At 39.9% G+C, this 124,635-nt stretch overlaps 3 protein-coding genes and 1 long non-coding RNA gene across 8 annotated transcripts in view; 2 read left to right on the forward strand and 2 right to left on the reverse strand.

Annotated features, from left to right (window-relative positions):
* Positions 1 to 300, reverse strand: part of arsj (arylsulfatase family, member J) — a 12,422-nt gene extending 12,122 nt beyond the window's left edge. For both annotated transcript variants that reach the window (XM_040140329.1, XM_040140328.1), the window contains exon 1: positions 1 to 300. This exon is cut by the window's left edge and continues 449 nt beyond it. The gene's annotated coding sequence lies outside the window, so the exon portion shown is untranslated.
* A 28,195-nt stretch (positions 301 to 28,495) lies between these two features.
* On the forward strand, positions 28,496 to 32,828 carry mad2l1 (MAD2 mitotic arrest deficient-like 1 (yeast)). The gene is made up of 5 exons (XM_040141034.1): positions 28,496 to 28,734; positions 29,394 to 29,540; positions 30,855 to 30,975; positions 32,062 to 32,165; positions 32,275 to 32,828. The coding sequence occupies exons 1-5, from the start codon at positions 28,671 to 28,673 to the stop codon at positions 32,445 to 32,447; spliced, it is 609 nt and encodes a 202-aa protein (XP_039996968.1). The 5' UTR covers positions 28,496 to 28,670; the 3' UTR covers positions 32,448 to 32,828.
* A 118-nt stretch (positions 32,829 to 32,946) lies between these two features.
* On the reverse strand, positions 32,947 to 119,358 carry pde5ab (phosphodiesterase 5A, cGMP-specific, b). Of its 4 annotated transcripts, XM_040141032.1 has the most exons (23): positions 119,256 to 119,358; positions 118,761 to 118,939; positions 93,753 to 94,290; positions 91,909 to 92,082; positions 83,123 to 83,212; positions 82,687 to 82,758; positions 82,180 to 82,269; positions 81,895 to 82,032; positions 70,091 to 70,158; positions 63,194 to 63,302; positions 63,019 to 63,103; positions 61,474 to 61,649; positions 56,288 to 56,347; positions 53,992 to 54,138; positions 50,131 to 50,256; positions 49,019 to 49,113; positions 48,737 to 48,824; positions 45,004 to 45,104; positions 43,395 to 43,472; positions 42,477 to 42,540; positions 37,426 to 37,500; positions 36,389 to 36,472; positions 32,948 to 36,124 (listed from the first exon to the last, which is right to left on the reverse strand). In XM_040141032.1, exons 2-23 carry the CDS (start codon positions 118,763 to 118,765, stop codon positions 36,005 to 36,007), a joined length of 2,583 nt encoding a protein of 860 aa, XP_039996966.1. In that variant the 5' UTR covers positions 118,766 to 118,939; positions 119,256 to 119,358; the 3' UTR covers positions 32,948 to 36,004. The 4 variants fall into 4 exon arrangements, with proteins under 4 accessions (XP_039996965.1, XP_039996964.1, XP_039996966.1 ...); XM_040141031.1 differs by lacking the exons at positions 118,761 to 118,939; positions 119,256 to 119,358 and adding an exon at positions 97,633 to 97,780 and having other exon boundaries at positions 32,947 to 36,124; positions 56,297 to 56,347; XM_040141030.1 differs by lacking the exons at positions 118,761 to 118,939; positions 119,256 to 119,358 and adding an exon at positions 97,633 to 97,780 and having other exon boundaries at positions 32,947 to 36,124.
* On the forward strand, positions 77,728 to 78,323 carry LOC120797400. Its single transcript, XR_005708509.1, has 3 exons — positions 77,728 to 77,871; positions 77,964 to 78,081; positions 78,264 to 78,323. It is a non-coding gene; the product is annotated as an uncharacterized LOC120797400 (long non-coding RNA).
* Positions 119,359 to 124,635: the final 5,277 nt, after the last annotated feature.

A 124,635-nucleotide genomic window follows, 5' to 3' on the forward strand; every position in this document is an offset into this window, starting at 1 on the left:
CCGACCACGCAGTCTACTGACAGCTTCGCGGTTTGTGGGCGAAAGTCAGAGTCCAGTCAAATAAACACTGTCGGCGAATCCACGTGGAGGCCGAGCAGCTGCTGTTTGACTCTTAAAGCTCAAGTTTGAAAACTGTATGTTCACGAAGCCGCCGCACCTAACCAGTCTATCATTGATGCGAGCGCGTGGTTTGTGTCAAAAGCCCTCCCCGAGACCAGACAAACACTAGAGCAGCTGGTGCGGTCAGTTCACGGCAGACGTCCCCCATCCTGTCGGAGAGCCGTCCCTCCACGCTGAGGGCGCACTGAGCACTGAGGGCGAGCACTGGACGGCTTCGCGAGGAGGCAGGTCCGTGTGTACGTCCTCCGCTCGCCGCGGTTCCCAGCGCCGCACTGTATCACGGTGCGTTCACGGTCGACTCGGAAACGTGTACTTCAGGAGGGCTAGTGGAAGGGGACGCAGCTCAGCAGCCTTTTCGGGTTTTTTTTGTTGGGTTTTATTTTTTATTTTTTTTTACAATTACATTAAAAGTCACATTGATGTATAAAATACAGCGGCTGTACAACAAAAAGACACCGATATAACATTTAACTATTTTAACAGTCTTTTTTTTTTCTCCCAGGGGCCCCAGTTGTGAACACAACACAACACAATATGATTTGATCATTTTGCGCAACGCAAAATTAAAACCTCAGTCAGAGCTTATCAGATGATCTGGCAGATGTCCAGTGTCTGTCCCAGATAATAAAATGTTTCCAAGCGGGTCAGACACACGGTCAAAGCCGCTATTACCACACGCTGTAGCTAGTGCAACAGGGAGGAGCAGAGTGGCGCAGTATGTGGAAGTAGTTGGTTTCGGTGAACATTGCATTACTCCAGCTAGACAGTAGACCAGAGTGTCTGCAAGATCCTGAAAAATCTCTTTGAGGATGCAATTAGCTACTGGATAACAGGTGAAAAAAAAAGTCTTTATTTCCTAGAGTTTTCCATAGGGAGCAGTATGTAACTGAATCAAGGAGTAACCTATGAAGCATGAACAGAGCCACACTTAGGCCGAATATGTGAACAGATGTAGAAAAAGATTCCAACATTAAAACTGGGAACTGGTTTCAATGTTGTGGCAGATAGGTGTGAGCTTAAAGCAACTCATTTTTTGGACATTTTATTTCAAATACATATCGATCCACATAGCAAACTACAAGGTGCGAGCTGATGATGCTACTCACAGCTACTACCTAAATCCCAGTATACATGGCCGCATTGCCCATTTCTCAGATTATTAACGTGTAATCAACACGTATGAGCACGTATGCGGGGCCAGATCACTATCCTGCTCATTTCTCCGTCAGTGGTCATCCACTGCAAGCACTGCCTGGATGTGTCAGCACTGATTGGACTGAGCCTCGTGGCTGCTGTCTGGCTGCAGAATTGATTTGTTTTCATTTTGGTTCCGTAGTGCGCAGTGAAATTTGTTTCTCTTTTCTGGATTTACACTCCTGAACCTGGGCTTTTGATTTATGTGTTGGCCCTGGAGAAAAGGCACATAAATTACAAAAACAGAGATGGAGAGATATATTTCACATCCTCCTCGTTGAAACATAAGTACATACAGTAGGGGATGAATGACGCGTGTTTTCACGTGAAGGTTTTTCAGACGGTCTCTCCTAGTTGTTCATAAAAGTTGTAGTGAACAAATAAGTTTGGAAGCAGAGCATAAGAGAGCATCAAATGATGATTTTAAGGTCAATTACACCCTTCATTAATTTTCTTAATGATCTACACATCAAATATAGAGTTGCAGTGTTATGGAAAAATCCACTAATCCCTTCTCTTAGCCAGTGGCTAAAGGGACCTCTAAGCTTGCTGACCTTTGAAAAATGAGCATTTGCACTGAAGGGAAAATCCAAAGACTCGGAAATGATGTGGGGACCATTTATGGACTTCCTGAAAAATAGTCCCATGGAGGATTTTTTAAATACAAGACCTTCATAAATCTTAAAAGTATAAAATTCCTAAACTTCAGTAAGCTGGACAAATTGTACACATCCTTAGTTTTCATTTATCTTTTCTCCTGTGTATTGTGTCACTATTCATCTATTAAACATATTTTGTTGCCTTTGTTTTTTTTCTGTAATGCAATTTTACTTGTATATGTGTATACAATATATTTTAATCATGTTTTGAATGTTTTAAATAGATTCAAAACAGAATAAATACAATGGTTGAAAAACAAAGCCCATGGTTCATGGCCTAAGTTCATCCATTCACCCAGGAAAAATACGTTTATAGAAGCTTGAAGACATAATGACTACTCTCATGACCATTCGGTGAAGTACTGTAACTTGCAGTCTAACTTCTAACCCACTAGCACTTGTCAGTCACAGCAGTGCTCTGAGCTAGCTAGCTTGGCTGCTAACCGGACAATAACTTTACACACTTTAGTCAAGAGACGTGACGTCCTGTCTCGTAGCTGTCCGCTAATCACGTCCCGTTTGTGGTGCAGTTTATACTCAGGCAGCTCAGAGTTATATAAATGTGGATGGTGCAACACAGCTAACTGGCTATGAAAACCCCCTCTGGCCGTCGGTTCATTCAGAGGTCAGCAAGCGTGTCAAAGTTCACTAAAGTTTTAATTTATGTGAAAGACTGGTGAAATGTACCTTGCCCTGCAAACAATCCTGGTGATTTCATTTAAACAAGTTCTTTAAATGCTGATGTGACCTGGCTTTTTCCAGGGAATACAGTATATGATCTTTGTGTGAAGATAGCTCTCAGAATAAAAAGACATCTGGGTGAGTCCAGAAAAGCTTAAGGATATACAGTAAGTTTTGCAGAGAAAGAAAGTGAATAGACCTGGATTTATGAGGTAAGAACACAATTCAGGAGTTATTATCTTTCTGCCATTTGAATATAATGGGTGGTTCATGCATGTGGAAGGGGCACAATTGAAATCTGTTAATTAACTCCTTCACATTTATAGGAGGAAGATGAGGCGGATCAAGTATATATAGGGAACCTCCCTGTGGAATATTCTGGGCATGTCCGACAGGGACACGACCCTGGGACAGACCCAGAGCATTCCCCATGAAGAGCTGAGGACATGGCTGCAGAGAAGGCTGCCACCTGGCTTATCCTGCTGCCACTGTGAGGAGGACATAAATAAGAAAATGCATTAATGAGTGGGCAGGAAAACCTAGAAGCTGTAAGCTACCGATAGACTAACCGAGAAGTTCACTAGAAAGATGACAAGTTTGCAGGTATGCATGTAGTCTGTGCAAAAATACTGATAATTCTTTCAAGGTAAATTTAGCCCAAAAACTAGCCTAGTCATGAACAGACCTACACACCTGAATATCAGGCTTTATCTTATTCAGGGTGTTTGTTGACTAACAGGTGATGCAGCAGCAGCTTCTACCTGCTGCTGCTCTAAAAATGTCGATATTAGCATGATCCCAGGCTGCTATATAAAGAGTCCTGCTGTGAGCCACTGAATTGGGCAGGAGGTGTCTGGGGGTCCCGTACAGTGCGCCTGTGAAAGACCTTCACATGCTATAACTATCAAGGTCCTGGAAATGCATGCATGCGCAACAAATGCACAAACACACCCGTCAACCCAGTGGTAGTGAAACATGAATACATTTTCTGGATGTAAAACAAACTGACAGATTGGAGCGTCCAGAGCAAACAGTGAGAAGGAGAGTGTCTCCAGCATGTCTACACATGTTACCAGAACGAGCATAAATTATATATATCATGACAGTCCATACTGGAATATGCACTGTATTATATTCCTCCAGCAGTAATTGAGTCAAATCTAATTCACAAAATGTGTCCTCAGCATTGTAGGAGAGGTACAATTCCTTTGTCATGCTATTACAAGGGGGGCGGATGCAATTCAGAAACAATTCAGGCCGCTACAAGGCGTGACCTCAAGCTCTCTGACGTCCTTAAGAAGCCAAGTGATCTCATCCTAACTCACCGCTCATCGCCACAGCCCGCAAAATTACAATGCAGCGGCACAGGACATGAGGAGCTGGACTGGGATTTTGTGTGAGTGTATACCACTGAGCGTAAAAATCCCAGAGGCCCTCGGGTCCAATGAATGCCAGGCACTCTGTTTCCAGGAAAGCCTTTTTTTTTTGGATGGTTGCGTTAAACAGCAGGAAAATGCCCACACAGACTGCTGCCAAACCCCCACCCTACCCTTCTACCCACGATCGACACACAAGAAAACTGGCAAGACACTGGTGAGAGGTAATACTCTGGCCTCGTACATACCTCAGATCTATCCTGCGCTGTAAAGGCTTTGTTGTTGGAAAGGATTTAGGTGGGTGGGGAGCACGTTGTCTGCTCAGCCATGATGTACAGTGCATTACAGTTGCAGAGTCAGTTGCAGTGGTATGAACAGTAGTGCGTCTACTTCCTGCTGTATGTGCTGAAGTGCATTTGAAAGGTGATGAAAAGACTAAGGCTAGAAAGAAAAGTTGCTGAATTAACTAGGCAGTCTAAGAATCTTTGAACTGAACTGAACTGAACTGAACTGAACTGAACGAAACAATTTGAACTGGAAACGTGATTCATAACTTACACCACTGTTTCCACAAATGTGTCCAAAAATGTTATATCCTCTTTTGAAAAATGGAAAAGTGTGCAAACTATCCGCAGTATAATTATAGATTATCTCTCCTTATACTAAAAATTGAGGCAAATTCAAATTTCAGTTCGACTTGAATGTTATCTGTGTTTCATCAAGAGCTTCAGGCTTCCTTCTGTGGGTGTTCTACAATTCTTTGCGCCAAGTATGAGCTGCAGCAACATTTCCACTCATAGAAAAACTTCCTGCCAGCGTAAAAGCTGTTACCCTTTTGGCTCCTGTAGCATGCCTATGTCAACGTTTCCATGCACTCCTGAAGTTTTAACCGATACAGCGGAATGACCCCAGAGTGTAAGAAGAGTCAGCAGTGGAGTGTTGACGTGGAGATTATAGATGATCCACATGATGTGTAGCACTCACCCAAGCTCTGTTATTGTGTCAAACATTCCAGAGTGAGTTGATAGCGGGGCAGGTGGACTCTATGTAGCTGCTGTGCAGTCTCTCTCAGTGTAGATAACCCCTGATCAGCAGATAGAAAGAGAACGCTTGCTATGTTGAGCTTTGATTGTGTAGATGTATTAGTCCTGGGTCTTTTTGGTTTGTTTTGTTAGCCCATTTAAATCTATGGTAGGCATTGTTAACTATTTGAAAACGCCCAGAAAGGTTGGTCAGAAAGTAAGAACCTGCCCTTTATCAGTCTCTCCAGGAATGTGCCGTATTTGAGATCGCATGCATTTTTTTTAAAACCACAAATTTTACCAATCATCACAGTTGTTCGTAAAATATGTAAAGTCAGGAGCCTAAGACAAACAAAAGTCAAGCCTTATCTCCCTAAACCCGCTAAACTTAAGGATGTTTTTTCCCCCCAGAACTTCTCCTTTCAAGCTCTTCCATATGATGTGTTTTAAATTTACCAAGACTAAACTACCGCTAATCAAATACCTAAACCAGAACTATGAACTGAACGACACTAAAAAGCTCTGTAGAGCTTAGGGGCGCTGCAAAGCAAGATACCGATTAGTGCAGCTTTAAGGTAATCTTTTAGACTCTACTCAGGGAAAAAATGACACAGAGCTGTGTTCAACTTCCTGGCTACTAATAAGATAAGGCTGATGACTTTTTTCCATTTTTGTTGCAGCCAACAAATCCAAAACAGAAGACCAAACAAAAGGCCAAAACAACAGTGAGCTAATCCTATTAACAAGTATTGTCTGAGTATCCATACATGTATAGAATTCCATTGCATACCAAACACTTTTAAAAAACCATCAGGGAGCCACAATGTTGTGCTGGGTCACAGTTTTCTACATTACAAAAAATTATAGACATGGTAGTTTATTTATAAACTAATAAGAGAGCTTGAGATGGCGCTACCACTCAGACTTGTTGCCAATGTCCCCAGTGGACACTTACAGTACTGCAATGAAAAAAAATCCCCTATGTCCCAAAAAGTATTTTCCCATAGTTCACCATTATATAAGAAATGTCTGTAAAACTGTTGACAGGACACCTAGGACTGCAAACAGGGTCAGATTTTACTCTTCCTACTATGCGTTTTTAATCCATTGAAGTTTTATATTTGCAAAACTTGCCATGAGCTTTGATAAGTGACGTTTATTTTCTTGACGTATTCACAATGTACAGTTTATGGGCTGAATGGGAACGAGAGATGTGACAGACTACACATTGGTACAAATCACAGCTTGCTGTCTGTCAAAACCTGCCTGTTGTCATCTAAAAAGGAAGTGGGGATCAACCTCTGGGAACAAGAGTATGAACAGAGTGGAGTCCGGAGCGGTGTGTATTGCGCCGGTTGTCTTGTGTCTTGAGGACACATCAAATAGGTAGGGGTGTTGTTGCCATAGCTCCGCAAACATTTCCTGTTTCACAACTCCACCTAGTAGCATTAGTATGAACAACATCCTCTTTCACTTTTTCACGTCGCCGTGTTTACAGTTGTGCATGGAAGTGCGCTCTATGTTCCTATTGGTCAATGTCGCCTAACACGTCATGAAAGTTGTTAGAGTAGGTGAGAGAAAGTAAAAAACTACTGACACGTTAGTCTTGGTGTTGGGACATTGTGAGGTGTCCCAGATGTGGCTTCAGTTGTCGTCCAAGTTATCAATTGTCACAACCAACACCCATTTTCGGTCCTGATGCCCTACGTCTGTTGAGTCGGACGATTATTGGGTTTATATCGTTTAGTCCAAACTCGGCATAACGTTACCCCAGCGGTAGAAACGGAGGCACTTAGCACTCCTGTCACAGCTCAGAAAAATTCAGGACCTAAAGGAACAATGGAAACAACGATAACAGCTCAAAAGTCTTCACTGGAATGTTAGAGGCAGGTATGAAACCAGGCAGGCAACAGTAGAAAAGAAACAAGCAAAAATTGTGGTCCAAAACAGGAATCATGTAGACAGGTTTAAAAAAAAAAAAAAAAAAAGCCAGGACTGAACAGCTTGGCTGAACATAGGAAGACAATCAGGCAAATGTTGAGTGAAACGGGCAGGTATATGTACAGAGGAGACCAATTAGGGAAGTGGAGACAGGTGAGTGGTGAGGCAAGGGAAGATCAGGCAGGAAACAGGGCAGGAGGGAGTGGCTGGGTCTGAAACGACATGAGAGTTCAAACAGAACCAGGTGAGACTGGTGGTAGTCTGTGCTTCGTCAACTGAGGCAGATTGTAGATGCTGCGATGAATGAGGCATCCTGGAGCCGATATTGCAGGAGCTGCAAGATGGGATAGATAAGGATGAAGTTCATGTGTCACACAACACCCCGACTTCTCAGCACAACTGAGGCCCAGGGTGTTAGCGACTTTATTTAAGGTGGACGAAATAAACTGACAGGATAACACAGGATCTGAAGGGGAAAAAGTGGATAATCGTGTGGTAGAGCTCTTCATTTTCTAACGCTAAAGTTGAAAAGTTAAAGAAATAATGGTAATTGTTTACAGTATGAACTATGTTTGTGAGAATGCTCAGGGGCCTCTGCCTTACAGGAACTACTCTCCAGAGACTTTCGAAGTCACCACTGTTTTCAGTCTGTGGAGCTTCTTCTGAATAAACACAGTCCTCATATTTTTTGCAGTGAAAAAACATGTCATCCAGTGCAACAGTGTGGCCCACTGATGTGTTTTCAATAGTTTTGTTCAACAATGGAGCTCTATGGCACAGATGAATAAGATATAGGCCTATCAGGTTTTGGATACATGCACAATACTTGTTAGTAGGATAGGTTCATTGTTGTTTTGGTCTTTTCATGGGATTTTTTTTTTGATAATCATCAAAATATAGAAAATCGCTGGTCTTATCCTTTAGCTGTAGCTACAGTTTCCTAACCAGCATTCATTTTGGGCTGCAATAATAACAACATAAACCTTGTGGTCCTAAACCGCAGCAATTAGGGAGACACATTATCTAATGGTTGGGAGCCCATCTTTCTCTTCTCAGTGGTATTTAGGAGTCCGTTTGGATTTTTTGTGATTCATCATTTTCTTTACTCGGAGAAAACTTCCTGCTTCAGAATTTTTTTTTTTTAATTTGGTGCATCTACATGTATCTCAGTTAGGCAAGATGTATTCAGTCCGAACACCGTCTAGTCTAATTTTGGACACAGTTTTTCTTCTTGTCATCTTTGCCCTGTAACACTATCCAGAAACACATCCAGTCAAGCAGACCATCTGGAAACAACTTACTCCCCCCCTTATACCAATCTAGTGAGTCAGCTGATCTCCCCAACCGAAGGCAATGTGATCTTTTGACCTTTCAGCAGATCCACTCCAAATAAAATGTCTGGTGGGTGTTAAAACTTATAATGAGCTGCAGGTACTCCCAGTGAAGAGCGACTAGGAAAAACAACAGCAGAGCGCTTCACATCAAATTAGCAGCCAGCTCCAGCTCCCGGGTTTTATAGGCCTAACTGAGCAGAGACAAGCTGTTTTGCTCACATTTCATGTCTACCAGTTATTTTGGTTCATTACTAACTTGCACACTTTTAGACAAATGAAAGCACTGTTGAGAGGGATACCTATTTCTGCACGTCTTGGATAATATTTTTGTTAACTGGATAGAATAAAGTCTGCGAAGCTGATGTTTGATGTGAATGGTTGTAACACAATCTCAAATTGATATTTGCTTTATCGTCTTCATCGCTGGCCATTCGTTCTAACCGGCTGCCGACTGCTTTGTCTGCATGTCAGACAAACCCCAGCACAGAAACCTCACGGGGCTGGGAAAATGGGCCCTGTTTTTTCCTGCTCGGCTGAGTTCAAGCATGCTATTCTCTCCAGATAGAATCACTGTCTGTTTGGCTTCAATCATGCAGCTGAAGTGAACGAGAACAAGCATTCTCACCTGTCACCACATAGTTGATGTTTAACAAAAAAGGGGTTTCGACAGCTTGTGTGCAGACATAGTGTAAAGGCTTTCATAGAGCACGCTAGAAGAATAAGGGACTGTATGAAAATTACTAGAGGGGGAGGCAGGGTTAGAATATTATACTCTTTTTGCTAAAGCAAGGGTAGTGTTTTTTTTGGGAGACTGGGGTGAGGTGGGGTGGGGGGGGTTAAGGGGGTCTTTTAAGGTTTACTCTCTTTTTTTATATCCCAGATTTATTTTTATTTCTTCATTTATTTATTACATTTGTCCCTTTTAAGATTAAAGGTTTTAAAACTATACATATTCAGATTTGTCTAACACGCACTTGGTGCTGACATGGTGTGTAGGATGTACTATTGTGTGTAACTTTGTATGATCTGTCTTGTCTGTCTGCTTTGTTTAGTCCTCTTCTGTCACTGTGTGTATGTTTTAATTGTGACCTGCCAATGCACATTGGCTTTAAGCTGACTCTGGTACAGTACATCAAAGGGTAACATTTATGTTTAATATTGTACATGTTCCCTTACATATAAAATTAAATTTAAAAAAAGGGAACATTTTGCAAACAGGATGCACCATTTTGTTATGTTTAAAATAATTTTGGCAATTGTACTTCTAATGTGTGATCAGGTGGATATGTGAAAATGTTGTGCCATAAATTTATTACACTTTGAACTGGAATGAACATCTTAAATACATATACATACATATTGGGGAAACAAATTGTAATATTAAAATATTTATTCTTTTGAGATATTGGGAGGAGGATGTCATTTTTTTTTCAAAATCAAGGGGATGGTCCAAAGGTAATAATAACATGTCTATGGAGGGCCTTGCTGGGTTTTTTTTTTTTTTTTTTAAATGACCTAAAAGGTTCAGGACCCCTTCCCACACCATTAATTTCAATACAGTCCCTAAATCAAATCACAACCATCAAAAGTTAGACTAAAGATCTGTGGCCTTGACAACCTGCACCCGCATGATGAAAATGAATATGATGAAACTGGTGATGGGTTTGACATCCTGAGTGAGAAGATAAGGACCAACTGGTTGCCCCTTCAGGTAGCCGGTGCTGAAGCAAAGGTATGCCTGCTAGGTGAACACCCTTGTTTCATCCTTGACTTGCCAATATGCAACACAGCTGGAGCGAGACAGCCTGCAACACAGGCCATTGAGGCCAAAGGCAGAGCAGACAAAACAGATTGTGAGGCAGATAGAGCACAAAAAGGCATAGCTGAGGTTCATCCAAACATTGGATGTTACGAGATCATAAGGTTGGTGTCTGGGCTTTTGCCACGTGAAAATATAAGGCTGTGATTGGGCAGAGACGTGTAAGAAGAGAGGATTAGAGCTGGAGTGTGTTAAAGATCTAGACTTCAGATTTTTCATTGACTTGAGACCATAATTATAGGACTTGGAGTACTAACAACAGGTATATTGGTAGGTACATACATGGCAGGTACATTTCCCTATTATTGACTTACTGGCATTCTGACATTCAAACAATATCTCATACTTGCCTCCTAGGCGGTTATCATTACAAAGAATACAGAGCCTCTGGTTACTATGCAGGCTTCTATAGTGTATATCTTCCAGTGACCTTAGTGATTCTGGTGTCACCAACCCTGAAGTAACAAATAGCCTATCTGTAACTCGTGATACTGATACTTCTCCAATTTAAACTCCGGTTTAAATTCAACGTAAAGATTACTGGTCAACCATTGCAAGAATTAGTTTCACCCGGAAGATGTCACATTTTTGTGTGAGTGAGAGATAAGACAAACCACAGTCATCTAGTATCCGCTTGACCCGCAAAATCAATGGTGACGTATACATACCACCACAAGTCAAGCAAATAGCCTTAAATCATCCAACTTGAGTTCAGACAGTTGGTATCTTTCCAGCCCCCACACACTATATTGTAAGTTTGCCATTTAGCTTTTAGGGTATAGTTGAAAAAGCATTCATACAGTTTTTTTGCCACGTGCCAGAGATCTAAAGGGAACTGCAGAATTCTCTTTGGGTTCTTCACCACGAGTGACAATTTTAACTTTGCGCATAGTCATTTGATCAATTCTTAATTAGATTAAGATTAGAGCACCTTTAAGAAATTTCAGGGGTAGCTTTTCCAGTATGTTATCTGTTTCATATCCCCACGTTTCACAAACATACAACATAACTGGTGTATCAATCTGTCAGAAAGACCTAATCTAATATCTACTGTTAAATCATATCATAATTACGGCAATCTAAAGCATCTTTCCAGATACAGTGTCCCCATTACTGGATAATCCACAGAACTCAATGACAGTTTTAATAGGGACTTTTTCTTCATTAGAAATGAGTGAAAACACTTCACAGTGCGGTCTACAGATTTTCTTTAGGAACTAAGATGCTGTTTCTGGAAAGACACATTGCTACTTAATTCTTTACGTTTCAGTTTTCAATGCCGTGAGAATCACAAAAAAACCCCCTTAACTTCTATTGTCCTCGGATGGAGGCACAAATCTGAAAGGCAGAATAACCCAAAACCTGGACCAGTAAAACCAAAATATTGTGCATGCCAAGATAATTAGGGGCGAGTGAGAGAGAATGATGAGCAGAGGAAGAGAGTACTAGAAAGATAGATAGCAAGATGCAGAGCCTTGTGAGGGAGACATCAACAGGGCTCTGATTCAGGACCCAACCTAAATCTAACCTTTGACCCTAATATATCTGGCCAGACATGCACAGAGAATAGTCCTCTTGTGTTAAAGAAAAACACAGGTGAGCTAACATTTGCACCCAACACTTTTTCACAGCTACATTATGTCATAAGCAAGCAGCAGCAACTCAATACCAGCCTGAACCACTGACCTAGCAGCACAGCACAAATAATTTTAAACTAAAATGACTGGATAATGAATAGGTTAGTACCTTGGTCAGGTAGATCACTTCCACTGAGGCAATGTAATATCTATTAGTCTTAGCTTCTGTTGTTATTCCACTGGGGTTTCTGTTGGCCACGTGCACAGCTGGTCCCCGGTGTAGCCCCGGCTAGCATAGCCGCTGCTTAATGTGTTATCCAGTTGGCTCAGATGACTGTGTCAACAAGACCTGTTTTCGCTTGGCGCATATTCATTTAGTGTGACCCCCCCTTCCACCAAAACAGGTCCCTCAAGCGCAAGGGAAAGCCCCCTGACTCGGAGATTCCGAGGGGGGGCTTTTCAAAGTGTACCTCGGTGAATAGCTGATGTCCTTGCGGCCTTATAACATTTTAACATCCACCAGCTGAAAAATAACATGAAGTGTTGGGTGAAATTTTCACTTTTGGGGCTTGAGTGATGATTCCGGCATCAGGTCAGTGTTTTTCTTTGGTGTAAAGCCAGGTTCTGATGGCACTCTTCGTAAGATCTTAAAACTTTGTCTTTCCTTTTATCCTGATCTCTCTGCTGGCATTAAAGAATTGGCATTAAAGAAGCAGGATGTGGGATTCATTCTGGGGGTGCCTGCTGCAGCTTCAGGTGGGTATGCGGGTCCCAATTTAACTCCTGCAGGGTGAAGGTTTTTAAGTCAAATTTCTGAGCACGTGATGGGACATTTTGAAATGAAATGATTTTTTTGCAAGCACGCGTTCTCTGCTATTTATTTTGTATGTACCTTCTGCTTCGCTATATTAGTTTGGAATTATATTTGTGTCTCAATTCTGAGCTTCCAATGGGACATTTTGAGTACAGAAAAATATTTTTTGCATGCAGATAAGTTATGTTTTGTAGAGAAATGATTATCACTTAAAGAATCATTTAATCTGAGCAAACAAGTCTACTTTGTTTTCACAAATTCATTTGCATGTTTTCTTTTATCACCATAGGTGCACAATGATACCCTGAACCACTCAGGTTTATTCATTTGCCCCCCCCCCCCATATTCCAGCCCAATATCCCTAGGAGTTACATCCATATTGGATAAATCCGCATCTTGGGATTTTTGTACCATACCATACCAAAGCCATCCATTATTTGCCTTTCCCAGTCATTACAGAAAGTGTACATTTTTAAAACAGCATAGGACGTTGCAAAACTGTCATTAAATGTAATAAAGGGGTTTTGCAGAATCACCCAATACTGATGCTCTTGACTGCTGATAAGGTTGCAAATTACTTGCTCTGTACATTCTCAAGTTTGCCTTCACACTCGCTCAAAATGTCCCATCATGTACTCAGAATCGTGACTCAGATATCATTCCACAGGTAGATCAGAGAGAGGAATACTACTTTAGAAGAAGCAGATTTAGCACAAGCTAAATGAAATAGGATTAGGAAGGTCTTGAGGAAGTGACGGACACTGGACTAACAATAAGTGTGTGAATAATTCTTGAGCGGGGAGGGAGAGATGATGAGTAAAAGGAAGGATGAGTCAGAATGGATCATGAGAAAAACCTCTGTGACATCTACTTTCCTCACCCATTAACTTCCCCCACCGAGGAACAATTCACCTACTGTCCTTGTTGCTAATCCTTCTCTGAATTATCCGAACACACACCCAAACACACACCCTCCAGTGTCCTCACCGACATATTGATCTTATTTGCCGGGTGTAGCTGCAGTAAGGAGTAGGTGGGGTTCTGTCTCTGCCAATCTGGTGGTCCTAGGCCAGCACACAGAGCTTGGCGCTTGTTACCAGCCAGAAAGTCCATTACAGCACATCCGAACTATGTGACTTACAGCTCTGTAGGTGTATTGTGGTGCTGTTTTTGAACCACAATGTAAGCTAACCCACATGCAGAACACATGGTAACACATGGTTCTGCAAACATTTAGCTAACAGACCAAATATCATCAGACATCAAACAAGCATCTGTGGTCAGTATGTAAATAAGAAACCATAATAATTGTGTTTTTGTTCATGCATGTCCATCGTAATCATTATCTTTAAAGGTCAGCAGGCTAGCTAACTACCATAAATTGACAGGCCTTTGTGGTGATCACATAAGTTAAAAGTGAACATGCCAAATAGTGTTATTGATTCTTAATGCACACACCATGCAAACACAACACATCCTCCAGTTTTTTCATGTTAAAAGCTTTCCATTGGTTCACAGTCTCTCCTCTTATCTGGAAGGCTTTTACTGCGAAACATGCGCAGGAATTATTAAGTGGCAAAGTATAAATGAAAAGGAAGTCAAATTCTGAATTTACTATGTTTAAGTGATTATTGTACAAATCACACAATCACAGTTAAAGTTCAGAAAGAACATCCTTAGTTGTTATTTATTACAGTATTTAATATTCAAAAATCCACCTAATCGGTTTGAAGAGAAAGTATTGAGATCAAATGACGCCAGAGAACGAGACTGAACGTTCAAGACAAAAAAATAAAGCTCTGAAACAACACATGGGAATTTTAAGGTCTCAGTATGCTCGAAACCTTTTTGACCAGAGGGCTTGTTTTGTACCATTTTGGAGGCAACTCCAAATTATTATTTGGATATAAATATATATTATTTATTCATATAATACATTTAATACAGGTTAGTGCAATTCAAAGTGCTTTAAAGGTTACTCACCAGTTGATGCTAAGCAGCAAATGTAAGCAGTTTAAAACTAAAGCACATGGGAAATAAAATGATTCAAATGTAATAATAAAATCAATAAAATAGATAAAAATTGATTTATAACAGTTAAATAAGTAAAAGATAAAGCCGACAAGAGGGAGTTAAGTATTTTAAAACGAGTGCAATAAAATCAATAAAATAAAATAAATAATGGCTATTAAACAGTCTGATCAAAAGCCAGGCTAAAGAGGAAGGGTTTTTTGTCCTGCACTACAACTAAAAGATTTAAAGTGCCAGAGGAGATCAGGGGCTATCCTGGTTCATAGGCTGGAAGCATTTCAGACAAGTGCAGTGGTTCAAGACCATGATATGCTTTAAAGACAAGTAAACGAATTTTAAAGTCAAACTGACAGGCAACCAATGTAAGGACTTACAGTAAATGTGCTCTCTCCTTTTGGTCCCTGTCAGCACTCAGGCAGCAGAGTTCAGTTGAAACTTATTTCTGAAGTTTTTGGGTAGACCATATAGGAGAACATTGCAATAGTCTAGCTTGCATGATATAAAAGTTTGTATTAGTCTGTTTGTGTTGTTCATAGAGGGAAATTGCACACTTTAGCTATATTCTTGAGATGATAAATAGCAGATTTGGCGGCAAACCCCACATGAGCCCTAAAGTTTAGCTCTGAAAGACTGAACTTTAGGGCTCAAAGACGACACCAAGGAGAAGCTAATTTTGTGGCCAGTTTCTCTTCTTGAGCTTTAACATCTAATCAAGTTTTATCTTGACTGAGCTGTAGAAAGATTTATGACATTGAGGCACTGATATCTAAAAATATATCTGAAAAGAGCATCAACTGGTCCCATGTCATCAGGAGACGTAAAACACTGCGACCATATACAGATTAACAAATAATGGAGCTGAAATCGATCCTTGGGGAACCCCACAAGTTACTTTGGTATTTGGAAAAATTATCACCTACCACAATGAAGAAGTCTGTCAGAAAGATACGAGGCAAACCAATTCAAAACAGTTCCAAGAATAGAGTGAGAATGGTGTGCAAATTTTGCAAAGTGCATAAAATAAACAAAATGGAACCGAAGAGGAACTAAAAATTCATCATCTTGAACAAACTACCTTATTGTCATGCTACCGAAGGACGAAGGAAGAATAACCCCTCAGAGTCCTATGGCCACTGAGGTTTTACTCAACCAATGAGATGATTTCTGTCCCAGCAAAATGTCTGTAGCACCATACATCTCCAATCTGCCGGCGGACCCAATGTCCCCAACCTTGCAAAAATAAAAGCCCGTTTGTGTTTGTTTGTGTAAACGCTGCTACCACATTATACATTTTTATCATTCCTGTGGCTCAGCGGGAAGTGTCTAAGCTTTGCAGCTCTACTGTGATGCATCGCTGCAAACGGTACTTTTAGGCTGTCATCAGATGTCACTCTTTTTGACGCTGTTGAGATGTGGGGGCTGTGCAGGCAACTTTTTAACTTTTTTTTTTTTTTTACAGCTCCTCCTTTCCTCCCCTTTCCTCCCTGTTACCTCAATTGCACTCAGTGCTTATAATTCCTTTTTTTGTGATTTTTGGATTTTAAAACTACTTTTGAGCTTATGTTACTGTAGATGATACAGAGCTTTCTGGTTTTTTTCAGGCTTAGTAACACAGATAGCTATATATATGTTGCAGTTTCCACATTGTTGACCTCCACACACTTCCTGTCAGTGACCTGCAGTGCCCTCTGCAGGTCAAAGGTCACACCCCTGGAAAGATGTCGATCAGTTAGCCTGTTACACACAAACACTTTCTTTCTACACCTCCTCATACAGTTCATCCAGGTCCCCCAGCTGTCAGTGAGCATAAACATAAACCTTCTCTTGGTGTCACAGCAGGGGACTGGATCAGGCTGCAGAGGGAAAACAAGGGTGGAAGGAAGAAAATAAAAAGTCCATGCCACTGATTACTACAAGAGCCTACAAGAATACAGTCCTGGGATAATCACACCATTACACTTCCCATACAGCAGTGCTACTGTAGCTTAGCTGCCTCTCAGAATCATATTTTGTCAACCAGAATGTTGAATAAACATCTCAGACTCCGTTGCTGTTGGAAAAATACTACTTTGCTTGCTCAGTCTTCTTGTAACTAAAATATTTACCGATGAAACTATGGTTTGTCAACCACAGCTAGGACCACAAATTGCAGTAAAAACATTGTAGGGTTGTAGTATTTCATGTGAAAACTTTAAACTTTTTTTTTTTTTTTTTGTAAATTAGCTTATACCAAACACTACAGGGTGACCGAGAACCAGGGGGGATAAAATGAGTGAGAGCCTTTGGCTGAGTTGGTGAACCACCGTGTTCTTGTGTAGTCGTTACACAAGTTTATTTCATTATTCCCTTAAGTTATGAGAATAGGGCATCCGCACACCGCATGAAAAGATTCAACTTTAACAGCTACAACATTTTGACAAGAACTTTTCTTCACCGGAGACATCAGTTACTTATTAGTCAACAGGATGCAGTCTGTGAATCATTATAACACAAAGTAACGTGAATATAAATACGTAAATCATCTTCATCACTGTTCAGCAAAACTTAAAGCTGTAGCTGCAGTAATCACTATTTTTCATATTAATAATGGTTAAAATGAATGTGTGTAATGTGAAAGGGGTCATTAGTAGTGACCAAAGAGAATAACTGTACATTCAGCTTTATGGATCTTTTTGGCACCTTTAAGCTCATTGTTTTGGTTTTACAGCCCACAAACTCTCATCAACTTCGTTTCCAGCAGCAGCAGCTGTTTTCAGGAAGAAAGCTCTGATAAAGCCCTTGTCCACTACCTGCTCACAACCAAACAGCAGACAGAAACAGTTAAGGACCATCTGGTGAACAAGGTGGAGCATTTAGCAGCTAAAGAGCCCCCTCACAGTAGTTGGTAGAGACCAAAACAGAGCTAAAAGAAAAGTGAATATAGGACTTATATTCGTCAGATGGACATAAACACAACTCAAAATAAATGCTAATGTTGCTCCAGGTCAGCAGGATGTGTAAAAAAATAACTCCTTGCCAAAGCATTCACCATAGTAACAACCTTATGGGTATATGTATAAAGTTCAAGTCTGATTCACCTCTGACAACAAACAGCATCACTGATGGCTATGCTCAGGTGTGATCCGATATATGGGTTTTTTTCCCCAGCTGTAACCCCACTTTATTATGTCACAGTGTCCTGGAGTACACCTGCAAATCACTGCAGCAAGGTCAGAAGTTACATCACTGGAGGTCAGCAAAAACAAGAGTTTCACTGGATGTTAAATTACTCTTTAGTAATAGTTCTATAATCATATAGTGAATAATAATATACTATACTGTGGATAAAGACAGATTCAGTTATATCCAGGGCTGTGAGTATACTTTTCAGGAGGTAACATTGGTGTTAAACACTGACAGCACTGCTACAAAAACAAAAAAATGTCTATAGTGCCCCGTGTTTTGAACACAATTAATTACCATAAATACAGGCCGTAAGTTTAACCGTTAAAAAAAATGAAGTAACAGTTGAAAGTTTTTAATGAGTTCAAGTTGTAAAAGTACACAAGTGAGGAAAAGATGGAAAACAACAACACAAATACTGTTCAGTCGCACATATGATCAGACGTTCGGAGATGAACTCTCTTTCCTGCTGGCCTCTCATATGTTTCTCTCATCTGGCTTAATTTGTACAAAGTTGACCACAGCAGTGTTTCTGCAGACCATGTTAATAAGCAACAAACAGTGAGTGGATGAGTTCCCCTACTGACACTGCAGATGATTACCTCTCTCTATGGGGTTCTGCCTATGACTGTAAAACATAGCGCATACTTAGTTGTTTCACCCGTTTTCCAAGTAAAGTGAGATGACTCAGAATAACTGAAAAGCATGACTCGCAGTTGGATCTTTCTGGCCAAAGCTAAAACATTTTTAATCGAAACAAATCTTTCTTGGTCCAAATTTTTTGCTGCCAAGAGCAATTTTATTTGTGTTTCTGTCTGCTTGGAGCCTCTCAAGACTGTGACCTTAAGGCTGAATTTTCTCTAAATGTTGAAAGGACTGTTTATCTTGAACATAAGACTCGCACACTGGCAGTTATTTCTGTTCTGTTATAATTTACACTACCTGAAATACCATAAATATCAACCTTTGTGCTTGTAGTTGCAGTTTGTGCAATCATTCAAATCACCATTTTAACGGTATTAATATCAGACTGTACTGCACTGGCAACAGATTACAAAGGTTTAAAAGTTAAATCTTATCAAAATCACACAGACTTCACAGCATCTATTGCCAAAAACCGTATCAGTGCTGCATTCAGTGCTTAATCAGCCTGGTGAATCTCACCACTGGACATTAGAGACCATGGTGTCCACAGCAGTGGCTTGTTCCATTGGGAAGCAACCATTTTCACCTCCTCAGCTCCTACAAGAGCTGCACAGAGACTCTGTTGTGCCGCACCAAAACAAGGCCTGCAGCTCCAGCTCCAACGGGGGAATACAGAGTAAGCTGGACAGTAAAGATCAGTCCACTGTTAATACAACTTCGAATCAGACGATGAAACTTTTGAAAGAAGAAGCCACCCAGTCATCATCTTACTCGTACAAATGAAAATTTGTAATGATGCTGATAGATCAAGATGCAGAGAAAAGCAAAACTAAACCCGTCCCTTTAGTGAAATAGGTTTAAAATGTCAGTATGTATTTGCATGTTTGGATGGAAATCATTGATAATGTATTGTGGACACAGGGAGTACACTTTCCTCCTATGTTCATAACTCACAAAAATGCAATGATTTCATTTGATTGGGCTGTACTTAATATTAAATTTATACCTTTTCATTGTGACCCATTTTAATGTTTAGCACTTCAAACTGACATTTATCCCACATCACGCTGTAAGTTTATATTGATTCTATACCTTTTAAAGAGCCTAAAAACCTGCTTTCCCCATCAGCTTCTCACTAAAAAATACAAAAATTTACTTCCACAGTTAGATCAGTCTTGGTAGCTTCACATGTGAGATTTGTGTTGGAGCTGTTTTTGAATGTGCTCTTCTCAGTTCTGTAATTTTCCTGAACTTTAACTTTGATTGTTGGTTATTTAGTCGTGAACATTTACTGTTGTTGTAGGTTAAACTAACCCCAGAACCAGCCTAATAAATACTGAATCAGGTTTAACGGATTTAAGATTTGGACTTATTTAAAGTACAAGTAAGTATTTTAACACACTTGTCCATCTTATTTGGATTACTTTGTACATCTAGTTGCAATGTTAAAATTAAGTCTCTCTTTGTTTTCATCTGCATGTATTTTTATTTATTTATTTTTATGTTTGTTTGTTTTTTTGCACTTAAAAACATCTCTGTATGTTTTTTCTGGGTGAAACAGTGAAAAGAAGTGGGTAAGTAAAGCCCAGGTGGTGCGGTAGTGTGGCTGACTGACAGTCAAGGGGTGAGGGTGGAGGGCTGAGGGGGTAATTACACCTCCCCTCTTTTTAATAACGTCCCAACCAACTACACAAAGGAAGCCCACAGTGGACCCGCCGAGCTATTTTTAGCCACCCCAGTGCATGCTGGTCCAGGTTGGAGATGTGTGAGATGGACTTCGGGCTGTAGCCAGTGTGTGTATATAAATGTGTGTGTGTGTGTGTGTGTGTGTGTGTGTGTGTGTGTGTGTGTGTGTGTGTGTGTGTGTGTGTGTGTGTGTTTGCCAGGTTGCTCTGACACAAATAAATGAACTGTGTTTCTGCGGGGCACACTGACTTTCTTTCACCATACATGAACTGTGTTGAAAAGAGCTTTTTCACTGCTGCCCACTCACTCTGACTGGATACATAACACCGCAATGATAACATGACTGTGCGTGTATGTGTGTGTGTGTGTACCTCAGATTATGATGGATCTATGAACATGTGGTTGAGACGTTAGTCAGACATTAGGCTTACATATCAGTGAAAACACATAGAGCGCTGGATATAAACAAACACACACACACACTTTTTTGTTGGCATTCATCTAGGCGAACCTCATCCTGTACTAGATTTAGACCAACAGGAAGTCTGTTTCATTTTGTTCATGAAATTATATATTATTTATAATGTCCTGTGTTTCTGTGAAGAGATTTAGTGTCTTTTAAATGTTATTTCTGGATGTTTATTTGCCAAGAATAAACTTTTGCTGAATACAAAGTTATTTTTATGTTTACCTCAGAAATAATAAATCTCTATACATAACATAAATAGATCATAAAATAACTGATTTATGAGTTATCAAATTTGAACAAATGTGTTATTAATGTTATTTCTTGGACCAATTTCTATGAATTTTTGTCCTGTGTTATGACATACATATAAAAACACATTTCACTCTAAAAGTAAGTAAAAATGCTACATATGATTTCATGTAGTGTAAGTGACTCGTAGTTGTAGCTTGGATGGCTTTAATGGTTTAAAAATGTTATCAGTTTAAAACTTTGGGCAGCTAATGCTAAAAATGTATATTAGTGGAGCCAGATGTTGTGCATTATGTGAAGGCCAGACTTAAATACGGCCATGTTTAGTCGTCATCACACTGTCAAAACCTCAAATATCAAGCACAATAACAATCAGTGTAATAGGAAGATAATTTTACTTATATTGGTGTTTTGTCTAAGCTTCCTACTTTGTAAAATGATTATGGTTAAACTGTTTGACTATAACAATCTATGGATAACAGCATCCACCCAATGGCACACATTATGCTATTAAACTATTTTTTTCAAAGCATGATTTCACTGGTTGCTGTTATGGGCCACTTTTGGCTGTCTGAAGCTTGGCCACATAAACATCACTCCATGTTGCAGCAAAGCTGCTATTAAATAATGGCAGCACAATTGGAAAGCCAGTAATCCACATGCAGGCAGCGTGGCTAAACAGAGCCAGCTGAATGTGTTTTTGCGAGTGTGTGTTTGTGTGCCCTTGCAATTGCGTCAGCGCTGCAGGGACGGAAGAAGGACTGAGGTGCCAGAAGAACTGAGAAACTCCACTCTCCAAAGTCCCCAGCTCTGCCTCTTTCTTAAGTTCCCCACCAATTTTTCCATCCAGCTTTTGCCCATCCATCCTTCCTTTGTCTGTCCCTCCATGCCCTCAGAGTGCAACAGATGTGTTTGTAATGAAACCTTTATCGGGGCTGTCAACACAACTTAGGGCTGCATGTATAAATCAGTTACGTTAGCATCAGGAAGATATAAAAGTATAACCATGCATGGGAAATATGACGACCAGGTCTGGTGGAAAAGTCTTCAAAGGCCAAGATGTACAAATGAATAGCTCCATGCGGATAGGGAGAAAGAGAGAGAGAGGACAGAAAAATATTTCTTGGAAAAAATTATTTATCAACGTAGTTTCTTTTGCAAATTACGACAAACGGGGAAAAACATACAAGGAGACACAGTAAAAGAGATGAGCAAATAAAAAGAAAGTTATATATCACCGTCTCACAGCAGTAGTCCATAAGGCACTTGATAATAAACCTTGGAAACTCTTAGAAAGTATTAAATAATTTCAGTGCTGCTGGCTGAAAGACAAATCACAGCTGCCAAGGGTAAAAATGCATGAGTCCTAGGTACTGCTGCACTGCCTGTTGCAGGAATACACACGAAGACTCATGCATCAATACTGGTATTTTTTCAAGAACTGTTTTTTGACCAGAATCATTATCTATGGCTTCAGTATGCTTCATACAAAGTGCTCGTTGGATTGTCTAACAGCATCCAAAAGCACCTTCCCCCACACATTTCCACCAGAGGGGCTGCATCTGGAAATGTTTGTAACTTTCCAAAACGAACAGCAACTTCACATAACTACCTCCATCTCTTTTCGTGTATACAACTGTGTGCAACACCATGAATACCTTTGAGGAGCATGTCTGAAAGTGGGCACTGATAAGCCAATTTGTATCTGCGGTTTGTGTCCAGAGAACAAAGACATGAAAAGATACAATTCTTGGAGAGAGATTGTAAAGGCATTGGAATACAGCCAGGGGGACATTGCCACTTTCTTTTCACACTCCCTATGAGTTTGGTCATTTGGAACAGGTAAAAACACTTCTGCCTGCTACTTTTAGATGTGGTGACGTCGTATGATCTATCTTGTTTTGAGCATAGTCAAGCCTTAACCCCTAACCCTAACGCTGACCCTTGCTGTTACCTAACCTTAACCTTTAACCTAATCCAAATCTCTTAAATTCTTTTTCTAAACTTAACTCTGAGAACTAAATATTTTCTCTCATCCCAACCTTATACTTTTGTCCTTGTTTAGGCACATTACATGCATTAAAATGCTCAGTTGGATCCCAGCACCAGCTCTTTGATTAAGTGAGAACCAACAAAACGTCCTCATTTTGGAGCATCTCATCTTACAATCCTTATGGAGACATCTGGTCGTTGGAAGGAAGAGGAGTGGACACTTACACACTCACTTACACACATAGAATGAAAGGCAGCTGTCCAATGAATCTGTACGGACTCTGCTTTCTTTTGCCAAGAGCGAAGAGCACAGGCGGACAGAAAAGGCGAGGTCAAGACACACTATAGCTGAGGATGAGTCGACCTGGAACCTTGCAGTTGAGGGATCATGTTGCAGCGGGGTTGAGACAGTATGGGGCTAAGCCAAAGATGGGGGAGAAAATGGAAATGGGTGGACAGAGAAGACTTCATGCATATGCTGAATAGATAAATAAAATAAACGCTGTACTCTACACTAACGGTATTATGTAAGCGCAGCCTTTTTAGATGCTTACAACCCTTTTTTCTTTCCACCTCATCAAACTGTCCTATTTATGTCTAAGTCTGTAGGGCAAAGATTAATCCAGCTGACTTTCTGTATAAAACCTGTATGGTTGAAAACAATACATAATGAATTAGCCCAATAAGTAAAGTCCCCATTTTTTTGTCCCACAGATCAAATCTTCTGTGATCATCCATGTTTCTGTGAACCCTGGTAATCAGCCATGCTAAATCTTAAGCTTACAGTATGGTGAGTGATGATAAGAAATTTGCAAGATATATTTAAAAAAAGTGCTAGCCCATTAGTATACTTGTGAAAACTTTCCTTGTTTTCCAACAAATTATGGACTCCGCAACATTCATTGTACAGCGCTTGTGTTACCTGAAATCCAAAAAAGAAAAAACCACCTCGTGAAAATTATCGTGCAAATGTGAAAAATTATTTGGGTGCAGTGATGTGAGTAACTCTGACCTTGCTGACCTCCCATGCTAATGAATCTGTTATCAAATCTTTTTTCTCTCCTTTCTCTTAAGAGCAGTCTACAAAACAGTCACGTGGCAGCTTCTCATTTTTGTCCAGTGCTGACCGTTACTTTAGCCGGTTGAAAAGACAACGGTCGCTGGCAGAAAGTCACATAAGCTGCTGTTAATTGGGGTTAATTCTGCAAGTAACTCGAGGGTATGCCAAGAATATCATTTGACCGGTGTCAGGCTTGTGTGCTCTCTCCTACCAGTGTCTGTACTCAGCCAAAGATCATTTGTGAAGGAGGACACTTCAGTCTGCAACACCACTGCACAATAAAAAAAAAAAAAAAGAGTGTTTTTGTGGTTCCCACAATAATAAGTGATATCTTCTCTAGTAAAATGATATAGCTGATCACATCATGTCAGTTTCAGGATGTGCATTCTCCCACTTATCAGCTTAATTGTTCTGAATCCAAAAAAACAAAACAAAACAGTGATAACGAGACATGCAGTATGTAAACAAGCTGCTAGTTTTACAAGATTAGCCTAGCATTTGAAGGTCAAATTGAAAGTGCCAGATCTCTGCAGATACTTGGTGAGTACAATGTTATCGTGACAGATATTACCATATGTTGTAATTAACCATATCAGTTTAGACCATACTATTGGCAGCCAAACAATGTGTTAGCATGGAACATTGCCACTGATCGACTTGGTGGTAGGGATCTTCATGGGTCTCAACCATAGACCTGAGTCAGACTATGTCCAAATTGTATTGTGGTAGAGGTAGGTTGGACAATTTTCTGAACTTCACAAGAGAATTGGACAAGAATGCACACTGCACACGGCAATGTGCAAGGTGTGCAAAGTTGTGAAGAGTAGGGTGGATTGGAAGTTTTCTCCCAGGCTTTCCTTTTTTCATTTATTTTTCTCACAACTACTTTCATCACCTTTTGTGTGTACAACAAAGTGAATGCTTGAGCAGAAAGGATGTCAGGTATTAAAACGTATGCTGTTAGATCACGTTTGAATGGCACCACCATAGTGGAGCTTTAAGACTGCATCGCTGTCATTGTAGACAGCAATAAAACTATTTTCCCCTCCCCTTCTGGTGTGTGTGCTGTTTGTTAATGTAATAGTTTGCAGACATTGCTGAACTCTAACAACCCTTGGAGAGAGCCATACATGTGCAGGGAGGACTTATTGCCTGTGGATGTAGTGCAGGTGGCTTGACAATAACTGAGTAACTACATATGCTCTCATCCCTCCCACCTTCAACTAGACCATGTTTACTCTGGAGGGCTATCTGTCCGTGGCTGGGACCTGCATGTTTAGATAGTCTCAAATGGGGCTGTAGGCCGTCATATAAACTCACTAGTAAAAGGAAGGAACTCTGGGTCTTTATGAGACAAACACAACCAGAGACTTTACAAGGAAATTATTTTAATAGGTTCAAACTGATGAACTCAGCCATGGCTCCACTTTGGCAGAGATGTTTTATGTGAAAGACATCTAAGACTTTGCTCATCATGATGACACAAAGTAATCTAACATTTGCCACGAGGCTGTAGATCGACGGAAACCTTCTTACACAAAGAAATGGACATATCTTAAACACTAACATCCTCCATAGAGTTTCTGTGTGTACACGATATGCTCACATTTGGTTTGTATAGCTACAAGTAGGCAGGAATGTGTGCGTGCCTGCGTATAAATGACACATGCAAACTCCAGCTGTTGCAAACGTAGAGCCAGGCAACACGAGGCATGGGTCCAGCCGGCTAAGTGCTGCATGCCCATCACTGCAGCCAGTCAGCTCCAAGTAGGACAGACAGAGCCTACAGGACAGGAATGTGTGGCAAACGCCTCATTACAATGTATAGGGACAGCATATGTAATTAACCATGCAGCAGCCACGCCTTCCCAGCCCGTGAGTGAGGACTAATGGATTGGTTGTTATTGTGTGAGTTGAGCCAAATATGCACACGAAGTGAATGTCAATCTGTGACACTGCTGGGTCAGCTGACAAGTCTGCACATATTTAGCACACTGGAATATTAACAAAGGCAAATCCCAGCACAGTCACTACTTTACTGCTAGAGGTAGAAAATGACCAGTTTTACACCTGAACCACGTTTGTGGAAAAAAAGAGTATTTAGTATCCTCAAACAGTATTGAGACCTAATGACACACTTAAGATGCCTGTGACGTCTTTATACGATATGCTAATAATATGCAACTTTCTGTGTATTGTTACTATGTACTTTTTGTATGTGAGTAGTATGAGTACAAATGCAAGATGGATATCAAATAAATCTAAATATCAAAGATGAAGCCAGTAACTGCACAATTAAAACTTGAAAGACAATGAGGTAGGAAGTTCAGCCGTCAGCATTAGCAGTGTGTTAATTCATGAGCTTTAGAGGTGCTGGTAGCTGTAGTTTTTGAACTTTGGCCAGAGACAGGCTAGCTGTTTCCCTCTGCTGCTAGCATTTATGTTAAGCGAAGTTAATACACAAGAAAGAAAGTGAATAAACAAATTTTTCCAAAAACCATGAAATATTCCTTTTTGAGTTTTAGTGTTAAAAAGTGTTTAGTGTTTAGGGTTTGATATAACACCTACATTTCAAAAGAAACAAAGTCCTGGTGTTATGACAGCTCATTGTCACTTGGATTTAAGTCTGTATGTAACGCACTGTAGTGCACACTGCTTCCAATGAATGGCATGCACCAACAGTGTAAACTGTGTACAGTGCATACTTGATATATACATTTTTAAAAACATTTTTAGGGTTAGAATCTCTTTAAAGCTCCAAAGTGAATGACTTGAAGATTTATGACTTTTGCAACTCCTTGTAGTCGGATGAAAAAGGGCACTTTGCCCATATTTGTTGGACATATATTGGAGGCAGCTAGCAGACGTGTTGTCAACTTCTGTTGTGCTCTGCTGACTAGATGTCAGTCTATGAATATTGATACAAGGGTCCCCCCTCCCCTTGCCCAGAGCACATAGTGTGTTAGCTATCAACCATTAGCATTTCAAGACATTTTCAAGGCAAAAACTTACTAAATCATTTCTAAGCACAGAGAAAAAAGATATATCATTTTCAGGCTGCCAGACAGATAGAGGCTTTTCTTTGAGAGGGCTTGATACTAGTAACCACAGTCTCTGTTATGATACGTGACTGTGGTGCTGAGGTCTTTCGATATAAAACTATAGAGCTGTTAGTTTAGACCAGCAGAGAATTGTTATCGCGACACCAGTTGGGTTTCACACTGGGATCGGAGTTGGTGTTGTAACACATGGCTCTAAAAACTGCAGGCAGGGCTGAAGGTAAAAAAAGACCACAAACCAAGCAACTCTGTTGGAGGGTTTACAGTTTGCACGACTTTCTGTGCGTTTATGAAATTAGTGTTTTCACATCTGTAAATGTATTTAATATTGGCTAATTGTGTGGCTAATTATTACAGTCAAAGCAGGCATAATTCAAAGCAGACATACAAATGTAAATAGTTATAAAATATTAACCATGAAATGGTACTCCCAAACACACAGGCTGAGATTTAGATTTATTCCACATATTCCAACTTTTATCTCTTTTAAGAACCAAAAACTGCCCACACAGTGCAGCAGATTTAAGCCAGTTACTAAGACACTGTCATTGTCAATTGTATTTGTGTTTTTGGAACTAGACAGGGTGTCCCAGCACATGCGCCCCAGTTGTGGAAGGGTTTAGTATAATTGTACTTAGGCCAGTAACCTCTGCTAATGCAACAGAGACTGTATTGGACAGCTTACGCAGTGCATAATTCAGATCCATGCCTTCTGGATTCCCACGAGGGGGGCTTCAGTATTTCCCTTTTGTCAGTGTTTATGGGGCTTTTGGAAAGGCTAGTGATGAATGGCAGCATGCCTGTGGTAGGGATAAAAAAGATCTTTCAATGAGCAAGAAGCAGGCTGTGAAATATGTTCTGTATGATGACTTCACCCCTGTGGGTTTATACAGCCACGTCTTCCTTCAGCTGGCGGGGAAGCAGTGGGGGTTCCACTGATACGAGAGCAGTATGAGCTTTAAAATATCAGCAGGAAGTAAAACTAAAACAGTCTTTTAAGTAGTCATTCAAATGTTTTTTTTTTTTCTATTTTTGGTTTTGTGTCATTAATGGGAAATCTAAGAACTCAATTTCATGACAAAAGTAGAATTTTCTGTAAAATGTTCATTTTATCATTAATTTCCTTGTCTTCAAATGAACTTTGCCCAAAACACACTTGAAGATGTGGTGTGTGGGGCACAATTGTACTGGAAAAACTTTGTTGCATTTCGTCTGTCCCTAACCTGGGTAACAGTAAGTACAGCAACCGTCTGGTGCTAGTGATACTGAAGGTTTATTTTCAGTAAATATACAGTAGTTACGTTTAAATATATACAGTATACATTAAATATAAATAATATCTCATATTTGGAGTATGTTTTGAACTTTTACACTCTTCAACCTTTCTAAGGTGGTATACTTAATGTTGTCAAAATCCTCTCAGTTATTGTTTTAAAAGAAGGAACCTTTATAGCACACACTAAGACTGATAAAACTGAAATTTAAGCCACTCGATTCCTATCATGCAATGAGGCTTAAAAGTCAGCTCACAGACAGCAGAACGGAAATAGGAAGTTGGCAAGAATTGAGTTATCGTGTACTGTCCTCCAGTGTCAAAAAATGGTACGCGCAGTTCGCACGTCATCAACCATGCGCCGAAACCTTTTACGCACGCGCAATAGTTGCAGCTGACAAATTTCAAACTTTGCGGCGGGTAGTTGAAGCGAAGACAGAAAAAAAAAAAAAAAACAAAACACAACAAAGGTTCATTGTCGAGGATTTAACCAAAAGTGCTAAGAAAATGACCAGCACACTGAAAGGCATTACTTTAAAAGGAAGCGCGGAGATTGTGGCCGAGTTCTTCTGTGAGTATTCAGATTTATTTGTTTTGTCAGCGGCCCGTTTTTAACGCTGTGGTCACTCGGGCATGCGGTGCTAATGCTACAGGGCCTGTACAGTGTAGCTTCAACGGCAGTGCAGGAGGAGCTCCATTAAAAAAAGAAAAAAAAGTCTAAGAATAAAGTGGCTAGTTTAAAATGCTTAAGCCCCTCTCTTGACATGAGCACACAACCAACCAAGGTCAGTTTGTTTTGTTAGAAATTTTAAACTTTTAAGTCAGAACGTGTTCATCGTGACACGCACCGCCCACCATAGACTTATCGTGAAGCAGTCGGGTTGGAGAAACCCAACAGGAGGAAGAGCTCAGCTGACTCTTCAAACTGTTCTACATGCCGAGTTCACCAAAAGAATATAACCTTTTCCAAACTGAAAAAACGAGCTCTATACATGTAGATTTTCACATGTACATTTATCTGTGTATTTCATCCACACTCGTCTAGTTAGACCGTGGTTAATATTTTGCACAAGTAGTGCTGTACACGGTGTAATCAGATCTGTACTATAATCAGACATGTTATATTTTGGTATATTACTTAATTAGATTGTCTTCTTTTTCTGTATCTCCCCTTTGAATTGAACTGGTTGCACCTTGTCTGAACCACTTGATAAATTCTTTCCACCGCAGCATTTGGCATCAACAGCATCCTGTACCAGCGGGGCATCTATCCTCCGGAGACATTCACCAGAGTCACACACTATGACATGAGCCTTCAGCTCAACACTGATCCCACACTGAAGAATTACCTGACCAATGTGGTATCTCAGCTCAAAGGTAGCCTCACTGGCTTGTTTGTTTCTTCTCCAACAGACCAACGTTTGGGCTTCTCAAAGCTTTTTTCCAGGGGATTGTCACTGTAGGGGGCAAGAGTGGAAAAAGGCCATGTTTGGTCTCGTCGTGGTGGCATTGTCTCTTCAAAAGAAACAACAGAAAAACAGAGTTTAATCATTTTGAGTTGAACTAAGTTATTTTGCTGGGGTTCCCTAGAATTTCTGGGGGGAGTATTTGAGTTCCCCTGCTTTAATCTGGTCTATGGATTGGAGTTCTGCGTGCGTGTAAAACTTAGACCTGAGCCTGACCCAAGACATTAAGCCATATTTTTGCTTTATTTTTTTCTGTTACTGACAATTGACTGACCAGTTGTATGCAGCACATTGGCTACACTGTCTGTTTTACTCTACCCACTGGGCATTGTGTATCTGCTTGCTAAACTGGACATGAATGGACACACATTATTGGCTCAGTCAAAAAGAGAAATACAGAAATTTTGTAATGGTGAATACCCGACCCAAACCCCATGGGTCCCAAAAAATATCAGGTTTTGGGTCAGGTACTCGCCATTACGAAATTTCTGTAGCAGAACTCTACCGTGAATTAGCCTTGTTTGCGTAACCAGAAGTGGTCTCTGGCAGTGGTATTTGCTGGGCCAATTTGGATGATGACCTTGTGGGCAAACCATTTTTATTGATCAGATTTGGTCAAATTATGTATTTATCAGAGAAATTTAGAGCGATGTTGAATAATTATTATTAATATTATGAATAAGTACAGAATTCTTTTAGTGAAATCAAATGTGTAGCTACGAAACAAAGGCTGCAAGTAGGGCTTCAACTAACAATTTATTTTTTTACAGACAAATCGATAAATTGATTAATCAGAAAAATAACGGTCAAATGAATTGACAAAATAATCGTTAGAGGCACCCCTAGTGAAAAATGCCCATCACATCTGCCCAGGGTGTCGGATTGTGTGTTTTTTGTTCGACTGATGATCCAGAACTAAGAGAGATTCCATCTACTATGACATGAGACAAAGGCCTGTAACATCCTCACATTTAATAAGCTGCAACTATAGAATTTTGGCATTGGTGCTTTAAAAATGACAAATGATTTATCGATTAGCAAAATATTTGTGAGTTAATTTTCTGTCGCTCGGCTAATCAATTAATCGACTGATTGTTTCAAGCATAATTTTAATGTTTTTATTGTATTTTGTGTTTTTTTTTTGTATTTTGTGTGTATTTTGTGATCCCATTCAGACTATTCGGTGTCAGGGTTCAGGTCAGTAACTGGTTGTTCTGTGTTGCAGAGTGGCTGTTTGAGTGCACAGTTCAGAAGCTGGTGTTGGTGATCACATGTCTGGAAACCAACGAGGTGCTGGAGAGATGGCAGTTCGACATCGAGTGTGACAAGTCAGCCAAGGAGAGCAGGTCAGCTCCTGTACTGTCTACTTGACCTTGAACAGTCTGAGACGCTATAGTTAATTTAGCAGCACTCTTTAAGTAGTTGAGCACTTTTTGAGACTACTAGTTCAGGTCATGAACAATGATAAAAAATTACATGGATTTGTAACATTGAAAGGCAGAATTGCTCACCGTGTGTTGGGTCTTTGTGTGTTCGAGTGGCAGTCCGATCTGATACCAGCAGATGGCAGCCATGACTCATCTGCCAGAGCAACACACATTTCAGTTTAAGTTTGGTTACATTCTGTATTTTTCTTGTAATTTACTACTCACATGCATAGACCCAAACCAGCAATGAACTGATCCCACTTACAAGTATTGTGTGTGTATCTCTGTACCGTAGAGCTCCATTGTTGTCTTGAGACTACTAAAAACAGCAGTGAGCCACACTGTTGCACTGGCTCACACGTTCCGTCATTACCATGAACACACACAATGTAGTTTATTTTGGCTCAGTCCCACACACCGTCCAGCCGCCTCTAATACTCACTAAAGCACCAAATGTGGATAATTCCACCATTGAAAATAGTGCCCAACAAATGCACAATTTCCTCCTGTTTGAGTAACGTCTGAGAAAAGAGAGTGTTTAGGGGCGGATTAATACATTGTGAATTTTGTTCATTTCCTGGGATTTGTTTAAAAAATAATCAAGTTTAACAATGGCAGACTTATTGTTATCAAAGAATGAATACATTTGTTTGCAGTGTCTTTAGGTTTTTCAAAATAAAAACTTTGAACCAGTGGTTATAACAAGACCTGTTTGTCAGTAATGGTCAAACCACCAAACTGTGGTAGCATTTGGAAAGGCAGCACTCAACTGAATGTGCAAAGTGCAGGCAGCCGGCCATAACAAAACAAGCTGCTACTTTGTATTTGGCCAGAATCCTGTGAATAGAGAGCATTACCTTGCCTGTACATACAGTTGCACACCTGTTCATGTCGGCCATTTTCACCTGACAGTTCTCACTTGGACACTGCACTGCTCTTCTCCATTGTGTATGTACATAGTACTTTAGATAATGTGTTTTAATTGAGTTTGCCTGTGTTTCCCAGTGCTCCCAGAGAGAAGTCCATTAAGACCATTCAGGATGAGATCCGTTCTATCATTAGACAGATAACAGCCACAGTTACTTTCCTGCCACTGCTGGAGAAGCTGTGTGAGTAACCAGACAGTTTTTAATATTATTTTAAGTTTTGGATAATGGACATATAAATGTAACAGCTGACTAATCCTTTTGACCCTCTGGCCCTCGCCCCCTCTTCCAGGTGCGTTTGATCTCCTGGTCTACACGGACAAAGACCTGGTGGTTCCAGACAAGTGGGAAGAGTCAGGGCCGCAGATCATTGACCAATCAGAGGAGGTGCGTTTACGTTCCTTCACCACCTCCATCCACAAGGTGAATAGCATGGTGGCGTACAAGAGGACCGAATCCGTTTAAACGTCTCCTCAACCCCATGAGCTGTATATAGCACCAACCACTGCCCTTTATAGAAAACAGCAAATTTTACACTGCCCTGTCCTACCTCAGTGTTTGCATCTCTGTCCGCTATCCTGTACACTGAGAGTTCTCCTGCTTTCCCTCTCAGAACTTCACTTTGTCTCATTTGGGTTTTTGAGAAGGATGTGTAGACAGTCTTGTCTCCCTAAACTAATGTAAATATTTCTCATAAGCAGTGATTTGTCTGTTAGGAACAAACTTTTCTTTACTGATGTTTTGTCCTTTTCTCTCAAGTTGTCCAACTCTGTTTTAGAAGCTAGTGGTTTATATGTTAAACTTTTATAAAATGTCATTAAAAAAATAAATGTAATTTGGCTGTTTTTTTTGGTATTACTGCATTTGACCAGGAGGTGGCGGTGCAAAGACAAACAGAATTTTGAGTCTCAAATTGACTCAAAGGGATTGTGTGTGTCTTTGTAGTGTATATAGTTTATCAAATTATAAAACAACACACACAACACATAGAAAATAAGCATTATTCTTTAATGGGACATACCATTTACTTGGCTCACAGTGTTCAGTGGTGTTGACAGTTGCAGATGTGGAACACCTCCTTCATAACGGTACCATATCAGCATATTACATTTTCTAACCTGCAGTAGAAAGCCTCTCATCTTAAAAAAAAAAACAAAACAAACAAAAAAAAAAACCTCTCTCTGGTACAATGCCCGCTCATGTACATGCAACAAAACAAAAAGAGAAGCAAATTTCTCTGAAACAACCCAGAGACTGAAGCAGTGAGGAAATCAGATATTTTGTTTTTGAAAAAGCAGAGGTTAGGCAACAGGCACATGTAGAGGACATGTACAGTCCTGGAGACTTATTCTAAGTACAAAACAACCACAGATACAAATGAGCTTTCTGAGCATGTGCGTCTACAAAAGTGCTTTAGTTATGACCAGGCTGTCTGGCCTGTTTGTTGCTCATGATAAAATGCAAATAGGTTGCACCTGTTGTGCGTACAGAGTACTAAAGTTTTGTATAAGAGTGTAAAGTGATTTGAATGTGGAAGTGTGAGCAAACACCCAACATCTTATTATCCTAAACCTTAAATACCTGTAATGCACTAACTGATAACTGGTAATTACAAAAAAAATGGATGTATATTTCAAAGCAGAAGATGAAATCCTGTGTTTTAGTGGGCAGGGCACAATGTAAAATGTCGGTACTAGATGACCCCCTGTGCGGTCTTTTGTTGGTTTTCAGAAAAGTTAAGTTGTGTTCTAATGTTGGCGGAAATGTATGTGAAATCAAAGTAATAAATCACAACAAAGTCTGGGCAGGCTGTCCACATTGCAAACAGCACTTCATCGTTCAGTTATAATAATGGGGTGTAAAAACAGCCTATTGTCGGGAAAAGACATTAATGGGTGCAGAGAGATGTGGACAGATAAAATATGTTTTTCTCTAAATTGTGAATTTGTCCTATTTTATCACAACAAGGCAGTGGAAGAATCTAGACCAATGTCCCTTTGAAATTGCTGGCCTAGTCTTTGGCTATTTTACATTTTGAAAAGAAAAAAAACATTGAATAACAATACAGTTCATTTCCAATTTTCATCTGAAAGAGTTGTTCCAACGCAAGATCCTTCAAAGAACAGAGATGGGATTTTTAAGTATGAAAACTACATTTCCTATATAAAGAATTGTTTTCTCTTGACAAAAGAATGACCTTACAATATAGAAACTCTAATAAATATAAAATAAAAATAAATATGCAATAGTTAAGACAATGAGTGAAAAAAATGTTAAAAAAGACTCAAACCCTTGTGTGTGTGCTGTGAATGAAAACATTTAAAAGGCATATCAGATTATTGTGACACTATGTAAAGTATACAGTGAGTACAATATCTGTAGCCCACTGGAATGGTGCTGATCCCTAAGGATCTATGTCTTACCATTCAGTGTTCCCCTAAAATTCACTACCTGTGAGAGATAGTGTAGGTGAGACTTCAAGATGAAAGCCACTCTGTGCAAAAATAAAAATGGCTAGGGTAATAAATATAGCTTAGTGCTGATTCTGTTATCGTCTCTGGTGAGTGACAGCCATAAAAGAATGGTGACAACAGGAAGACAAGTCTCACAAAGTTTGATGAAATGAGCATACCCTCTGAAACAGTGATGACACATGGACACAAAATTGTACGTCGTTCTCACCTGTTTTTCATGTGACTGAGCTAACAGCTAAATTGAGCTAAGGCAAGAATTTGTTTAAGGTTTTTTCTGATTTTTGTAGTTTTGGCCATTTGGTATATGTACTCACCAAAGTTATTGAGATCTGGGAAAATGGTGAAATTGCTAAAGCAAAGTCAAGGCAGGGCAAGAAATGAGCAGTCCAATGATCAGAGTGGTTGGAAACAAGCCAACAGTTTAGCTGGTTAATGGGAACCACTTTATTTGTAGTAAAACTGAAACGGAGTACACCTCAAAGAGAAATGTCGGTAATAATCCTTCATTGTGCCGAAATACAGCAAGTATAGTTAATCTAGTAAACTGTGATGGATGTTTATAACAGACATCTTGGCTAATAATATCATTGTTCACATTTGTTCTCTATTCCAAAATAGATTGGCTAACCAGAGATTTTGTTAGTCTCGTGGTTCCTAACTTCGGCTGTCTGCAGTCTGGATCTATGGGTGGCAATGTTAGTCTGTCACTTGGTCCACCAAGAATGACCAGACTGAGATAACATCTACATGATGTATTACCTGGAAATTTGTACTGACATTCATGGTTCCCATAGGATGAACAGTAAGGATTTTAATGATCCTTGACCTTTACTGTAGCGATACTTTGGTTAATGTGTAAATGCTTGCAAAGCTAATTACATTCCCATCATTATCAGCTGTTCTTTGTCTTTAGTGCTAATAAGCAAATGCAACCATGCTACCTCGCTAAAATCATATGATGAACATGGGAAACAATATACTGTACCTCAACACTGTGCCCTAATCTCAGCTTGTTAGCACTGTGAACCTGTCCGTGTTACTTGGTTATGTTAGCATTTAGCTCAAAGCACTGCTGTGCCTAAGTGCAGCCTGACTGTTAGCATGGCTCATTTTCTTCAGTGATGCTACTGTATTCCCAGATCTGAGCAATTACCTCGGTGAGTGTAACCTAATTATTACCAATTGGAAGGATGGACAAACCTATGAAAATAAGAAAGCAGAGAGAAAACCGAAAAACCGGGATTATTCTTAAAGCGTTAGAAAACTTTTGGCATAAGTTGGGACCTGAACCTGCTCTACGATTTCTGAAGTTGAGGGCAATGGTATCTGCCTTTTCACTATCAAACCAAATGTATTTTTTATTTTCACTATATAATCTTTTCCTGGTAGGGAAATAAATTTTGGGTCACTTTCCTTGCACAAAACATCTTATTTGTTCTGTCATTCATGTACTGTATGTCATGCTAATTTCATGAAATCTGCGAGACCAGGTTGGACAGGGAGAACCCTGGGAATTTGTGTTGGTTGAAAGCCAAACTGGCTTTGGGATCACACCAAGCCGTTGCCCAGTCCCTTCTCGCACTCTTCGGCCAAACGCTTCCAATGCTGCCGGTTTTTCTGACAGCCTTCCAACAATGGGGAGCAATACTCCGACATACCAGCCAAAGTCTGTGGCAGCAACAAAGACAATTTATTGAAAAATGTATTTAAAAACAATGCTCGTTCAATTTTCACATGTGCATTCACTTAAAATCTTGTTTCACATTTTTTCACAATCAAGACAGACTGACAGCGTCTTTCGAGCACCTGGGAAATAATAAAATGAATGTCCACCATTGCTTTTGGCGAAATGCGTTTTTCAAATATTCATTAGGTAGAGTGGTTTCCAGAGATAGAAAGAATAGTAACCACAAATCAAATTGGCTCAATTACCTCATATAACTGAGTGCAGATGGCATCAATGAAAGACACCTGCATGCTGGGAATCTTATCTCTTTTCTCACGATTCATCAGGTCCTAAAGTGAAGATATAGAATAAAAATATCATAAACTACATCAGAAGAGAACAAAAATGTCTGCATTCAAATTCTTCAAATAACAATATTTTCTGCTATCCTCTGTTAGCAGGACACTCCTACATGATCTCAGATTCACGACTTAAAAGCTGATCGACGATGGGCCTGCAATTAACAGTTGTTTTCATTATCAATTTATCTGCTGATTATATTCTCTCAAATATTCCTTTAGTATATGAAATGTCACATCACAACTCTGCAAAGCCAATTGTTTTAAATCTAAAACGAGACATATCCTTGAAGAAGCCCAAATGATGATTTAAAAACTAATCAAAGGATTTTAGACTCATTATGCAAATTTATGCAAAACTCACTCTGGTCTTGCTAGACAGTCTAGAAGCAGATTTTTAGATTATTTACCGGTAATTTGTTGCTTTCTGAGTAGACCAAACAAGGGCACATTAAAGTAATGAAGCAGGATAAGGATAAAACCATGATATAACTCTATAGAGATGCAGACAAACTGGTAGTCTTCTGAAAAATGATAAAGGATTACGTATATATGATTCATTATTTAATTCAGAATCAAAAATTAATATTGATTAAACTGTTTGCATCCTGGCTTTGCCATTAAAATAATTTCCGCTATTAGTGTCTTACTTTTTGTACACCATATATGTACAGACTAAAGTATTAAACATTCTTTGTTATCCCCAAGTGTTATCTAACAAACAATGAATTAGATTGTAATGGAAGACAGTAGCATACTGTTGATTATCATCAAAATAGCTCTGAGATGCTATCCTTTTTGATGTCAGCACCATTAAGAAGCCCATTAAGATTAAAAACTAGAGAAACCAAAACAGATCCCTGAGGCACACCACAGCATATGTTGTACTTCTTAGAATAGGTTTATCACACAAAATAATCCCTGGAGTTATATACACTACTTACAATAGGTTCAATGTTCAGCTCTTGCCTCTCCTTATCCCCCTGTTCAAAGAACTCAGTGGCCACCAGCTCTGCAATCTGCATCAGAGAGAAGAGAGAAGAGAATGATGAGTTCATATAGTCTTTAACCTAAAGCAGATGTGTTTATTTGAAAATTCGATTAACTTTCAGTCTGTGAAAAAACAACACGGGCAAAGGTGAATAGATCAATAAAATATTCACACTTTTAGTTCCAGTCTCCTTTACTACAAGCAATAACTGGCAAGGATGGTTTTCTTGTTACATCTACCGTACATGTGAGACCAAGGACAGAGGCAAACTACTGATGTAACACAATAAGGGAAAAACTATTTTGTTAAGGTTGCACTTTTCAAACCAAGCTTTCACAGTTTTTCCTCTCATAATCTCAATCACAACCTCAGTTTGATTTGGATACGACTCCATCTCATGTGGACATTTTAGCAGTGTTGTTCTATTGTTCTACTTAACCTTGGAAACTCTGTCATATTTGTGGCAGTTTGAATTGAAAAAAAAACAAACACCCTAGGAGGCTGATCTTGGGAATGAGGTTGAGACACCTTACCATAGAGACAACAAAACGCTTCTCCTGCTGCCAGAATCAACAGTGTCAAACTTTAATATTGTGAAATGACTGGAAAGAGCAACAGAGAACAAGAATATACACAAAGAAGGCAGGGAACACTTGCAACAGCAAAAACACAAGATTGGAAGAAACAGCTAGAAAGAAGGAATGGAAATGAAAGAAAGTATAATCAGGTATGTAGAGCGATAAGAACAAAGAGAAAATGGAGTAAGAAAGAGGGAGAGGTCTGCTATAAGAGTGGTAGTCACACTAAGTTAATCGTCTCCGTGTGTTTACAGAGAGGTAAATAAGATCTGACTGCAGCCTCAGGCTCCAATCAGTATCAAACCTGTTTGTACAGTATAGTATATGTGTGTTGAAGCCATCTGCAGCTCACTGATTGAGTCTGTAATTAAAGCTCAGTACTATGGAGCTGCAGGGAAACTCAGCAGGAGAGAGCTTATTATATCTGACTAAAACCAACACTAAGATTGAGGAAATGTTAACTGGTGAGGCTAACTGACTTCGTCTTTATTTACCTAACCTCATGTCCGTCAAAACACCAAAGTTTTTATGTCTGCATAGCAAAGCAAGTTAGCTCCATGTCAAAATAACTTCAGTGGCCAGGGACTGCTTCATAAGACTTCCAACAACAGCAAGACAGGCCTACTACTGGATTCATGAAAATATTTCTGTTGATTTTGGAGGGTGCTTGCACACACTTATACCATATGTTCATGATCAGGACGGTCAAGCACTGTTTGGTCCTTTGGTCATCTAAGGCCATTTAAATCAATAAAAAGTCCAGACAGACAACCTGGAGACAACCTGTAATTGTCCTTCAACTTAGACTACAGAATCTCACAGAACTAGAAGCCTTTTGGAAAGAAGAATGGTGAAAATCCCCTGAACAAGAACTGAAAGACTCTAGCTGGCTACAAAAAGCGTTTACAAACTGTGTTACTTGCCAAAGGGGCTGTTACTATGTACTGACGATGCAGGATGCCCAAGCTTTTGTTTCGGGCCCTTTTCCTTTTATTTTGAAACTGTAAAAGATGGAAATAAAAAAGTAATCTTGCTTAAAATGTTGAAAAGAATGTTTCATCTATAACGTTATGCCTTTTGGAAATCAGGTAATCTTTTACTCACTTGGCTATTCAAAGTTACAGACATTTTGACCAGGGGTACTTTTACATTTACATATATGTGTATGTGTTAAAGTAGCTAAGGTTTGTCCAAAAAGTTGCTAGATTTGTTGCTAGGTCCTTTGTGAAGAAAATTCGCTAAAGGGGTGAGAATCTAGCGACAAAGGCGGGAAGTTGGCAACATTGCCTGTAAACACCCCTTTATGAAGCAATAGAAACTTTTTGCACCAATTTATTTTTGAAAGAGAGACAACCAAAGGGGAACCTACAACACTTGGTAAGCTGACCAATGGTGTAACTTCATCACTCAGTCAGTCAGTTGGTCCCGGACATTTGTGTTCATAGGGCTAGCCTCATTGTTGCAGTCTAGCCAAAAAGAAGACAAAGTTCCTGTAAATGAAGGACTACTGAGGCTCCCAATTCCTCCTAGATCCTAGACCAAGTCATCTTCATTCACAACTGAGTTGAATTCCAGTCAAACTGTAACTCAGACTGACACAAGTCTAAGAACACAAAAATATGGAGTTAAGACTGAATTTAGGCCATATCAAAACATTAATGCATATGACAAGACAAGACAAGAGCACTGATAGTAGTGTAATCTTTTTGCCTCTAATAGTCTTGTGCATGATAAACAGGTCAGGAAAGGCCTGGAAGAAGCTGGCAGCAGCTTTCTGCTACAAGATGCTGTCTTTTTACCTGCTAAATATTTCACTTTCATCAAAAGTAGATTCAGACTTTGTCTGCTGTGTTGTGCAGGTAGTGTACAGTGGGTATAATGAAGCTTTTTTAAAGAAAACAGCTGCCTGCTGCTGGAAACAAGGTTGATGAGAGTGGTGAGAGGGAAACAAAACATTAAAGTTGCGGGCCATAAAACAAAAACAATGCGCTGAAAGAGGCTTAAACAGTCTTTTGCTGAAGAGAATTACAATTTTTGTGATAATTCTCTGTGTTTGTCACTAGGAGTGTCACCTTGTAGTTTTAACTATGGTTTAATCTGTAGTATGCTAATATATTTGTATACATATAGATTCCAGTCCTGGGTAAGCTCCAGTGGGTCAAACAAAAATCAGAAGTTACAAACTGAATATAGCTGAATAAAACTAATCTGGAATGTTGAAATTCTGTAAATAAAAAGTGGAACTTCAAAATCAAAGTTTAAACATTATGCAAACCAAAAAAAAGGATATCGTTGTAAGTAATCTTCCCTTCAGTTCTGGCAGATGAGAGACACAATTTGTTAATGAGACCCAGATGATATGCCAGTGAGAGTGCGTTTAAATGCGAGGACATATTTGCATGTGTGTGCATGTTTACTGCCCTGAATGCTTTCAAAGGTGTCATCTGAGGACAGGGGCACAGCTGTTTTTATTAATGAGCACTCACTTGTCAACACACACAACCACACACACGCACATATACAGAGCGTGCCTGTCTGAAGCTCTCTTCACCGTGCCCGCAGTTCCTAACAAGGTGCAGACTAACGAAGGTCACCAGGGAGATGAAACAACGGGGGGGGCAGCCATATGACGGGTGAGGAGAACGATGAAAGAAAAATGTGTGTGTGTGTGTGTGTGTGTCTGTGAGCAAGAGAAAGTGGGAGGGAAGGACAGAGAGTTAGGAAGTAAGTACAGTAGAGTGAGAAGTCACAGAGTCAAGATTAAGATACAGTAAATGAAATAACAGCATGAAGTGCTGTACTGCATGTCATGCCCTCAAGCATGTTGCACCTTAGGCCACACCCCAATCAGTGATGTCACAGGTGTTCCTCGTCAAGTTTTCAAAGGCAAAACAATTGCTGTGACATGACTGATATGGATGTGGCCAGAAACGATATAAAAGAGGAGACAAACCGCATTTTGAATAGAACATTCCGTAACACCAAAGATGGCAGTTGTATGACATATATCCTGCCCCCTACCCGTAAAAGCCTATCGTCTGTTTTATAACAGCTGAACAGGTATCATATCAAGCCAATCGTGTTGTTGCACTGATGCAAGCAAAAATTTGTGCATGTGTAGTTTGAGTATAAACTGTGGGCAAAAATTGTTTTAAACGTTATTTTGGGGCAAAGTCAACAAACTCAGATTTGAACGATGATTCTATACATGCAGTTTTTATGTCCTGGTGACCATTGAAAGTGAAGTTACGGCTCTGTCCCCAATCAATTAGGAAGGAGCCTGGTCTTATTAGCCCAAAATAACTGCCCAGGGGTGTTGCCAAGATGGCTCCTGAGTGGCACACAGATCAAATCAGCAACAGTTTTCTGTCCTCAGTCATTTGTTAGAGATTTAGTCTTTGAAAATAACCTATCTACAGCTTTAATTTAAAGCTGCAGAAATCAATATTTTTATGTTACCAATGGTTCAAATGACTGCGTAATGTGAAAGGTGTCACTTGTAGTGACAAATCCACCGAGAATTGCAACTTCCGTCAGCTCTTGTTTTGGTTTTATGGGCCACAGGCTCTTCAGCTGCTACCCTGCAGCAGCGTGCAGGTATTTTTAGTGAAAGAGCTCTGACAGACCCGCTGTCCGCAACCTGTCCAGCACCAAACAGCAGAGAGACAAAGTTAGCAATTAGCTGGTGAAGACAGTGGAGCATTTAACAGCTAAAGAGCCAGATATTTTTTCTCAGGAGCTGGTGGAGACGAAAACAGAGCTGAACGTAGAGTGAATATTGGACCTATATTGATTGGCCAGAAACTCCCAGTGAATGATAATGTTGCTCTGTATCTGCTGGATGTATAAATATGAAACTGTTTGCTAACACATTTATTAGTTTGGTTAGCTGCAACAACTTTGTAAGGTGATAATATGCGTAAATAGGTGAAGGTTTAATATTGTAGAAATAACAGAATAAGTTAATAATATGTCAGATGTGTTTTCAGCTTGTCTTGCTAGTTTTAGATACAGTATTTTTAGTATTATAATTTTTTCTGTCATTTTAAAATTGAAACTTTTTGGTACAGTATATTGTAATTTAGTTTTTTCCTGTGGGTGTCAATTGACTGACAATAAGCAGAGTCTACTGTGCTACTAACGTGACAATAATTGGCCCGGTCACAATGACAGAGCAATTTGACAAAACCAAATGAATGCTGCGTACTTGTAGGACTGCTGATTATCTCATTGTTTTTCATGCTGTGTAATGATGAATATTATTGTATGGCTTATGATCAAGGAGAAAGAAACTAGCTGTCAGAAACTAGCTGCACAAACCAGAGGGAAAGACGGAGAGAAAATTGTACACATACAGATGGCCAAAAAATTGCAAACAATCAACAAACACAGAGAATATACTGTAGATAGATCAGATTTTATTTACCCTTTTTTGCACCGGCCAGGGCTTGGTGATGGCTGAGATGTCACATGCAGTCATCAGCATTGACCTGAAGGGGGGGGGGGCACATTTACACACATGGATCTTTACAGACCCACACCAGGGAGAAATAGCGCAGTGTGGCCCTGTCACATGAATTGTTGCCAATTGTGGAACTTTTTCGCTAGATTTGACAACTTTTTTTTATTTTTCTAACAATATAAATAATTTACATAGATTCATTAATTCCAGTGTCTGGAGTTTCTATTCATGACACCTAAGTTCCACAGTCTGTACAACAATCTTCATAAAAAGATTCAAAATTAGTGGGAAACACTGGTTTAATGCTGGAACTAATTCTCGGCAAACAACAGCCAGGTGCGGCTTCCTGAAAGCAGTGCTGTTACAGTGAGCTTGCCAGGTTTGGTACCATCATACCAGTGCGGATACTAAAACCTGTGCTTGCCAACCATATCTGGCAACCCACACTATAGTCAGAGGAACTGCACAGAAGTGCTGGGCGGATGTATACACTGTTGTTAGTCAAGAAATAGTTCCAGCATATAACTCCTCCTAGAACCATACTTTAAGTGAAAAAAATAAATGTTAATCAGTGAGCTTTAGAGATGTAAGTAGGTGTATAAATATATTTGGAACAGAGCCAGGCTAGCTGTTTCCCCCTGCTTCCAGTCTTCATGCTAAGCTAAGCTAACCAAATTTTGACTCCAGCTCTGTATTTAACATTCAGACATGAGAATGATATTGCTCTTTTCATCTCATTCTTGGAAAGCGAATGAGAGTACTTCCCAAAATGCTGAACTGTTCCTTTAAAACAAAACCTGATGAAAAAAAGTTGATGTTATGTATATGTTGGTGTTTTTACATCCACAAGGTGTGTTAGAGTTTTGAAGGATTCATACTCACCTCAGTAAGTCTTTGTGATGTTCTTCCTCCCAAACAAACTGGCTGTTCTTGGTGAGCTCAAAGAACTCCCCTCGCCTCCTGACGACACACACACACACACACACACACACACACACACACACACACACACACACACACACACACACACACACACACACACACACACACACACACACACACACGCACACACACAAACACAATGACACAGCAGATAATTGTCCTCATATATATTACCTATTTACCTCCTCAACCACTCACTGTTTAGACTGAAAGAGGGATGAAATAAGAGCTGAAATTAATGAGGTAGATGAAGGAAAGAAGTGAAAAAAAGAAATGGAGCGAAGAAGAGGTGGTCAAAGGAGAGATGAGAAGACAATTAAGGAATGTTAATATACAGGAAGGAAGGGGTAAGTATGTGGATATCTGCTACAGCATCTTACACTTTTTCATCCTCATTAGTAATGTGTGTATCCACCAAAACATGTTTGTGAATGCTGCATGATGAGTTTTGGTTAAAAAGGACAATTTGAAACTGACTTCTGTCATTTGAAAGAAGCAACTGTTTCTTTTGAACAGTCCAATTTACAAAACAGAAGCAAATTACTGTATTCTTCAAAGGATAGTGTAAAGCTGGAAATTTGCAAAAATAATCAAGTGTATTTTGTAATCTACCAAAGGCAATGCTGTTCTTGTGTAGGGAAACTACTGAAGAAAAATGTCCTGTGTTTAAACAGGCAAATGTTTGCCAACGCATATGTTAGATGCTCTGTTTAAAGCTTGTTCTGCTGCCCCAAATTGGCCAAAAGAAAAAAAAAACAAAAATTAATGCATCTTTTAAAATTCTGGATAAAAAACCAAATCAATATCACCACTACAGGCCACCAGAGAAACGTAATTGTTGAGATTTTTAGATTATACTCAACGTTTTGGCTTGTGTGTAAAATTTTAAATGACTTGGCCCATCTTCCATGCTGTGACTTTGTATCTTCCAGAAAAGAATATTTTTCAAGAGTACCCTTCGATCAGACTGCAAATGAATACTTTGGCAATAAAGTACTGAACTAGTTTACTGGTTTTTGTAAACACTGTTAACACATGCTATTGTTACTCATTTGCCTAACATACACGTCTTGGTGATATGTAGGTGATGTGTATACTGCTTTGCATCAGTAGTATGGCACTCATTTGTTTAGTGTTGTACATCATTTTGAACATGTGCTAATACTGCCCTGCCCTGGGACTGCAGATGTTAATGATCTTGAAGCTCTCGCTGGGTTAAGGAGAAAATTTATGATTAATCCCTTACATAAAGTAAATTTTAAATGAGGCTAGGAGAATTTAAACATTATTCAGTTCTGCAAGTAAAAAGAGAATACTTTATATTAATCTAAGGGACCTGAGCGAATTTCAGCGTTCTGGAATGACAAGATGGGTCTGACCCTTACTGTACCCCTGAGATGAAAGAATGTAATCCCTCCAGTGAATATACTCCACAACAACCTCCCTCATCTTCCCCTGCTCTGCCTAACTTGACTTTTCTTCTTCCATCCTCCCCCTCTCTATCACTCTCCAGTCAGATTTCCATCTGGGCTTGACGTTTGGTACCTACTTCATGTACAGGGCCAGGTCAGTGGCCAGAATAGCCCTCTCGATCATCTTCAGAGTGGCCTTGTACTCATCCAGGGAGAGACCGCTTAGGATCTGGTTTCCCTGGAGAGAGACAAAAACAGAGGAAAATATTTAAGCGCAGAAACAGCTCTGCGTGTTATTTAACGAATTACACTTTTACAGTGTACATACATGAAGCTTTTACAGTGTGTGTGTGAATGTACGAAGAGTGAGGTAGCAACCCTCTAAGGAATAGATACGACTGTATGTACTGAGAGTGTTGACCACAGTTTGCTCTGTGACAGACCGCCAAGGGGTTGCCATGACAACAGTAAGCAGCAAAAGCACCCAGGCAAATAGATGAAACAACTGAATCTAGTCCACATGTCTTCAGTGTTTATATGCATGTGTGTCGACACATTATTCCAACTCCCTTCCACTTCAAGTGCTTTTAAGAGTGTGTGTTTGCATTATCGCTTATCAGCCTGAATGTGACAGGACCTGCAGCAGGGTGTGTGTGTGCTCGTATCTGTGTGAATATATTTTAATTTGTCTGGCAGCAGTGGGTTTAAGTGGGGCTGTGGAGTCAGCAGTGTATTTGGAGTTTGTTTTGAGTCCATAAAGATCAGAGCAGGCTGTAAGTCACTGTAATTTATTGGGCTATCAGAGTGTTCCGTGGTAGGCTAGCAGCTGGAAAACGAGCAGAATAGGCGTAATAAATAAGACAGAGAGAGCCAGGATCCTGAGGCAAGCAGGCAACAGCATCATGGCTTTTCAACAGCCAATATCAAGCCATTGTTTTCCTATGGAGAGAGTATTGGCAACCTGAGGTTGGTTGGTTGATCTGAACTGTGACCCAGTTTTAGGATGAGTTTTCATAGTGCTTTCTGTCTGATTACAGTTTCATGTGAAACTGTAATCGGACAGTTCACCACTCACAGGGCTGGTGAGCTAACTGCTGACATACTAGCCAGCCAGTAACCTACTAAGTTGGCTAGCTAACTGACAGCTAGTCTACCTCAGTCGCTAACTGGACCATAAGTTTGCACAGTTTATTCAAGAGAGGTATTTATACCATCGACTCCTGTCTCAAAAATGCCTTTGTTGTGGACCAGTTTCTATTCCGACATGGCAGAGCTGTCATACAGCGGCTAATAAGCTGCTGTATGACAGGCTCCTCTGTTTTGGACTATCCGACTCCTTGTTCTGTCAAAGGTCAGTCCATAGCCGAGACAAGATGCATTACCTTTGGTCAATAGCATGAATTTGCATGTCAGAGTTCACCACGGTTAAACTTGATGCTAAAAATAGATTCACTTCGCCCCTGCTGGGGGATCCGGTGATCACAGTGATCCAGCTGAAACTTCACTAATTTAAATGCTGGTGTGACTGGGTCATATGAAGAGCAGAGTGTATGAACCCTTTCGGGGTCAGTTCATATATATGAAGAGTCTAAGCCTTTGTTTTACTATGAAGAGAGTGTGGAAACCTTAGGTTGAAATGATTTGAACTGAGACCCAGTTTTAAGTCTGACTGTATTTTCATGCGACCTACACATCACTGCAAACATGAAGTATGTACTGTAGAGTCTTAAAGTGTAAATCCTTTTAGATAAAGAACTTTACCTGTAAAAATATAACAAGTAAAACACACCGGTCACAATGAAATGACAACTGAAAATTTGGGCTACTATAGAGACTGACAATGTTATAATCTGTCTACAATGTAATAAAAACGTTGAGCACATAATGTAATGACTTCTTTGTGTGTACATAATTAGATTTTTTGTTTGTTGTTACATCAGGATATTTGATCAACGATATGATAAATTACTGTATATTAAACAACGAGCCAAGATAAAATGATTAACTTGATCACAGGGAAACATCTGTTGCAACGACCAATCAAAAGCAAACAGATGCAACGTTCACAAATAACAGTTTAAGGAAAATATATACAGTATTCAATGATACATTAAACTCAAATTACAACCTTTTGCAATTTATTTTGTTATATATATGTAACTGAATTTAAAATGAGTGGAAAATATCCAAAAATGAAAGCCTATCCAACGTTATTTTGTTATTTATTCTGATGATATTGGCATAACGATTTGGAGTTCAAGGTAGTGTATATTGTGTTATTTTTGTGAAATGTAATGTTAAAATATTCCTGGTTAACATCATAATAAAACAATTTTTTGTCAAGCATGAGGTCAGATTTGCCAGATGTGTATTTAGTATCAAGCAATCTCTCCGCAAGAAGTAGTGTGTGTGGTACAACCAATCTCTACTTAGTAAACACAAACCCATACTGTTGGTTCCACAGAGAGCTGGGTTCAGTTCCTAGTGGGAAGGCCTACAGCTTGGCCAGGCATTTATAAGCCACACTGTTGGCAGGTGGGAAGCCAGTGAGGGATGTAATTTGGGGGAATGAGTCTCGCTTGGCACGGAGAGGTTTCCTAATGCCTAAAAGGCTTCAGTGAGGATAAACGTGATACTTATTACATTACATGATAAAGTTATTGCTTTATATGCTAAACACTTTCATTGCAGTATCAGAAGGCTATTACATTACCAGTTTTTATTACTTTCCACATTACATTATAGATACTATACTAGATATTAAATTATCAGTTGCTACAGTGATTTTTTGGATTTGGCAATGGATTAGTATCCGCAACTTAAAAACCATGACCACCCTTTAACTGGAATCCATAACATAAACGAGAGAACATGGACATCTAACAGTTGCTGTTGTAGGATGATGACAGATCTGACACCTGATGTATTATGTGATGTATTAAGACATTTCAGAGCTTTCTAAAGTATAGAGATTTTGAAATTATTTCTAAGGCTGGCAGGGAGCCATGAGAAGAGGGAGATGGAGCCCCTTGATTGTGCCTGCCAGGAGCTCAGCTGTTGCATACTGAATCAGCTGCAGCTGTGAAAGGGCAACTAATGTCATGATTTGCATAACTCTGATGAGGATAAAATCCGGGTGTGAAGATACAATGTGTCTGATGTTTTTGTACCTTCTGTCTTCTTGCCACTATACTCATATCCATGATGATAGTGACAACTATTCCTTTGCATGTAACTATAACTCTATTGCAGACAGCTGGCCAGTCAAGGCAGCAGCACTATATGGACATATTATCTGTAAGTGTTTGGTAATTCTGATCAAATTTGTGTTTATCAGAGCTTTAGTGTGGGAAACAGCTGACTGTGAGGGGTTGATGAGTACATCTCGGGCTGATACAGTAAACGGGCTGTAAAACCAAAACAATGCACAAGAGGAAAGCTCAGTAGAGCTGCAGAGTTGGGTAATCATTCTCTATAAATTTAGTCACAATGACTATCACCCAAAACTGTAGTTCCGCTCAGCTCTACAGAGCTTTGTAGTGCCTTTTAGCTCATTGTTTTGGTTTTCCGAGTCACAATTTGGCTGTTTTGGTTCATTTTCACCACTCTCATCAACCTCGTTTCTAGGCAAAGCAGGCAGTGTTTTCAACATGGAAGCGCATATAAACCCACTGTACACTACTGGTGAGGACCAAGCAGCAGACAGACACAGTTACTGAACAGCTGGTGCACATTCTTACTTTGTGCACATGTTAAACAAAGTAAGAATCCATTTAGGACTAATGTTTCCCCTAACTGGTGCAATGAGAAGAATGATGGGTTGACTGGAAGGCTTCCTACGTATGTGTGTGAGAGAGTGGGTGCACCTACAGGGCTGTTGAGGATCATGAGGCACTGGTCGAAGTGGTGGTGCTCCATGGTGGAGTGGCAGTAGAGCTGGGCTAGTGGATGGTCGCTCCTGGACACCACATGCACACACACAAATAGGATGTAAGAAACCCACAGAGTGGATACAGTTTTTATCCCATACTTCCATATACAATTATACAAACACCGATGAGCCACAGCAAGAAAACCAGTTACCGGTTTTAATGTTGTGGCTGATTGGTGTATACTTATGGCTTATATATGACTCATGCTCTCCTGCTGTACCTCTGTATGTAGGAGTTGTTGACTCCTCTGTGGTCCAGGTCATGGCTGAGCGTTGCAATCATCAGAGCCAAGACCTCCAGATCGCTCAGGTTATTCTGTCAGGAGATGGATGGGTAGATTAAGAGATGGAAGGACAATCGGAGAAAAGAAGAGAGATGAAAAAATACTCACACAAACTACCTCCACCTAACAGCAGCTGGTTAACACGTGACAATCTGTTGCCACAATCAAACCAAACAAAAGCCTTCTGGGCTCTTGTAACTCTCCACACATTGTTGGCAGTGTGGGCGCTCAGCACGCAGCTTGGAGCGGACAGCAGGGCTGTTTCTGCATACAGCTTTTACACCACAGCTGAAAGTGTGGCAAGGCCAATACTGATCTACTGATCTTCTGGCAGGTGCTGCTGATAGTTGCCAATATTTTATGCAGAAATTACTGTTAATGTGTCATGGAAACCACACAGCCCATTAGCTACAAATCATGTACATTTTCCGAAAACACACCATCACATGGCTTTATTTATTTATAATTTTTTGTTATTGCAATATCGTTGTTGCACCGAGTGCAGATGTGAGCAGGAACTGTGGGAAGATATTTGGGATCTGCGAGTCAGCTGTTGAACACCAGCTTTTCAACGCAAGAACTTGGTAAATTTACAGCTTCCTCTTCATGACACCAAAATTCTGTTCTCGTTTATCTCCAAGGTTTGACGGTCGGACAAGAGAGTACAATAATTCTATGGCATTATTCTTGGATGTCGGAGTGTGCACTATCGAGGAGAGACTTTAAGTAAGGGGCAATAAATTACTTACTTCTATGGATTTTTTTTTTTTTAACATAAACAAGTTCACTTCTCCACAGTGTAGTACAATGAACCAAACCCTACGGCCTGGAAGGTAGAAAATCAATTATATGCTTTGGAAATGAATTGCAGTAAAATGTGAGATTTGTAGTCATTGGACAAAGTAAGTGGGCTTGTCCTTTAAAACAAGGATAACTATAAAACATGTTGCCTGTCTGGCAGGAATCAATCCAATCAGTTAATTCCTTGATTAAAATAAGTCAGCTGTTGGTGAATCAGCTGAGCCTAAACCCTGACTTGCTGCACTGACCTGTAAGCGTCCTGACTTGAGGAGGGTGAACATGCACTGGGCTGTGTTGAAGGCGTGTCTCCAGTTGTGATAGGCCACATTCTTCCTGTAGTTCTTCTTCACGCTCAGAATCCACTGGCATAAACTCTGCAGGAGAGACAAAGTGTGATAGAGAGAACCCGTGCAAGACATTTTTGTCTTTTTTTTGGGCACCTACTGACCACTGGCCCCTTTTTCCCACTCTCTGTGAATTGTGTATGTAGAAGTTAGGAAAGTGTTAGTTATTAGTTTGTGCTAGCTTAGTTGTGCTCATCTACAAGATTGGGCCTCAAGATGACATAATAATGCAGGTGTTACCTTAAAGGAAAATCCAATATTTTTCAGACTGGTTCTTCCTTTCATAAGTGTGTCTGTGTTGACTAGGGGTCATGCAAACTTTGCATTTACCACCTCCTTTGTAACAATTTGGGAAAAAGCAACTTAAGGAAAACAACATGAATTGGGGCAAGCAGCAAGAACCTCCTAAAGCTTTACAAATAAACTTCCAATTTACCGGAATGTCAAACACTGAGTCTGAGTCCGACTGAAAGAAAACACAGAAATGATCCCCCTGCATTAGCAATTGTACTTCTGCGGTAACTGTATTTCTAAATGCTCCACCGTGGTCACCATCTGGTCTCCAACGGTGTCTGTCTGCTGTTTGATGGTGGGCAGGTAGTGGACAGTGGCTTTATCAGAGCTTTTTGCTAAACACAGCTGCCTGTTGAGCTGGAAATGAGGCTGATGAGACTGGATGAGACTGAGCCAAAACGATAAAGTTGCAAGCTGTAAATCCAAAACAATGAGCTGAAAGAGGCTTATACGGTATTAACAAAAAAAATGTGCTGTTAATGTATTTACTTCAAACACATTGCCACACAGTGAAACTGGACCCTATTGGCTCCTTGAGGGTGTGGGGCTCTGGTGCGGTTACACTATTTCTCTGCATCTCTATATATATCAATACATACAACACTAAGATACATGGAAGGTATACATTTAGATTTATTTATTTTTGTTTAGCAGCATGACAGAAAAAAAACTACATTGTGAGTATGTATAAAATAACTGCAGTAGAAAGAAAAGCAAATGTAATGAGCAAAGCAACTGTCATTGCTGTCAGGATGTTTGCCCTTTCTGAAAGGGAAGACTCAGCGCCCTCCCAGCAAATCAATGCTCTTTGCTTTGTTAGTCTCTGCAACAGTACATGTTCAGGTTGAATACACAGTGACTAAAACTAATTCAGTCTCAGGCTCCACAGGAACCCCAAACCGTTATTCAGCTAATCAAATGAAAGAATCAAATTTAGGCTCATTTTCTCTACAGGGATCATCACAAACTCATCTAAGATTATAATAAATGACAACATTGAATATTTTAGAATTGTAATTAAATAATAACTTAAAACCCCAGCATTTGATGCTCAAGGGTGGTCAGTGTGTCAGTTCCCAGTGTGAATGTCAAACTGACAGGCTGCGCTGCTGGAGGGACCTAATCACCTCCAATCAAAGCTTCTCTTTATGAAGCCTCTCTCCGCAGGCACTCCGGAGGTCAGCCACCAACATACAAGGACCTCTTCACATGGAGTGTGCTGAGGATGTGAGCCGAACCCGCCAGCGAGCGGGTGGCGCTGGCGCCGAGGGGCACCCGGACGAGGAGAGCAGTGGGTCTGACAGACAGCGGTAATGGAGGGAAGCGTGTGAGTGACTTTTTTTTTTTTGGGAGGGGAAGTGTTTTAGGTGTATGATGGGGCTATGTGTGAGTGTGTAAGTGTGTGTGTGTGGTCTCTTGGTCTCTCTCTTAAGGATGGAGGCAAATACACAAATATTAACTCAGTTGTAAATGCATTCACTCAGCATCCAAAACACAAAAACAAACATGTTCTACTGGTCTAATGCTGCTGACAATGAGAAGCAGATGGTTTTCTGCTCTTGTCTTTTTCCATGACATGTAGTGAGAACAACAACAAACTACAGCAATATGAGTGTGTTGTGATGTTGTTGTCTGTTATAACTTTTTGGCCCATCATAATAAGAAAGCCTTGTTGATTTTGTTGTAATGTAGTGCAGGCTTTGTTTCCAAATCCATAAACACTAAATGTATGTGTTAGCAGAAATAACCTTTGCTCATCTAGTAATGTGTAATATTTCCATATTATTTAATGACCATTTTGCTTCATTTTATGTATGATTTGACTTGCAGTTTATGTAGTTAAGCTTTTATTTTTGTTTTTGTCATCGTAAGGAGTCATGAAGCTGAACTCGTTTTACTTTTCAAAGGTAGCCTTTACCACTTTCATCAATAGTACGAAACAATACTAAACTAAATTAAAAACCAAGAAAATTCAATGTTACAAAACAAAAATGAAAAGAATAATTTGATATATTGCTTTTCTTGCACAGTGATCTATTGTATATCGGAAAGCTCCGTACAGCGCTGGGAGCTGATTGGCATATCTTAGCAGAGAGAATGAAAGTAGGGGGAAACACTTCTCTTCAAAATCTGAAAATACAACTACCGGCACCTCAAAAGCTCACTCATTAAAAGTTTTTATGTCATTTGTTTAATATGTGCTCAAACAGCAGTGTTATAGCTCCAAACTTAAAGTTTCACTGAAAGTTCATAGAAACCATACAATAATTCAGCTCTTTCACTTCAGATTAAGTAAAAAATGTGGTTTGTAATAACTAAAATCACACGGCATCCTATACTAGGAGAAGACAGAGAGCAGAGGAGGTGAAGACTGCTAGCTAGTTAACATGGATATAAATAATAAACGGTTTAAAAGTGTAATAGGATAATGAGGATGGAAATACTCTTAACACTTACGTTAGGGCCTCAAGGATAAACAAAATGTTTTTTGGTTACAAACACTGAATGTAACACAGGGCTGTGATATTGACATTGATCCTTTCATCTAACTCTGGGCATGAAAACAAACATGCTAAGTCCCCGAAATGTTGAACTAGCAATAGGTACCCTATGGACACAATGTGTATCTGAATGCATGTAACTGCTCATAAAACAAGCTCATTTTTTTATTTATTTGAACTCTGAATTGTTTACAATCATTCTTCTTCACCCTTGCCTTTTGCTGATGCATTGCTATTTGCGCAATACCTTTACGTTAATTTTAAAATTTGACTTTGACGCCCCCAGTGGCCGTATGAAAAAATACTCTTGTAGACCACAATGTTGCACCGCTACAAATTATTAGTCCAACCCGGGGAAACTTAGATGCCAGTTTTCCTAGAGCTTGTCTACTTTTTTTAACAAACAAAAATGTATCAAATCAGAATACTCAGAAAGAGAGTTATATTATAATACAGTTATAATCACACCATTATTCTACACATATGCCTAAAGCTTTGATGTTGACCCCCTAGAGGCTGCAATGTGGATTACACCCAACAGTGCCATTTTACACAATGGCTAAACAACAAATGGATGATAATGCTCTTCTTAAACACTTAATGTTTTTGTCTTGCAGGGAGGCGCTAAAGAAAAGGTCAGGGAGTCATTAAAATCAGCAGTTTTTATTCACTAAGGAGAATAGATAAGCTCAACCAATGTCACTTTAACCCGTTTATTAAACTATGAGATATGGATTTTTAGTATTTCTTGTGTACAAATGGAAATTTTGGCCTAGAGGAAGGGTCATGAAGTATCCCAAAAACAATAGATTCAGCAGATTTCATGAAAATCTGTGCAATATTTGTCAAGATAAGTTGCAGCAGACCAAAGTGTTGGATGGACAGATGAACAGAAGCAATCTAAAGATGCATTTTAGTGGCAAATGATTAAGTATAATCTACTTGAATAACATCCCAGGTCAGTTCTTACCGTGTATTTCATCTGGAAGTTCTGGACCAGGTTGAGGTCGACAAACATGCGTATGGTAGCCAACGTGGTTTCAGTGTCCGACAAGTCAAAGTCACTGAAGCTGAAGTCCAGAAGATGCAACGACTGGGCTGACGGAACAGTGGCTACCTTTAAAAGACACAAAGCACACACGTATGAACATTGGGAAATATAGAAAGGCTGCAAATTCAGTGACATACACACATAAATGTTAAAGTGTATCATCGGCATTGTTTAGTTGGACTGGTAATCACATAGTAATCATTTTCCAGATTCTTGATCTTAAAACTTGTTTTGTTTTTTATGACAAAATTGACATTAAAGCTTGAACTAGACAATTAAGAGGGGTTTTCAGTTCACAATGTATCACACATACTGTATGTACCAGTCTCTTGGGTAGAGCGTAGCCAAAAAATCAAGCCCGTGTCCTAGATACCAAGTGACAAACAGCACTCTAGAGAGGCCACTTAATCAGGTTATGCTGTTAGTTCAGCCTCTTTGCCACAAGAAGAGAACAGAACCTTTTGAGATGGTTATGTGGTGACTTTGTCAAGGCTTCTGTGAAAGCTGGGCTGCGCTGATTGGTTCATATTAGGACAGATGCCTTGGATTGCCGTCAGAAAACCACGACACCAAACTGCAACATCATGTTCGCTGTGGTTTGGGCAGTCAGGAAGACCCCCAGTGACGACGGAAGCCCAGATTATACAGTCTGTGGCTGTTATCCTGAATTGACAGAGCCATTGTTACATACGTAACTCTTGTTAAGAGTTGTAATTTAAAAAGAGAGAGAACAAGCGTGTGCATGTGACAGTAGCTAGGTCCTGCTAAAAACTACATAACTTGAATGCATTTTTTAAACATGTGAAATGGGCATGTTTAAGCTAAAATTCATCTAAATGCTTATATGAAAAAGTAATAAGATTTTGTTTTGCAAGGCTAGGTTATTAGAGGAATATCGAGGACAGATGAAACTAAGGAGACATATAGCTGCTTGCCTTAGCAGAGTCACAAAATCAAAACTGCTGAGATGTCGGAACTTTGGAGGAGACAACCCTGTAGAGACGTCTGAGGGACAATTAGATGATGAATAAATCAAAAAGCTTTCATTGAAACATGGTTCGGCACTGATAAAATCTAAAATACCCACATTATTATCAACCGTTTCTCTCCAAGGCTTTCTGCTCAGCAGCAACAGCATCAATGGGCTGCTGGCTACAAAGACCAAAGACTTTGTTAGTCTGCATTACTGCATTATTAAAAATTCTCCACAGTGATTCTGCTGCCACGCCTCAACCAGCTGCGTTTTCTTTTAAAATCACTACAGAGTAAAGTGCTTGTGCACGAAGAGAGCTTTGAAACACCTTGTTCTGTATTGAAAGCGAAACAAAAGAACACCTGCGACAAGTGGCCTCGAAACCCCCAGCGCAAACACACCACTGTCTGCTGTCTCTTTGAAACTCTGCATACATCAGTGAAATATGTGAGGAGCGTAATTTTATCTTCATTCCGCAACTGCAACACAAAATGCCTCTGTGTCGCTTTATCTCTGACAAAAAGTCGATGCCAATTTCTCTCAAATGTTTCGTGACACGTTGCTCTCTGAAATTTTATTGTGCTCCTCTGAAATGTCTTTGTTTCTGTTTGCTTAATGTATTTTCTGAGATGTCAAATATGTTTTAAAATCTGTATTCTGAAGTGCTGTTTTCTGTTTTGTTACACAAATTTTTTTTCGGAAACAACCTGTTTTACAACTCCAGGCCACTACAGAGAACATAGTAAAAATCGTATTTGCCACGGGCCCGTTTTTTGAAATGACCGTTCATATCAACATCTGAGTCACGGTTATGACTAGGACACACATATTTTTGAAAGCGCCAATATATAATATTATGCTAAACAATAAGCGACTCTGCAACAAACATGGATGCCTCATGTCAAGCAGAGTCCATTATACGTTAATTCAGGACAGTTAGTTCCTATTTTGGCCAATGATTTCCACTGAACATGTGTGTGCATGTGAGCAACGCTTTCTTGCTGATTCAGCGGTGTGGTGTTGTGTTACGAGACTGCATCTCATCTACACACTCTACTTCCTCTGAGCCTGAAGGACAACATCTGCCTGTGTGTGTGTGTGTGTGTGTGTGTGTGTGTGTGTGTGTGTGTGTGTGTGTTAAAAAATCTGTGTTCATGGCTGCGTGTTGAATAATGCATGCATTGTTGGACACTGATGTGCATGTGGGTGTGTGTAGTGTTAAATGAATAAATTTTAATTTACCGCGGTTACCTGGAGTTCCCGCGATTCTTCCTCTGCGGCGGAGGCGTGATATGACAGGACCTGGAACACACACACATACGAAAACAGATGAGATAGGCAGACTTTGTAGAAATCACACACATAAACTGCACAGTGTCTATACAGCTACTCTCTGATATACATTTCCAATTTTATAGATCAACTTTTTGCTTTGTGGTGACCTTCAGAATATCAATATCAATTTTAGGAATTTTGGAATATAAACAATGTAATTTGTAGTTTAAATGGGGACATCAGTTGAAACACAATGAACCTGGGGTTTCGCAGAGCCGCACAGGGTCAGGAGGAAAAGTGTGAAGTCAAACTAAAGCTGAATAGACCTTCTTCACAGTAGATATTTTGACTTTTCATGCACAGATGTAACCGATGAAATTTTTGATTCCTGCGTGGCATTTCAATAGTTGCTGAACCTGAGTCATCGTTAATGTTAGTCCGACATGTGCTTCTCCTGCAATGACAAGTCAGAGTGTCTGCTGTCATCTGGGAACGATAAAAAGTGCCCTGATGCCAGCAAGGATCCCAAGATGACACATAAAGGTGACGACGAACAGGGTTTTCACAGAGAAGGAACGAAAAGGTGGTGCTGCAGTCGAATCCAGAATATGAAGAAGCCCTCATGTTCTGGAGCCTCACTGTCAATATAGCGCGAGAGCCTTGTGTCTTATGTGTCTGAAGAAAAGAAAAGACACAAGGCAGTGGCAGTTTCATTTTCACAGCAGAAAGTCAAAAGAAAAGGGAAAATAACGAGTGAAAAAAAAAAGCACAGTTCGTGTTCAGGAGAATGTTATTTCAATAAATTCCTTCTGGGCTCATTTTGTTACTAGTTCCCCCACTATTGTCAGCACTCGATAATTCTGTTTATGTATTGCGGGTGCCTTCCAAACAGTGGCATGACAAAAAGAGGTGAGAACCACTGTACTAATGTGATAATGTGAGACTAACATGCTAACTGCACGATTCAACTGACTGCAGTTAGGATGGAACCTGCTTTCACTAAATGTATTGCAAGCATCAGAGGCGGAGACAGTACTCATATCCTTGACTTAAGTATAAGTAGTAAAACCACATTGTAGAAATACTGCACTGCAAATTTTACTGGAGTCAAAATGCAAGTACTGGAAGTATCGAAAGTACCCACAATGCAAAACGGCCCCTTTCCTTTCAATTTTGGAGCCCCAAAGGTCCTGACTGATTATGTATGTTTTATCTTCAGCACAGAAGATAACGATATGTGCACACAAGTTATTATCATGTGTAGCATGATACATGTTCCGGAGCTCTCCTGTTAGTTTTGTTGCAGGTCTGTTTACAACTTCATCCTTCTCAGTAGTACACTGTGAACTAAAGTAAATCCCAGCATATAGCAAAACTCAAACCTTAGTAGATCTTATATGACACATAACTAAAAAAAACACCTGTGTGGGTATGTGAGGCCTTTCATTTATAATAATGCATCTGAGCTTTAAGCATTTACACCAACAACCTCAACTGTCTGAGCTATGCTAGTTATACTGTGGTACCTCTTCCTTTATTATTTTTGGGTGTATCAGACTATTATGGGTGATGTTATACATCAATGCTTCATGGAAATTCTTCAGTTTGTAAGACTTCTGCATTTTGTCAGGTATTGAATCAGCTGTATTAATCAAAATGAGACATTTCAGTGTGGATACTGTATCCATAACCAGTTTCTAAGATTATTTTACAGAAAATGTACAGTACGACATCACTATATTATATACTGTGATGGTGAATTTTCTCAATATCGCACACTCCTACTAATGCCCTCTTAGAAAAAGTTTTGCATAAACATCCAGAGCATGATTTCTCCCTGCCGGTACTTCAGTGACTGGCTTTAAGATATTTTTATAACGATCCATATAGATGTTGCTGTGTGATCAAAGACTCCCCACAGTGGCAGTGATCTCTGCTTTTCAACTTTACTCTCAAATGCACACTTTAGCCCAGTTTCTTCAAAGCTACATTTGGTGCCATTTTGATGTCTGGTGACTTGTGACAGTATCATTTTGGCCTAGATGTATTTTCTATGGAGGTGGTCTTTGATCACTTATCAGCTTTACTTTACAAGAGTGATGGAAGTATATTAAAGCCTGTCTTTGAAGTACTGAAGAAATGCTATTTACACTCTGCATTCAAGGAGCTTAGAGTGGAGCTAACAATTCATTTTCAACAATGATTCAGCTGTTTATCAATCCAGCCATGTCCTCTGTAGGCTACTGTGGACAGTCTCTTCTTTCCATTAAAGTCAGGATGAAAAGAAGGGGCACAACAGCCCCGACCAGTCTGAGTCAAACCTGGCTGAGCTGGGTGAAGTGGCGGAGGAGGTGGGCGTCAGCCGCAGCCGAGAGGAGGCGTCACCTCTGGCACTCTGACGCTGACAGCTCCAGCGTGGGGAACAAACACACTGGGAACGGAAAGGGTGCACGGTGTGTATGCATGTGCTTGACTGAAAGTAGGAGAGAGGGAAAGTACATGCGACTGAATAGAGAGCATTATAATGGGCTGCGAGTGTGTGTGGGCTTGGGTATAATGAATTTGTGCTTTTTTGGCTGTCACACAGAGGGGCTGAAGGCAGGAACGTGTCAAGAAGAAGCTTGAAGAATCCTTCTACCTCGCCTCATCACTGTCACGCACACACCCACAAATAGCTCTATCAGAGATGCTCTCTCACACACACACTGTACTTTCCTATACTTTTATACTTTTGAGGACCCTCACATCTACACGCCGAATCCCATGCCTTGCCCTCAGTATAATATCAAATGCATTGTAACCTAAACCCTAAAACCAAGTCTTTAAAGGTGTATGAAATGGCCAAAATGTCTTTACATTTGAAAAATCTTTCCACTGTCAAGCTCAGAAATTCAAACTGGTTCCTCACAAAGATAGGAATTCAACAGCACACACACTGAGTTCTGAAATGACAGAGGTTTGGTTTCAGTCTCTCTTTGTTACGCTCATATCCAGTTACTACAGTACCACTACCTCCGATATAGTGTTTTACATTACATATCTTTATGACGTACATAATGTTACATATTTATTATTAATTCTACTTTTCTGTCTACATGAAACAATACTCATAAACTAATTCTTTGGAGACATTGTGTTTAGGTAGAAATGATCAAATCAAAAAGTATTTGATGTCGGCTACCAAATACAAGAAGAAAATGTGTGTGATTGCTGAAGCAAATGCATGAGATTGTTGAGAGTGGACCATTATTACTTAATAAGATGCCAGTAACATGTTTTACGTTGAGAAATACACTTCTTTCAGATGTTGCAGTTTTTTTACTTTAATTTAAGGAAAACAAACAGGCTTTTAAACACATAGATTTAGTTTGGCCTTAGGTTTTTGTTTTTGTTTTTATTGAGTATTTGGTTTTATTTTGGGAGCAATGCCAACCCCCTGATATCTTGCTCATCATCTTGGTTTCATTACATAAAGGTGGTGCCAACTGCGACCTAAACAACTACCAGCCTATATATAACTGTCTTGTTTGTCAAAAATCATAGACTCACTGGTCACCTCACAGCTTTGTGGCTTCCAGTAAGATAACAACTGCTGCATTGTGATGCTTTTGATGACACTCACTCAACAAAAATCAACATAGTGCTGCACTCTTTGTGGATTTGTCTAAAGCTTTCATTACATTTTGTTAACTAAGCTGCTTTCAATTACAGCTGATTTCAACATTGTATCTATCTGGTAGACTTCAAAGTGTTTGTGGGCTGATGCTTTCTAAATCAAGTCCAAAAATTGTATAATAATAACAATAGTTACAATGAAGATAATAACATAATAATAAATAACATATAATAATAAAAAACAATAATCCTTGGGGAACAATAAAGGTGTCCCACAAGAATCAATATTTGGCCCACCGTTCTTTATTCCATACATTAATAACATGCTTTTTCCACCTCAGTGGTGCCATGTCTATTTTTATGCAGATACCGCCTAATATGCCATTGGCTCTACTGCAGACAAGGTGTTCTCCAGGTTAGAGTCTGTTTTTAATGACCCTCCGAACTCTCATATTATTTTAAAGTTTGTTCTAGACTAAAAGTGAAAAAATGTACACATTTCACAAGTGCACAAACCTATGGTCTTCCTTTGATGTTCAGCTCAGTGACTTCAAGGAGTTTTGTGACTGTCTCGTCACCGTGAGGGTTGCCAGGTAACAAGAGGAAACTCCAGGAAGTCACTGGCCCAGCTGAAAAATAGTTCAAGCATGCAACTCCCTTTAAAACCACATATTCGGTTTTTGTAACAAAGACAAGACAGAAACAAGATATAACGAGTCAATTAGTGACTAGTGTCAGCAGGTGAATTTTTTAGAACCTTGGACACAGTGAGGCTAGCTGTTTCCCCCTGGTTCCAGTTGTAACGCTAAACTCAAGATTCATTTTTAGCATACATACATGAGAGTCATATCGATCTTCTTATTCCACTCTCAGCAAGAAAGCAAATAACCGTACTTCCCACAATGCTGAACTGTTCCTTTGACTAAGATGAAGTACTTTCTATGCTGATGGCAGTTCCTCGTTGGGGAGTTGCAGGGCTGGGCTTGTTAGTTCTTATCTTTTTAGAATTTTCTTTGAGTTGGTAGCTAAATGCTTATCTCAATTCCCTAAACTGTGAATACACAAGTAATTAGCAAAGTGTTCCCATAATGAGCCATGACATTAGATCATAAAACAGAATAGCATCTCTCTAAAATATGACAAAATCTACCTAGAAACACGGGAAATTTGAAGTAAGAGCCTCTCTCTAATAATGGCCCCTCTCAAGCCTGGTTCTCTTCTCAACTGAGGGAAGTAAAGGCCTAGCCCCTATTTGAGAATTTAGTATTTCACTGATATCCCTCCTGACATGACCTTAATAAAGCCATACAGTATGTGCATTATATGATTCTGTAATAAATTCCGCCCCTACAGTAAAGGCCTTTATTACCAAAGACTGAAGCTGCATTTTTAGAAGCAATTTGTAGTATGTGTGTGTGTTTGTGTGCATGTCTATGTGTGTTTATGTATGTGTGTGTGTGTGTGTGTGTGTGTGTGTGTGTGTGTGTGTGTGTTTGTGTGCATGTCTGTGTGTGTTTATGTGTGTGTGTGAGGCTGACCTCCAGAGTGACTTCCTGCTTTGCCATTGCTCTCTCCACAGTTTCATACATCTGTGTGTTCTGGATGCCGAGACCACAGAAGATAGCAAATGCCTCCAGGAACTGCTCATCGTTTCTGTTGAAGGCCTTCACGCTGCTCGACGCTTCATCCATCTTGTTCACCAACTGGCATACACCTACACAGAAACAGAAAAACACACATTACTCTTTCTGGTTGACAACCCTGTCTTGGTCTACTTTTTATAGGTTTTAATGGGACCTGATATCCCAATAAAGCTCATGTCATGTAAATCTGGGGCCAGGTGGTATTCTAGCTGTAAGAAAAATCAGAACACATTGCCAAGAGGGTGACTGTATTGCATACAAAGTCAATGGAAAGACCTGACTTTGCCTGGGGCAGCACGAATGGACATGAAGACTTGTTGCAAGCTGCAAATGTTTAAACTTGAGCAAAAAATGGCACTCTGCTTCAAAAAGGAAGAGTCTGAAAGGAAATAACAGAAATAATCTGAGTTTCTGGAGCATTCTGAGTTCAGTCTGTGGCTGTGCTGAACATAAACACAAACACACAGGCCCCAGGCAGCTTAATTTTGTCCAAGAACCCAGCAATGGTATGAGCACAGACAGCAGATTATTTCATTTGATCAGGCATAAGTTACATTATTTCAATGCTGAGAGCTTGAACAAGGTCTACAGTGAAATGATAAACTACCTTAACTGGTGTGTGCCCAAAGTTAGCAGTTTTGCATAAATCACAAAATGATTTACCATTACCAGTGTTTGTTTCACCTGGTCACAAATCTGTGCCTTATAAGGACATGGAACAGAATATTGCATTACTAATGCAAATAATGTTTTCAAAAAGCAAAAAGATGAGCTAAACTGAATCAATCTGATAGAGGGAAAGGATGAAGAACATTTCATTGTAATAAATTGAGCTGTTTTGGTCTTGCTCATCACTGGGACTCTTCAAGGTTGGAGGAGAGGCTACGAGGACCTTTTTGTTTGATACTTAGGGACATCCACGGTCATTAGTCATCATCGTAGCCAACTAATGGAGCTGCTTCAGCTAATTATGCTGATGACAATCACTGTGATGGATGGGGTGGCAGGACTATTCATGGAAAGATAATAAAAGTGGTAATGCTATGCTGGGTTAATGTGTGCTCAGGCCTAGGATTAAAGATTGTCAAAGTGTATGTTACATTAATGCATTGAAATTTAACTGGAAAACCACAGAGACAGTTCAAATACTGAGGTAATCTGGGATCAGTGTTCACAGTGCTCACCTCTCCCTGGGTTGGACCCATATACTGTGCATGTTTGTAAGTGGCCTTTAACTAAAAATGAAAAAACTAAAAATGGTTAAATCAAGTCTGTTCATCTTGAAAACCCATATTAGTTTTCTTCCAACAGATCTTTAGCTAAGCTACTGTCATGGACAGATGAAAAAGAGGTGGTTTAAGCCCAGGTTTAGCATTTCAAAGGGTGCTCCACCAAAGAAAAAGAGAGACAGAGAGAGAGAGAGAGAGAGAGATCTCGTACCTATGACTTTGTCCTTCTTGCCATTCCTGATGGGAGTACAGAGCAAACTCTTTATTTGGTTGCTGGTGCGATCTGTGTTTTCACTCTGTTAGAGGACAATAGGGATTATTACTCACTATGGGAAAAGAGGGAGAGAAAATAAAGAAATGAAAAAAGCTTAGAAAAGAGTACTGACTGTCCAGGGGAAGCGTTGGTCCTTGGTGACGTCTGCAATGTTGAGAGGCTGCATGGTGTTTTTAACATACTGAGCATACATGTAGTTAATTTGACTAACATCACAGTCCCTGAGGAGACACACAAAAGACAAACAACTTCATAACTAACCATGCATAATGAGAGGAAATACCAAGCTCACCTGGATTAAACTCTTAAAACCCGCAGGACATAGTGGTGACTCGATTGGCACAAATTCATGTTTTAAATTTCCATTTGATGAGATGGTGGAGGGAAGCACGTATTTTACATTTGAGTTTCCTGATACTTCATGTAAGCGTCATGAAAATTATATGAAAGTACAAAAAGTTCATGTCAATCCATATAATAGTTATTGGGACATTTCACTCAAAAACCATGAATGTCAACCTCTTGGTGCCACTCAAGGAAAATTCAGAGGACTACCAAGGCAGTAGGATTCATCCTCTGGGGACTCTGTACAACATGTTATCAATGAGCTTTAGAGTAGTTTGTAGGCATATTTTTTAACTTTGGAAAGATCAGGCTAGCTGTTTCTAATGCTGAACTAGGCTATTCACATCCTGTCTCCAGCCCTGTACTTAACACAGACATGAGATTGATTCACTTTTGGATTGCTATAGTCAACCTACATAAGCATGTGTATCAAAGCAAGTGTATCTTCAGGAGAAAAAAAAAAGGTGCGACTCCTACAGTGTAATGTTACAAGTGTTTCTCATAGTGCTTGTATCCTATTAGCCCATTTTAGCTTACTGTTTTGGTTTTATGGCCCACAAATTCTGCCTTCATTTGCATTTCTAGTTGTTTTCTGTGAAAAAGATCTGATAAAGCCACTAGTCCACTAACTGCTCAGCAGCAAACAGCAGGCACAGTCAGAGCTACTACTACTACTGAGTTCATCTTCTACTTAGTTGGAAAAGAACAAAAAAAGATCCATAGAGGACAGACCTACCACACACCAGATGTTTTTTACATTTTCTGGAATTAACTAACTACTTTAAAAAAAAACAAACAAAAAAGATTAATTGTGATTCATTCTAAGTAACTTCCTTAGAGACACTTGGAAGATTGATCTGGACTATTTCTTCACACAGCTTTACCCAGCTGGTCCTTGGCTTCAATCTAGCTAGCTTATTTTTTTCCCACACCTGCCATACCCTGCTTCTGATTGGCTCTGACCCTGGCAGTTTCTCCTAACCCTAACCATCTCACTACTCATCTTACCACTCCTCATGCCTAATCCTAACCAACCAAGCCAATCAGAGGCATAGTAGGGCTGGTCTTTGCCCACCTTGGTTGGGAAAAAGGATATCGTATCGAGCAACCATTACAACTCAAACCAGCTTCCTTAAGCTCCAGACTAACAGCACTAAATAATAGAGCATCAGCTGGTTAATGAGAGAGCCGCAGCCTGGGAGCTGCACCTGAGTCCACCCTGCACCCTGGCTCAGGTCTGAAAGCTGAAGCCGTCAGTCAGGACTGTCAGTGCTTAATAAGCCTGTTTGTTATCTTTAGTTGCTCCAAGTCCAACCACAGTGTCAGTTTTAATACTGCATGATAAATGTTGGAATAATAGATATATAAACATAATATGAGGTTAAGGCAAAAGCCAGTGGATTTTGGCTGTATGGCTGTGGTGGGATGGTATTTGTGCATGTGTGCGTGTGTGTGTGTGAAAGCGAGAGAGAGCGAGAGAGAGGGAGGGAGGGAATACGAGTGTGTGTTAATTGATGACAGAAGGAATGATAAATAGAAAACATGTATTAAAGTGTGTGTGTGTCAGGGAGAAGAAAAGGGAAAGACAGATAAGCAGTGGTGGAATGTAACTACATACATTTACGCAAGTACTGCACTTAAGCACAATTTTGAGGTACCTGTACTTTACTTGAGTATTTTCATGTTATATTATTTTATACATCTACATTTCAGAGGGCAATCTTTCACTTTTTAACTCCATTACATTCATCTGACAGCTGCAGTTGCTAGTTGCTTTTCAGATACGTCAGCATGAGGAGCTTATAAAATGCAATGCAGTGTTTAATTATTAAATTAACCAGTAGTGTGTAAAGTAACAACACGATGAAAAATTACAGATGTTTCTATAATATGAATACTTTTGCTACATTTAATTAAGTAAGGCAGATAATACTTCTGTACTTTTCTTCAGTAACATTTTTGATGCAGGACTTTTACTTGTAATGGAATATATTTACACTATGGTATGTCAACTTTTACTGTGTGTGTGTGTGTGTGTGTGTGTGTGTGTGTGTATGTATGTGTGTGTGTGTGTGTGTTTTGAGCAGGAGTTTGATTTTGGATGACTTTAAGGCTTCGGGCTAATTATAACAATGTGTTCTGTCCAGACTGGCCTCAGCTTGCACACACATACACACACTTCAGATAGAAATGCTGCACAGTACATGCATTTGTGCTTCAGTTTAATAACCCAAACACACCAAAATCCACATTTCCTCTCCCTCTCTGGGATTGACTTAAATTAGGCCACAGATGGCTGCCGGCATCACTAAGAGCCAAGACAGCGCTACTCTGTCTTTCAATTCAGCACCACAATCAAACTCTAAATCCAGAAAAACTTAATTGCCCCACTTTGTTAACTTAAAAATGCTCTATCTGCTGTTCCCACGAGCCAGATCAGGTTGACTGAACTTCCTGCTTAAGTGAAACAGACGCTATGTCGTTGGAAAACCACAGCCTCGGGTTAATGTCATTATAAAAAGCCTCCTGTGGTTACAGCTGGTCAAAGCTAACATCCTGCAGGGCCCCTCCCCTCTTGTGTTAGCCCAGTTGGAGTTACCCGGTTGGGCTGTATCGCAGAGGAAATCCAGCACATACTGACAATGGTATTTAAAGAGAGTTATTAGATCTAAACAGCCATAAGACGAGGCTGTAAAAAACGAGACACTATAGAGGACGAGACAAGATAAGACATCTGGTTTGTGTCATCGTTGACAGTGCTGGGATTTTCATAACTGCCTATTTTTCCTTTCTTTTGCTTGGTAGCTTACACACTGAGCTCTGTTTGCACACATATCTATAATAGCTTTAATTTGGAGACAATCCAGTTGCTCAGTTTTAATGCAATCAAACTGTTCAGACCTTGGAAAACCGTGTCAAGTCTCCTTTTCAAAACATCTCTTTCACCAATAAAAAGAGGGTCACAAACTGTGCTTTCTATCAAGTTTTATTGACTGTACAAGGAGCAAGTATTTGTGCGAAAACAAGCCACTCAAAGCTGATAAAGAGCATGGTTTGTGACCCTTTCCTCAGTACAACGTATAACACAAAGATATATCAGTATTAACTGTGAGCTTCCTGTTTTTTAAAGTTAGGTTTTCCTGGTTTTTGAAGACCTGGAGGACTGTCCTTTTGGACTGTGTTTAAAGGATAATGCTGGCATTAGTTCATATTTGTTACTGCCAACAAATCCCACAAAAAGCAAACAATGTGTTAGCCCGTCTCTCAGTACTTTTTGATTTTTCCTACTCTTTCTGTTGCTCTAAGCGTCAGACCTATCGGTTCCCACTGAAAATGTTAATCTTTAAAAATGGTTCGTAAATATATAAATTCATTTTTTTTAAAATGGATAAATGATTTCCTAAAACAGATGTAGCTTTTAACAAATGTTACTTGAATGGGAGGAAAAGGTGCAATTTGTGTGACTATTTTCAGCAGCGGATTAATACATATTATAGGTGTACTAGTGAGTATTTATAGCCAGTGTAGGTGCTCCTACATGTAGCAATACTACTATTGAAATTAAAACAATGCAGTTTCTCTATAACAGAAAGTTACTGTAATCAGTGCCACTATATAAATCACTGTGATTATAATGTGCTTACAATTCTCATAATACTTTACTGCACTGCAGTTAAAGTTGCACCAAAGGTTAAACAGACTCATAATACACAAAAAGTCAATTTAGAAGAAAAACCAAGAGCCAAGTCAAGGCATGTGAGCAGGGGCCCCAAAAGATATCAGGTTCATTGTGTGACAAATGATTTGTTGTAATATGATCAATTGTAAATATGCTTTGAAAAATGGGAATATACACCACAGACGCATAATATCAGCAGACATCATAAGGCCAATTGTGGTCCCGTTTTGAGGGTCCCTGTATCAAAATCTAGTTTTAAGACCTTCATGATTTCAACTGACACTTTGTTTATATAGTGCACATTCCAAGATAATTTGTCTTTAATTAAGTTACCACAAAGTAAACCTGGGGCTGTGCACACTAATATATGGTTAAATGTTTAGAGGGTTATTGTACAGTACGACATTTCCTAAATTTTGCAATGCTTTAGGGCTGTAAAATCTTTAAATGAAAAGCATTTACTAAATAACCAATATACTGTATACACTAGGTCCCACACAGCAAACACACCTGTACACACAAATGCAGGCCCAGGCTGTCTTCATTGCTGACTAAGACTCAATGGTCAGCACACGTGCACACGTGCACACACACACACACACACACACACACACACACACACACACACACACACACACACACACACACACACACACACACACACACACACACACAAAAACAATCCAATTCTGTTGCTTGGGCTGGGATTGAATTTTTAGATGCTGCATAACAGCTGGGGAGGCTAGGCCAACCTAGAGATGAGGGAGTAGGGGAGAAGGCCTGGGTGTTGGGGTGGGGGGTTTCTATCTCATTGTGTCTTAAATCAGATTACTGCTTATTCACTTCTCCTGGCTGGAGCACGAGTTGATGTCAGGAAGCTCTGCAGCCTCCAATCCTTTTCTCTCATCCTGACCTTCTACTTATCCTGCCTGTAATCCTTAAATCATTTGGTTCTCTCTGATGTGCCGCTTTATCTTCACCTCTCTTCTGTTTCTTTGTGTCGTCTCTCTATCCTCTTTCTAACTTATTTTTTCTGTTTCTCCCCTACAAACAATGACTGTACTGTCTATTAGACATTATCCTTTCTATAGGAGAAATAGGAATTGACTAAAGACACTTGTGTTTTCCATTTTCACAGCAAATTCAGTTTGATGAAAATAGCAGACCCTGTTTCCTAAAAATACATTAATATAGAAAAAAAGTTGCATTAAATGCTTGCACTTGGAAAAATACTTAGAAAAAAAAAGGTTAATTCAAAATCCCCTTTCTAGCCTTTTCCAGAGCTTTTATTTGCATCTCACTGTCTTCATCAATGGGAGACGTTTGTACAACCTTCATAAGCAATACTAAGTCAAACCCTAATGCTAATGAAGACCATAAGATGTTACTGAGAGCTCCAGCAAAAGCTAGTAATGAACATTGAGCAACAACAACTAATTTGCCATAGCTAATACTTTTTTTCTGCAAATTCTCCATTGTTAACATACTTAATTTTTTTAATATACGATATCCACTTCTGCAAGTAAACCATGCACTTTTATAATTATGTTTAGGTAACTCAGCATTTGGTTAAGGTTGGTGAAAGACCACAGTTTTGGGTAATTACTGAAAAAGTCATTTGTCCCATCCCGACTTTGACTTTTTCAATATTTAACTAGGACTAATTTTAACAAAGAGTTTTTATACAGTTTAAACTCCACTGCACACAGGGCACAGGATGTGAATGCTGGTCTCCAGTGTCAAAGTGTCAAAAGTCCTTTTCTTTGTACTTTCAACTGGCCACCCCAACCTTTCCCTCAGGTTCTGTGCAGTATAAAGTGTTTTGCATGCTCAATACAAACTAGTTGGGGCAACGTGTTATCTGAACATGAATAAAGTCAAAACTGTTTATACCTCTCCTCAGTGGTCATGCTTGACGGTGGGGCAAAAGCCTGCCAACATAGACAGAGGCAAGATGTGATAAATCTTACAAATGGGGATAACTGGGTACACTTTCAGATGGTCTTCCCTTTAAGGGACACACATAAAAATTGGCAGAATTACTAGTACTTGGGCCACATGAATTAACAGAAAAAATTGAGAATTTGCATAGCTCAATTCCTGCAATCTGCGGTATACCCCTCCTCTGAAAAATATTAAACACTCACCAGAAGAGTAATATTCACTGTGAAATGGGTCACTCTATCAGTGATGTAAATTGACATCATAGGCGGGAAAAAACAGTGACTTTTGTGGCGGGGTGGAGCTTCAAAGTGGTAAACCAATAGTGAAGCCCATTAGAGGAAACAGATTGGACATTTCAATCCACTGTAGTAAAACTGCTACACCACATATGCAACTAATATAGCTGTCACATGCAATAAAAGTGCACGTTGACCTCAAAACAGCTGTTTCTGTGCGTGATGGATGATTGTTAGACTCTTTTTGAAAGGTCTCGGACCGCCTCCAAGACAGTAAAAAGGTCTCACTTCATCATGATAACAGGTTGTGATTGAAGAGCTGTCAAATCAGCCCTAAAGACATTGCATCAAGCAAAAGGATACCAGCTAAGGAGAACAAGAGCTTTGAGCCGAAAGCCCCTGATCGGATGTATTTGGCAGGTGTAGGTGGTGGATTACCTCAAACAGATCCCAAGGGGCTCCAAATCAGCTCAGCAAACTTATGAGTATCGGATAGAGCTGCTCTGTCTTATCTTTTCTCTTTCAATTCAAAGTAACTGAATGGGTACAGTAAGACTTTCATTACTGCCAAAACACTGCCTTACATTTCTATTTTTCTGTTTCTTCTTCTATGTTATGATAATGAATCCTTTTGCAAGTGCCCATTACATAAATGTAATCTAAGGGGCCGTGAGGGAGAGGGACTCTGTAAATTCAAGGACACATTTTCGCTAATAACCAGTGAAAATAGCTGGAGGACGCCTCAAGTTCAATCTGCAGGACTTTTAATTTAATAATGGGCTTCAGTTGAGAGTGATCACCTTACCTTTTGGGAGCGTCTAGGACTTCACCAAGCTCCTCGTATTCCATGTGAAAGACACTGGAGAAGGAATTCTGCAAAAAGAATAAAAGTAAGTTTATTTATAGTTTATATATGTCTGAGATATTAGAGATTCAGAGATGTGGTTATGACTTGATGGGGGTGACATGTGCTTAATAATTACCATTAAGTACAAGAACACATACAGTCGTGTACCTACTGGGTTCTTTCTACTTTAATCTCAGAAAAAGGTCTTCTATGATTTGCTGCAGGTCCAACCTGTGTGTTTTCTGGCCATATCAACTTCCTCATTCCCTCCAATTAAGCCATTACAACTAAACCCAACATTAAAATACTCTAAGTTAAACAGTGGTACTGTGCACACTGCCTAAAACACGTCTCCCAGCATGAAAAAAGGGACGTTGATCTATTACCTATCAAGCCTTGCCAGAAGGATAGTTTATTTCGACATTCCAATGCTCCTTTCGCCTTTCCCCCCTTATAGGGACTTGTTTTCTTTCAACCTGCACACCCAACCTCTCACAAAGGATTCTTTTTCCATTTTTTATGAGGTGGGGACAGGATGTTAAAGATAGACAAGGCTTCTTCGTTTTAGAAAAAATTGCCCGCCTACCCTTGCATGCACATACACACCCCGTTGCTCTGTGGCATCAGTTCACCCTGATCTATCTAGGTGAGGGTAATAAAGCTGTTTTAAACAGAAAAAGGACCTGGCAATGTTATGACATTTATTGGGGTCTCTGGCAAGGGGGAAAGTTTATAACAGGATGACACGGGATAACGGATTTTTTTCCCTGCGTGTAGGAATATTGAAATAAATCAAACCTGTCTTCTTATATTCTTTGGAAACATCAGTCAATGCTTTACAAGTCAAAGAAGGACAAAGGAATGGTTCATTGGGTTTTCACGTCCAGTTATCAGAGTCAGTCGCAGATACATAAATCCTCTATGGTCTGCTCATGTTATGATGTGATTTATGTGCTTAACAGTGGAGCTGAGCACTGGACAAAGAAAACCAAAGGAAAGAAATCTGACGCTGTCTTAACCGGAACACTGACATTATTGGTTGTTCAAATGCTTTTCATTCAAGCGACTCCTTGCTGTCGTATGAGTAAGCACAGTCCTCTCTAAGTAACAGATGCGGAGGTAACATGACATTGTTCTACCACTGCAGAATAATTTTATCCATTAATGCAATTTTCTCCTAACATTAATCAAGTGGTTTCAGTCATACCAACAGTGTGGCTCTAGGAATTATGTTGGTAGGTTGGTGAGTTGGTCCAATACTTTGTTCCAGACTGAAATAACTCAGCAACTATTTGATTGTCATGAAATTTGGTATAGACCTTATTGGTCCCCAGGGGATAAATCATTACACAAATTATAATTTTTCCAATACTCTGGTTTTTAACCGAACACGTGAACTAAAGCCATTCCCATTAGTCTCAACTGTACTTCTGTGTAGTATAAATTTAGCTTTCAAAACATGCTAAAATTGAAAATTTTACTGTGAAACCAATGCATTTTCACTTCTGAATGCCTTGGTGTAGTGTTCTTCCATGGTGAGTGCCTCTCGGAACCATAGAAGAAGGCACAACTTCAACTATTTCCAAGCTGCATGGCCCAAGGTCCCAGATGAAGGCCGCAAGTGGAAATGCGTTGGTCTCACAATAAAGTTGTCCTTCATACCACGTGTTGCTGGAGTTTTGACTCTATAAAACATCTGAATGTTTACATTTTCATTGTGACCATGTTACCATGCTAACATTAGCTTTTATCTCAAAGCCCCACTGTGCCTAAATATAGCCTCACAGAGTTGCTAGCATGACTGCAGCCCTTTGTTTTAACCATGAGTTGGTTTTTTTCATCTTCCCTAAACTTAACCAAGGTCTTTCACTTGCCAAAACGTAACCAAACCTTTACAATTGAGGTGGCAGATCAGACAAGGGAATCTGAATCATCCGATCAGTCATATGGATGGTTTTGGAAGGCAATGAAAAATTGCCTATTTTGTTGTTTAGGTAGGAGGACTAATGGGTTTGGGAAAGACAGTGAGAAATAAAGAGAGAATTGAAAACTGCAGGTGGTTTAACAACTAAAGAGACTGGTACAACATGAACACACAATCAAACACTCTCACACACTCTGCCTATATATGTTTCAGGAATCCTGAAGCCAATTCCAGATTTAATTCTACTGGGAAGATTTAAACAACACAGAAGAACACAACACTCCTTATTGCAAACCCGATGTCAGGCCCTATCACATTTCATTCACACACACACAAACACAAAACATGCACACACACCATGCAAATACCAGACATAGTGCTTTATGCACATATGCAAAAACAAACACTAACAAAAAACACACTGTGTGCACACATGCAGGCGTAGAAGCATGCTATTACATCACACATATGTCACACACAAAAATGCATGCAAATGTGCTACACACACCATACACATGCGTGCACAAGCAAAGCGCAAACAAATGATTGGCCCATACATAGGCATGTACAATGCAAACGCACACACACACACACACACACACACACACACACACACACACACACACACACACACACACACACACACACACACACACACACAGCACTATTTCCAAACAGATGCCACACACTGCAGTAAACTGAAGTGAGCCAACGGAGGACAATATCTTAAAAACTCCTGTGTTATTGTTGGTACAGTCAGTGTTAGAGACCAACACTGTCATTTACTAGAGTTCCTACAGGAAAGTTTCCTAGAGGAAAAGTTATGATCAAATCCACAGACCTGTGGGTCTGGCTTGAGAAGCTACAGACCTTTAACACTGACACATGTATAAAGAGGGCCGTCTAGCAGATAAGGCCAGTAAAAGTCCCCAGTCAAAGAGTAAATGTTTAGTAAGGAAAGAGAGAGAAGAGAGAGAAAAAGGGGAGGAGTATGCAAGAGAGGGAGACAGTTGGTCTGGCAACCGTGAGGTCATGAGTGGGACAAACACACACACAAACTTGTTTCGTGGGAAGCAGCTTGGTACATACATAGAATACAGCATCTTGATTTATAATGTAAAGTCAGGTCACCCCTAATCTGTAAATTATTTTCTCACTTCTCATTGGTGGAAAGTAGCCATGGAGATCATTTTAGTTCATAATTTGCCCTGGTTTTGAGATATTTATCTCTTAAATTTCTGCCTCAATCCAACTACAATGAAGGTGAATGGAAAGTCAGTTGAAGTGCTCACAGCACTGGCAAATTACATTTTAAAAATTGAACAGAGACATTTTGTTTTAGAAACACTGTCCTTGTAACCCTAGATAATCCACAGAAGACCTTGTCAACAGCTGGGCCAGATTAACGCATTATGAGCCCCAGGGTAAAAGTGAGCTCTGGGATAAAAGAGAACTTTGGATCGGGTGGGGGGACCCAATACATTTTGCCCAAAGTGACAGAAACCAACTCCTATTTCTATGCCGGATTTCTCCCTGACTAGGTTCATCAAATTATTAAAAACTAAGGATATGCATCATGTTGGCATAAGACAAGAGACATGTTTCGGGCTCTCTAAGGCTGTACTTAGGCACACTGGTCCTTTTAGCTAAATGCTAAGGTCAGCATGATAACATGCTCACAATGACAATGTTTAGTTACTGATGGTTAGCAGATATAATTCTACCATGTTCATAATTGTTATTAATTATGTTAATATGTTACCAACAATAATAATTACCAATAAACATAGAGTACAGCTGTGGCTGATGGGAATGTTGTTAGCATTGCAGATATTTCGTCATAAACCATAGTACTGGATGAAAATTTGCCATGATGATGGTCCAAGATGAAAAGTCAGGGGATCACTAAGTTATTCGAATCAATCCCGAAGAGAACATGAATGTCTGTAGCATACTTCACGGCAATCTATCAATTAGTTGAAGAGATATTTCACAACAAAAAAAAAACAACAACCTCATAGTGGTGCTAAAGTTAGGGGTTCACCAAAGTCAGTTGCATTCATCTTCAGTAACATGTCTGCACAAAGTTTCATTTCAGTAATTTCATGGCAATCATCCAATAGCTGTTAAGATATTTCAGTCTGGACCAAGGTGGTGGGCTTACCAGTTGATTGAAAGGCTAACGTTGCCAAAATTAAAGGGACTGAAACTAGATTTTGACACAAGTAGCTATAAGCCCTATCCCTATAAAACAGGGCTTCAACATGAGGCCAAGATGCAGGAGCCACCTTAATGTATTCCAGTTTTTAACTGCGTTTTAGTGGTACATATTGCCAAACAAATTTGTAGGTAATCAAATTACAACAATATGGGGCCTTTGGAGCCCTTGAGGGTTTGGGGGCAGCTGCCTTCTTTGCTCAATCGGTAATTCTGTCTTCTGTTGACAGTCATTTCAATTTAAACTCCTCATAGCCAAGTCTGTGGATAATTTAGACTAAGCTGAAAGTAGTTTCTGGAAGGGCACAATGCTAATGAATTTCTTACTCTAATGTCATTTTCAACATTCATATCCATTGTAGTGGGATGGAGGAAAAAATCTCAGACAGATATCTCAAAACATGAACATATAAAACCTAAACTATCTGCATGGCCAGCTACCATTAGAGTTATGATTTGAGTATTAAGTTAAAGGTTTTCTCAGTCCTTTATTCCAAATTGACTGTATTTTGAATACATCTATTGATAAAAGTTTTTCTGTAACTTTTTTGCTTTCATAGACTGGACAATGTTTATGACATGAACCCTCATCTCAGTTGAGCTAACGTGGTTATAATAAATATCAGGGAAAGTTAAACACCATTGTTTTGTAACCTAATACAAATCAACAGCATTGCATTCCCCATCCAGTTAAGCCAAATCTTAACACAAATACTGAATGGTGGATTTGGCTATGTAGTTGATACATTGTGAAACCAATATTTACAATAACTTGACATTCAGTACAGTCAGCCATCAGCCCAGTGAAATGAATTCTAAAACTGAGCCATTGTTGCTTGGATTGGTGGTGAAGTTGAAATGACTAGGTGCAGTGCTATGAGCCGGGTCCAATCATGTAGGTAAGGACAGATAAACTTATATTAAATCATGTTTATTGGAAAATATTACTAGTGCCAAAGAAAAAAATCCTGTATGTTTGGATCTCTACTAAATAAAAGCTTGAAAAGGACAAAGTTAAACGAAAAGATTTTGTTCCTGAACATTAAAAAAAATTAAATACATAGCATGCCCACCCGACACCCACACATCAGCTGCTAAATGGGTGACAATGTGCATTGAAGTTGAAATTTTATGGCGTCAGTTCTCACAATAACATACCATTTATTGGCAGTATTTGCAATAACTTGACAGTCAGAACATCAGAACTGTCAGATGCATCATTTTTTTTGTTGAAAGGCTCATACTTGTGGGTAGTAAACGTGTATTCAAACTACTGTTTAGGATGGCTTTTTGTTATGTTCAAGCATGTGGTGTGTATGTGTGTTGTTTCTCTCTCTCTATATATATATATATATACACATATATAAAAAATTATATAACTATTCACCATTCAGCCACAACATTATTTTTATTTATTACCCACCCAATGTGACCTGTGTAAGTGGTACTGATGATTCTGATTATTACTGACTCATGTCAATAATAGACAGTCAAGACAAAGACCTAATCAAACCAGTGTAAAAGTTGTGTTAGAAAAACTTACTGGCCAGAAAGTTCATTTGACTTCACCATTACCATGTAAGTATATAATGTTTTGATAATTTCATTAAATCAGCAGATAATTAAGACATCTGTAAAATGTTTACATTATCCTACTCCTGAGGCTCTCAGTGACATAATTAAACCTTGGTGGGCTTTTTTGCTCAATTAACCAGCTGTCGGGTTCCTTGAGCAGCTGTCTCCTCCTTGTACAGGCAGTTTTTAGCTTCAGGAGCTCAAGAATTTCTGACTCACACATCTCCAATCTGATCCTAGCTAAGACCAATTAAATGAATTAAATAACATAGACAGTTTTCTTTGAAGCGACCACTCTTTGGGACAAACACCCAAGGACCCACCAATGGCTGCATGGCCAAGAAAGGTCTGAGAGAATGGATACTTTCCTTAAGCAAAAAGGGTCTGCTATGGTTTGAGCCTTAACTACAGTCTGAAAAAGCCACACCTTAGGAGTTTCTTCCCTACAACGAAATCAGAGGGTTCTTTGATTACCTGCTCTAACCAAGGACAACTTGTTCTACCCTCCATTTTCTGAGTGGACATTCTCATTGCATTTACATTAGCTCTGTCATTTTCTACTCTTGAAATCGCTTTGAATCACCGCTCTCCTTCTATAGCACTGCTGTTTGTGGTCCAAAATCATGGCAGACCTCTTAACTTGCTGTCGTCATCCTGACCGCCTTGCAATCCAACTCAAATTACTCCATAAATACAGCAAGCACTGACAGAGATGGGCAGGGAGAGATTTTCTTTTTTGTGACTTACACTGTGATGAAGTGGGACTTTTGCTTGAGGAAGAGTTGACTTTAAACATTCAAATTATGTTACAATATACTGTGTTAAAAATTTAACAATTAACCAATTTCTCACTTAAACAAGTGTGAAGGACGGTTTTCATTTCAGTATCAAATTTTAAGAGTCTAGGAATGGGGAATCCCATTCCCAACACAATTTAAATCATTTGACAAAATGATCCTAGCTCAAGGTCCACTTACTAGCTTTTTTTCTGAGCTCTGAAACACTTTCATGACTGACTGAGCCTACTTTGAGAACCCTGGACAACTGAACCCTCTTTGAATTGGTTCAGTTGTCATCATCCACTGATGAAGTCTGTGAGATATGGATGAAAGCTCAGGAAAAAAGCTGGCCTTGAACCAGAGCAAGATGTCATATAAGCTCCACTTAGTAGCTACTGACTTGGACCACTTGGACAACTGAGCCAAATTGAAGCCTGTTCAGTCTTCCAAATTGTCATCATTGCTCATGAAGTCTGTGAGCTGCAGTTGTTCCAGTTCAGTTCTACAGTTCAAGTGCTTAGAAATGTGACATAAATAAATTGCTAGCATGGGGTGTCGAGTCGTTGTCCAAACTCCTCCCCGTACTAGACACAGACTAACATCGACACCAACTCCAATCTGCTTTTCTCCATTTCTTTCTATTTGTCACTTTTGTTGCATTACGCATTAATCTAGCAGACTGCAATAAACTGGTACACAGATTTAAACAAAGAGGGCATCCACCAAGATAGATCAGGACAGCTGTCAGTAGAAACAGTCAAATGACCAACTAAGACTAAACCACCTCCAGATGAAGTTCCTAGGTGCTATAACCCACAATATTCGTCACTAGAGCTGCTTTCACACATGCACCACAACCCTGAACATTACTTGGAAGAGCTATATGTGAGAAATGTCCGAATCAGTTGGACCGGACATTGAACAAACTTTGCCCTGCCAGCTCCCTAGTATAAAGTCCTTGTAATGTCCGACTGAGCCGATGTGTGAATAGAGCAGGTCATTGCCAGCAGAATTACAAGTGAGTGAGTGGGCGTGTTGATGACGTTTCTATCCAGACTCCCGCACACTCTACCCAGTCACCGCCCCTCGCCTGAACCAAATGGAGTATTTCCAGTAGGTAAGAATGCGTCTGATCTGGACAATCTCCTGTTCTGTGCTACACGTGTGAAAGGGCAACTCCGGACAATATCGGACCTGATTCTCCGAGGTTCATATGAGAAAATGGCTTAGGAGAGGACTATAAAGTTAGTTTCAATTTCCTTAAATTACTGTACAAACTTAATTTAAGTCAAAATATAAATGCACCACCTATATTCACCCATGTGGCCTCTTTTAGGTGTGGAAAAATAGAGAGCACTGTAAATCAGAAGAAGCTGTATCATTCACCGGGACCAACAGAGGCCAGTGGAAGCCAGACTCTCCCTGTTGTTTGCAATGTTTGGATCGAAGTAACGGTAAAATGAGTTCCATCCAGAGTTTCAGTGCAGCCCTGCGTTGATTTCTAGCTGCACAGCACCTACAGAAATGTGGGAATACTATAACCATGCTTGTTTATCAATGTCCCTCAGTGTCTGTCAATTTGCTTCCTTTTCCAGTGTGCTTGTTTTCCTTGTGAATGTCAGTGTGTGTGTTTCAGGCACTGGATGCCCCTGTGGAGGACAAGCCAAAACAAACGTAATGCCCACTGAGGACCAACACTGTACTGTGTGTGTGTGTGTGTGTGTGTGTGTGTGAGAGAGAGAGAGAGAGGGAGGACTTATAGTGAAGGAGACAGTCAGTCAGGAGTATGGACTGTATTTACATTACATTAAAACACGGCCAGTGACCGTTCCTTCTGCTTTGTATATAAAAAGTCTTGATTTGCAGACCAGAAACTCTGCATTTCCACCCGTTGTCAGAAGTGTCCGAGATCTGTCTGACATAACTCAATATGTTCCTGAAAGCTGCTTTGCATTTCCTTCTTTTAAACTTTGTTTCACTTTTCAACCAGTGAAACAAAGCAGCCTTCCATTGCCGTACTATTTTGCTATGAAGCGGTTTGAACAGCTGTTCTTTTGAATCAGCTGTTCATCAACCACTCAAGAATCAACTGCTTCATGTCTTGTCAAATGACTTACTGCAAAATACATAAAGTAAGAAAATGAACTAATTTGTTGTATTTATTTTCTTTTTGCAAAATGTATAATGTTCATGTCCAAAGCATGGGCTGGGTGATAAATTAAAATCGATCAGATTAATTGGAAAAAAAAGCAAAAAAAACAAACAAAAAAAAAAAGCAAAAAAATAAAAAGGGTTCTTTTCGGTCTAAAAGTAACGAGATGATAGTCGGCTACATTATCTGACTTGAGTCTGGACTATCTTAAAAAACGGTGACATGAATAGTAACAATATATGTGCACCTGCCACAGTTTAAGAGACTTTTGTGACCCCACATGGTTAACTGACTCTAGCTACGTCACTGCAAATTTAAGGATCGCATTTACGAGAAGTACGGCCCGAAAGAAGACCCTGCACACTGATTTAAGGTCATAGTTTGTGTCAGATGATCAGGTAATATTTCTGGCTACAAGAGTTAAAGCCACAGAGATCAACTGAACTAGTGTAGCTGACGCTAGCTAGCTGGCATTCTGCAGATATCAGGCTGATGGAGTGAAACAGTGGGAGGAGGTGAATTAATGACTGGACTTTCGGTTTTTGTCCCCATTAAACTGGACCAGGTTTGACTTTGTATTATGAACAAAAACAAAGCAGAGGGTAGGGTGCCTAAACTTGCCACAATTACTGTAATTACAGTAACAGTGTATTGATAGAAGATCAATAAAGAAAGAAAGGCTCATTTTTTAATGTCTGTTTGCTGCAGCCATTGTATTTAACTCTTTTCACTTCAAAAACCAACTAAATATGTCATTTGATCAGGGCCCAGACTTTTGCAAAAAACTGTATTGTTGCAGGTTTTGGTGAAACTACTAATAAACTCTATGCAATAAGTAAATCCTACTGTACAAGAATATACAAGAATGTTTTCGTATCTCGTGTATAAGAAGCTGTGAACTTATAAAAGTGGAAGTCTTTTGGTACTTTTACTATAGAAAGAGACAAACGTTTACCTTGAGATTACAGGAGCATTAGAATGTGCTGCAGCATGTCTAAGGTTTTAATAGCAAGGTGATCACAGGTCATGGGTGGTAAATAAATATATTCCTGAGCCCAGAATGAAAGTAAAGAATAGTAAAGTTGTTTTTTTTTTTTGCTTAAAGACACATCAAACTGCACTTTGAGGACAGGCACAGGTGAAATGGCAAAAAAGGTAAAGTTTGAAGTGATGTCACATGATAGTATCTTGAAATTTTACATCAGCTTTATCAAGCATCCCTAGCACAAAATTTCCTAGAAAAAAATCGATAAAACCTGACAAACGTGACAAATTTGCTGTGTGCAAAACACAGATGTCTGACTTTTAACACCTGCTGCTGCTTGACAAAATCAGCTGAGAAGCTGACGAAATGATAATTTAAAGGTGTTTTATCATTTATATTTTGGATAGTATTTTATATCCAATGGCTCCAGCACATTGTATTTTTTGATACTGTAATTCATTAACTACAAACCCAACCTTTGCAGACCCTCTGGAAATAACTGCTTTTAGTTCATCATTTACAGTGACCGGCAAACTAAATGTGTACACTGACACAATGTGCTGATACTGTATGCAAATTCCCACAACTTTATGAAATATGATAGCAAACAAATGAGAAGACAAAATACACACTGCGTTTTTGCTCAACAGTGACACTTGATAAGATCGTTCTGTTTACCACAATATATGGTCATTGTCCCTTTGCTTTTAGCGCCGAGCATGCATTGCAGCCTGTTGCAGTTGCTCTTGCTTGTTTCTTATCTTTCCAACTTTACAGTTTTCTTTTTTTGTCATACTTGTTTAAATGTTTTACTAATAACTCATTGAAGTTGTACGCTCTCTAAACATGCTGGTAGAGAGTGATCTGATCTGATTTTTGCACCATGGAATGACTCCTTTCATTTAGCTACGCTACCGTGGCGCAGCAACTCCACGGTTGCATTGTTTACAGCGGGGACCAGCTGATTGTGCTGAAGCCCGCCGGCATGGTGACCGGAACAATGCACATCCCCTTAGAAGTCAGAGGAGGACACACAGAGGATGCAGAGGAGGAACGAAGTGACGAGGGAAGAAAGCTGGGTTCAGACAACAGAGACCAACGGAGAAGCGGCAAAATAAACTGTATCTCCCTTCTATCATCATGAGCAACGGAAGATCGCTGGACAATAAGACGGATGAGCAACATTTTGTGCCACTGAATTGTTAATTATTCATCACTTCTTTATATACACACAGGCTATATTATCAGCCCATACTTCCTCTTTGACAGTAAAAAAGGCTGAAATCTTTTCCTGTTTATTATATAGTATGGTGCACTACATTTACCCTCCACCTTTTGGGGAAGGAAAAAGCGTCCAGACTGAGTGTGAATTTGATCTTGTATATAGTGTCGTCAGACATTACCACAATGGAACAAAAAAGAAATGTCTAGAGCACATACACTACTTTTTGCAAAAAGTCTTACAATGTCCACAGATAAAAGTAATGATGATGAGTCTTCAGTGTGAAAAGTCAATTAGTCCTTAGTGCCTTTTACTGTATATACAAAGTGGTAAATGAGGGAATGAATTGGGACATAGCTAAAAACATTTAGCTTTTAAATATCATATAATTTTAGTTCAAATCCTTGAGATTTTCATATTACTAAGCTCAATTTGAGACACTGACACTGGCACAATAGCAATTCAACGTTACAGCATTCGGTAATTGCTTCATTATATAGTAGTTTTCTACTATATAGAAAAGTTGTCACTGGCAGAGTCTGCCTTTCCCACATAGGATCGAAAGAATCACAGGAAATGCATGTTGTGGATGTAGCCACTCAAGATGTGTTTGCTGCCCTCGCTGGTCAAGACATGTATCATATCAAACAGAACTCTGGGACATTCGAACTAGAAGAGCTCGTGCTGTCGGCTCTATCATGTGACCAAGCATTTGCATGGTCACATGATAGAGCACAGAAGCATTATAAGATGTTGATGATAAAAGCCAGAAATCAGCTCCACTGATGCTCTTGTGCCATTTGTTTAAACAGGTTATAAAAGAGAAGTGTGTGTGTGTGTGTGTATGTGTGTGTGTGCGTGTGTGTGCGTGTGTGTGGGTGGTTGTGGGTGTGTGTATGTGTGCTGACCATTGAGTCTTCGTCAGCAATGAAGACAGTACAAGCCTTGGCCTGCATGAAGGACAGGATGGTTCCTGCAATCTTCCTCAGTAAAACTTCCAGACACTGCTGCTCCTCAAAGATCAGACTGGCCAGGTCCAACAGCACCTGCGCGCGCACACACACACACACACACACACACACACACACACACACACACACACACACACACACACACACACACACAAGAATACACCATTTATAGACCTTTGTCTGTGCCTACACAAACCTTCAGGAACATAAATTCACACCCACCTGATTGCGTCTGTTTTCCAGCTGCGACGTCTCATAGAGCTGAGCGTTGTGCAGTACAATGCCTGAAAAGGCCAAATAGGCTGAGAAGTCCTGTTAGGGAGGAACAGAACAACATCTGAGCAACATGTAGAAAGAACATGCAGGAAGGAGAGACAAGAAACAAGACTGGACTACTGCATGGAAAAAAAGATAAATCAATGAAAAAGAGAGCAGGAAGAGAAAGGAAGTGAGGGTGGAGAGATGACAGATGATATGAGGAAGGACACAAAGGCGGAGAAAGAGGGATTGAGGTGAAGGAAGACAGTTTTATGTGCCGTGTATAGTTTGACACAGGTCAGGATAACTAAGGTTATGCTTATACTAATACAGAGCATGCCAGTCAATCTGTCCAACACTTGCGTCAAGAACAGCATAATGTATCTTGCCAACAAGCTTTTTCAAAGTATCAGAATTTTTAAACAGTAACAAAACACGCTCCTTAAAAGCGGAACACTGAACTTTACTAACCTTTTCATCCTGTTCAGTGAAGGCACCATCCTCCCCACTTTTCTTGTTGATAGCTTGAGCTACTCCGACTACCTGTGATGGGTAAGATGGATAAAACACAGACAGAGGTGATCAAAAGGAGAGTTCACGTCTGTACCTAGAGCTGGAACACAGTCTAGACTGACTTTTCGTTTTGAAAGTCTGTGTGCCTAAAGCAAGGCTTGATATCAAAAGTGGGCAAATGCCCTGGGGCCTCAGAATTCAAGGGGCCCAAAAAGCTGCAGGCTTTCTGTGCATCACCTGGTTTGTGCTAATCTAACTGACATTTTGTTCAGGAATATTATAATTTGACATTATAGTGGCCTTAAAGTAGGTCTTGCTTCATTACGTCGTAATCATCCTTGTAGTTTAGGGTTAACACCTATAACTTCAGGCCTAAGAAGTTGTGTTGTCCTACCTCGTCTCTGTGGTTCTTGATGGGCAGACAAAGGATACTCTGGGTTTTGTAGCCTGTGATCAGGTCAACCTCAGCATTGAACCTGGGGTCCTGGGGAAGCAAAACACAAACAAATGTCAGTCGCATCTCTTAAACAGGGTTAGACCAACATACTTGGTCTATTCTCAGCTTTTAACAGTCTTATCTGGTGTGCTCAGTGCCGTTCACCATTGTTATGGTTCCTGCATTCCAACAGAAACACTAAAAAACTCAAATTAAGAGGGACCATTTTAACAAAGTATCAGCCACTGGCAACTTCAGTCCAGACCTCATCTGTATTCAAACCCTGATGAATCCTACCAACCAGCTCATCCACCTACACTCAGGACAACTGCTGATCTAATATGCATAAAGAAACTGATATTCACGCATGCAGCTGCCAGCCTTATGCAACACCAAATTCCACTCTTCTCCAAAACAAATGCCTCACATAGTTTTGTTGGTGCTTGGTATCAGTCACAAGGAGGCAAACGTCTTCTTTGGTGTGTAAATGTTGAATTTAAAAGAAAGAAGTGGCTCCTGAAGGCATGTTAAGGACCAGTGGACCAGAGCTGTTTTGTTTAGAGGGCTATTTTCTTCTTGGCAACTCTCCCAACCACCGGCTGACCTTTAAACACTCGGCTTCTCCCTGTCCATTAACATTTTCCTTTACACCCAAAAGGACTGTGTGCATATGTGTGCGTGTCATAAAACCATGACTAGAAGAGGAACACATCACTGATTTAAAAATTACACATCCTTGTATCATAGCAGAATCTTTGTGCATATTCCAGGGTTCTCAATAGCTCTTGCCTGTACACTGTAGCGTCCTTTATTTGCCTCAACTGCTGAGACAAAGGCTTATATTAGAGACACGGCTTTATCATTAATTCCTCCCGTTTTGTTCTTGAAGGAATACACATCTGGGACCAAAGGTATAACAACTGTTTGCTAAGCCCTGCACCCTTAGTTACTGTTGCTACACCTCTCAAGCTTTCAATTCTTCATCGGCACATGTTCAGTCTATAGTGATAACATTGGCAGATTAACAACATGAAATTCTTAAGGGCAACACACACAGGTGTTGTATAAAATGCACATTAAAACGCCCACACACTGATGGTGAAATGATGCATGTCACCTGAGGTTGACACGAGTCAACACGTCAGGATACACCACTGTTCTATTTCCACAGGGTCTCAGCTCCCTAAAAAGAAAAGGAGTAGTTTCATCACATTTGCTGCCCATATCGACACATTCCAGCTACTGTACTATGGCTGCTCCCTGCCACCACACTCATCTGGACAGGTACAGACACACCTGTGTTTTGGATGGTGATTCTATATTAAAATTCTTTCGGGAGAACTTTCAACAGTTGCTTATTAGTCAGCCATCTGGGGAAGATGAAGAAGAATAACCTGTACCTGATCAACTTTTAGAGATTTTGCTTCCCTACTTTTTGTTTGTCTGTTAAGGATCCTTGTATATTCCAACTCTTTCTAATATTTCTATTTTTAAATTGTTTTTATGTGTGGATGAATAGTCTATGTGTACTTTTGTTTGAAAACTTTCTTGCCTGAAATTGCCCCCTAAGGTACAAATGAAGTATTTTCAATTGAATTGAATTGAAATGAATTGAACTGATTACTGGATTTACCACGTATGATGTTTTGGAGATAACAGACTGTCAGCCGAAGCCAGAGGTCGCAGAAGCGTTTTTAATGATATTTCTGTATTAAATTACTTTAGACATAAGTTTTAATGATCGCCAATATTCAGCCATCTGCTGAAGATTTGGAGAGGATGTTCTTTGTGGACTGTTATGTGTGAAGTTTTGGAGGTTTTTAAGTGTTTTTAATATTTCTGTAATAAAAATACAGTGGGAAGAAGTCAATATTTAAGGAGTTACTTCCTGTGTTTCATCCCTGTGATAGCACTTTTGTGTTTTATCAGAGGGTAGAAGTTAAAGATTTGGTCTGTAGTGTCTGATGTTGGCTAACAATCCACAGTAGGCTGCTATCATGGATCAGGACCAGTCACTTAACCCCCAATGGATCGGCTGATAGCAGTACAGTCTGGATTTCTCTGATGAGAGAGAGAGAAAATGTGTTCCTGGCTCACCCCTAAAATGTACCCTTAACATGCCCAGACATGACCGATGTGTGTTATATGCGTCACCTGGCACGTATTAACTGACGCAACGCTAAGTGACACATCCAATGTGTTATGCGCTGCAGTCATTTTTGAAACAATGGATCCTGGATTTCAGACAGTGGTAGACAAAAACAATTGGAAATGAGTTCATTATTTGAAAACTATCTAAAACTATGGCCAGCTTACAACTTGATAGAATGCTGCTGGACAATTAGTTAGTCCAGCCCACATAGGGCTGTACTAATGTAAACAGTCAGAGGGGGGTTTGTTTAAATGGGAAGTTAAAGATCCAATCAGACAACTGGGGAGTCCCTCAGATGACGCAGATGGACTTCCTGGAAGCAGTATCAGGTTCTGCAGTAGCACACACACACTCACACACAGTGTATACTCATTTGCGCAAATACAGCCTACAGCATACACACTCCAATAATTGTGCATTAACTGAGTCAGTTAGTGCACAGCACACACTTAAACAAGCACTAATATTGATTTACACACACATTCTTTTACTGTTCATTTTATATGTCTGTGTACCATTCTTGTAATCAAACAAACAAACAAGTTGAGTCATCAGCACACACTACCAAAGAAACCAATGTGTCTCACCCGAAAACAAAAAAATGAAATAAACAAACTCATACACACCCACTTTTTTTTCATTACGCATATTCATTCTTGCAATTAAATTAAATATACAGACATTAATTGCACACACTTATGCAGACATACATGTGTGATCACACACTCAAAAACACACTTGAACCCTTGAGTGCACTCACTTAGAAGGTGCATACACACAAAGCAAGCTTGGACACAGGTGGACTATCCCATCAGCCACTCTTGTTCTCTATTTGTCGCCCTCTGTCTCTCTCTGTCTCTCTCTCAGTCACATCATTATCATCTTGTTGTTGGCAGGCAACCAGATGACAGAGCTAACAAAGGAGGAAGGTACACAGCAGGAAATCACACACACACACACACACACACACACACACACACACACACACACACACACACACACACACACACACACACACACACACACACACACACAAAACAAATATGCTAGACACTGTGGTCCCTGAATTAACTGTTTCATAATCAGCCTTAAATCTTTTTTTAAAGATATTTTCTCAGAAAGGGTGAAGCAGAAACTGTAACCTCTTTTTTTTTTGTTTCAAACAAAGGGTCTATTTTTTTGCAAAATATGGCACATACAGTCCTGAATTTCAAGTACAAAATTCAGAATATCTTAAGAAATAAATGCAAATGAACCAATTGTGTATAATCTGAATTTTAAAAAATCCCAAAAAAACAAATTTACTGATCAAAATTAAAAACTGGAGACCATCTTGCCATAAGATCAGTGCAACCATTACGCCTGTCAACATGCTGCATTTACATACGTTAAATTTACTCATTTGGCAGATGCTTTTATCCAAAACGACTTACAAATGAGGAACAACACTAAAGTTCAGTACAGCAGGAGACCTTCAAGTAAGTACTAAGTTCTCAATCTGTTAAAGAAGAAAAAAGTGCAAGGAGATGAGGTAAAGAAGTGGACAATAAGTGCAAGTTAGGCATGTTAGGGTATTAGAGTTGTTAGGAGATGAGGTGATCTCGCAAGAGATGAGTCTTCAAGATAGAGAGACGCCCCTGCCCTGATAACATTTGGTAGCTCATTCCACCATCTGGGAACCACAAACAGGAACAGTCTGGACTGTGATTGCCTTGTGTGCAGGGATGGCAATGCTAGACAACGATCCTTGGCAGTGGCCAAGAAGGAGCATAAGCCTGTATGATTGAGTTCAAGTAGATGGGTACAGACCCAGAAGTCACTGCATTAATTACCTGAATTTGATTCGAGCGACCATGGGTAGCCAGTGAAGGTCAATGAGCAGCGGAGTGACATGTGCCCTTTTAGGCTGATCAAAAACCAGACACACTGCCGCATTCTGGACCATCTGTAAGGGTTTCATTGTATGTGAAGGGAGACCCACTAGAAGGACACTTCAGTAGTTGAGGCGAGAGATAACCATGGCGTGTACCAAGAGTTGGCTGGTGAACTGAGTCAGGTTAAGCCTGATTTTTCTTATGTTATATAGAGCAAAGCGACAATGGGGGACAGATGCAACAAGGTCAGAGAAGGATAGCTGGTCATCAAACATGACACCCATGTTTCTCGAAACTTTGGTAGGGGTGAGAGATGAAGTGATGATTTTGATGTTGATTTTGTAATGGAGAGATTGTTTGGCAGGGATGACTAAGAGGTCAGTCTTAGAGAGGTTTAGTTGAAGGTGACGTTCCTTCATCCATGTGGATAAATTTGCAGGAGTCCTTTTTGCAATGGTGGACTTGAGCTCTCTCCAATGTTTTTCAGTGGGGTTTAGGTCAGGACTCATTGCTGGCCAGTTTAAAACAGTCCATATTTTCATTTTCAACCATTCTTTTGTGCTGCTGGATGTTTGCTTTGGGTTGTTGTCCCACTGAAAGACCCAAGACCTTCACCTCAAACCTATGATACATTCAGTACCCCGAGTACCAGAGGCAGGAAAGCAGTCCCAGAGCATGATAGAATCTCCACCATGTTTCACTGTAGGTATGGTGTTCTGCTCATTATGGGCTTCATTGCGTCACCTATTAACAAACTGATGCACTGCATTTCCAAAGAGCTCTACCTTGGTTTCATCTGTAAATACAATATTATCCTAAAAAGACTGTGGCTTATCTATGAAAGTTTTGCAAACATTAGTCTTGCCTTTTTGTGCCTTCCATTCAGTAGTGGTTTCCTCCTTGGCCTTTGCCCATGGAGTCCTACTTGGTTTAGTCTGTGGTGTATGGTATGGATTGAAGCCACCACTCCAGATTGCTCCAGGTTGGCCTTAAGCTCTTTAGATGTCTTGCGTGGTTTTATTTTCCTTCTGGAAGTGTCTTAACAGTTTAATGACTGTGAAACTTCTCGATAACATTATGAACTGTTGAAACAGGAATTTTAAGATCTCTGGCGATTGCCTTGTATCCTTTGGAATGGTTATTTTTTTTGTTAATAGTATTTCTGATTCTCTCAGACTGCTCTTTTTTCTTCAGCATTGTGAAAAAGGAAACTGGGTGCATGTAGCTGGAGTACAAGAAATGTTAACTGATGTTTGGCTAGAGGCACGCTGTCTAGTTAGAAACAATACACACTGTGATCTTGGAAAAAGTTGACAATCATGAGAGATATGTGTTCAAAACATTGTGTTCAAAACAGTAGTAATATCATACTGTGAGACACATACAACAATGGTCAATTTAAAGGTTTGAAAACTTAAGAGAGTCTGTGTTAAAAAATTTGACTGTGTCAGTAATTTGATGCCAAATACTTGCAGTGTGACTGTTACTAGATTCATATATACAAAATACATGACTTCGTAAGTAAATACATATATTTTCTTCTATGTACATTGCAGAACTATTATTCCCCAGGCATTCATGACACAATGTGACATGCCTCAAATATATCACACAGTCTGACATAGATTGTTAGCATATGTCATAAATCATAATGTGACATGTAATGCAGTGATCAGTCTGTCTAAACAGTCACTAATGCAAACAACAAGAAGCTAGTTATAGTCCAGGTGGTCATTAGGAACTTTAAACTGGCTACAATTAGATGCAGACTGTGTTTTCATATCAGCTGGTGATTAACAGTCTGGTGTCTGACCAGCAGTGCAATCTAAGCTTTTTTCTCACACATCAGCACCTGATTGTGACTTAGGCTACTGATTTGCCTCTGCTTTTGCTGAATTGTAAAAACTCAGAAGTTTCTAATCTAAGTCACAATCAATTTAGTAACTATATTTTATAGATACATTTATACATAGACTTATTTAGTATGAGGCCGTGCCTTCACTATAAAACTCTTTGGAAAATAACAGTTAGAAGACTGTCTTTTTGGCCTTGAGTAATCATAAAAATGATTCACATTTGTTGATGGAACAAAGAATTCTTATCTAAGTCAAATCGGCAAAGATTAAATCACAAAATAGATTCTGTAGGCTTTGAAACATAATCTTTTAAAGGGTCAGTTCATTGACCCTCCATTGTATTAGGTTACCGCTAGAAATCTCAGAGAAAAATATTGCAAAACCTGAAAACCTGGACTAATAAAACCAAAACGCTCTACACTGACTAGGTCGAAAATCTGTTTTCCTTTTTAATTTGGGTGAACCAACCCCTTTAATGTGTGCATCTCTTGAGATTGCAAGAGAATACCTATGCCAGCTGCTGATTCCTGATACTTCCTGACACCAAACTTGCAATGTGATACCTCATTTTTTCTAATTCAATTCTTTACAGTCAAGTTTAGGAATCGCTCAAAATAATTACTGCCAATTTAGGAAACAGGAAATAAAACAGATCAACAAATCTTTTTCTGCAGTTCCACTGAAAGAGTGACATAATTCAACATGTTTGTTATAGAACCTCTAATAGAAGACTACTTTCAGAATCATAGAACCAACTGCCAACAACTTGAAACAAGACAGAATTTCAAGAACAAGACACTTGATGACAGACAATCTCTCAGTTGATTTACAAGGAAAAAATGGAACTATAAAATTCCACTGACCAAAATTTGAAAGATTACAATCATAGAGAGATGATTGTAAGATTTTAACGCTATAAATCTATAAGGCCTTAGAATGTACGTCTGTATTTTTGGCAGTGTTCTCTGCTGGATAAAGACACAACTTTCAAACTAAATTCAATTTAAACAAAGCTATGACAGCTTAAATGAGGTCACTCAATGTTTAATGCAAACACGCGCACAAACGCACTTACTGAAGTCTGCCTGAAATGACCATACAAAACATGTGCATTTAATTATAGCCCCATACTTGCTCCCTCTCTCCTTCTACCTGTCTCTACCTCTCTCTCTCTCTCTTCCAGCCACACACACAAACAGTATTCTCATATCTACTTCTTTTTGAGAACAAACATAACTCTTCCAGAGTAAGGTCGCAGTCAGTATGCAGCCACAAAGACACGCAGCATACACACTAACACAGTAACATATTCTTACAGTAGTGGTATAGCTATGTCCACATCTATTCTATTATCAGTCCATTAAGAGTTACCAGACGTAACCCGGGAATACCACTGCAAATCAATTGTTTGAGGCAGCTGCAGGGGTTAATGGTAAGTATTTCAATCTCCGCAGTCTTCAGCTACAAATTAATGAAAAAAAAAAAGGTTTAGGGATAACTAATCTATTCAGTTTGTCCAGCTTATTGATACATTCAATTCAAATCTTTATCATTCTTACATAGCATTATAAAATAATGATGTTATATGAGAACAGTCTTTAAAATACAAAAAAAATGGTGATTACTTTTATTGATTAGCTGTTTTATGGTAATGCCTTCATTTAGTTTTAATCCAAAGCGCTTTTAAAAAATTATTTCTCATTCACATACACTGACAGAGACAAATTACCAAGTGCAGTACAATTAACATACGAGAGAAGTTTTCTTCTAAGATTTTTTAAACATTCTTTTATTTAATATGAAGCAATTAATACCTTTTATTTTTATGTTTTTGACCCACATTTAAAGTTGAAGTTTCATTTTTTTGGCAACACGATTATTTGCTCAGTTTCTATGAGTGAGATGTTCAGATCAATATCAATCTCACATCTGTCTGTTAATTCAATTAAATTCAATTTCATTTATATAGCACCAAATCTTAATATATATTGTCTCAATGCACTTTACAGAGTAATGTCAAGATCTTACAATATTATAGAGAAAAACCCAATAGTTAAATTCAGTTAAGTACAGTGCCATAGCCTGGATGTGGTTAGCCTAGCTTAGCATAAAGACTGGAGGCATGGTTTTTGTCCCTATATAGGTACAATGGTTATACCAAGACTTTGGGAAGCCGCACACAGTCAATGCACCCAACTGTTGTCTGCCAAGAAATAGTTCCAGGAAGTAACTCCCCTTAAAACAACAAATTCTCGTTTTTACATTTCTGTTTAAACAAAATAAGACATGGCAATTACTGAGGTTTAGAGGTGCTGGTAGGTGTATTTTTAACCTTAGACAGAGTCAAACTAGCTGTGTCTGTTTTCTTTTAAGTGAATAAGCGTATTTCAAAGTATTCCTTTAAATTGCAATCAATTTTAAAGTCAGGTTGATTTGATCGTTGATTGAAGTGGGAGAGTGGTATTGTGTTTAAACCTGACCACAGCCAAGGTCAATACACTGAAACATTCAGGGGTCAAAATGTCACCAGAGACTGCAGTTCCTAAGCGATGGAAAAGAATAAGGAGTGTGTGTTGGTTCATGTGTGTGTGTGTGTATGTTTGTGTGGCTGTGTGTGTGTGGTGAAGATGAACCCTCCAGAGGAGCACTTCGACTTACTTGCCCTTCTTTGATCACCCTCCTACCCCCTCAAGTCTGCTCTGTCAGCAAGAACCATCAAATATGCCCCAAAGCAAACAAAAGCCCTTTTCAACACACGAACAAATGCACACACAGCAAACCACCTCATTAGAGGCATCGCCAGCATCTCCACTGTCCCTGATAGTGTGAAGAAAAGGAGACAAAACCGTGTGAAATCCTCACCTCGTACGCGTCCTTGATATTGAGTGGCTGGCCCGTTGCAGCTACATGTCCCACAATACCCTTGTTCCACTCCAGCCGGATGCAGCTACTGGAGGATTCTTCCAATGTGGATCCCTCGGCCACATCAAACAATCGGCTGACCAAGAACTTTCTGTTGGAGCTGTCCTCACCCACCTGGGACCACACACACACACACACACACACACACACACACACACACACACACACACACACACACACACACACACACACACACACACACAAACAGACGGGTGTGGTCACACAGCTGATTTAAAAGGAAAATTGATGATCTAGGGAAAAATTGTTATACATTTATATGATCGTGCCCCTTGCTGTTGGCCTGCACTGCAAGAATCTCATCTCAGGCAAGAGAACAAGTTGATGATCCAGGAAAATTAATATTCGGACCAATAAATCTAATTAAACTATAATTAGAGGACTTTGTTTTTCCTTTGTACAGAAACAAAACAGTCTATACTGGAGTCACTGTTCGAGGTTTTGCTCATGCAACAGAGAAAAACATAAAAATAATACAAAGTAAATTAAAGCTGCACTAATCAGTATTTTATAATAACAATTGATCAAAAAACTATGTGTAATGTGAAGGTGTTGCTTATGGTGACCAATTCAAAGAGAATTATCACTCAACTCTGCAGTTTCCCTCAGCTTTACAGAGTTTTTTTTAGCCTCTTTTAGCTCATTGTTTTGGTTTTCAAGCCCACAAACTCTGCTCTAATCAGTGTTGTTTCCAGCAGCAGGCAGATCTTTTAAGCAAAGAGTTTGAAAGTCACATATCAAAGAAGGACCCCATGTAAGAAAAAAAACCTGAAATCATATACAGTATGTTATAAAATATGCCATTTGTGTGCATTACACATGAACATGCTTTATAATGTTTTCAGCAAATATACTTCAAAGCTGCAATAATCAATAATTTTATATAAACAATAGATCAAATGACCAGTGTAATGTAATCACTAATAATGATGAAGCCAAATAGAATTATCACCAAACTCAGTTTTCCTAAGCTCTATGGGGCTTTTTGAGGTCTTTTAGCTCATTATTTTGGTTTTTAAAACCTTGTTTCCTGCAGCAGGTAAGTTTTTTCTGCAAAAAATTCCAATAAACCCACTGTCCACCAGCCAAGTTAGTGACTAGCATTTGAACATAGTGGAGCACTTAGCAGTTAAAGAACCAAATGTTCTTCCCAGGAAAATGAATGGAATGGCGCAATCGTTAATGTTATTAGCAATACCTCTACTTTTTCTGCTTTTACTAAACATCTGCTGTGATGAAGGCCTATTGAATTTAAATTCATTGGGTGGACAGAAACAACTCTAAATGACACAGACACAGCTAATGTAACTGTGTCTGCTGCATGTGTAAATCAGCAGCTGTTTGCTAACTTGTTAACCATAGTAAAGGTATAAGGTAGCTGCCAAAGTGGTAAAAAAAAATCAATTAATGTTGCTTTAAGGAGGAAAATATAGAAAATTCTGTAGAGCATGCTTTGATCCGTTCTTCATTTATAATGCTGGATTGAGCAAATACTTCAGAGTGTCATTACGTCAGGTTTATCCCCATTCAGGGTTAATATTACAAGTACTTGTTAAATACAAGTATCATAATATACAATAAGGCAGACTGGTACTGACATGACAGACTAACACTTACATTTGTCTGTAGAAACTGTCTGATAAAACATTTTCATACACTCTAAAGAACTATATACTGGGTCTTACGTCTCACTCCCTCCTCCTCTGACTAATCATGGTGCTCCAGAATTACAGTTTGACCCCCAGCCCCTTCCCCTGCATTCCTACCAGGAACAGTGAGTAGCGGTCTGCAGCGATCAGCTCGTTGATGTGGAGGAAGATCTTGTGGCAGAGTGCTGTCACATCCAGATGACTCGACACATCCTTCACCAGCTCCAGCAGCCTGGCGCAGCGGTCACCCCCGCTGCCATTACCTGCCCCGCTGCATCCACTGCCATTACCACCTACCCCAACAACACCACCCTCACCCATCACTGAGCCACGGAGAGGGACAGTTACACGGTCAGCGTCGCTCAGAAATGTCAGAGAGCCCTCAGAGTCTTTAACCACGATGGGTCTGAGCGGGCGGTCGAACTCTGATGCTGAGATTTTACGAGTCGGGGTGCTGGGGGCCGGGCTAGGGATCGTGGCAGGTGAAGGGCAGCGGCTGTCCAGGAGGCTGAAGGTGGGTGGGAGGATGGTGGAGGCAGAGGGGGGAGCAGGGTCTGTGGAGGACTGGTGTACCCGCTGCTGTGGAGGATTTTCTTTGGTTGCAGATGGCTGGATGGTATGGACGCGCTCAGCGAACCAGGCATTCACCATCTCCCTGTCCAAATGGAGAAGAAACCGTATCAGATGCTATGACCTACTGTACCAAACGATAATGTATCTGTACAGCTGTTACAGTAACAGGTACCAAGTACTGTTGGTTAAAGTGTCAGACATGATACCAACTGAAACACACATTACATGTAGTTGTTTTCTAACAGACCTGATTATTGAAGGCCCCTTACATAATTATTAATTCCACCAACATACACAGACCTTTTATTCATTATAAATCCATCAAAAACAGTTTTGCTAATGTATGCTGGAATTAGCGGTGAAAAGGTCAAGACACAGAGGAAGACACATAAGAGTGAGGTGAAGTTACAGTGAGCCATGGCTCTGCACTGAATCCCGATCAACTGGATTATAAAATAACTGTTGTTACTGTTAATTTACCATTTTAAGACATTTAAATAAATAAATCAATATTTAAAAAAAAATTAATCTCAATGAAAAAAGACACGGAGCAACTGGTTCCAACAGCAAACACACTATATAATTTTATCCATGGACTCACCAACTGACCCTGAACAAACTTGGTCCAACTTGGTCCAATCATTCAGGATATATTGGCCCAACAATCTTAATGCGTGACCTGTCCTTAATGTGATGATAAAAAGATAATGTGACGATGGAATTTCCTGGACCACAAGGCGCAGCGGTGGGCTGTTGCGCCTGCTGGTCACAGCGGCCACAATGGCAAGGTGAGTTTCTCCTCACTTCCGCAGATTCTCTTGAGTCAGTTGCTTTAAAGACGCCATAATTCAGAGACACAATCATAATCGCACAATCATTACAGAGTAAGTGAACACGTTTTTCTGAGTGTCACAAACACCCTGAAATCGTTTGTGCAGGGAGCACTAACGACGGAGCTAACTTAATGATTCATGCACTGCTTATTTGTATCTGGTTTCACTAAGTACAAGGGCTGAACACCTTGGAATAATGTGTGAACACTTCCTGTCTAAAGTTTGTAAACATTAGCCAGTACTAGCTACCATAAGCCAGTGATCACACCCGACCAAATAAGGCTATAACAGCAAAATCCCTGAGGAAGGGTGTATTTATTGCTTGTGAATGTAACTTTTCATTTGTAAGAGGAAAAATGTTTTATTCATTCTTTCAAAAGCTACATATCTCACTTTGAGCCAGGGATATACGAGGATTAGGGAAGTAAAACAATTAGCTTGAGATCAGGAAGACCTCTTTGCGATGGTTACAGCAAACACATCTGCTAAAAATTAAAACTACACAAGAGGTTATCATGAATTGGAAACTGGGCCCTGGCTCGAGATGCGGGTAAATATATCTGCCCATCCATCCACCACTTAGTAGTCATGTCTCCTCCTAGTAATCCTCTCCTGTTGGAGAGGATGATTTCTCTTTTGCCTCTGCACATTATTGGAAGCTGAAAACGTCCTACTAAACTACTAGTGGTCTGCCGCATGCTGAAATGTAACCTGGTGCCTGCGAAACTGCAAATGCAAATAGCAACAGCTCTTAGCAGTGAAACGAAGAATACAGCAAATGTGGGCACTAAACATAACGCAACTGAGAATTTCACTGCTGGAAATTATTAAGAAAAAATGTAAAAATGAAAACAATTTTTGCGGATAAAATATAAGTGAGCACGGGAAATTAAAGTGAATACAGTCTATGTTATGAACTGTTTTCATTTAGCCTGGGTGTGCCATAGCCCCTTTGTGTGTCTAATGTGGATTTTTCCCGGAACAGATCTAATGTGAGCGTTTGGGTGTAGGCTTGTGTGTGAACAGCAAATTGGATGTGATTTCAGAGAAGCGCTCTAATCAGGCAACACATTGGCTAATCGACCCCTACACTCCAGTCACACACACACACACACACACACACACATGCACGCATGCACACTCTTCTCTGCTTCCCTGCTCGGCTGCTTAAGTTTTCAAACAGGCTGAAGGTCATGTGACTCGTCCTGGCGTTTTCATGCCAGTCGAAGCCTCTGTTCACCTCAGCAGAAGGCCAAAACCTGGGGAGGACAGTAAAAGGCACTGGCCATGGAATTAACCATGGTGGCTTGGGCTATGAGCCAGGCAAATAAAACTTTGAGAGCCACAGAGAATGAGCTGTTATCTGACTGCAGTGGGGCAGAGCCAGTCAGGTTAGGTCCTCCTTACTCCATCTCCCGTTGAGCTGCCTGCGTCCCTACAGAGCCGACCCTAATGTATCGAGGGGAGGTGAGGCTGAATCAATACCTCTCTAAGAAATGCCTCTCAACCAGAACGGCAGAGTGGCTGATGTGTGCAAACCTCTCGCACCGAGCCGACCAACTTTTTTGCTTTCGTAACGTAGTGCAAAACATGAGGGGAGGAAAACAAGTACGGCCTCTGACAATGCTTTTAATGGAAACTGCTGTTTTTCAAGGTAGAGATGCTGGATAAGAAGAAAAACGGAGTGAAGTTGCTGCGGCGGTTTAAGCGGATAAATGGGTCTGAAGGGGTTTGTCAAACAAAAAGACCTAGATTGTCCTGATGAAGTGCTGCCAGGCTGATGAAACGCCCAGATATGCCTGCTGAAAAAGATGCCTTATACAGCTGCTACTACCTGAGAAAGACCGATTTGGAATTTTGTTTGCTGAACAAATTAAATGGCTAATTTACTCCTAGAAGCGTTTCCTGAGGTCTAGAAGGAGGAGCCTGCAGCAGAGAGAGAGAGGGGGGAAAAAGTAATTCATTTATGGCACCGGCACCTATAAGGAAGGCTCGTATAATTAACACCGAGGACCTATTCGGCCGACAGCCGAGAATTAAAGTGCAGTAAAAGTTAATGTTTGCAGGTCCCCGGGCAACTCTCCGAGCTGTTACTGATTGTCGAGCGGATGGTCAAAACGACGTCGAGCTGGGCTGCGGGGAACAGGCTCGGGCTGCGAGCGGCGCAGCGGCTCTGTCACATCCACGGCCGTGCAGGTAGACCACATGAGTCCTCCAGGAGGGCCACACCGGAGCCGACGGACCCGCGGTCAGCACCGCTGCAGAGGATGTTTACTCTTAGATATGATCAGTGCGGGGTTGCGTAGACCTCCTGTCTTTAATAGAGGGGTAAAGTGATACCTATAATAAAAACAATCTAAACTAACAGAGGGAATGGAATTGCCTGTGATTGGCTGTTGGGCTGCGCACTAAAGCAAAGTTTATTTTATATTGTTTATTTATTTTCATTTTTTGCAGAGAATCCCTCTGGAAACTACACAACAGAGTATTCAGGTTTAATGTCCGCACTGAGCGGCTGCTCCCAACCCCCCCCCCCCTTCCCCAACCCTCCACCACCACCACCCACCCACCCTCACCCCGTCCGCTTTTACCTTGACGCCTTCCGGATAAAGTAGGAGTGGGCGAACTCCAAGTGGTCGTCCAGCCACGCTTCCATCCCCTCGCGTTCTGGACTACAGCAGTCCTCCATGGCGCAAAGGCGACTACAGAGTCTCCCACACTGAGCTCCGGTTACCGTCTACATGTATACGCGGAAAACCCGGCACCGTATATTGTGAACGGAAAGAGAGAGAGAGAGAGAGAGAGGGAGGGAGAGGGAGAGGGAGGGAGGGAGAGCTGCTCTCGGGCCGGTGGCTCGGTGCGCGCGGACCGTAAAGCGGTGACTGTGCGCTTCCTCTTTGGTGAAGCGACTGTTGGAGGATAGGAGAGAGAGAGAGAGAGAGAGAGAGAGAGAGAGAGGATTACCCCCCTCTATCACACTCTAATGATAGAGGACGCTACAAATATACACAACAATATACACACATACAGTGTGCGCCTACTATGCTAGAGATAGTACTGACACATCATACGTTATAGGACACTACACTAGACAAACACTTGAACACTAGAAAAAAACATGAAAATATAGCCGAGGCCTACTGATGATATAGGGGGAAAATTTAAGTTGTACCAATGGAAAGTGTTTTTTAATTAATTTTGTTTCGCATTCAGTTTGCTTTATTGGCAGGACATGTGTTATAAATAGATAATGGACATTGCGTTGCCAGATTATATAACGGAAAATAATGGATAGGGGTGCAACAGTGGTGGTGAAAATTCAAACTGGCTATATCACAAAGCAGTTTGTGCACACTGATGTCGCAGACCCAAGCCTGTTTCAAGGTGATGGGGAGTACTACTGCTTGTGTGAAGAAGTAGACGTCGCTGCGTGAAGTCTGATAAATGACAAGTAAAAAAGTCTGGCGGTGTGGAGTTAGCCAGAAGTGGGCTCACCGGACGTCGGTTAGCATATCCACTGCAACCTACATTCAAACCTGATTGTACAAATACATCCATGTTGGAGGCTCTGTCCAATCTGACACCTTACTCAATGTAGATGTGGCATTCAAGACAGTTAGATGTGCTGTAGGTTGACAGGTCGTCATCTATCTGTCTTAACGCCCCTTTTTTCCCACTTTGAAGTGAATGAATTCAATTTAAAAATGTATCTAAAAGCACCATAAAGCAGCCTACATGAGGTCTCCATAAAATAACCAATAACAATCTCTGGGGAAATGTTCGGGGATGGTTAGGAGGATGTTCCCCTATGGTTAAAAAGTGACATTCCCACATTCCCCAAGGAAAGATTTGTTGTGGTCAAAGATATACAGAAGTTCCTAGAACAGTTCTTATTTCTCTTTCAATAGAATGTTGCATTACAGAAACCTTTAGTCATCCGCAGGGAAACATTAGTTCCCGGACAGTGTTTACATAACCACGAAAGATGGTTATGTTGAAACCCTCTGGGAATGTTCAAGGGACTAATGAAACAGTCAGAAAGTTGAACATTTCTAGAACAGTCTTTGAAGGTTTTAAGAAAGGTTGGGTCCCACATAATAAACCCAGGGTAGATTTTGCCTAAAACTGAGACCCTGCTCAACACGACTGCTACTGCAATATTTAAGCCGGGAATCTGACCAGAGACCCTAAAGTTTACCCCACAAAATAGTACAAACGCAACCTGAAACTCAGCACTTTGTCGGGACCCACTGGATTCGGAGCAGGTAGCAGAACTCGAGCTTAGGGTAACTGCAGGGATTTTAGAGCTGATCTTGTTTGTGGGATTTTAAAAAAAAGTAAAGACCCCTTCTAAAATACATCAGAAGGTAGAGAAGAGAAGGCTGTACAGAAGAAAATAGCAACACAGACAGTTTGTGTTCACTGATTTTTCTTGGCTTTTACACCATGATGCACGTTTATCATCTCCAGGGAATAAACAATCACAGAGTTTTTTCATTCATTGCCGTTTAGATTTTTAGTTATGCAATGATGATTATAGCAGTTTCAAAGTAGACCTTTTTGCCATAGCATCTGCAGTAATGACCCAGAAAGATGCAGATGGCTTCTCACACAATAGGTTTGTAGACACAAACAAGGTAAATATTAATTGTGAGAGATGGTTCAAAATGCTGTATCAGAGCCTTTTTTTTCATCGATTCTAAGTATCAGCACAAATGACCGTCTCTATCAGCTTTCATCAGCTGACACTAGTTGAAATCTACAGGTGAAATAAATAGAGGTAATTGAAGGAATTCCTTTGAGAGGGCAAATTCTACACAAACCCAACTATAATAATTCATTTATTCATCTCTTATGATCTTAGCCTGTATACTGTAATGAAGCTGCTAATTCCAAATAAACAATTCACAATAATTAAGTAGTAATTCACTTTTCAATCATCTGTGAATCACGTAGCTGGAGGAGCTTGGGGGTTTATTGATGAAGTCTAATGGCTTCTAGCCTCTGTGTCTGCACTCGCTCTGCTGGTCTCCAGTGTCCTCCCAGCTGGACACTTGGCCCCGCCGGTGGTGTTACCTTACCAGCAGATGGTGGCTGGTTGTCCCGGGGGTAACCCACCAGCAGCACCCCAACCCCCTCCAAGTCAACAGCACAGAGAGCCAATCAGAGACAACAGAGCCTCTAGTCAGTTTAATGGTGAGACTGGGGGGGTGTGCGGGGGGCATAAACAGTTATGGTCTGTGTACAGTCTCCCTATGGTGCTTCTTTTTGTATCGTATCTTCACAGTCTATTCCAGTTTTACGTTGTGTGTCCTGTATTCTTTTGACATTTTGTGTCCTCTGTTTATTTCTCTGGACCTTTTTTTTTTTTTTTTTTTTTTACTTGATTCTACTTTTCCTGTTTGTGCGCTGCCCACGACTTAATATTTTGATGGAAAACAGATGAAAAAGTATGCTCAAAAGGAAGTAGAAATCATGTGAAGCACAGCCAACAAGATGCCCCGGTTTAGGTTTAGCAGACTTCATAAACGTGATAAATTAACCCCCATGTCTTTAAAATGACCAAACAATATGATAACAAGGCTAAGAGTTGGCAGCTTCACCAGCAACTCTGTGAGGCTGTACTTACACAGCAGTTAAATGCTAACATCAGCATACTAACATGCTTTCAATAAAAATGTTATCAACGTGTTTAGCGATATTTACCATGTTCACCATCTTGGCCGGCCACAGCTATCTAGCACACGTACACATACATACACATTTTCGTATCCTTGCTTCATACTAAAAGTCTCCATGTGATTTGTCTATGCAAAGCTTTTAATGTGAAACAAGGGGAGTGTTAAGTGATCACTCTGAACTACCAGTAACTGAATACAGCAGATGCAGTGCCAAGACTGCTCTAGGTGAGTATTTTGATCAACAAATCACCTTTCAATGAGACATACTTTGCGATCAACTTGGAACGTCCTCACAGACTGACAGGCTGGTCGTGGTCGACGGGTTGGGGACCCCTGATCTAGCAGATGTTAAGAGAATTCAGTGGATAAGTGAGAAATTATACCTGTTGGTGGCACTAGAGGTAAAGTCAGGGGACCACCAAAGCTGGTAGGATTCATCCTCCAGGGGTCACGAATGTTTGTAACAAATACCGTAGCAATCCATCTACTAGTTTATTTCAGTCTTGACCAAACTGGGGGACCGACAGACTGACTAACATTAATCTCAGGTATGCTTGTGGTCGTGATACTGAAACGTCCTAATTCATGTACATCATTGTACCAAACAAACACCAACAGAAAAAAACATTAAGCAGGAACAGTGTAATTAGCTTTGTAGAATGCACCAATTTCAATGTCAGCTTTAGAATTTAAAATAAAAATTCTCTTCCACAATAAAAAGTTGATCACTTCAGGTGTTTGTACTCCCCACTGCACTCCTGTTACACACACACAGATCCACACACAGACTTAAGTCCCTAAGGCTCTTTGACTCCTGAAGTTCTTTTTAATGTGTTTCAGAGCCGAGCTGGTCACAACTTGTCTGTAGCACTCACATTATTCCTCTGTAACTGTGCACCTCCGCCTCTGTCTAAACGATGACCGTAGAGGATAAACACATCTGTAGTATTCTCATAGTAGAACTATAGAAGTGGTGAAGGTACAAAACGGGAATTGCAGCAGACATTGTGCCTGCAGATGCTGCCCGAAAAGCAGCATGCAGAATTTCAAAGGAACATCCATTGAGATGTCTCATCTCATACACACCCCCCCCTGTTCTTCTCACTGTTCATCCCCTGTGGTTAGATCAGAGCTGACAGAATTGAAAGGCTTTTTCTGACAGACTGGTCTGACTGATTGGTCAGCGTGTTTGCATGGTGTATCCATGTGTGTGTGTGTGTGTGTGTGTGTGTGTGTGTGTGTGTGTGTGTGTGTGTGTGTGAGAGAGAGAGTGAGTGAGTGGGCTGGGAAAGCGGTCTCAGACTTTTGGACCCCCACTATATACGTGTTTTCCGATCTCCCACCACCTATCGTCATGACGACAAATCACCATTGCAAAAATAGATCTAAATAGAAGAACTTTTTTCTCATCTGATTCTGCTATTTCTAAGGTTTGCTTAGGTTTAGGCACAAAAAGGACTTGCTTAGGGTTACGGAAAGAATGCAGTTTGGGTTCAAATAAGTACTTAGGTTATGGAATGATCAAGGTCATAGTTAAAAGAAACCAATGAATGTTGGTAGGAAACAGGAAACAAACAACCCTCTCCCAACTGTCTCAGTGTCTCAAAAAAAAAAACTAGCCACAAACCAACAGTTAACTACTATCTACAAGGAGTTAATGTGTCATCAAGCTTCCAGCACCACCTATTTCCCAGGGATCAAAAATTCAGGTGTGGCTCACTGTGGGCCTAGTCTATAAACCTTTCATAACATCTTATGTGTCTTCAGCTGGTTCCCTCGTCTGGCCATTTGTTTGGTCCGGAAAAGTCCAGAAAACGTCTGGCCAGATGGCCGTGGACGTACATGATCTGCAGAGGATGATTTCTAACCTCGTGACCTTTCATCTACCACCACTGCAGGGTCAAAAGCCCCCACGTCACCAACACACTGGCGCATGGCAGGGTATCTTGAGAAGCAATTGCTGGATTTCCACAACATATGCTGTGGATATTCATGGTCCTCACAGGAAACATCCTAAGGTTTATGGTGACGTTTCCTTTCCTCTAGTGCCACCACTTGTACAAAAGCTCAGTGCCTGATAAACCCACCAAATTCATGTTACCCAGATGAACTGTTTACATTTTATACACGGTATGCGCCTTCCTCTCACGCAGTTTTCAGGCTAAAATCTCATTCTTGCACACAAGACACCTGGGGACAGATTGCCATCAAAATTTGCAGAGTACATTCCTAGCCCCATTCCTAAGACATAGTGTGTATTTTTAGACTTTCTTCTGGTAATGTTTGTAGAGGACTGCAAGCAGGGCTTTAGAATTTCAGTTTTGTTGTTTAAAAGATAATTCTAGTTTATTACAACTGAGTCTTATCTACTTAATCTACATGGTTTCGGCCTGAAACGTGAGAGGGCAGATGATCGGACAAGTTGTAAACAGGTGCACTCACTTTGGGATTTACCTACCAATAAAGTGGTTTAGATAATCAAGCTAAATTCAAAAGCAAGCGCACCCGAAATAATCCCTCATTAGATAGGGAAACTGCACACACGCTGCAACAAGAACACACACACACACACAAACACACACACATACAGTCATCAACACATACACAAACTTGTCATTTAAATAATAGGGCAAAATACTGTATCAAATGCAAGAGATAAATGCACAAAATGTAATGGTATAAATTGTACCAAATAAACACACTACACTGTACACATCAGGAAGCATGCATTCGTACATGCACACATGTACATATACAGTAGGTGCTCAAATGTTATTGAAAATCACAAAATACTGCATCAAATGCATCACCACACATATCAGACACATTCATGCATTATTCAACGCAATAATGTGGCTAAGGTACCGTATCAAATGCAAACAGGCACGCACTCACATATGAATCAGGAGCACACGTACAATTGCTCTCTGTTTCTCTCTCTCTCTCTCTGTCACAGACACACACACACACACACAGTGAGCAGAAAAATGCCCACCCTTATTTTCTGCTCATTCTTCACTGTTTGTCAGTGGACTTTGCCCTCAGGCCTTTCTTTCTTTCTGGAGCCGCTCAGTAAACAAGTCTGAAACATGAAGGAAGGAAATAAAAACCTGACTGGGCCACCAGCCATACCTGAACACATCAGCTCACAGTATGTTGATATCACTGTTGACAAAGGAAACCCTCGCAAATGTTTAAACTCACTCCCTTCTGCGCTGATAAAAATCTACTACCTTCTTCTTGTGAAACCAAAACCAACACCAGTTTACACAAGTCTTTCTTGCACTTTCTGGGTTCAAGCTGTAGCCAAACAGCCAAAACTCTGACTACTTTGCAGCACAATATCGCATAAGTCGGCCCTGCCAGAAAGATTATGCCTAGAAAAATATTCAGTCAAGGAGATAAAAGCCTTCATTTCAGCATCACCTTGGATCCTGAAAACAGGGCTGTTTGTGAGCAGAGCTATGTTTAATGGCTTCCTGTCATCCAGCAAATGTTTGAGAAAACACAGACGCGTGTCTGCATAGTGTCAGCACAGAGCGGGGACATCGGGAGTAAATCTCACGAGGAGTGCAAGAGCGACAGAGAGCCGTTCCCTTCCAGCTCAAATGGAAGTGGGTTTTTTTCTATTAAATCGCTGGAATGCCTTCAATAGCATACAAGCAAAGAGAGAGCGCTTGAAGAAATGTCATCATCTGTCTTTAAGCCTTCATTCTGTGTGAAAGTGCCTCTGAACTGCCTTTATCCATCTGCTGAGTTGAACATCAGTGACTTACTGTCCCAGCAAACAACATTTTCTGGGGCATTTTATTCACACGCAGCAGCCTGGAAGAGTTTGAATACAGAAGACCCATGTAGGGGTCAGAAATGCTGCTCAAAAGCCATACCAAAAAAGCAATGTCCCGAGCGGCTGAAAGAAGACAAGAGAAAATAGTCTGTTTGTACAGAAATATTAATCATTTTCCCGCTGTGACTCCGCTTTGGCAGTGTTGCAGTTTGACAGCGCCGAGCGAAAGTAGATGGAAATCATAATGACACAGAAACAGTGACCCTCATTTCTAAAGCAGTTTCATTAAAAAAATTGTTCTTACTGAGACGTCCCAGCTGCTTTATGTGTGCACATGACTTTACAGTGGTGTGAATGTTAATCCGTGTAAATATTAAAAGGAGACAAATAAACTGGTTTGAAGAAATTTGGACCGGTGCTGACTTACATGTTTGCCTCTCATGTGATGGATATAACTGATTTTACCTGATTTCCTACCCCTTTTGTCCAGTTCATGCTGGGATAGGCTGGGGAGACTCTCGACGGACTGCCACGGTCTACAAGGGGAGGGTGACACTACATTGGACTGGGTATAAAAAATACCATGTTAAGCCATTAAAACCTCACTAACCGGTCTAAATAGAGTTTGTATTAATATTCATGTTCACATACTGTACATATATTGCATGTACAGTTTATTTGCCAGAGAGAGTCCAACTTTGCATCTTCTTCTCAGTCAGCAGAGTTTTTGAGCGTTGCTGTAATTGGCTGCCTCTCCAGCCCCACAGAGGATAAATGGTGCATGATGACGGGCACCGAGCTGAAACATTATCATCCATTTGCATGGCCTCTTAGCTACTTAATGAGCATCATGCAGATGAGCTCAGAGTTAAGGTTGTTTTGATGAGAGGAGATTTACCATCTCAGCTGTATCGCCCCTCTTAACAGTATAAGACTGGCATGTGTCTCGGTGGTAGAATGTGTTAGAGAAGATAAATCTACACCAGTACAGTTCCTTGGGGAATGGACATGTCAGAAGCAAACTGGAGAAGTAAGCAGTTATTGCTAAGGGAGCTGATAATGTTAAGTAATTATCCGACTTATCCAATATGATGGACAGCTTTGTTGTAAGCATCGTCTTGCATTCAAACTCATTTCAAACTTTCAGACACCAAAGAGAAAAGCAAGACCATGTGAGGAAAACCCACGGCCTGGTTTCAGGCACATTGTTTCAGAAACAGTACATTGCCAACATCATCTCTGGAAAATCACACACGGCAACGAAAGAAAAAGAATAAATTAAGTGCCCCAGCTGGAAAGAAAGTTTGCGTCACCTTGAAAACCTTAAATGGTTGATGTGAGATCCCGGCTCAGGGAACATACAACATTTTTCATTAATTTGATATCGAGTTAAAGGGCCAGTGTGTTCACAGAGTGAAAGCGAGAACAAACATTTCAGTCATCTTGGGTGGAACCTTAGAATTTTTTTTTTTTTTGCCAAAAAGATGATACATTGCTTTTGGATTCCAGGGTTTTAAGCAGAATCATATCAAATAATAAGTATCTGAGTTTATACACATATATGTTGAACAAAATGCCCTCAATCTTATCAACTGTCTCCCAGAGGACTTTAGCTTGGAATGCTTTCAGTTCCCCGTTCATCTATCTCGCATGAAAGATGCTTGTCCTGATCTCAATTACTGTCCAGATTTATGGTCGTTTCCATAGTCATAATAGCTCCCATAACTCAGCAAAGATAGCCTTACAGTAGATGTTGCCATCTGGAACGCATCTATCAGTTTGCAAAGTAATGTGTATAGATTTCCCCTTGTACTTTGCTTTATTGTTCGCCAGTGACCTCATTCTGAACTTTGCATTTTGTTTGGTAATCGCCCAGAGGAGCTGTCCCACCAATTTCTGCCCTAATTTGCCTAGAAGATACTTGTATGGCGGTTTGTTTCTCAGGATGATGTAGCAGTGCAGAGAAAAAGAGGGAGGTGTACCACTAAGAGATGTCAGTATGGTATGGCTTTGAAACATACATACACACACACACTGAGAGACTTTCACCCAAAATTAAATTAAAATAACGTTCAGAAATGTAAAAGCATTGTCAGGCAAAGTTAGATGGTAATCTTGAACACCTTTGGTGGTAAGTGGCAACTTCTTTGGGGCATAGAGCAATACCAGGATTTTGGACTCTGATGCTATAGAATCTTTGATCAAACCTTTATTTCTCTTTGCACTTTTTATTAGCAAAGAACAATGCAGAAAACATTTAAGTAGCAGTCGTGTCATTTTCAGCTTGCACTGACCATCACTGTCAACAGCCAAAACGACAAGAATCACAAGCAGTAGAAGATAATAACAGGTGAAGTGAAGCTTAATTTTGTCTGGCTAACTTGCTCTCCGGAAGCTGGAGTTTGTAATCCAAAAAATCATTTATGAGGGAAAAGAAATGGAGCAAATCATATTGGATCAATATTTTAAACTCATGAAAATAATAGTAAGTAGTCTACTCCTGTTATTTCAATGAGCCAGATACATTTATCCAATATCTTGTATTTTAACTACATTTTATTTTCAGGCTGCAGCTACAGGCTGTGAACATGATTTGGATCCCACTCGAAACTGCAGTGTTTTTGGCTTTCAAAGCCAAAAAAAAGTGTGATGACAGATCTTTGAGATTTAGATACTCAACTTTAGCTATTTGCAAATGTGCTAAACCTAGTTAGATTCAAGGTTTGGATTCCATAAGGAGTTTCCATTCTGGATTTGATTTTGATAAAATGCTATTGAACCCCAACACTATTTATGGCAGTGTTGGCACTGAATACAGATGGAAGCTGTCTCTTTCAGTCTCTTCTATGGTCCTCTATTAAAGTTATTATGTGTGGAACTGTATGCAATTATCCTCTAAATCATTCTAATAACATATGTTTTGTTAGTTCTGATGATTTGCCATATCCCATGGAAACTTGTGTTGTCTTGGGAAAAGTTCTCTCCTTCACAGGAAAAGCCACACTTGAAGAGACACACAAAACTAAACGAGTCTACAGCCATGCTAGCAACTCTGTGAGGCTGTCGTCAGGCACAACGCTGCTTTGAGGTAATTGCTAACATTAGCATGCTAACATGTTCACAATGTCCGTGTTAAAGTGATCATGCCATGTTCACCATCTTAGTTCAGCATCACATATTTAGCATACTAACATTTGCTAGTTGATACAAAAAGTACAGCTGACGCTGATGGGACTGTCCTTACTTGCAGGTATATGGTTATACACCAAAGTTTGAAAAAAATATAACTTTGACCTGATGATGGCCAAAGGATCACCAAAATTACTACAATTCATCCTGGGGGGGGGTAAAAATTGTGTGAACCACATTACATCTTAGCCCATCCAATAGTTGCCATGACAGTTCACTAACAACCAAAAATATGAACTTCATGGTGGCAATAGGACACATCGGAGGATCAAGACAATCAGTAGGATTCTTCCTCTGGTGACCGTGAATGTTTGGACAAAACCTAAGACCAAACCATCCAAAGAAAAAATCTCAACTCCAAGTTGAATTACTCTGGAGCTTTTCACCCTCTCACACAGTCTTCACCAGCACATGGTGTTTGCGCAGTTGTCGAAGCAACTTCATGACCTCTTGTCCATGTTGCCTCAAAAAGTTGAAAAAAACCTTTGTGTGAATCAGAAAATTCATGACTCTTTCTCTCTATAATAACTGGAAAGACAGTGCTAGAATTTGCCAGTTGTACGGGTGTGTGTGTGTGTCCGTGTGCACAGCAAGTAAAAGTAGAAACCATCAGAACAAGCGGTGGAAAGATTCGTCACAGTAAACTGACCTAAAAGAAATACTGATTCATCTTAGTCCTGACACCAAACCTGATTCACCAAAAAAAAAAAAAAAAAATTTGATGCCGATCGCTGAAAGCTACTTGGCTTATGGCTTCTTGTGGATAGAGAAGCTGTCCCACATCAGAATGAATCACCTGCAGGAAAAAGCCAGATATCTCCAGACCGGCACCTGTGTGCATGTGTTTCTTGGCTCCATAGTTGAAAAAGTGAGGATTAAAGCAATAATGAATAACAAAAAAAAGATTTATTATAATATTGTATTTTTAAAAGTTCCAGATAACTACTGTAAGAAAAGAAAAGATTTGTTCTGTTTTACTTCTGTGTATTTCAGGTGTGTTTGTTTGCATGAGTGTGTGTGTGCGTGTATATGGAAAAATCACCCTGTGGAAACACTGTAGGGGAAAAAAATCCGTGTTAAGTGGAAACACACTCATTAAAGCTGCTTTTGTAGGTGTGTGAGTGTGCTGTGTGATGCCCCAGGGTTGTGCTCAGATGGTGTTTGGTTACTAACCTACACACACATGCATACTGCACACACACACTGTCTCCCATGATGCACTTGTGTCCACACAGGCCTGATCAGTACAAACCGCTCATCCACATGCTCCCTGGTCAATAATTACAGTACACAAGTCATACTGAAGAAGAGAAACACTGTCAGAAGTCAGAAGAGAAATTCTGTGATTGTAGAACTATAGTTTGGACAGAAAAAGCCACTATGTGTGGAATTTGAAAATTCCAAACTCTGGCATCCCCCAGTAAGTAGTATCAAAAAAGACGGTGATACAGACACTGTCACTGGGATGAGAAGAAAAACATGCTGTACTCACATAAAAGTTCTGCACACGGTGTCTTCAAATGACTAATGTATCTCCAAAAGCTAATTCACTTCAGTTCACATATGGTAATAGCTAGGCCTATGGACACTGTAAAGGCCTAGTCCACCTGACCTGCAGGACTCTGAGCCACCATGCCTTTCTAATACAAAACTGTTATTGTACACAAATCTGCCAGATGTGGCATCGTATTATTTAAGATTACTTACTGTTCAGCTTTAGAGCTTCTTCTCATCTTCTTGTTTCTAATACAGCAAGCAGCCTACTCAAACAGCATACTGTAAGGTGATATGGACCATATGTTGGTATCCTTGCTCTCATCACAGTAAAGAAGTAAGCTGATCAATTGGCCAGTCTTGCAAAAACCTTCTGTATTTTTTAAGAGGAGCTGTGTTTTCATTGTCCACGGGGCCCAGTGTTACAAAAAATTACATCCATATTGAATGTTCACTGCCAGTGCAGTAGTGTGCCCTTTATGAAGTAAGGTAGAAAGTAAGAGTGTGGAACTCTGGGGATGGGGATGTTTAGCAAGTCTGTCATGCAGTAGACCTTAGTAGTGTTGTGTATGCAAAACAAAATTACAGAAAACTGCAACCAATTAGGTACCATCAGCAAAAAGATATCACGCACAAAAACAACAAATGGTAAAAAAGTATAAAAGTAACACAAATTATAAAAATCGCAATTTAGAATTAATAATAAAATAGTATTTCAGTAAATTATGAAAATAATGTGGTTGTAAAACTGCAGTTACGTTTCTGTTAAGCTAACCGATTTAACTTCTGCAAAACAATGGCCACTGTGGCCACATGTGGCAATTGCAGGGTACTGGTAGAAGATTAAATGTAGTAACAATAGCACAAGTAGAGGAGAGTCATAAAGTCAGCAAAGTGACTCTGTAATGACAGTTACACAGCAAATAGCTAGCGAATATTTGCTAACTTTTGACACCGTAAGATACTGGTCATACAAGTGTCTTATGAAATGAGGGTGCATTCTGTTGTTTATTTGCTCAACTTTTCATTTTTAAGAGAATCAACTGCTATACCTTCTCTTGAAATTGACATAGCCTCGCTTTATAGCCCCTATGTATAGAATTTATCTTAAAAAAGTATGTACGCCAAATGTCAAATGAAGCATTACTTATACATAGACCATATACACAGGGATATACATTTATCCTGATCATCTACATTTGAGGCCTCTGGTTAATCCTCTAAAATGTGTGTCAGAAATGAGCAGAATATTTCTGACGCACAGTATGTTGCAGCATTAAAACATGTCCTCTTGCAGTTATAGCTCAGTCTCTCTAATCACTGATGCATTTTGCTTTATATAAGGCAGGGAACCCGACTCCTCAGGTTTCTGAGAAACTGCTACCTTCTAAGAAATTTCTTGCAGATTGAAGGGTGTTAATGTGGGAAATAACACAGTATGACTCAGCTTCTGCCTAACATTAATACAGTCAAGTCTGGGCTGCAAAATATATCAAATTTATAATTAATCCCGCTTCAGCTTTAAAATCTGTTATTTCAAACTCTTCATCTTCTTGTCTGCCGTTTAATGGAGAACTTATTTATTTCTAAAGCACCCTCTGGGTTAGACAGCATGACCTGTAACGAAACCTGCCTCATCCTGCCCTAAGAAGCTCCTGATTTTTGTGCCCCTTGATGTTCTAAATGCTGTTGTAGAAGATTTTAATTCCCTGAAGTGTAACATAAATATTTAAAATTGTGTTCTTTACTTGTGAAACACTATAAAGTACTTACAGCTGCCGGTAGGCAAAATTTCTTCATTTGCGTGCGGCTGTCATCAGCTCTATGCCTCTGCAGACACTACGTACAAATTATCTTTCCTACATACAGTATGTATGTAACACAAATGCTTCTGGCAGTCATACCCTTACACCGACACAGACAACACGAACACACTTCAGCGTTTTCACATTACACTTTCATTAAGTGCAATGTTAAGAGACAGAACGAGAAAGGAATGTTCAAAATCAAAGCAGCACAGGCCGAGATGTCTCGACTTTTAGTCTCTAGTATGGGTCAAGCTCTGAAAACTCTGGATCCTACGAATCCCAGGTTCAGGATGTCTAGAAGCTCAAGTGTTAGGGGTGTATTTGTTACAAAACATAATACAGAAAGAGACTGGTTTTGGAAAGCCAGAAACCTCAAATCCAATGATCAACAATTCTGACAGGTTGCCACCAGTATTTCATGGTCATCTCTCCTCACCAAAGTAATTGTTCCAATCTACAATCAATCAATCAATCCAAACTTCCAATCAACATCGCTCACACAATGGCATCCAATGGCAACACGAGCAGTCAGACAATCAGACGGCTGGTAAACAAGCTAGTTTAGCCTCATTAGATAATTAACTTTCTCTGGTGGTAAAATGAAACTGAGCACACCTGAATTTTACTCACTTGTTGACAGATATTGCTATTAGCAATCCATCATGGTATATCAAAATAATCAAGTGATAGTTGTCTGCACGTCCATGGGTACATTGCAAACAAGACCGGCTAATGGCTAATTCGGTATGTAAACAAATATAGGCACAAAAAAAAAAAAAAAACTGACTCCATGGCAACATTACACTTCCAATTTACATCCCCCAGTGCCCCCAAATGATGGGAATTATGGGAACTGTTGGGGTGCCAGTGTCAGACTTTGAAAACCCCATGGAAAATGGTTTTGTTAAAGCCAACTAAAACAGGAATAAACAAAGATATTTGATTGTTTTTTTTTTCTTATAAATCCTGTTCTTATCTAGACATATGGAGTAAAACACACAGCATACTACTGAGTAACTATTCATAGGCTGGATTTTTATTTATTTGCATTATTACAAATAATGAAGATTTCTACATCTGGAACAACACACAGAAGTTCCATCTGTGCAGAGATTGCTAACTAACCTCAGGGCATTCTACTCTAATAGCAATAACATCAAATAAAAACTGTAAAAGATGCTAACAGATCAAAGTTAGTAAAACATCAGTTGAGAATAAGTTGATAGAATAATGAAGTGACTGTAGACCTATTATATTTTAAAAACTCCAAAAATTGGAGCTACAATACAGTAACACTACAGATTAAGTCCCTCATCTCAACACATACCTGGAATATCTCCATGTCAGAGTACATTAAACATTAACTAACATTGATAGCTTTCATGTCCAGTTCCTAATGATAGTCTAGATGTCAAGGGGAAGGTCTAAAAATATCCTGTCTATCTTTCCTATGGCAGTTATGAATTTTATCTACTAAGTGCTGAAACAAGCAGTTAATCCGCCAGGTCACTCTGAGAGCAACTGGACTTCAGTCAGTACAGCAGAGAGCACTGAGTAAAGTTCTTTTGTAATCAGCCCCTCTTGCAATCAGACTGAGGCTGCACTAGGAAAACACATGATCTCACGTCCATCCCCTGACTCATTTATCTCATCATTATGAATCATCATTGCATAGTAAAAGACCAGAGACCAAACATGTTTACATTAGTGTGATGCAGCAAAAGGCTCAACAACAGGTGATAGGAGGTCCCTGATCATTCACGGGAAAAGTGATCAAACCAATAAATATTCTAATGTAACTCAAGTAGTTAAACTTCACTTTGAAGCCACCAAGATGTACAAAAAGACATTGAGTATTAGACTTACATTTGAAAGGAACATAACACTAAATTAATGCTGATGTTGCTCCATATCCGTTGGATGATGTGGACGTAGGCAATAGTTTGCTTGCCATATCAACTTTAGAAGGCCATGCGAAGTCAAATGTGTGCCTGTTGTGGAGTTCTGCTTCCAGGTAGCAAGGATATTTGAAAATTTGCTTACTGCTTGTTCTGTTGCCCGCAAGTGGCCAAAAAAAATCTATTAATACAGCTTTAAATTATGGAATAAAATTAATAATTAGCTACTGAAATTGCTTTTTTTAAAATTTTGAGTGTATGCATAATGTATTGGGAAATTATATAATCAATTTATAATAGCATTTTAAAGTGGACAAAGTTATTATAAAAGTCTATAATTATTCCAGTGGCAAACTTCAGTCTCCATAAGCAAGTGAAAATCCAATTTCTGAAATAATTCATACGTAAGATATTGCTTTGTTGAGAAAATTCACTGGTCACAAAGAGAATAAATCACTGCAGCCACGTTTCAGTGGCATTTTATTAGGTGAAAATATACATCCATACACTCTTTTCCCTCAATGCACTCCTATGCTCCGTGTCTGCTCTGTTAACTGGATTAGGCCCAGTGTGGCAGCCAGCTGATGAATAGCCAGCATTAGGTGTTAGGTAATTGGTTGGGGGAGAGCGGGTCCTGGGCATCCATCATAATCATCACTATCCAGGGAGGTCTGCTCTGGATGCTGATGCTGAGTTGGGTGGCACTCAGCTGCCGAGGGGTGGGCTAGCAAAAACAAATGTGCGGAGAGGAAAGGTGAACCACATGTTCTACTCATGAGTTCTGGAAAAAACTTCAATGGGATGAAGTTTTTATTCCAAAAAACAACCACTGGCATTGACTGACAAACCTATCAACCTCCACACATAGAAAATTTTGTAATCATTTTTTCCAGGAGAGGGCAGTAAGTCGTGGATACAAGATACACCTTTCTTTGCCAAACTGTTGCCCAAGAATTTAAAGAAATTTTGTTTTTAAAAGACAGAGAGAAATTCTATTGAAAAATGGGGATACATAGGATCCCAAAGTGGAGGACTCATATACCTGCCTAATGTCATGTAATGTATAATTGGGTTAATCAATTTGGGGTCTCAGATTGGGGGTCTAAAATTAGCAGTGGGTCCCACTGATCTTTCAGTCACCACTCTCCTGACCTTCAACCCTATCACCAGACAAGAATGTCGATAATGAATTATTCTGCAAAAGCCCAATAATCTTGCTTTCTACAATTTGCACTCATGGCAACTACATAAGTTTTAAGGTTGGGGAACCAGGTTATGGTTACGCACCGACACTGCATTGGATGCAAATAATGAGGTATCTAAAATGGACATAATTCCTAGGGATGCTAGGCTGTGTGCACTGTGCCCATCATGTACAGTGCACACAGTGGACTTCACATGGCATAAAACACTAGAAAATGGTGGTCTTGTTGATTGATGCAAGTGCAATTCCAGGGGCCCAGTCCACGCTCTGTTAATCTATCTTTGGTAGTGTGTGTTTTCCCCTGGCATATTGCCAGAGTATGTGTATTTTGTGGTAAATTTTGTGTCCAGTCATACCTGCATTACATACTGCAGGAGTACTATAATAAAACCATGTACAATAGCACTGTTTTTACAAGGTAGCACTGCTGTGAATTTGAGCCTGCCAACACCAGCAGTGTAAGGAGGCTCAGCTGGCTCTGGCGCACGTTATGGGTCTGCCACAAAGTCAATAAAATCAACCCATTGTGTGACTGGACCTGAGCGATTGGGCTAAACAACACTGTTTGTATTGTCTTGTTTATGTGACGGGTCAACTACTTAGCACGTATGGACTCTGTGTCTACACAAAATAAAGAGTTGGGGGTAATTGCAGAGACAACTTCACTTCACTGTTCAGTTGTTTGTTCAAATTCAGAGATTTCAAAAGCTGTAGACTATGATTTGCTGTAGTTCGAGACTACTTTGACACCATTATAATGTATACAGTGAATTTGCCAGAAAGGCGGGTAAATTAATTTTATTCCAGAAATTAAACTGCGCATGTTGACGGATTGAATCCCCACTGGTGTTAAACATTACCAGACATGGTTAGCTTATATGACATCAGTGTTACCTTTTTGAACTTCTGAGCACATGTCTGGATCTCTCTTACTATCAGTGATTAAGTTATGGCTGTAAATCTTTGTCTCCAACACTCAGAGACAACTCTGGTCATGGCCATAATAAGCTATTGAATTATTCACCTTCCTCCTACGACCCCGATTCTGTCTATTCTGTCACCCATTCACAGATTTATTCACTCAACTTCCCAGCTCACATAAACGTTGAGGCATCATCTGGCTGACAGCCCACCTCTGCGGCGGAAACGTGTCCTAGATTCTACACATTAGCCAGCTGGTTATGTCCTGCTATTATAGCTCCTGATATGTACCATGGAGAACGTAGTTTGTTCAATATAAGTCACATTTTACACACATTGCTCTGTCGAGGCTTTTCTGGAGCTGATGTCAAAACCTGCCAGAATTGTTTAAGTGTGAAACATAGGCAAGGAAACTCTATCTTTGTCCTCCTAAGTATTGATCTCAAGATGTGGATGAAAAACTATACTTTCCGAGTAGTTTCTTGTGAAGTCTGCCACATTTAGTGGATATCTAAATGAGCTAAATGAAGCGTAGAACAGCCTTTCCACATCTGTTTACTTCATTCCACTCCCTCCCCTCTCTCCCTGAATTGCTGTTTTTCTTCTACATCTCATCTCATTTTTTGAGGTTTATTTTTAACCAAGTATGGCTTGGAATAACTTGCGTCCTGAAATGGAAATTTGGGATGAGCACAATGGGAACTTGGCTTCATCACTGTCACCCCTGGAGGGAATAAGTGACTCATGTAACTCCAATAGAAATGACTGTGACCACACCAAAAAGTGGGGGGATGTATGTATGGGGGGCAAACAACAAAAATACATATTTATACTGACACTTGTTCATATCCAGACTTCTCACACTGTATGTGCAGCTTTGATCTTACTTTTTTCTTTCTTTTTTCATTATGCAATTGTCATTCCTGGAGTGATGGAAAGCACATGGCCTTTGCTTACATGTTCCCATTATAAAGTAATAACTTCCAAGCGGGGCTTGCAGGCCTAATCCAAATCCATCTGAAGAGCAGGGCCATTAATCAAACCGTTACACCCAAAAGGGTTTTATACCACAACAGTAGGAGAAAATATACCCCTGTGTAAACAGACATGACTGTCCACAGTGTTTATATCCATTCAGGGTTTAGAAATGTAGCAAGGCCTCAGTCACAGTAGAAACAGATCAGTGTGTTTGTAATGGATCACTGTTTGAAATGCCAGAGGTAACTTTTTATCAGCAACCAAAAAACCTGCTACCAGTTTAAAACTGCATTAATTCTGGTCACAAGGGGACAGTGAAGGAAGCTGAAAAAATAACATCTGTTATATCACCTTATAAAATTGTTATGGGCCGAAGCTGCTATTGAGAACACTGAAGTCAGGTCCAGGGTATTTTTCTGGGAATTTGGTGGTTTTAGTTTACATTCTACAAGTAAAAACTTATATTTTATGGAATGGTTCCAGTATTTTTAGACCTGATATATTTAAAGATGTCAACTTTTAGGCCAACAAAAAACGAACAAATAAATAAATAAATAAATTTATAAAGGATTCAGTATTTCTCCACCACAGTTTTATCCTGGCAGTGTGGAGAAGGTTTTAAAAAAAACACAGAAAATACTGTTTACCAGAGCAGATAAAGCTGCTCTTAACAATATTTTTTTACATTAAAAATGGATGAAATTAACGTATAATGTGAAAGGTGTCACTCGTAGTCACCAACCAACAGAGAATTATCACCCAGCTCTTCAGTTCACCTCAGCTATATAGAGCTTTTCAGCCTCTGTTAGCTCATTGCTTAACTTTACCGTTTAGGCTCAATCTTGCAGCTTTCATCAGAGTACTTGGCCAAATGACCTTAGCATTTCTAAAATCCTGGCTGCACGGAGCAACATTAATATTCATTCATTGAGAGGTTCGTGCAGAGGGCCACCAATATCTGGCCGTTTTCTCTTCTAGATGTTCCACTTGCTTCACCAGATAGTTCCTAACTTTGCTGTCTGTCCTTTTCAGCTGAGCTGGCAATGTGCAATGGGTTTATCAGAGCTTTTTCAGTGAAAACAGCTGCCTGCTGCTGCTGGAATGGAAGCTGATCAGAGCAGAGTTTGTGGGCTGTAAAAACCAAAAAATTTAACTACAAGAAGCTACCAAGTTCTGTAAAGTTGCAAAGACCTGCAGAGTTGGGTGATATTTTTTTTATGGGTTTGCCTCCAAGAGTAACACTTTCACATTACACAGTCATTTGATTCATTGTTAATATAAAAAAAAAATATCCGCTGGTGCAGCTTTAAACCATAGGCAGAGAGATCCAGTGTGGTTTTGTCACTCTAAGCTAGTAATTGCAGGGCTTTCATTTCACCTAAAAAGAAGAAAAATTTGAAGTAAGCTGACGATCTTTTGATGTTCTAATGAGGATGCTAATAATACCTTACTGAGGTTTAACAGCAAAGAGAGTTTCCACTTTGCCTCATTTCCCACCAAACCTATAATTCCTCCACTAGGAACACATCAAGGCTCTGAGCTAAAGCAGCCCTACATGCTGCAGCCCATCCACTTCCCACATCATTTAAAAAGAACTCTGTAGATAAACATTTCTGATCCTATGTGGTGAAAACAAAGTAAAAGAGCCCCTTTAGATATTTCCACTGTTGTGGCCAGATTGCAGAATGAGGAGCAGGACCAGAGGAGAGAACACAGAGGCCTTATATAGGCAGAACAAACTCATCTTCGGGCTCAGGTAGCCAACAACTCGGGATGCTGACCTCTCCAAAGCTCCCTGATAAGCCACCAGGACTGATGAGCTGTTTTTGAAGATAAGAGGAAAAATGTCAAGAATCCTGAGCTCAGAGGGAAAGAAAATGGGAAAGAACTGTAGAGCCCTGATGTTTATGTGTGCAAAGATGTGTAAGAGAGAAAGAAAATGATCTTGAAAAGGTGAACAAGAAACCAGGAGCACAGGGGACAGAGGATAGTGAATACAAAAAACACACATAATCCAAGAGAAGAACTGACCAGACCACAAGCCAGAGTCTCCGCTTCCCTCAGCTGACCCAGCCAATCACAATAGTCCAGGCTTAAAAAAGGGGTCAAAGGTTAGGCCTTCCTGGCATTAGCTTTCAAGCTCCATCCCCCAATTCCTGGACCGGGCTCAGAAGTCCCACAACCTCGTTGTGACTGGTGCCGTGCAAAGCCGGACTGTGGGATCTGCGCCGACTTTTTTGACAGCAAGTGACAGCATGTGTTTATTTATGTTAGCCTCTGTGGGCGGCAACGGTGACACGTGAAAATTCATCCAAGAGGAGGGGTTGTTAAAGTGTGAGAACTGACACACTCAGTCTGGCACTCGTTTAATGAAGCTGTGCTACGGGAGGATAAATAGTTCGGACACAAATGGAGGGAAAACAAGGCTAACTTGGAACTATTAGCCAGGACATAAAATTCCCCTTGCAGCATTGAAACAGCGGTCTTCTTAAGTTGTGTTTTTCTTTAAAAATGCCAGCAACACTTTTCTTTCAGTGCGGTGTGAAAGTCTCACTCAGAAGGAATTGCACTCAGATTGTTCCATTATGTAGTCGCTTATAGTAACAGGTCTGCCCAACTATCACACACACAATCTGGATACTGAGCTTCATTACAGTGTCACACACACAGACATGCACATTGGGAAACTCTCACTGATAAATGTGGTTGTGGTCTGTCTAAACCGGGAGCCCCCGTCCTCGCTCGAGGATAGTACTCACCCCATGGCGGTGGAAAGAAGTCATTCCAGCTCTGCTAAGCGACCTCTGCAGTTTCAGCACATACACTTATACACATGCACTGATGGACTCTACCAAGGGGGTTTCCTCTTCTGGTTTCTCCCCTCTCTTTTTACCCCCCACCCTCCTTTCCCTGGCTCCAGCAGTATCCTTTTTTGGAACTAGAGGGGAAAGAGAAAATAAAAAAGAGTGTTTGAAAGTGAGCGAGGGAAGAAGAGAGGGGATCATAATAATTGCTCCCCATGTCCCAGGCCAGGGACCTTAACAGCCTCCAGTGACACACCATTCTCCCCTCCAATCATCCATCTTTTCCCCTCCCTCCTTCTCCTCCTTCTCCGTGACAAGTTTTTGGATACTTCCATGACTTTGGCAGTCATTTTGCTTGCTTAGCTGTTTTTTTTTTTTTTCCCCAAGGTTAAGAATGATGTGACAATGTAGATTGGTCAAAACTCAGGGATCAGTAGTCACTGCACTCACCTCGCATCCCAGGTGTATAACAGTCTCAAATTAGATGTCTACGCTGAAAACAAGCAGGTCTCCGGTGGCCAACTGTCATGGGCATGTCCTCCAGGGGTTTGCCTCTGACATCCAAGACAGAAAAGCTTGTATTAGAAGTGATGACACCCAACTTCTCCCTGTTCCTACATTATATCTCATTAGCTATTGGATGGGTTGCCACAAAAGTTTGTACAGAAACTCATGGTCTCGATAGGGTGACTCTTAAGGACTTTGGTGATCCCCTGACTTTTCATCCAGTTCCGCCAGCAGGTCCAATTTTTTACTCATCCAGGGGAATTTCTCAACAGTTACTTGAGACAGTAGAGTGTTACAAAATGTTGTACAAACATTGATGATTGCCAGAGGATGTATGCTAATGACTTTGGTAAACCCCTGACTTTTCCTCTAATGAGGTTGACATTTGTGGTTTTCAGTGAAATGTTAAATGTTACATTTTGGATGAACTGCTATAAAATTTGGTAAGGTAATTCATGTTCCCCACTGGATGAATTATAATAGGTTTGTCAGAATAACTTCAGTCAGGCATTGTCTTGACTCAAGTTCATCCAAAATACAGCAGTAAGACTTCACACTGGTACTCAGAAGTGAGCCAGTGAAATATAGAATTGATTTTAATATTTTTCTATTTGTTTTTGGCACCAGTTTATACATCTGATTTCCTCAGCTTCTATTCTATTCTGCCACCAATCACTGCTTTTCATTCAATACTCTTGTTTAAAATCTACTGTATAAGGGCCATTGATCATTTTTCCATTGTTGTCCCAGATTGTGGAAGAGAGTACCTTTTACAATTAAATTTTTCCCCTTAAATGACATCATTTAAACCCTGTTTTAAGACCCATCAAATTTCTTTAGCTTTTTGAAAGTCATTTGTCGGTTTGCCGTGTGCCATATGAATAATCTGACTTGACATTGTGAGTTTACTGCATCAGTTACAGAGCAAGAGAAATGTTATTTTCAATTAATTTTGCAAACCATTACAGAGTACCCATGATCCTAAAAATCAGAAGGTGAAACTGGGTTTGTAACCTGCCAGTAAATCATGTTGCGAGTTCCCAGTGAAGATCTAGTGCCCAGTCAGATCCAAAGGGCTCAAAAAGCAGTCAAAAAAGCACTGGGGACAGCAGGCTGGAGTCAAGAACAAGGCAAGACTTAAGATGTTATCCACCATTAAGATCAGTCAGTTGCAAGTTATATAAAGAGTGAAAATGTCTAGAGTTTTACAATTTTTATGTAGCCCTCTGAGTATCTCCAACTGCAAATGGACGTTCTAAATTTGTTCATGGGACACTGTTTTGCAAAAAATTAGAAGAAAAATCTACTGGTAAATACATTTATTCCCCTCTCACAATGCACTTTGATTTTAGGTCAAAGCTAATGTTGTGTAATAGCAAATCCGTTCTTTAAATCAAGGGTTGTCATTGTCTGCAAAAAACAGGAATTCCGTTTTGGAATTTTGGCAAAAAAAGACAGTTATACTGTTTGTGTTCTTGCCCCAGTAGAAATATAAATTATCAGCTTTTGAAGAAACAGCTGAAACAAGACTCGGTCAAAACCTAGTATGTGGCTTGACCACCCTCTATCTGTTTGCTTCTCTCCTACTCTCTGTGATTATATATACAGTAATTTAATCCAGCTGAGTTCCCACTAAAGCTGTTCTCATTTACATGTTTTTCTGTTTCTGTTTTCAGACAACAGAACAAGTATGAAATAGCGACTGAAACGCGGCCCATTAACCAGCAGTCACTTCCAAGCCATTTCCAAGCTGCCGCTCTGCACTTCTAAAATCAGGATTTTATAACTGTGATGTTGTCTGACAAAATCACTATAAAATCACTATACACCCAAATTAAAGACAACTGCTGGCTCCATTACTTGTATAATGATCAGTCAGTGAGAAAGTTAGAAACTCATTCACATCTGTGGCAGCTGCCGTGCGGTCAGTTGAATGAGACCGACCTCACGCTCGCAGGGGAATAATGGCAACTCTCATTTACCGAAAGTAGGTAAGTTTTGTCAAAAAGTCACTAGATTTGCCGCTTGGTGCTTTTGTGAAGAAAAGTCGCAAAATCATCTGAAAAGTAGGTCAATCTAGCGACAAAGTCACTTAGTTGGCAACACTGCCTGTAAACGCCCCATAGTGATGCAATAAAAACCATTTGCACCAACTCATTTTGAAATACTAACGGCCAATAGGGAAACTCCAACACTGAGCTGGCTGATCAGTGGTTTAACTTTATCACTTACTCTGCTCTTGCTGTCCAGCCAAAACGATTACTTTTGTACTTTCAACTAAATTATAGTGTATTATATAACATTAGTTGAATGTTTCTATATTGCTTCATTGTTATAAAAATCAGCTCTTTTGCACCGTCAGCACAATTCAAATAAGATGTCTGTATGCAGGACTACAAAGATCACTTTCCTTGTAAATTTAAAGCTGCTATAATCAATTTTTTTTAATGTTAACAATGGGTCATATTACTGAGTGTAAAGTGAAAGTGGTTGCCAGTAATGATAAACCCACAGAGCATTGTCACCTGAGTCTAAAGTTCCCCTTAGCTCTACTGAGATTTTTAGCATCTTTTATTCCATTGTTTTAGTTTTCTGGGCCACCGCTTTACTGTTTTGGTTCGGCCTTGGGACTCTCATCAACTTCCTTTCCCAGCCAGTCAGTTATCAGGAAAATGGCTCTGAAAAACCCACAGTAACCATAGCAGACAGACAAAGTCAACTGGTGAACATAAAAAGCCAGATATTCCCTCAGGAGTTGGCAAGACAGAGGGAAGGAGAGTGAATATTGGACACAAACACGACTCCAAATGAATGCTATTGTTGCTCCGTATTTGCTGGTTGTGTCTACAACCAATTGTTTTCCAACATGTTTGCCATTACAACTTTATAGGTACGATATTTCAGTGTACTGATTAGAGCTTATTCTGCTGAATACAGGTTTAATTTGATCAAAGCAACAGTATTTCCACTTGACTACAGTAAGATATTTGGTACCTTATTCCTTCCACTTACTGTAAGTAGAGTCAGAGTGAAATTAAGCTACAAGAGCATGGGGCCAAATGTCCTATTGTGCTGTATTTTTTTTCTTCATCATCATTAGCTTGTGTGTTCAATGCTGCTTAGACTGGTCAGAACAGCTGACTGTCTCTATCGTACTGAAAGGGTCCTGTTATAGACATAAAAGAGAAGGCATGCTTCGTTCTTAATCTCTTTATACTAACTGTATGTGTGTGTGTGTGTGTGTGTGTGTGTGTGTGTGTGTTTGGATCCGCATTTCTGTGTGTAAAATGCAGTAGCAGGGATATAAACATGGATGTTTACAGGTCATTGATGTGTCTTGCATACATCTACTCCTGCTTTTAAGTGTGTATAGGTGTGTCTGTCTGCAGGTGTGTATGTGTGGCCACCTGCTGTGATGGGTGGGTACACTCCGTCTTTGTTCTCATTAGATTAAAGCAGCTGGGGAAAAAAAGGCCCTTTTGCTTCAAAGGTCAGTGAGGGTTCGGACAGGAAACCCGTTCAGACTGGATGGGAACAGAACCAACAACCTCCTCTTTCACCTCGCCTCCTTTCAGCTTTTATTTTTTATAAAACACTGCTTTAGTTCAGTGAGGATAAAACAGTTGGTCTCGGTAAGCTGTATTGAACCATTTTGATACTAAAGGAGTGATGTGCTATTTGAAGTGTCCCTTTCATTTCTCTTTGGTATGAAATCATCTCATGCCATATCTTTTCTCATTGTCATTACATCTTTCCTTTTATTGGGATAAAATAGTTATTATTGTCATCATATATTAATCATATTTTTAGTACATTTATAAATTATAAGTAGATTAAAAAAATTAAAAATGCAAATTAATGTTTGATTTGAAAACCATTATCAGCCAAGGGGTGAAAACAAAGAGCTTAACCAATACGAACCCAAAAGTGCAGCAGTGCTGACGATTAAACCCTGGATCACACATGCACATGAACATATTACTGGCCGTCCAAAGAATACATTCCATCTCTTTAAAAAAAAAAATATCTATAAATATACCCCCAAAAAAGGAAATATATAACATTTTCAACGTGGCCGGGGAAAACAAAAGGTCGAAATGCCGTCATTTTATGCCTTTATAGACTGACCACATGTTGTTGGTAGATAATGCCTTTTCCATTGATGCATGATCTACCGACAAAATGTGTTCTTTCGGCTCTCTTGTCCAGTTTAATAAGCCCTCCAAATTACAAAACAAAATAGTTGAAAGTTGGTCCATGAACTCCTGAACGACCCATATAATGTAAGTGTATTCTGAACTGATGCACCTATCTACCAGTTGACTCATTTGTCTGTGCTTTAAAAAATTGTTACAATTCACTGTTGAATAATAAATCTTATTTATAATGGGGTTTTTTTTGGCCTACAGGCCCCATTTTAACCATTTTGTTTGAATAAATAATGTTTCAATTATAAGTAAATAAGATTTTGATTATTTACAATTCATAGTATGAAATTTATGTCTTTTTTGCTGATTGTCTTCTATAACTATTTTTAACGTTCGTACCCTTTCAAGTTTCTGTATATGGTATATATTCACGTGTTCAGTCTCCACTCATTTACTGTTTATTCTGTCCACAAAAAATTGCATCCATAAATGGATAATTAAAAAAAAAAAAAAATCAAAGCAAAGTGAGCACTACGAGCAGTGTGCCTGTTACTGTGTGAAAAACTTCATCACTGTAGCACACAGAGATTATCCTGACTGTAGTGTTTACACAGCATGTTGATGACCGTGCTGCAGAGAACATCATTTCCCGTTAAAGGATTTGGCGTGCTCGGAGAAGCTTTGCCAGTCCAAACACCAGAGTTTACTCTGAGATACAAAGCACAGTGTGAGACCATGCTATCAGTGGACTGGGATGCAGGAAGCAGTTCCAAGAGAGCTGTGGTTCGTGCTGACCACGAGAGATTAGATTTGCATGAATCTACAGAATTCGGAATGTGAGAGGAAATGAGATATACTGGCATAAAATTTAAAAAAACAGTCATTGAAATAACTCAAAAAGTAGCTACCAGACACTTCATACAAACAAATGAGAGAAAACACTATCTGGACTGTATGACAGATCCTTGGCTACTTGGATACTGTAAATACCATCAAGGGAAAAAAAGGATGAATTCAGATGCATTTTTTTTATGATAAAATTTCTCTAGCCTACGTACAGTTTTGGTTTTGATTTTTTCGGGAATCTGAAACAACCTATATTATGATCAAAGTGATCAACTTTTTATCATTACTGATCAACAAACTGTACTTAAAACATCTGGATTCATACATAA

The sequence above is a fragment of the Xiphias gladius genome, chromosome 12 (genome assembly GCF_016859285.1).
Source record: "Xiphias gladius isolate SHS-SW01 ecotype Sanya breed wild chromosome 12, ASM1685928v1, whole genome shotgun sequence".
Taxonomy (NCBI): Eukaryota; Metazoa; Chordata; class Actinopteri; order Istiophoriformes; family Xiphiidae; genus Xiphias; species Xiphias gladius.

Coding starts and splice junctions, on each gene's coding strand:
- pde5ab (XM_040141030.1), bottom strand. CDS start 97,730: ATGGAGGACTGCTGTAGTCCAGAACGCGAGGGGATGGAAGCGTGGCTG. Junction 54,139..56,287: donor GGGAACTCCAGGTAACCGCG/GTAAATTAAAAT, acceptor TGTCTTTTAAAG/GTAGCCACTGTTCCGTCAGC. Junction 37,501..42,476: donor CCTGGCCGGTGCAAAAAAGG/GTAAATAAAATC, acceptor TCTCTGATGCAG/ATTGCAGAGCTGGTGGCCAC.
- mad2l1 (XM_040141034.1), top strand. CDS start 28,671: ATGACCAGCACACTGAAAGGCATTACTTTAAAAGGAAGCGCGGAGATT. Junction 30,976..32,061: donor AAGTCAGCCAAGGAGAGCAG/GTCAGCTCCTGT, acceptor TGTGTTTCCCAG/TGCTCCCAGAGAGAAGTCCA. Junction 32,166..32,274: donor GCCACTGCTGGAGAAGCTGT/GTGAGTAACCAG, acceptor CCCCTCTTCCAG/GTGCGTTTGATCTCCTGGTC.